General features: G+C 39.0%; 1 protein-coding gene and 1 pseudogene across 1 annotated transcript; both read right to left on the bottom strand.

Annotated features, from left to right (window-relative positions):
• Positions 1-15,861: 15,861 nt before the first annotated feature.
• LOC149289348 (uncharacterized) lies at positions 15,862-115,987 on the bottom strand. The gene is made up of 48 exons (XM_089490737.1): positions 115,853-115,987; positions 106,746-106,847; positions 98,451-98,549; positions 97,989-98,087; positions 91,557-91,655; positions 90,374-90,559; positions 89,580-89,603; positions 87,970-88,068; positions 87,747-87,845; positions 84,233-84,331; positions 82,374-82,571; positions 80,802-80,900; positions 80,493-80,591; positions 76,226-76,324; positions 74,691-74,888; positions 72,389-72,487; positions 72,042-72,140; positions 71,418-71,615; positions 70,799-70,897; positions 70,357-70,455; positions 69,774-69,872; positions 66,549-66,647; positions 62,224-62,296; positions 60,199-60,343; positions 55,810-55,912; positions 54,510-54,613; positions 51,021-51,245; positions 49,210-49,364; positions 48,871-49,082; positions 48,153-48,357; positions 47,724-47,820; positions 46,189-46,417; positions 45,735-45,860; positions 44,058-44,180; positions 43,375-43,407; positions 42,281-42,302; positions 39,129-39,140; positions 32,438-32,500; positions 31,345-31,476; positions 29,926-30,072; positions 29,120-29,402; positions 28,099-28,399; positions 23,103-23,195; positions 22,554-22,637; positions 21,981-22,145; positions 20,969-21,145; positions 18,877-18,968; positions 15,862-16,045 (listed from the first exon to the last, which is right to left on the bottom strand). Exons 1-48 carry the CDS (start codon positions 115,985-115,987, stop codon positions 15,862-15,864), a joined length of 6,111 nt encoding a protein of 2,036 aa, XP_089346863.1.
• LOC149289349 (ankyrin-2 pseudogene) lies at positions 34,474-38,997 on the bottom strand (annotated as a pseudogene).
• Positions 115,988-135,890: the final 19,903 nt, after the last annotated feature.

Here is a 135,890-nt window from a genome sequence, read left to right as displayed (position 1 = left end):
CTGTGCATAGAGGTAGGGCTATCCCATATGGGCAAGGCCAAACATGCTTCTCTGCTTAAAGAAGGAGGAAACTTATTGCTAAACCTGGGGAAACAGTGACTCCGGGTCAAACACAGAGAATTCTTAAGTATGCAAATAATACATAATTAGTGTATGCCACAGACACAAATTTTAATTTAAGATATTGCTTAAAAATGTGCTGCACAGTAAAACATTGAAAAATAAAAAAAAATATTAAATTAGAATTTGTATATTGAACTAGAGTTTTAGTCAAAAGCCTACAGGAGATTTTGTTCCTCACTGGCCCACAGCCTAAGGAGGTTCATTGGCTCTTTGTAAGCTGCTTTAAGCCTGCAGATACAGAAAAACGATTAGGTCATGTAACACAACATTACGTGACCTACAGTAAAAGCGAGTGTGTATGACCAACTAGAAAGAAGGCTGTGGGCCAGGCATGAGGACAAGGGGGGGAAAGGAGGGAGAGAGTAAGAGAGTGAGATGATAAGGGAGTTAGAGAGGGAGTATGTATGTATGTATGTGTGTTTGTATGCTAGCATAAATGAGTATGTGTGTGGTGGCATGAATATCTAAGTTTGTGTTAGAGAGTGTTTTAGTGGGAGAGTGTTTGTTAGTGTGTGCAAATGTATATTTGTGTTAGCATGAGTATGTAGGTTAGTGTTCATGTGTGTATTAGCACGAGTGTGTAAATTGGTGTAAGTGGGGGAGTGTAGTAATATGTATGCCAGTCAGGGGCGTACCTAGAGTATTTCGCACCCGGGGAGGTTCCTGTATGTGCCCCCCCCACACACACACAAAAGAATTAATGTTGACATGAATATTTATTTCACACATTTTTAACTGTATGTCAACTGGAAAAAAATAGAAATAAATTGTTAATTAAATTGTTCATTTAAATAAATAACATTTACTAAATAGATATGGTACAGCATAATTCCCACCACTATACACTGAGCCAGACATTGAAAGTAGTGCATCATAACCCTATTACTACAATATTTACTAAGCCAAACATTGACGTGGTAGGCTTCTGCCCCTAAAACAGCTTGCCTGTGCCACTGCTGCCCCTGTAGCAGCCATACTGTGCCACCGTTGCCCATTTAGAAGCCGTACTCTGCCACTGCTGCCCCTGAAACATTGGCACCCTTTAGGTACACTACTGCTTTTGGTGGCAAAGTGCAGCCTCTTCAAAAGTGCCGCCTAAGGCAATGGTCCCACTCTGCCACTTTGCTCCATAGCAGGGCCGGCACTGCTCTCCACCTTTCTCCTTTCCCACCCCAATACCTCCTTACCTCCTCCCTATTGCTTACCTTTGTTGGCTCAGGAGATACATATGTTTATGTATGTATGTACTGTATGTATATATGTATGTATGTCTGTGGTCATTTACTCAAGATCCAAGCAATGGGACCAATACCTACATTTATATGTTTATATACTTATTCTTAATGCATTTTCAGTTTGCAGCAATGAAGGTATCTCTAATGGTTTGTCATTGTAGGTGGCCAGTAAAGTTTTGAAATACCACCCTCCAAAATATTCATAAGTGAGTCAAGCACCAATAAGGTCCCACATCTCCAACTACAGCCTCCATCAGCTCTGACCTCAATGGAATGGCAATTTATGTTAGAGCCTCTCGTTACCTACATGTGAACTTTGGCAGATACTGTGGCATAAACCAATCAAAGATGACCACTATCAACTAACAACTTGGGTCTTCAGCTATCCCAGACCAAAAAAATTGAACCAGATGAAAGGAGGCCACTTTTTTCTGGATAAAAGGGTTCTGGACAAAGCATTGCCTCCATAGAGTTATATTTTTTGGCTATGAACTATGCTTTTTACTGGCCTGTTCATCAGTTCCCAGTCTTGTAGCAGCCTTAAGCAGAAGTTAGTGTTCTTAATCATCGACTGTGTATTTTGCCGTCATTTAAAATGTATTTTAGAAAATCTTAAAACGTTTGGAACCCTATAAATTATCCATCCCTGGAGGAACCTGGGAAAGTTGGGTACATACCCAACATCCGTCAGGAGGCTACTCTGGCATCAACCAATGAAAGGCAGCCGCTCTGAGCAAATTTACCATTTTGTTAAGGCTGTCGGAGAACCTCTGCTATTTTTGTTGACCTCAGATCACTGATGTATTAATCCTTTTCTGTGTTTGTCTTGCAGTGTACAGTTGCAAAGCCAGGAACCTTTAAGCCGCGGTCTGTAACGTTCTAATACAGAAACGCAGCTCTCTGGTTAATCGGCTACCACCGTACTGAGATAACAACATATGAATCTTGAATTAAAATGCTGTTTATTATTTTTTAATACATGTTGTATATTGCCTTAAAAATAAATGGCACTGAAAAATCCACTTTAAATATAACAATAATATCCGTGGTTGTGCTTCATGAATGCATTGTGGTTTGAAGGGAAAGCTGCGTGGGGTGGTGTATGCGGCTCTTTTATTTCAAATGTTTTACGTTCATTATTATTATTATTATTTGTTTTATATAGTGCTATCAAATTCAGTGGCAACTCTAGAAACAATATATAGGTGGGCACACAAGATACCATTCTTCAACATGGGAAGCCTGAAGCCACAATTGAGTGAGACTAATCCTTGAAATAAATATTATAACACAATAAATAACTTTTCCACTAAATGATTTCAGGGCCTTGAACGTTTTGTCCCCTGAAGTCACTACAACTTCAGGAGGGCATTTTATATCTAGATAAGTATAAATGAAATAATTCCTACTGTAAGTTAAGTGCCAGGAAACAGATGACCAAACACACACACCAACACAGGCTCTGTCACACCGACACCCAGACACACACACCAGGTCAGGCTCTGCCACACCGACAACCAAACACACCCACACACACCAGGACAGGCTCTGCCACACAGACACCCACACACATCAGGACAGGCTCTGACACACCCACATCCAAACACACACACACACACCAGGACAGGCTCTGACACACTGACACCCAAACACACATCCTAGGACAGGCTCTGCCACACTGACAACCGAACACACACACCAGGACAGGCTCTGCCACACCAACACCCAAACACACACCAGGACAGGCTGTGCCACACCAACACCTATACACACATACCCGAGGACAGGCTCTGCATTGTCGTTTATACCCCCATTAGTGTTTTTGCCCCTTGTGTATTGATGCCCCTGCTGCCCATATATATTAATATTAGCCCCAGTTGCCGATAGCAGGTATAGATCAACACATTAACACACAAACCAAGCTTTGCATGTATAGATCAACTGAAATTCACTTGTGACCTCAACACTGAAGGTATATATCAAATAAACAGAATCAGACATACAAATCCTGTATTTGCAGGTATACAATAGTAAATGAAACCTAGCATCGCAGGTATAGATCAAATAAATACATGGAAACAGCATTGCAGGTATTAATCAACTGAATAAGACATACAAACACTGTATTTGCAGGTATACATAAATAATGTATGGAAATATATAGATATGGATTTACAGAATAACGCAAAAACCCAGCTTTGCAGGTATAGATCAATTGGAATTCACATAAAAACACATCATTAAAAGGTATATTTAAAACCCCCTAAATTACAGGCATAGATCACAGGTTGCACACCCCAAAGCCAGCCCTGGCGTCCACACTGCCCACACAGCAATCACACTCCTATCATACCCAGGCAACAGTAAATGCTGGTACCTAGGCATTATGGGACTGTGCTTGCTGTGATTGCTGTTAGCAATTACACCCCTATCATGCCAGGTCAGCCAGTACATGCTGGTACATGGTGGCTGTAAGTGATGTGCAGACCCCATACTGCTGGCAGCATCAATACACAAGGGGGGGAGCTAGCTAGTTTTCAGCATGTACTGGCTGACTTGGCATGATAAGAGTGTGATTGCTAACAGCAATCAAAGTCCCATCATGCCTAGGTTCCAGCACTTACACATCCAACCAGTAAATGCTGGAACCTAGGCATGAGTACACTCCTATCATGCCAAGTCAGCCAGTACATGCTGGTACAGGGTGGCTGTAAGTGATGTGTAGACCCCATACTGCTGGCAGCATCAATACACAAGGGGGCAGCTAGCTAGGTTTCAGCATGTACTGGCTGACTTGGCATGATAGGAGTGTGATTGCTAACAGCAATCACAGTCCCATCATGCCTAGGTTCCAGCACTTACACATCCATGCTATCACACACACACTCATTCATTCATATACTCATTTATTCACAGATTAATTCCCTCAATCACACATACTCATTCAAACACCCTCCCCACCCCCTTACCTGCACTGCAGCTCCTCGATGCCGCTCACAGACTTCAGCAGAGGGCGCGGCCTCCCTCTGCGTTCTCTGGTACTGCACAGAGGAAGCAGGACTGGAGCAGAGTCATGTGATGTCACGTGAACTCTGCTAGGTTCCGCTTCCTCTATGCAGTACAGAAGACCCTCCCACAGGTAAGTAGCAGGGCTCGAGGTGCGGCCAGCGTAAGATCATTTGCTCTGGCTTCCGATCTTACGCGGGCCGCACCCTCTCTCTCCTCCGCATTAAAAATAAATAAATAAAAAAAGACGGTATTTAAAGTCGCATTGTGACTTTATTCCAAATTCGGCAGGGGGGCAACAGGGGGGGGCAAGGATCAACCTATTGCCCCCCTGTAGCGACGCCACTGATCAAATTCCATAGCACGGTTCATCTTTTTTAACTTCTCTGATGATACTGAGGGAAAACAAGTAAAATGATAATAAGAAAGAACAGAAATAACAAAAAGCCTGATGCACCTTTTCGCCCGCACAAATAATGCAAAGCCTTTGAATATGTCTGTGCAGAAGACCAAGAGGTTCAGATCCTTTAAGCATGATGTTTTATCTAATGTGACATATTTCACAAAATTCTAATTCATCGGCCCAATTACAGGTCACACCAGATTACAGGCTGCACCCTTAAAGGTTTGGTGCTTTTTTAAATAAAAATTTATTTTTAAAGAAAAAATTCACATTGGTGGAATAGTAAAACATTTTTGGTATCTATCAGTGGTATGCAGCATATGCTATATACAAATAGAAATATGGAAAACCAATAGTCATTGGTTTAATTCATAAAGCACCTTACTTATAGATATTCCACTCTGCCCTCCTGATATGCCACTCTGCCCCCCAGATATGCCACTTTGCCCCTAGATATGCCATTCTGCCCCCTGATATGCCACTCTGCTCCCTAGATATGCCACCCTGCCCCCAGATATGCCACTCTGCTCCCCAGATATGCCACACTGCCATAGATCACTTTCTAAGCTTGGTTAATGAAATGACATGCCAGGCACATCATTGGTCGTTACCTGACCGTTTGTGGTGGACGTGCCTGGGACGTCATTTGGCGTTAAGGGGTTAAAAATCAGCCGTTTCCCGCTACAATAGTCAGTTACACCAGCTTGATTGTGTTACTTTGTGCATAATTTTAAATGACTCCTACTTTTCTCTCAAATGCATTAAAAGGCAATTACATGGAAAACACTGGGATCTGTGCAAGGGTTTGATCATGTTCACAACTTGGGTAGGGAGTATATTTTCCTTTTAACTACAATTTAAATTCTCACTATTGTAATTTGAATTACAAAAATTATTAAACGTCTTTATTCTTAAATAAACAACGAGTGATGCGCAAAATAAATAAATTAGTAAGTAAAAAAATCAATAAAAAAACCCAAAAACCAGTGAAAAGTGCTGCTGGTCCACCTTAAGAAACAAAACCCCACTATTGCTTCACTTAAACATAAAGCCCAAAAAAATACATCATTGACCGCACCCGTCACACCCAATGAGTGTGAAATACAAACAATATGTAAATGATATATACTACCAACAGGACGTAGCACAAAGGACTCAAAATGATTTGCCAGATCACTGGGTCTAACGGGCGCGGGCCACCGGTGTATGTTTTTTTATCTTCTGTATCTTTTAATCAAATAATTTCTTGTTGTTAGTTCCTGAGACCATTCCGTATCGGTGTATCTGGATCCCAGCTCCACAGCAACCGTTCAACATTCTGCTACGTTCTGAAGGTATTCCACGCTGTTGGCATGTAAGGGTATGTTAGAAATAATTTTTTTGTGTTGCCAAGATATACTTTTGTAACCACCTTCTGGTTATGTTGTCTACAAACGTGCTGTAGTACAGCAATCAATTACTTGGCTTAATTGTCTACATATAAAAATGAAACCTGTCCTTCATTGGTTGATGCCAGAGGAGCCCCTTGACGGCAACCAATAGAGTCTGAGACAACCGCTCTGATCAACTTGGCCCGGGCAAGGGAAACCTTTAACTCCTGATGCCAAAATATGGCCTGTGGAGGTTCCAGGAGTGAAAAGTCTGTACGAGCCACTCTTTTGGTCGCCGGAAGGGGCCTCCACTGGCATTAACCAATGAAGGGCATGAACCAATGAAGGGCATGCTCCAAAAGCCAGTGCGTATTTTAGTTACCAGAGGGTGGGCAAGGGGCTCATGGGGCCATCTAGGCTTACTTGTATACCAAGCCAGAAGTTGCCAGCCCTCCCCTGAACCCAAGGCTTAAGTTCAGACATGCAGGAATTTTTTTTTTTTGTTAAACATAAAATCAAGCCTTTCATTCAATATTTCAAATCACAATGAAGTTCAGTATTGTAGAAAAATATAATTAACAGAATGATACCCAACAAAATTAACTTTATGTGCTATTTTTTTTTTTTAACACACTTGGTTAATTAGAAATACCCCAGAATAGTATATTGTAATTACAAAAGTAAAGCTTATTAACAGAAAATTGGTAATTTTTAAATGCATTGAAGACTTTATTGAAATGTTTATAATACATAAACCTTGCAGTCCTTCTAGCTTCCAGTGCTGCTAGACTGTAAATTACCATAGTGCTTGTAGCAAATGAGCCTGGACGAATGTCAAATCTGGCTATAAACACATTATCATTTATTTTTGTTTATTTGCCTGGAAGTAAGAACCAGCCAAGGTTTAAAAATGAATAATACATTGCCAAAAAGTTTCTAACCAATGCAATCCGTGCACCTAAAGGCAGATCATCAAAAAGCAATCCATAAAGTTGCAAAGTAATTTGGCTTCTATCCCAGTATCACATTAGAAAAATAATGAGAGCTTGGGTTTTGTTTAAAATACAGCTCATCAGCTGTCATATTAACAGATATTACGCTTTTACTGACAAGGTGTATTTCCAGGTGTTTATGAAATATCTCGAATTGCAATATCTTCATTTTACCTTTCTTGTAAACATCACAAAAAAATGTTCTGTATGAGATTCTAAAATGAAAATTAGTCTTCTATACAGCCATTGTATGACTATATTACAGACAGCGAGCGCCATATATAAGCTAAAAATTCAACAATGAATCGTGATTTAATCAAAATTATGGACATTCATGTTCCTCAGACGTAATTAACATATTTTAGGCCTCCAACTAGGTTTGAAGAGTAAGTCAGAATTTATGTGGATGTCTTCTTCCATATGTCTAAAGAAATGAGAATAGTATCTTTGTGATGGTGCCTGTTTGTATGTCTGGGGTTGTGGTTATCAGCCTGTTGGGCAAACTATTAATATTGGTTTGCCTTTTATGTCTTAGCTATTGCATTCTGATGCCAAAACCCACCTTCCATGTTTGAAAAGTTGAATAGTGAACACAGTAGATACAGCTAAATACAAAATAGCAAAGAACCCACAAAATACCACCCCTAAACCCCACAGGGTACTGGCTGAAATTCAGACTTCTGTTGGCAAGACATTTAAATGCATTTTGTAGGTGAGCTTATGGATTCTGGAAGAAGGAAGAGGGAGATAGAGTGTGTGTATACAGTATATGTGTTGGTGTATGGTGTTAGAGTGGGTGTTAGAGCAACTAATCTCACCTGTGGGGAGGGGCATATTTCTCTATCCTCTGTGAAGCTTCACAGGATACTGACGAGACACAAGTGGCCCAGGGAAACATTTGGGTTTGCATACAAACTACACTTCTGGTAATTGGCAAAACATGGTAAGGGTCCCTGAGGCAGATCACCTGGAGAGCAGGGTGGGCAAGTGCTCCAACAGCATTAATTGCTGTTAAATTCCAGTCCAGAGCTTGTATTCTAGACAGGAGCTCCACATGTGTGGACTTATTGAAGGCATTGAGAAGGCAACGTATATGTGACGGAACCTTCCATCAGAGGGGCCACTGGAGAGGCCTGACAGCTAGCCTCCTCCCTATTGACTATGGGCCCTGGCTTTGTAAAGACTTCTGTGTCTACCACCAGAAGTATATCATGTCATCATTTGCTGAGGGGTTTATCTCTGTTAGACAGCCAGGAAATGCAACCAGGAAGTGACCGCCATTGTTCTAGTTTAATGTCAGACCCCCACCCCATGGTGTAGTAATATGTTGTATAAGTCAGTCCACACCCCCAGTTCCACCACTACAGAGATTTACCCCGGCCAAACCCTGGAACTGATTTCGTTCAGTAATAGATAATGGAGGTTGGGACTCCATTGTATTGTTAATCCCTTTACTGACCCTGCAGATTAAGGGGACAGTTTGTACCCCAATATCTTAATCGACGTCAATGTGTGCTTTGCTAGCTATATCCAGCAATGTGTGTGAAAAATAAAGTAGTCTTCATTTTGTTTATACCCTATACTGAGTCTCGGCTAGTGACAGGGAACCGGGGGAAAGAGCATTGTGCTAAGGGAGCATAAGTCAGCGGAGGTAGTCGGACAGACTAGCCAGCTCCGTGACAGTATAAAAGGGGATCAGTCTAATGCAGCAAAGAGAAGCCATTATGCCAGCTAGGATAGCTGATGGACTGAGTGGTTTCTCTGTACAAAACAGTGTTTTGTTGCTGATTTTTTTATTTGTTATGTACTGACTTATATCCACTGCTGTGGATATGTACTGGGCTTCGTTTATGGCCACTTTAATAGATACACCTTGCTAGTACCGCGTTGGACCACCTTTTGCCTTCAGAACTACCTTCATTCATCAACAAGGCATTTTCTTCCACACAACTGCCACTCACTGGATATTTTCTCTTTTTCGGACCATTCTCTGTAAACCCTAGAGATGGCTGTGCATGAAAATCCCAGTAGATCAGCTGTTTCTGAGATACTGACACCCATCTGACGATAACAACCATGCCATTCAAAGTCACTTAAATCCCCTTTCTCTCCCATTCTGATGCTCGGTTTGCACTTCGGCAAATTATCTTGACCACGTCCACATGCCTAAATGCATTGAGTTGCTGCCATGTGATTGGCTGATTAGCTATTTGTGTTAACAAGCAATTGAACAGGTGTACCTGATAAAGTTGCCAGTGTGTGTATCTTCTGACCAAGACATTCTGGTAAATCAGCAGCTGTAGGTGATGTCAAGACCTAGAATAAAAAGCAAGAAATGTTCTTATGTTTGATGACAGGGATGCGGTCCTAGCTTTTATGTTTTTGCAGTGGCTTATTAAATTGCAAAGGATACGTTTGATCTATGCTTCAAATTAATTACCCTATTCACTTTTCAGACGAATATCCTTTCAAACCATAGTGACTGTGTAGGAAGTTTATTATGTGGCACAGTACATGTACAAACATAATTATGTATATATTTATTTATATTGTTGTGTATGTTTTCTGCTACTCTACTCACATATCCAGTCATTGACTGCACTTATGACATCAGGTGGCCGCTGGCTTCAAAAGTGGTAAATGATGAGGGTCCTTGTCTACAGTCAGCCACAGGGAGCCATGGCAGTAGGGGCACCACTAGGTGACATGTCCTGGATGGCCCGGGTCCCATGCAGCTTAATTGAAAAACACCGTCCTTTTTTTAATTGACGTGGAGGAGAGGGGCCGCTCATGAACTTTCCAGCAACCGCTCGGTGCCCCTCCGTCTCCTCCGCAAGGTATCTAGCTCAGTTGCGGTGCCGGCATGTCATACCGAACATGTGATTTTCAATTGATCTATACCAGCAAAACTGGGTTTGTGTGTTATTCTTTTGATCTATACCTGCTATGCCATGTTTCTATACATTATTTATGTATACCTGCAAATATATAGGGTTTGTATGTCTTATTCAGGTGATGCAAGTGCTGTTTACATGTGTTGTTTATTTGATCTATACTGTGTTTTTTTATTGATTCTAGATATTGCTATCAAGTGTTTTATTTATCATAGAAATGAAAGAATAATATCAATGACTATGTTTTTTATATTTTAATTTTTTTTTTAAAGAAACATTTTGGTAGTGTAATAAACTGCTAACTGTAAGTCATATATCAGTTTCCCATTATTTTCTTAAATGTTCCATTCATGTAGATCTGTAAATTTAATTCTCAGCAGTAGTGTCTCTTATCATACATACCATTGGCAAAGACAGAATTTGTCAAATATTGGGTCTTTAGTTGAAGATACCTTAATTGGGCCAACCAAAAAAGATGTAAAGTTACATAAGCATTTGGAACCTCCAAGGTCTCTTCTTCATTTCATCTGAAGAGTAAATCTCTGAGGCTCATGAAAATTTTAATCTTTTTCTATTTTGGCCTAATTAAAGGCATTTGCTTTGATTAAAGACTTTTCATTTTTATATGCGTATTTACCCATTATGCGATGAATGTCATTTAATTCTGTAAACAAGAATGTTCTATAATATTCCTCAGTTCAAAGCACTAAGGTGAGCCAATGAAACCTATGTACCATATTTCCCCAAGTATAAGACACACCTTAATTTTGGGGCCCAAAATGTAAAAAAAAATATATTACATAAAGTTACTGTACTGGCTGTCTGGGCATGATATGAGTGTGATTGATGTTAGCTGCTAGCAACTGTTAGCAATCACACTCGTACATGCACATGGCTTTCAGCCTCTCTGTGCCCCCTACACACGGATCCATGCTATCACACACACACACATATTCATTAATTTACTCCCCCACCCTTACCTCAACTGCAGATCTTCTGGTGCCGCTCGCAGACCTCCATGGGGGCCGCTGTTTCCCTCTGCGTTGCTCGAACAGGAACGGAGCAGAGTCATGTGCTGTGATGTACATTCACGTGACTCCACTGGGTTCCTGTGTCACCGCGACGGATCCAGAGACACTACCGAACAACACAGAGGTAAGCAGCAGGTTCCCATTTCCGGTCCCCTTTCAGGTAAAAAAAAAAAAAAATCTACCACCACTGTATATGACGCACCCAGTTTTTAGATCCCAAATTTTTCTAAAAAAGGTTTCGTCTTATACATGGGGAAATACGGTAATAGCCAGTTTTGAAGTATAAATCCTTACCTTCAGTCATTTCCATACCAAGTTGAAGAACTGGAAATCAGCCATGGAGGAGTGAATGATGCATCTGGATTGAACTTCCTGTGTCTTTCTCTGGAGTTTGTGTAGAAAACCGATATTGACCACAAGCAGTGCCTAAACAGAACATTCTCATTTGTCCTGCCCTGCTGGTTATCTGGGGCTTTGTTAAACCAACTCAATAAAGTTAAAGTAATGTATTAAGACAGAATACTACCGGAGGGTTTGCTGAAAACCTTGCTTTGGTTGTTCAAGTTATACACAAGCTTAGCCACTGGTACAATATGTACTTCTGTTAACTGTATCATTAAATTATGATTGAAAGATGACTTGCTTCATGAAACCTCTAGATTGTAAGCTTATTTGAGAGGGCCCTCCTCACCTGATCTTTCTGTAAGTCAAATTGCTATGTCCTGTCTACCCATTGTACAGCGTTGTGGACTATGATGGTGCTATATAAAACAATAAATAACAATAATAATATATAAACTTCACTGTAGCGGGTACAGAAGCAACAGAACTCTTAGAAAACAGATTCTGGACAATTTAGCCGTGCCATCTCCGGTCCTTGTAGAACATGGCAGTGTGGCTTTCACAGTACCTCTGGCTTCAGTGCAGGTCATGGCTGCATGTCACGCTATAACCGATGTTAATGCATTAATCATGGCACTTTAATAATGACACCATTTCTGGACAGTTGTGCCTTTTGCAATTGTGGCATTCTCAACAGAACCACGTAAAGTTGTAGGAGTAGATAGATGCAGAAGATAGCAGTGTAACAACTGGATAGGAATTGAAGTAGTTTGGAATTCAAGAACGCAGCATCCCGGGAAATAGGTACCAATGTACTGATAACAAAGTGCTATTATTAATTACATCGAAGAAAATATGTGGCTTTCGCCACAGCAGCTGCATCTCCTCTCTAGAGCCAGTCTTACAAGATGCCAAGGTTCCAATAATTAACATGGTTCAAACTGTCCTTCACATTATACATATTATCAGTTTGTGATATTAAAGTAAGGCACTGTTTAACCTTTTTTTCTATCACCTTCCAACTGGCGATACTCTAAGGCCTCAGTGGTCTCTACAATGAGCATAATTGAACTCCATAGGGCTCTGGAAGTTCCTGGGATCTAAGCATACTCTGCTTTACTAGTGTGGAAAAGATGGCCGTAGACTGTGTAGAACATTCACCTCTAAAAGGATGCAACTGACAGCACTTTTACCAGAGTATATTTCCTGCTTGAAATATATACAGTGTACTAAGGCACTGGCTTAATATGATCCAACATCATCCATATGACTCCAAACGCCTCACACACTCCATTCAAATGTTAAAGAACACTGAAATCATTAATATAATTATCACAGGTTTATTAGGCCTAAAAATGTTCTTTTTTTATTTTCTGTAGCACTGAATTCATGTGGGTTATTTTCCTTTCCAGTATCACCTTGAACCTTGTTGCCACTCTATGCATACCTTTAGAGTATATATATATATATATACATATATATATATATATATATATGTTACTTCAAAGTATATTTTATAGTTTCAAGTGAGTCCTAAGGCTGAGTGCCAGACACTAACACACACTAAAACACCAAGTCACTCACACAACGGCCACACTAACTTACATGCACACACTGACACTAACATATGAACACACATACAACAAACTTACCCACACACACAAACATTCATGCTAACACACAAACCCAGACACTCACACTAACACAGAAAGCATACTAACACACTCATCCAGACACTAACACACAGCCAAATACTCACATTAACAAGCACACGCTAACATACCCAGACACACACATTTACATACCCAGGCACACTAACAAGCACATGCACATAGACAGCATGTAAGGACAATGGGTGCTAGATCAGGTAGGAGTCTCTATGTAAGGGCAGGTTTGGATTCAGAGCATGGCCATAGGCAGGCTGATTATGTATCCAGTTCTGGGATGCGCTCCACTCTAGCCTTAGTCTTTCTCTTGGGAGCCATTTATAGGTGTTCTGAGAAATAACAGGAAATAAACTTGGGGTGACAAGCTCGGTACAGGCAGGAAACTGGAAGCACACCGGCCGAGGTAGGAGCACAGCTGGAAGCCCTCTGGCAGGGCACACGGCAGGGTACATGGCTTTGGAGCCAACTGGCACGGCACAGGGCTTGGAAGCCCTCTGGCAGGACACACGGCTTGGGAGCCCTCAGGCAGGTAAAGCCTCAGCCTGTCCATAATGCACAGCTGCTGCACTACCACTTACAGTATCTCTTTCTCGGTGGGAGCACATGCGCCCATGGTCAGACCTAGGGCGGTGAACCTCAAAAATATATCACTGATGATGGATTACCTAGTTAAGATGTACATTTGGGAATGTGACTGATTCACACATGTTATGTAATGATTCCATTAGGGCTCAGTAGAAGAATTCTACAGGTACACTGTATTCTTGCATCAGCTGGTCCCCAATTAATAAACAAGGTATTGTTAAAGTATCACTTCTCGCCAGGTAGTGATCTTATTTTTACCAGAAACACACAAACAAGACAACTCTTTGTACATTTAACACTTTATTTCATTAAATCAGCCATTGTACACATTGCAGCTATGTATTTGTTAGTGTTGATTTATTTTGCCATTTTAACTAAGACATGCCCTTGTAGATATATTAGTGTTATCACCATGGGAACAAGATGCTGAATCATTAACTTAAATGTCACTTCTCACAGTAGTACATTTCTTCGATAACAGCAGAGAGAGAAAGTAAATTCATACCCCCCAAAAAGGGATTAACAATTCATGTTCTCACACAGACATCTGCACTGCAAGTAGCACAATAGAAATTTGTGTTGCCTTCTTCCAGACAGATGGAAATATATTCCATGGCTGCCTTCACTACATTAGGTCAAATGTGAAATTGCCCATATTAACCGCATGAGTGCCAGTGAGCAGTAACACACTCACCGCTTGGTTTTGAAAATAATTTAGTAATGACTCTGCACAATAGCATCATTTTACTTAAGTAATCAAGATTTATTTTTTAGGTACTTGCAGTTTTTTTTTCAGACTTTTCCATAACCGACAATCGTAGCACTGAGTATGTTTTCCTAAACCTCTAGGACAAAAGGCCTAATTTGTTTTATTTTTTTTTTTGTTTTTACTTTATTTATAAATTAGCAATTGTAGGTCATTAATGCAACATTTTGTTCTTTGTAATTTTTTTTTACTGTTTTCCAATCTATACTTACATTAAATAAATGGGTTTAAAATGTATAGTGCTTATATTTATATATATATATTTATATTTGTACGTTAAAAGGCTACAGAATTCAAACCGCACACACACGTAAAATAAGGTACATAAGACAAAAAATATTTCCTTTTTTTTTTTTATAATCCCTTCTTTAAAAAAAAAGTGCATAAATGCTAGAATTGTTTCCAGAGGATTAGTTTAGATGTAAAAACATAAAAAAGTGAGCGATACCTGCATTGTGTCTTTAGCTTTTGGGGGGAAAAAATACACAAGTATGTAGGAGACATTTGTAAAATCTGCTTGCTCAGTGCTAAGAGGGTTTACAAATTCCACACATGAGTACACAAGCTTAGTTTAACTGTGTTTTAATGCCACATGCATGTGCCAGAGGAAATCCTGAAAACGAGGTGCTTTTTTTTTAATTTTATTTTTTAAGGTTTACTAGGGAATAAATCTCCCGCTTCATCGTATATTTACACTGCTGTGGCCAGCATAGATTTGTAGTAGTAATAAGACAAAGTGGTCTGCTAAAGCATGGATGGTCTGCTGCTGTCACTGTAGAGTTATCTGATGCCAAGACCCTTATTACTTGTCCAGTCCATAAAATATCTAAATATATATGTAGATGTTTTGTGATAAGCAGCTAGCAGACTAGTTACCTAGGTTTTGTCTACTGTATATTGTTTTAGGTAATCACAAAGCAGATATTTTAAAATCATCAAGAAGACTCTTAGTAATCACCAGAGCTCTCTGATGTAGAATTGTATCCTTGACGCCTTGAAGGCTGGAAGTCACGGAAGATTCTCTCTTATTACTTAGTTTTCGTAAAGCAAAGCTTAGTTACCATTCGCAGTTTCTAAACTTACAAACCCAAGTACCTTTGCTAGGTACAGGAACAATGCGGGATCTGCCGGATTTTTAAGGTTGCCTTTTGTAGACACCATGAAGAGGCCTGTGGATGAAGATGGTATTATAGAGAAATGGGGTCATTTGGATTAGGGTCCAAGTAAAACCAAACTAAACAGTGGATATAATGGATATACCATCCAACAATGGATGCTATCTTTGGTCACAAATCTGCATTAATGAACAAGCTACACCAAACTGATAATTTTTAGTATTAGTGTTTGAATCTGCATCACCAAGTGCGTGTTCATTGCCCTTCTGAGTGGAGAATTTAACTTCAGCATACTGGCTATGGATATGTGTTGTAGATAACATAGTAGCCACTCATTTGGCCTCTTTCTCCCAGTCCTCTCTACAGAAGCGGTTGAGAAGTTGCTGTAAGTCACTCTGAAGGTCATCCTTGTTTAGGACTTCAGGAACATCTTCCAGCTGCTCAACAAAAACATGTTTCCCATGCTGGTCCTTCACCACAGTCCTCTTCTGTGTGCTGGTTTTATTCATCATTGTTCTAAGGGAAACCAAAAAGATGGTGACTGGTTACTTTGCAGCCATACTAAAGAAAATAGATTTTTAAAAGGCACACTAACATATTGAAATCAACAGCCTTCTCATCATGCCAGTTTGTTAGTGTTCAATGCAGTATCATCATCTCCTGCCATCTGAAAATCAGTTTGACTTCAGGAATGTGAAGCAAGAACAAAACCCGTATCCCGCAGATTGGTTGGCTAAGACTTCATTGGCATTCTGTGTGATACCTAATAAGGCATCTTTACAACAGTTCATTTTAGAATTTGACATTTCCATTTGCTAGAGGGTGACAAGCCATCTGTCCAAAACATGTCACTTCTTGTATTTGACATCCCTGCATCCTAAGGCACATTCCTTTGAATATTTAGAGCATGCTTTATGAATAAAATCTAAGTTATGAATGAAGGTTATTAGTAATAAGTATGGTACTCCGGTGTTATAGATGAAAAACTATGTTTTATGATGCCATGATCCTTTATGATGTATACTTACAGGACCTCTACCTTGTGATTAAGAACATCATCCCTCAGCATGTAGTCAACCCAACTCTTTCTGATTTTGTTAGCTTGTTTTTGCTGACTTAATCTCAGATAAGAGGAAGAATACATGTACTATGTGCATCACGTCAAATTCAGGAACATACCTTCGATTTCCTTACTTTTAAATAGTTTTCAAATATGGGCACATGGGATAAGTAAAGTTGTATGCAAAGTTATTGACTGCTTTTCTCCTCTGTATTTTTACATCTACTCTAATGTACTATGGGGTGTTATATCAACAGACACGAGAACAATTACAATTTCCTGGTAAACGGCCAGTTGCCATTAACTTGCGTTTTAATGGAATAATCTTTCCAAAAGTAGGTAATCAATTAGGTTTTTCATATTGATTGACATGTATGGGATGTTAATAAAATTAATGTATTTTAGAAGGGTATCTTTCTTTTATTCTGTACTGTCCTCAATTATCTTCACTTAACAACACTAATGAGACACTTTTGTTTAGAACTTCATATGAGGCATTCAATATGTTTAACTAGTTATAAAGTTACATAGGTCTGTGGTTGGGCATGGTTTAAGGCTTTAGATATGTACAGCTCGGCCCATATGATCTCTTATATTGTGGGTCTGGTCCTGGTTTGACCAACATGTAAATTTCCGCCCTGTTTAAAATGCCTATTTCTGAGCTTTTCTTCAGTTGACACCCCATGCGCCTGTTTCCATTGAGAGGCACATATACACATGGACATATTATATTAGGTATGCAAAATTACTGATGTAATAATAAAAATCATATTAATACCATTAATACACATTCATTAAAACATTGGATTGCAAATTGATGAATCCAGGATAATTCCTATTCATATAATCATCTCGGGGGTAGTAGAAGCATTATTAAACAGTCATCTACAGACACCAGACAAGCCAAAAGGCTTGTATTTCCCTCAGAAATCTCATGGTGCTGCCACAACCACAAGGGATTCTGGGTAGGCGCATGCAAATAAGGTCAACAATAATCACCTTTTGCCTCTATATCCACTTTATACATGGAACTCTTTAAACTAATTGCCTGCTGTACAAGACAGCCATCTTAAGTAGAAGGGTTTTCCATCACCTTTACCCACATAACTTATGTAATGTATATAATCTTCTCAAATGCAATAAAGGAGAGGGTACCCTGTTACTATACTCAGTTCACTAATTCTGTGATGGCTAAACTTTTGTGTTTACAATGTGGTATTATAGCGGGTGTTCCTGATAGCGCCCATCATACTGGGTTTCAAAATGGATACCGAGCAGGGTTTTCTCTCACCTGTTTTTTTTCTGTATGAATCTTTGAACACATTGTGCAGTGTGATGATTGTGCTGTCACTGCTGCTAATACCAATTTACATTTATGGATTACATGTGATCTTGTCATTAATCTGCATAACAATGCCAACAAGTGTGAGACTATTTTAAGAAAAATGGACAGCATGTCATATGGTGTCTCAATTTTTCTCCAAAAAATGTCCATGACCATATCACATTATTAACCCATCCAGACCAATAATACAATGAATCTCCTATAAAAAATGTATACCTGGAAAGCCTGTTCCCGTGTCCCTTTTCTGGGCGTGTAGTGGCAACCCCCACTCCCTGCTTCCCCTCCTACTTAAGGTCGTATGGAGTTAGGGGCACCCATGCGTGGCTAGCCCTGCCTCTGAATATGACTAGCTCCACCACCTCATCAAGCCATGCCTTCAGAAGTGCTTCACGTAGCCTACCCTGGGAAGTTCCAAAGTAGGAGATGAGGCAGCTTTTCAAATTGCACCATTTGACGGCATGTTTGTGTACCATTTGACGCCATGTTTGTGTACCATTTTGCCTTTATTCCCAAACTGCTTAAGTGATTTATATTCCAGGCCAAAACCATACTAACAGCAAGCTTATAATACCTCTCAAAAGCCTTTCTTTTAATCTGGGTGCGCTAGCTTTCCGCAAGAAACATTTAACGTCAGACTTTAATGACTGTAGCTCTGCCATCCCTTACATTAGAACACTAAACTTGAGGCCATGCATCATCACGCTGTCATGCAGTGATAGATTAGTTGTTAATTTTACCCATACCTTGGAGGTGCTATTAAAATACCATTATGTTATATGCTGTTGTCATTAGATATATTGCATTAGCTGCTTTATAGCTGACTGTAGCTTGGAAGATTTTTTTATTGCATTTTTAACCCACTCATTACTCATGGCTACATATAATGCTAAGTAATATTAGTTCATTCTCGTTATTTTAAACGTGTGCCATGCCAACCCAAACCTTTTTAGCACTGATCCATCCTCCTTGACAATCTGTTTTTCCACTAAATTGGGCAGGTGAACTCTTACATCACCACCTGCATAACTTAAAGCCTAAAACAAAACATGGAAATTACTAAAAATAAAAGCAAAGTATTGATTAAACAGTCCATGACGACACTTTGATATTAGTGAGCTCATAGTCACCAGGAGAATCATAGACACCAACTTTCTCAGATTTGGCAATACTGTATTGTTTCTTTTCTTTTTTTCTCTTTTTTTTTTTAAGCAGACAGACCATTTCCGTTAAGCACTGTGTATATTGTTTTGAGAATACGAAGCCTTGGCATTGCCTTTTACCTCTTTAAATGAACATCTGCAATTCATTTTTTGTTGCCAGAGACTTTTTATTACTACTCACATCAATAATTTAGCTCTGATTATGCAAATGGAGACAGATTTCTGCTCTGCAACATTGATGAAAAGTAAATTACAAATTTATTCTCCATCACAAATCTTTAAGACCGGTTCATGTCATAATTATATACCATGCACTGATTAAACATCCACATGGGGATTGTGGGTAATGGTGGAGTTTAACTGAAGTAGCTCAATCTGCTGGCTTTTATGGTTTGCGGGCCAAGAAAGCTCACGGGGCATCCCTACAGCCTGAATAAGGGAATGGCTATAGCAACAGAAGATGGAGTCTTTAGTAGAAGGTGATGCCTTTTATTAGACCAACATGGGGGAAGATGTACAAGAGTCACATTAGCTTTAGGGACCTCAGAGGTTTATTCTTCAAACCATAAAACCCCCAAGGTCACAAAGGCTAATGTCATTTTTCTTTATTTTGGTCCAATAAAATGTATCACCATTGACTAAAAGCTTCTAACTGCAAACATAGATGAAGATTCCTAAGCTATAGTTTGTTAGAGAGGGAATGCGAGAATACGATGAGCATTTCTCAGCCATGATATAGATAGCCACAAGGCCTGTAAGCCAACATCATAAATGGGAAGGAACTAAACTTCTCTCTGAAACTTTATAACATAGCTTACACCTGGAGCAACTAAACCCTACTTTAATGTTAAATGGATACTGGAATCCATTTTACATGGACCTTGTGCATTCTATTGCATGCAAACAGGTGCAAGTGTTATTGTAGAAAAATGGACTCTAAAATGCTTTATACTATAATATAGGTCTGAAGTGTTCTTGTAATGACAACTGCTACATATGGTATGAGTAAGGACCTTGTTTCATAAAACAACAGATATTGAGGGTTGAAACTGCACCTTGGAGGACCTGTCCGTGTGTATTTTTTCCTTCTTCTGTTGGGAAGTGTTTGCGAATATAATTAGGGGACTTGAATTTTAACAAATGGCAATGAATGAACTGCATTTTATTAAAGCCACCCACAGCAGACAAAAACCTTTAGTCTCAGTCTGTTACTATTTAAGATTTGTGGTTAGTTTTAAAGACCTAACAGCTCTGTCTGTTGACTCACCCCATTCACAATATTGGCATTCAGTGAGTGTTCCAGTCTGTGGGATATTTACATACATCCATATGTTTACAAGAAGTGCATCCCCCAGATGCTCCGACTGATTAATTAACAGATTGTACAAGAGGCTTTGCTCATCTCTTCCGAGGACTTCAATCCTCTGCTGTTTTTTCATTTACAGGATTAATTTGGAAGAACCAGACTTATTAAATAAATAACTGTACTCTGGGACTGTAGAAACTCATAACTGAATCCAGCAATAAGACAGGCAGCGTGTCATCTGGGGCAATAACTTTACTAAGCAGCGTCTCCAAGATATACAGGATGATAACCTTTTTCCTCCATTCATTTTTTTTCTTGAGAATGTATTTTAACGTCTAATTATGTGACAGAAGCAGGTTATATGGCTATGTTGACAAAGCAATAGAAGAAAAACTAGATGATATTTATAAAGTTTAAAGAATTCAAGGAAAAAGGACTGGTTAATATTTTAACTAGGAGAATTAGTTGTCTTACTTTATTAACTGATTCTAATAAACAAATTCTTCCTGTTGATGTATGTAAGGGAAACAAATTGCAAATATTCTATATCTAGGTACTAACCCTTTACCTGTTCAAAGTCATCTTTGGCCGATGGTAGATCGGATGCTAAACTAGGGTCTCCAAGATATTTTTCAGTTCTTTCTCCGTGAACCACAGTGGTCTTCACGACCTTGCTGACCTTTCGGCCTTCCACAGGTTCAGCTTGGAACTCTGATGACAATACTCTGGGCTCGGAGAAAGCAATCTGGTGACACAATTTAATGTTTGATCTTAGCCTGTTCTGGGTGCCGTATACATGGCTGTAAACTGGGTATTGTTGAGCATCGGCAAGTAAGAATAAGCAATGCACACAAAATAATATGAGAGATACCAATAACCCGCTGATTTGCATCATCAAAAAATATGTATTTTGGCCCCCCTTTATAGGTAGATCTAAAGGAGTTGTACATGGATCTGAATGTCTTGTCTTTGGACTGCAAATGATCTTATTTATTGACACACTAAATTAAAATGTAAAACACCAAAAGTTGAGAAACACATTAAAAATAAACTTGCCGGTTATTTATGTTTTAAAAATCATGGCACTTTTTTTAGGTGTAACACCCTCTGCCAAATTTAATTCTAATTCTAGTTTTGACAGAAAGTACAGACTTCCAGGTTGTTTAAGATACATTAGAATTTTTCAGTTGTATAAAGGAAAATATAGTCACTGTTTTCCTCATACTGCCTGCATGTTTTGAACAGAGATGACCAATTTTCTTAATCTACCCCATTGCTGGTAGTCATCTTTTGAAAAAAAAAAGTAACCTGTTACCAGCATTTTCGTAGAGTGTCGCTACATGTATACCATGCACCACTGAGATCCGTTTTGAAAACTATTTGTTTTACCAAAATTGCTATATCTCATCAGAAGATCAGGAGAAACTCAAACTCATGGAATTATACTGCAGAAATTGGGAGAAAAGTATGTACGTGTATATCTTTTTTCTCCCATTACTAATTGGACATTACTGTAGAAAATATAGAGTGATTTCATATTTCCTCATCTTACCACTAACAGGGTGCACAAACCACCTTACCTCAGACTGCTCACTGTCACTCTTCAGTATGGTACGTTTTAAAACTTTAGAAACTGTGTCCCCCTCTTCTACTGTCACAGGCTCCTGGGGACCCCCGTGTACCACAACTTCTTCTTTTTCGGTGCCATCGGGTAAAACAAATCTTCTGATAATTTTCCGTGTGACCTGCACAAGATGCAAACAATGATTTTAAATATAATGCTCTTGACGGTAATCATTGTATTCTGTTGCCTGCTAGGTATTCCTGAGCATCAAAGATGATTGCATCCTGTAACATTATAGAAAGGTTTATACAAACCTTCTATAATCATATTACCTACAGGAACAAATGCTTACACTACATGACAGAAGGCAATGTAAGTATTCGCTCCTGTAGTATTTCCCATAAATAATAACATACTATAGACTAGGTCTTTCTATAAATATTATCCATAACTAATACATATTGAAATACTTTTCATTCACAATTACTTTTACTGGATTTGTTTCGGTAAGACCTATATTATAGACATCTTTTTACCACTGTGTGAGTGTAGTACTAACTGTGGTAGACTGCTTCTATTCATAGTATACCTTCTTGACCACAATATGACCATGTTCATCTGTGTACTGCTCCTCCGTCACCGTTTCTGGGAGAATGTCAGGCATATTGTCTGCCTAGAGGAAAGAGGAAGGAACCGTGTTACCAAACTCTTAATCACGGTTAATTAAAGTGTTTAAAACTAGAAAGTGTGGTTAAACTGAAATTAAAAATAGAGGATTTACAGAAAACAGGCAAAACTCTAAAAAACTGTTTTGCAAAGAAAAGTGCTAAGTGCATGCAGTGAGACCACAGACAAAAGTGCAGCAGAAGACTCGGCGTTCCTACAAGCAGCTGAATAGAATTTCAGTCTGGTCTTCTAACTGACACTTTGAGAGTGGTAAAAAAACGATCTACATTTCTCTACTAATACTGACATTAGGTTTTCGGTACTCACAATTAAAGTGGACATGCATTAGTTAGGGGAACATGCAGGCAGCCATGTTGCTTGGTAAGTATTTGGTGCTGGTGACTCTCTGCAAGTCTTGCCAGGACATAGCAGCCACTGGCGCAGCGACGTGCAAGAGTTAAACACTCTGTACCTGAATAATCACACGGCGGCGAACGACCCTGGTAGTTACCATCTCGTCCTCATCTGAGTTGGTCTCTAGCTCACCTAGCTCCTCTGCTAGCTCCTGGTGGAAGTATGGAAGCAGGGCTCTATTTACGATACTATATTTTTGGCTGCCTTTCATTCTATGTATATTTTATCAATTGAAAGTTGAAAATAATTTCCCATCACATAATAAGTATCACCTTATATGGCTAACAGAATAAATGATCCCTTGCATAGAATTTATAAGGCAAGCACTGTGGCACCAATTCCAGTTGACTGGAGCTTTGTAATTATTGCTCTGATGTTGGATTTTCAACGCTTTTGCTTTTTTTGTAGTGAAGCTCAACAATCTTTTGCCACACTTTACAGCTATATTCCTTGGTCTTACCCATTGTGGTGAATGAAAAGGGAATTTGGCCAAATATTTATACCCTTGTCATGGTTGAACAATTTCCTGTTCCAAGTCAGCCAGGTCTACTACAAAATGTAAAATATAAAATGGGAATATACTTCAAATATATTTTTCTCATAGTATTTCATAGGGGTACCAATAATTGTGCCACACATATAGTTCACTTTTTTATAAACCAGTCTTGTGTTTGCAGTTGTTTGATATCCATGAAGGCAGTATTTTGTGTATATTTAAAGAAAATATCAAATAGTTAAACAATAAATACACATTTTTACAGCCTCCTTCGCTCTTCTTTACCAATGGTGCCAATATTATTGTTATTAGAGTAAGAGGAACTTTAAATAGTTGTTACCTTTTTATTGGATTTTTTTATAAACTGTAAAATAAAATGTGCTTTGGATTGGACCAGCTAGTGGACATGGGGGATGTTCTCACCAGATATGTTTGGGTTGGTTTATTACTGAGCCATATAGCTGGATTTGCCCCCCCCCCAAGCTGCATGCTACCAGCCCTCTCTGTGTTACACTGTTTTTCTTGGTCATAGTATATTGTAAGCCATTCATTAATTGTCAATTAGAGTAACACAGCAAGACAAAGGTATGCTTACTGGTAGAGTGATCACTCTATGTATCAAGGCAGATCTCAAAATATCAACCTGCACATTCGTGTTGTATTACCAATGCAAGTTGCGATGGGTTGTCAGTGTAGTAAATGTACCTCTTAAAACCATATTTAACCAGGCAAAACTGGAGCAGTTCTGATTTGCCTAGCAATCAGCTGAAGAACACAGCACTATGTTGATCTCAGTGTATTAACTCTAATTTCAGTCACTTTCCCTGCATGACCTGCATTAATGCCGGGATGTTTTATAAGAGCTGCCAAATCACATGCAGAAGAGCGAATTGCCCTCTCAGTAAAAAATGGAGATAAAACATTTTTTAGATATATAAATGAGAAAAGGAAAGTTAAACAAGGATTAGTTAGACTAAAAACAAAAGGAATATTTGTAGAAGATTATAAAGGTTTAGCTGACTGCCTCAATGAATATTTCTGTTCAGTTTTTGCAGATAAAAATGAAGGAATGGGACCTCAGTTGGGAAAAAAGACTGAATCATTTGAAATATGTGAGTTTATCGAGGCGGAGGTTCTACTTCAGTTGTCTAAGGTAAAGACAAATAAGTCGATGGGGCCTGATGGGATACACCCCAAGTTATTAAAAGAGCTTGGGGATGTACTAGCAAAACTGTTAACTGATATATTTAACGAATCATTGGTAACGGGAGTTGCCCCTGGGGATTGGAAAGTAGCGAATGTTGTGCCCATTCACAAAAAAGGCAGTAGGGAGGAGTCCGGCAACTACAGGCCAGTTAGTCTTACATCTGTAGTGGGGAAATTAATGGAAACAATGTTAAAGGAAAGGATTGTGGAACATCTGAAGTCACATGGGTTTCAAGATCAAAAACAACATGGGTTTTCCTCAGGAAGATCATGCCAAACAAATCTTATTGATTTCTTTGATTGGGTGACTAAAGTAATTGATGGCGGTGGTGCAGTAGACATTGCGTATCTGGATTTCAGTAAGGCCTTTGACACTGTCCCACATAGAAGACTTATAAATAAACTGCAATCTCTGGGTTTAGATCCCAATGTTGTTGAATGGATTAAGGAGTGGCTAAGTGACAGACAACAGAGGGTTGTAGTGAATGGCGTATATTCAGAACAAGGTCTTGTTGCCAGTGGGATACCTCAGGGATCTGTACTTGGACCCCTTCTCTTTAATATCTTTATTAGTGATATTGCAGATGGTCTTGATGGAAAGGTATGTTTATTTGCTGAAGATACAAAAATTTGGAACAGGGTTGATGTTCCTGGAGGAAGAAGCCAAATGGCAAACGATCTAGGTAAACTGGAAAAATGGTCAGAGCTGTGACAATTGGCATTTAATGTAGATAAATGCAAAGTAATGCACCTGGGGCATAAAAACCCAAGGGCAGAGTATAGAATATTTGATACTGTCCTAACCTCAACGTGTGAGGAAAGGGATTTAGGGGTAATTATTTCTGAGGATTTAAAGGTAGGCAGACAATGCAGTAGAGCAGCAGGTAATGCTAGCAGAATGCTTGGTTGTATAGCGAGGGGTATTAGCAGTAGAAAGAGGGAAGTACTCATGCCGTTGTACAGATCACTGGTGAGACCCCACTTGGAGTATTGTGTACAGTACTGGAGACCGTATCTCCAGAAGGATATAGAAATATTGGAGAAAGTGCAGAGAAGGGCTACTAAAATGGTTTATGGATTACAAGATAAACCTTACCAGGACAGGTTAAAGGATCTTAACCTATATAGCCTGGAAAAAAGACGGGACAGGGGGGATATGATAGAAACATTTAAATACTTAAAGGGATGCAACAAGGTAAAGGAAGAGAGTTTATTTAAAAGGAGAAATACTACCACAACAAGAGGACACAACCATAAACTAGAGGAGCAAAGGTTTAATGGTAACATCAGAAAATATTACTTAACGGAAAGGGTAGTGTGCTGAGCTGAGCCTTATGAATATGCATAAGGGTCAGACAACAGTAAGTGACATCATGCCTCAGCAAGAGCCAAAACTGCAGACACCCAGAGTAGAGTACAAAGCAAGCACCTAATGTGTCATGATACAGAACTGGAATAAACAAATGTTGACTTAACAGAACCTTTGTGGATCATTCTTCATACCAAAAAGGGTGAACAACACAGGTAGTGGACGCATGGAATAGCATTCCAGCAGAAGTGGTAGATGTTAATACAGTAAGGTCATTTAAGCAAGCATGGGATAGGCATAAGGCCAAGCTAGATATAGGATAAGGGCAAGTACTAAAGGAAAGTACTCAGAGGTTGGGTAGACTGGATGGACCTACTGGTTCTTATCTGCCGTCACTTTCTATGTTTCTATGTTCTATGTTTCTATCTAACGCATAACTCACTGCTTAGTGAGTGAACCCCATACTTAGATTTTGGTTTGGGGCAGTCAGAAATGTAGGACTTTCCATTCGCTCCATGCTACATGGTGTTACAGACACCTAGTGGCTGAACGCTCAATACCAAATACTATTTTACAGAAGAATGGGCAGGGTGATAGATGCTAACTGGTAAATGTTTTAGCAACACTAGTTAATGCCTGTCTTCCAATTAAACCAAAACAATCACTATGAATACATTTTATTTGCACAACATATCACACAACCTCAAGCTTGTGCATATAAGTTCTTCCAATTATTTCCCAACAAAATCAGGCTATTGGAATACTGATCTACTAATTAATTTTCTAAATTGTCATAATGATGACCAGAAAAAATATCTATGCTTAAAAACGTGTAAAAGGGTACACGTTACGCTTAAAATGCATTCTAATTAAAGTAATGCCTCTGATATTTGTATTCTTCCATTTGTGTTTAAGGACTGATAGCATTAAATCCTGGAATAACTGGCCTCTGTTAGGTTTCTGCATTGGCTTTGTTATTTATATGTGCGTATATGTAACGCCAATAGACTCTGCTGTGTTTTAAAGTCCGTTACAAAGACACAGTGACAGATATAAGCAGTGATGGATGGTAGGGCCCAGGACTTTACCTTTATAGTCAAGCCAGATATCATTTAACTAAATTATGTCAGCCTTGAGGGTACATGGTGGGATACCTCAACTGACCTAATCTGGATGATTGTAAAGTTAAATACACGCAACATATTAAAAGGCGTTGATTATAGACCCTGAAAGCCCCACTAAAGAATAATACATACTTTATAGATACTTCAATATGCAGACTTTTAAAATAAAGCACTTACCTTGGGGGAAACTGCAGCTTAATTGCTGCAGCTCCCCTCTTCACTTCCTGATGCCCTTCTTTGCTTGTAGGAAAACTTTCTGCACATATGCACGGGGGTCTCAAAAGAACCCTCGCCCACCGCACCTGGAGCTGACTTGGGGTAAGTACTTCATGTGCAAAAATATTTGTTTGCCCCAATGCATCTCCTGCACAGAAAATTGTTGGGGCGAGCAAAGGGCCAAATGCATACACAAGGGGGACAACACAGAAATGTTAAGGGACCTTAGCTATAATTCACATTAAAGTACATATGATGGCTAGAATGTCCCTTTAAGTCTTTTTTTCTTTTATACTTGTCATCTTGAGATGTAAATGTTTTGTTAAAGTAATAAGCCAGCTTATGCTCCAGGGGATAAAGCTGGCAATGTATCAACAAAATGACTTTTTTCTTTAAGCAGAACAAATGCTAAGAAAATGATATATTGCACTGATTAAAAACTGTGGCCAAGATTTATTGGACATGACCCTTTATAATTACAATGTACCAGTTTAAAGCTTGAAAGTGATCTAGGAATATTTCATGCCTTAGGATCTGGATAGAAGAACCTGTATTATATTCTAAATGTAAAATGTTCTCTTGTTCTACAATCAGTCATAGACTGAAGAAGGTACACGCAGCTGAAAGTTCAAAAACAGCTAATGAATTACAATTCCCGTGATCATCTATCAAGACTTATAACAATATTTTTTCACCTGCCTACCTTTTCAAATGATTCTAAAGATGCATATTCAGAGCAGTGTTCCATTCTTTCTTGCTGCTCATCCGATGACTCAACTATGAAGAGGTCACTTCCAGCTGCTTCATGGTCTTCCTGTTCAGATGATTCCTCTGGTTCTTGCACTATTGGGGAACTACTGTGCTGCTCAGACACTGGGGTTTGGAGGCACCGTCTGTCATATTCTTCATGGGTCTCATTTGGAGACTGGATGATTTCCTTACAAGACATGTAATCTTGAGCGGAGTCTGATGAGGGGATTTTGTCTGCCTCTGGAGACGTGACACTTAAATAAAGAATAACATATGGATGAACTGTATTGAAATACTGTCCAGTATATTTATGAAGTACCTCCAGAAGTGTATCCCTCAAAAGGCAATATATCTGAGGAAGAAACCTCTCTAGTCTTAAAAGTCTATGGCAGGTTTGGAGCTAATAGGCATCCTACTAGTTGTTTTTGTGCTACAATGGCTAAACTCACTCACCAAAAAAACCCAAATGAATGGTGTGTATTGCAAAAAATACAACTGATGATCTTCCCACTCTCTCCCTCTGGATCTGAAATCAGCTATCTTGCACTGTTAACATGACCCCACTGAAGGGTGCTGGGTTGGGCTGTTAGATATTCTTTGTCTTGAATATCTAAACCTTTCCAGTGACCAAACATGGGCCGTCAGGGGACAACTTCCCTTAAAGTATGTAAATAGTAGTAGTATTTATTCTGGTCCATTAAACTTAGGACTTTCATAGGTTAATTTCCGCTATGATGCACCTCACTCTTCTTTGTATGGTTTCCCTAATTTTTTTATTTGCTTAGTGTGCATATCAGATTATTCTTTGTCTCTGCGTTCACTAGTATGTGCCAGCTACCCATGTTTGAGTGAGTGGATATTAATAAAGGACACTGAAGTACATGTATGGTTAAAAGACTACATATCCCATTAATAGCCCCGTGCAGTAGAACACTATGACAAGTGTAGCCGCTTTTCCAGCAAATAACCCTTACAAATATTGTTGCTGCTCAGAAGATAGTGCCCTTGATAGTTGTTGAGGCTCCCTTGAGATTTCTGCTTCCACTTTCTCTTTCTGTAGCTGTCGGAGGGTTTCTGCAACAGACTTGTCATCTTCAACCCTGGTAGAGCTTTCATGGAAGGATGAGTAGCTGATTGAAACGTCCTCCTCAGATACCAGGGGAGGGTGCTCAGCTGTCTCTCTTTCAAGAGAATCTGACTGATCAACTGTCACCTTCTTTTGGGGGCTCGAGAACTCATCCTGTAGTGCTGAAAAATCTGAGAATACAAACAAAACAGAGTGCTTTATTTTCTTTGTGTTTATTTTGATGTTTCACTGTCATGTTTACTTGAGTAGGCCCCAGGCTATTGCTCGTCAAAGAGGTAGAGTGTACAAAAGTTCACGTGTCAAAAGTTCACGTGGACAATGCTGGGGTTCATTCTGTAACTTAAATCAATATGTACACCTTTTAAGCAGTTAGTGTGTTGTATCATTTGCAAAGATCACCTGATTAAGTGACTGTTATAGTGATACAAGCATGTTCCGGAATAAGAATAAAGTTGTTTGTCAAACACATTAACAGTAGTGATGGCCGTAAGCATACTATGGTAGCTGATCAAAATTAAAGTTTTCTTGTCCTTAGGAAGCTTATTAAAAAGGGTTTGACAAATTTTGGAAGAAAGATGTTGGTGAAGAATATTTATTTTCTTTGTTTTTTGCAATTAGTCATTAGTAAAATGTATGCTGCTGACACTTCCAAAAGCCCAGATAATCTTTCAACAGCTCAGTACTATGACTTACCTTCACTGTGGTCCAGATTAATTGTCTGCTCCATGTCTGCATACATGTGGTTGCCATGTGCTAGCAAGGTCTCTGTAATGCCCGTTTCCATGAGATGAACTATATCCATGCGGTTAATCTTAGTGAGGTACTGGTTCAAACTGGTTTCTGGTTATAAAACCACAAAAAATATCTATTACCCAAAAGAGTATAATAATTTAGATTTAAAATAAATCTACAACTTGATATAGTACCAGTGTATTTGTTTAATATGATTAGACCTCACATTATAGTATTTATGCAGGGGCGTACCTAAAGTATTTGACACATGGGGGAATCCCCTCATCACTCTTTCACTCACTCTTACTCACACTCACCCTCAATGTCTCCCTACCGCCTCCGCTGACCGCTTCCATGTTCCTGTCTCTTTTCCCGTAGCTCTGCTTTTTCTTCTGTCTCTTCTTCTTCTTTCTTCCTCCGCTTCTCCCCAGTATCAGCTCAGTTTACCAGGCCGCACGGAGAGCTTCCACGAAAATGGCAGCGCCTCCACTCAAACCCTCTCCCCTGATTGGAGGAACGGAGGAGAGACTATCCACATGGTGCACGCTGTGGCTCCTCCAGAAAACATGGTCAACTGAGCTGATACCGGGGACAAGCGGACTAAGAAAGAAGACAGAATGCATAAGAGACAAGAGAAAAAGCAGAGCTGTGGTAAAGAAGACAGGAACACAGAAGCGGAGAAGGTAGGGATACATTGAGAGTGAATTTCTGGAAGACTTGGGACCTCTGTGTGTGAGTGTGGCACCCCCCTGATGAGTGGGACCGCAAAGTACATCACTTAGATTGGCACTTAACCCTAACAGTGTACATGAATTGGGCAGCACTCAACTTTAAAGTGGATTTATTAGCAGAATGATAGGGTACAGTTTGATTGTGTTAAATTTCTGATTTGTAAATAGAACCAGTAACATTTAGATAAAATGTCTGGATCATGGTGTGCTTAAGCGTCTTGTGTTAATAGTTTTATGATTTTATCCAGATATATTTGCCCTCTATCTAGGCTGCGATTTTGTGCATGTCTATATGTAAAGTATTCAGGATCATGCCTGTTTGTGAGTACACTAGGTAACTGAATACACAGTGATCTGTTTACAATGCAAACTGAATAAGGGGAGGCAAACCCATATATCCTAATGTCCTTTTTTTAGTTTAGCAGAATACAGGTACCAAAATCTCACTATTAGATTTTAGCAGGCTTGTTCGTAGTTTTTTTACAATTAGCCTAGTCTCAAACTAATATGTACGTCATAAGCAGGTCTGGCTTTACCCCATAAATACTGCTAGGTACAAATACCATCATGTGAACAAGTCAAATGATATATCGTAGATCACACCTGTATTTTGCTTATCTGTGGTGGTATAAAATATTATCAGGTCTACCTGTTGCACTTCTTCCATCCCTCTCAAGCCAATATTTCAGCAATGCATGACTCTGGTCCTGTAATGAGTTTGGATTTTCAACACGTATTTGGTGTATTTGTTCTTCAGTGAAATCCAGCTCCCTTGCCAGCTCTGTAAAGAGAATTCTTCATACTAAACTATCACAATAGCATACATGAAAAAAAATATAAGGTTTCACTGGTTGTAGGAACAGAAGTAGCTATATAGGATTTGTACTATCACCACATCGCAAGCCTGTTGGCTAGAGCTTTCGTGGAGAATCATGGAAACAAATGTGTGTAATAATAAAAGCATGGCCTTATAATGGCAAGCACTGGACAACATATTTTATAATATTATTTAGCATCGCTATAGTCCTGCAAAGCTACTCAATTGAAATACGTGTGCTGTGTCATGACCTATGGTCCTAGACTGATATGGTAACCTAGTTGTCTATTGAACGAACTGAGTTTAACCATGAATTTATTGAACTGATCTCAGAGACTGCCAGTGGCGCTTAAAGGTTTACCTCTCCCATGCCAGTGCACAAGAAGAAACCTGGGATTCAAAGCCAGATTAGGGAGCTTTGGGCCCTGGAGCAATTATACAGGATGGGCCCCTTCTCTGGATTTCATGCCTCACTATGCTACACGCCTGGAAATGACATGACTTCTCGTGCGCAGTGTCAGTGATGGAGAATGATTGCGTTGTGTGTCCCAATCGTTTGCTGCTTTGTGGGACAGATGAGAGGTATGGACCAGTCAGCATTTTGGGGCCCTGAAGCAATTACTGCAGAACCCCTCAGAGCCGGGGCCCTGGAGCAATTGCTCCATGTATGGTGTTGTTAATCCATCCCTGCTAGGGTTAAACCCGATGATCACCATAATACACTTATCTTGGTTTGTGCTCCCCGTGAGTGGCTAGTTCTAGAATTGAACCCAGCAGCACATGTACATGGAGTTTAGCCTCAGAAACAGAACAGGTATAACTGATTCACAGTAAAAAGCATGATCACAGGATGTTAGAAAAACACATGACAAAACCATGATATTTTTCCATATTGAATGTTGTAGCGGTGTGAATAATGGGTTACCTGTCCAGCTGAAGCCAAGGTGATCAGCAATATGTGCCAGCCGCTGTTCTGTTCTCTCTTGATCTTGAAGATCTAAATATAGTTTAAGAAAATACTGTAATTTGACAAATTAAGAAAAAAAAATATAGACGACTAAAAAGACTTCCTTGGTATCAATCAGAAGGTACTTTTTCTTTAAAAATCACCTAACCATTGATTGATATAAGGAATCATACATACCTACCTAATAATCAGAGGTATGTTACAGTTACCTGTCCACTAGGGCTTATCTCTGTGGCTTTCATCCTCTCCATTGAGCCCTGGAATATGACAGCATCACACAAGGCAAGCCTCCCTAGGCCTAGCACCATTTGCTTAGGCCAGGGTACTCCATTACTAATGAAACCCTTGTATCTATGAGTCATTTTGTAAAACATGGAGATCCATCAATTATAACATTGTTAGTACTGCTATGGTCAATAGTAAACACAATATCTTAAACTGAATTTGCTAGAGGCACAGGCCTAAGGAAATAGAAACTATACATACATATGAAAGACAATGTGGCACGGATGTCAACCTACAACTTAAACATGCAACATTTTCATGACAAATTCCCTTTGAGGTCATTTTTACAGTAGGTGTAATGGTACCATAAATACTAAATTTTACATTGCTCACTTTTATTTGACTACAAGAAAAAAGTACACTATGTGCTACCACTTTAGTGAAGGAGTGAAGTAACAGAGTAAAAAAGATTATGGGAGGCCTGCAGAAAGTGATCTCGCCTTGTTTGAAGACCATGCACTTTTACCGTGTACGGAGCATTGTCCAAAGCTAAATTATGGGTATTGTTGAATGATTATGGAACAGAAATATAATGGATTTCTCATCCTAAAGATTCCATTAATGCATAAAACGTGACGATCACTGAGATGTATTTGTGTTACATGAAAAACACCTTTATAGCATGTGATTCAAATAAGGGCTCTTTATTTGCATGAACTACTAAAGTTTCACAATGCATCATGCTTTCCCCAGCAGCTTATTTCCCTTAAGTAAACAAGGATTCTGTGACACTTCTCTGCCTTTATAAATTGGTATACATACAAGGTGATGCTAGAGTGCGAAAAATATATGGGGTGAGGAAATCATTCTTATTAACAGTTAAGCTTATACATGAAAAATGCACTAGCAGGGGGTCTTTGAATTAAGATTCTATGTGCGACCATATAAAAGGGCTGTTTTTATTTTAACAAGATAGACATTTAAATGTTATCTAGGATTGATGACAAGTTTTGGTTTTCTACTGGTAATAACAACAGGGAACACTTGGCATTAGGGTTAAATGCTTCTATCTTTAGAATGATTTACATGTGTTGGAAGGAAAACACAAAATGTATGTGATTTACCAAGACACAATTAGCATAGAACCACTTCTCATTGGGTCACCAGCGGGATCTCAACGTGAGTGGACTTGTTCCAATGTGCACACATGTGAACATGTGCTTTTACTTAGCCAAGGTTTGTACTTAAGACACAGCATGGTCTTTGGAATCAAATATTCACCCTGAATCCTACAAAAATTCTTAAGACATATAGCATTTATTTTGTCATCCTTTTTTAACCTTAGTGTCACCCAATAACGTCCCATTCCCTCTATAACTTTAGTCCTATTGCAGTATGGGTCACTAAGCGACATAAATGGATTACTGTCGGTACTTCCACACAGTGTGATGTAAAACAAGTCACAAAAATGCTAGATGATTAGTAATGTTTATTCCAGTGTGTTCCTTGCAGGGAAATGAGTAGAGCAGACATTTGTGTTATATAAAATGGCAAATGTTTTTCAGAATAATTTGTCAATGTAATCAATTATAGGAACTATCCTGTCTACAGACCTCCCTATTTAATGAGCCATTTCATAAACTGTTATTGTTAATGCCTTACAAAGCACTCACAATATCCAATCTTGAGGTTTTTCTACAAACAATAACTGCACATGGGACATAGACAACAAACACAGACACCCACAGACACAACCAAAATCACATAAATTATAAAATGTATGGCATGCATAGCACAGGGAATCCTCCCTGTTTATAAGAAATACCTTGAGTATGTTCATGGCAATGATCATCTGGAATGCGTTCAATTTGGGTTTCAATTGATTCATCCCATATTGGTCTTGTGTCAAATATGTCCTCAGGAATAGTCTGCTGTTGGGTTTCGACTGCTGGAGGATTTTCAATTACTGAACTGTCAAAGGCACTACTCTCATCGTCAGATATGGGCTCTTGATCCCTTTCAGCCTGTGTGAGCCTGTCCACTAGTTTTGATGCCTCATCACTTATCTCCTCAAAGAAGTCTATTGAGTTCTTATACATTTCAAAAAAACGTTCTTGCTCATCACTTATAGAGGTTGTTGTCTGAGTGGGTGGTGAACTTTTTACTTTAACTGGTAATTTTGATGAGTAGAACTTTGGTTTAGTCGTCTCACCTGTTTCTCTTTCCAAGCTAGAAGATGACCGCTCTATAATCTCATTCTGGGTCTCTGCATAACTTCTTGTTTTAGATGTACGTTGTTTAGCTTTAATATTGGCAGATGAATGGGCATCAGATTCTGACTTGCTTCTGGTATCCTGTTTAATTGGTAGCTTACTACCTATTTCTGACATTTTTGACTCAGACAGTTCTGTCAATGAAAAATGTTGCTCAGTTTTTGCTGTACTTGATTTTACAGGAATCTTTGACTTTGGCTTTTGTTCATCCATATGAATAAGGCTGTCTGTAAGTGTACTGCTCTCAGTTTTTGTATATAACTGGGAATGCTCTTCAGATACTGAGGTAGTGGATCTTACAGGAATTTTGGATTTGATTTCAGTTGAAGAAGAAGATTCCATGGCGGCAGTTGGTATTTCAATTACTGATTTTTGGTCCTCCGGAGAAGAATCTGGTGACTCATCTCGTTCAGGACACAAGTTTTCAAACCCTATGAAATCTAACTCCATACCTGCTGAAGATTTCTCAGACAAATAGGACCATGAATGTTGTGAGCTATCACAGCTCACCTGCCTCTCCAAAACTCTAGTTGAAGTTGCCTCATCTATTGGGATTTCTGCAGTCTCTTTTGTGGGAGTCTTTGCAGATGCAGAAATTCCCATTTTTATAGGAATTCTTGACTTTTGCTCTGCTTTGGTGAGTTCTGTGTCCATGTCATCTGCTGTTCCAGTATCAACGTCCTCTTCAGTTGATCGCGTCTCACTGCTGTCTGCTGTCTCAATTTCATTTGTAGATATATCAGTTTCAGCTCCAGTAAATGGGTCTGACAGACACTCGCACTTAGGGGACTCTTCTTCACAACTCTCTTCTTTAATATCCTCTGGGAGGACCTCTTCTGCACCCTGTTGTCCTATTTGGAAAAAGTGAAAACTTTCATCTGCATAGTTGCGCTTGGTCATATCTATTGCCCCACTGCGAGTCATTTCAAAAAGCTTTCCTTCCTGAAACAAAAATGGGTTTTGCTCACTGGTGGGTGTGCCCTCTTCTGTGGGGGTACGTGCAGGAGTGGTATCAGGAGTTGTTCCCTGAGACTGCTTGTCTACCATCAATCCAAATATCTTCTGTTCTTCCTCTTTAACCCGTGCTTCAAAGGCTTCATCGTCTTCTCTGATAGAACTCCAGTCAGGAGCAACATCTGACTTAGTTATGATAACTTTGCTGTTTGTACCCTCCTCTGAATCATTTAATAAGGCATCCTTTATATAACATTCATCTGGTTCATTACTTGTTGGTGAACACCATGGTACAGTTTTTGTGTCAGACTCCAAATGATCCTGATCTACTTGCAAGTCATGTTTCCCTTGTAAATATTCCTCAGCCAAACATCTACCATTATCCTCTGGCACAGTTTCATGACCACTAAAAAAATATTCAAATGGGACATTTTCATATGGACTTGTTAAGTCCGGAATGCAACCCTTAGTTTCCAGGGATTCCCCATCAGCTAATATGGTAGTTGTAAAAGCTAAATCAAATTGTCCAGAAGAATCAGTTTGAGTTACAGTTTCTAATGCCTCACTTATGTTTTCATTTTCTGGGAAATCCTTTTTTACCGAAGATATAACAGATAAATCATGGCTTTGCATTTCAAATGTTACATTTTCATCTGAAATATGCTGAAGGCACTCAGAGGCAAAGTGCTCTTTGGTGGTCTCTTCACCTGGAGATTTGCTAGAAGTAATTTCATAATTAACACTATCTTGCTTACATCTTGCTTCAGACGTCTCTTCTTCCTTTCTCATTTCTGATATCAATTCTACTTCACTTTCTTCTCTCTGAACATCAGCACATAAATTATCAGCATCAACATATTTCTGAATGACTGGCTCATTAGGACTTGTTGGGACAGTTTTGTCAACATCCACCTGTGGCTCATCCCTGCTGACCAAAATGCTATACGAATTAGAGTCCATTTCATTTGTCAGAATGGTGCTTTCATGCTCTCTAGGTTCTTCTGTTTTTTGCATATCCTCCAATAGATTATCTTCTATTTTGAAAGAATCATGTGCCCGTGCTATTGGTTGGAATGATGTTTCCTCTGGGCTCGAGCTGGAATCTAAACTAGGGGGAAGTGGTGATGGAGGCTGAACTCTTATTACAGGATCCATCAACAGACCTGAGTCTGCACCTTTTTTCAGCTGTGTTAATTCTGGCTCACTTTCTGAAGAAGAAGAGCTTTTCCTGCTTTCTACTGACATGACAACTATTTGCACATCCTCAACTTGTACCAATTTTATATCTTCTGCTTCTATGTCATCATCATTTGAATATTTGTGATTGTTAGGAGGAGCATGTTCATCTTGTTTGGACTCTTTTTTGTATTCTCTTTTTTGCTTTGCTTCCTGCTCAAGTACATCAAATGTTTTGATTTTTGTCACCATTTTGAACATTTCTTCCTCAGGTGTAAACCTCCTCTTTGGCTCAGTTTCTGAATCCTCTTCTGGTTCCTCTGTGACTTCTGGAATTATTCCTGGCTTTGGAAGCATTGAGAACGCCTGGAAATCTTGAGCTTTGGGTGTAACTTCATAGCTTATTTCTTCAGAACTAGGGGTATCTGGAGAAAGTGGGCTTTTTCCTGAGCTCTCCATGAGTGAGGTCTGTTCTATACTATCATCCTCAGCACTTCCATCTGGATCTCTGAGTATTCTAGAGCGTAAAGCTAGCTCTGGGGTGAGATCTGATTTAAGACTTGTGATAAGTGCAATGGAGCCAATGGGAGCACCAAATTTTATTTTATGTTCTACTGGACTACTTTCCAGGGAATCGTGACATGGTGATTCCTTACTTGGACTTGGCTCTAAAGAATCTGGAGTTTTGTGGGATGAGTTGTCTTCTAATACTGGACTGTCTTCCAATGAATCTTTATGACTGATTGCTATTGATTCATCAGCTACAGGGCTACTTGCCTCATCATTTTGGGAAGGAAATTTTAGCTCCAGTCCCTGGGGACTTTTTACAGTAATAGGAAGTTCATAGTTTACTGGATGATGTTGATTTTCTTTAGCCCATTCTGATTGTTTTTCAGTTATAGCTGTTTGCTTATTATATGAAACATCCTGTGTCAAAAAATTATCAGCTGCGGTTTGAAAATGGTCACCATGTGGTGACACTGTTTTACAATCAACAGAGTCATTATATTTGTCAGGGTGCTCATCATTCTCACTACCTTTAGGCATCGCCTCACAACTTATGGCTGGAGACAGTTTTAAGTCAACCTGTTCTGCTTTCTTAAGCGAAAAGGATAGGCTTTCTGGGCTTGTTCCTGGAGTTTCAGCGAGTCCTTCATGTTTGTAGCTGTCCTCTGAACTCATGTGAGGTGTACCATCTAATAAGCTGCCACTTGGAGAATCAGCCACACCTTCGTGTTTAAGACTGTCTGAACTGTCCTCATTAGTTCCACTTTGTAAATTCAAACCTGGAAGAAACTCATCTGTGCCATAGTCAGATGGGAATGCAACATTAAATGGACTGATAAGAACTTGATCTAAATTTAACTGAGCACCTTCTGTTTCTGGAAGATGTTTGAACTGTAAATATTTGTCATTATCTTCAAGCTCTTCCTTAATGTCAGCTGAAAAGTCTGTGGATGTTTTTCTGTCAGGACTAATTTGAGGATCCCCATCCTGATCACTAATACTTACTCTTAATTTTACAGTAGATCGACTTTTGGAACTCTCTTCATTAAAATATGGGTAAGAAGATTCTCTTAATTTAGGACTCTGGCTCTCTCCTTCCATATCAGCATCTACATGTGACATTTCCTTATACTCTGCTGTTCTGCCAGATTCTGGTTTGGTCTGGTCACTGTCAGTGTGTATTACCCTTATTCTTTCTTCTGAATAATCTACCTGTAAGTCAGTGTCATTAGGGATAAGAGGACCAGTGTTTCTGCTCTCTGCTATATTGCTTTCTACAGAGGTATGTTCTGTTTTTACAGTCTTGTACTCAAATAATCCAGATCTTTCCTTTGAAGGATCATGGCCCGACTGGAAAGCTTTCATTAGCTCGCGAACAGACATGGTTTCTTCGACCTTTTCTTTTTTGGTAGAGGGAGAAAAGGGTGGTTTTGGCACCTCAGTTTTCTTCTGTGGTTTAACAGGCTCACTGGTAACATCCTTTAATTGTGCTTTACTGGGTAGACTTGTAAGACCCTTCTGCTCTTCTTCTACTCGCTTTTGAAGAGCCTTTACCTTATCTTTAATTGAACCAATTGGAGTTTCCTCAATCACCGGAGAAACCTCCGTAACATCTTTTACAGAAGTTGCAGTAAGACCTACTTCGTCATCTAATGATTCTTCAGAACTAAACTTTTTCATTCCTGATTGGTCATTCAAACTTTGCAGCTCTTCCTCTTTTAGCCGTTCTTTTAGTTTTCTTCTAATAGGTTTTTTAATTTCTAGGGGCATTTTACGTTGCTCTTTTTTGGGAATATCACCTATATGAGCAGCCTCAGATGAATACGTATTAAGATCATTAGTAAGATAATTCACTATTTCAGTCATGTCAGATTTTACTTTTGGTTGTTCTCCTTTATCTAGTCTTACTTCTCTACATGGTGTTTCTTCGACAAGTGCACTCAGTTTGGCTTCCTCAACTTCATCTTCACCTACGATTACCCATTCCTCTTCCTTGTTATAGTACATCAAACCATGAACTCTTTGAGTGGAGGATTCTTCTCTTTTGCAGGTTCCGGTTCTCAGGATTTCATTCACTTTCTCTAGATCTTCCTTTACCTGTTCAACAATTTCAAATGGTTCTCCGGGATCCTCAACAGCTTTTTCAGGATTTTTTTCCCTTAGAGAGCTTGTCTTCTGACTTGAGTCAGTGGTGAGAATTGCGGTCATTTTAATCAGATCTTGCTTCATCTCACACACTTCAGAAAGCAAATCAGGGCTTGCTAATACTGGTACTTCATTAACAAGATGGCTTTTCAGGATGGAGGTTTCTGTGGATTCTGTCTCTTCATCATCTTTGAGGTGAACGAGAGATATTAAAATAAAATGGCAATCAAAACAGAGACTGAATAATGTAATTGTGATGGAAATAATTAAGGCTTTGTTTGAGGTGTAATAGGGATGGGTGCAATGGGTTGGTATGGTTGGTGGATCCAAAGTTCTGGAGTACCATGCTAAAGAAAAAAAAGGAAACTGGGAAGGAAAATGAGCAGGAAATAACTTGCTTAGATTGCACACTAGACCACATCCACGCATACAGCACAACGCCATAATAACAATACAACAAATGAGTAAATTAACCAATAAAAAAAATATTAAAAAAAGCACAGTGAATTTGCACAAAAGGCATCTCAAGATTGTTCAGATGCTATACAGCATTATAAAATAAAAACAGAAACAAGCATTCTGATTGTTGCATGTTGATTGCCTCTAAGAGAAAGTCAATGAGCAAACTGTCAGCAAAACAGATTACCGTCTGTTGGTACATATTGTCATACTTGTTAGTATTATAACAAAGATAATAATGAATGAAGAGAATGTGTGTGCCACAAAAACTCACAGTCTCTGTGAGAGACTCACAAAAGTCCTTTGCTATCCCAGAGTTTTTTGTAATTAAAAGTGAAAATTGTTAAAAGTAGTGGCAACATTTAATGATTTAATGATTATCAGCAACATTGACTTTTCCTAGTTCTTCCTTATTTGTTCAGAAGTTGTATTGTAAGTTAAAAATAATTTTTTCTTTTGAGTCCAGATAACTTTTACTACAAAATATCTATATAGCTTCATAATGCGGACAAGGAATATTGTACAACAACATTATTAACTATTTTAAACGTTCTTTGAAATCGCATTTTGTAGTAAAGGACCCGGAGACAAAATCTGAATTATCTGCAGACCGGCATTTCATCTAGAACGGTATCTTTTGAACAAGGATTTTTTTTGTGTTTGTTATGTTTTGTGTTTTTTTTCAAGCTAGGAGGTATGATCCTTCCCTTGGAGCATCCTCACACTATGTGAACAATATTAGGTTCGGTAAAGACAATCAAAGGAAAGAAAGGAGTAACCATGGATCAACAGAAAATGATTTGAAGTATAAGATGTTATGCACAGCAACCAAAGAATCAAAAACATCCACTCAGCACACATAGATCCACACGGTTTATGTAAGTCAAGTTATTTCCATGCAAAGCAGAGGTAAACAAGCACGGGCTATGGGGGTTTGGACCTGGTACATATGGTATCATAATAACCTGTAACATACTGTGGTGAAGTATTACCATGACTTACATATGCTAAAAAAAACATATACAACATACCCATTATACTCGACATGATCCCCTCATCACCTATCATAAGATTAAACTTACAATTGCATCTCAGTAATAAAACCTATAAAAAAATACTTTATAATGCATATTAGAATACTGTATCCATTACATAAAATCTGATGTTTGTACTTTTTTTGTACTTGTTTGTTATTGGACTTTAAAGGTGGATACTTATCTACAATAGCCTAAAATAAGCCATGCAATGAAGCTCTTCTGTACATATTTTCTGCTTTCCTTGCATTTCTCCATTATATTATTTTTTTTAGAAGGAATTGTATGCAGTGTAACACAAAAAAACTGTCTGCGTGTACAATACTGTAGCTATTAACATTTTTACATTTTATACACCTCATCACAGTGTTGCTGAATGAGTAAACACCCCACTAAGTTGTCCTGAAATCGTAATGTACTTCTAGCAATTTTCCTTTAATGCTTCACAGCATAAGTAACATTTAAGTAACATTTAACAGATTCATGAATCGACCGAAACTTCACCACAGTAATGTTGACCGGCATTTAACACAATTCGACAGTATCTTTTTTTTAGAAGCATCAGCAAATTAAGTGTACTAGTAAATTGTAAGAATTCTAGCACTAGATGCCACAGAGGGTTAGCAACAATAAAGCATGGGGATGCCAGTGAAAACTGATACTGTCATTCAGTTGGTAAATGGGGTGATAGTGTCATGTCAACAAATGCAGAGCCAAACATAAAAATGGAACGGACATTATAAGCAGTTATGGGAAAGGGCAAAGGGAAAGTCAGTACTAGGGAAGGGAGGTCTACATAGTTCTCAGCAATCAGTTGTGTTAAAGCTAATGGTTTAGACTACTTAACTGAAACAAAGCTAAGAGTGTTACATGTCAAGTTTCTCAAAGCAGCAATGTTAGTATTAACACAATAATAATTAGTGGGAATTTGTATAGCCTGTACGGCTCATAGCATGCTTTACTGGCTTAGCTCACTCAGAAACAAAATTTCAAATCTAAAAACAATTACTTTGCAAAAGAAATCTTACTTTTTTCAGATGTCACATTTCCCTAGAAGAAAGAAAAAAGTAGTTTATCTTGATGGCACAATGATCATTGCATGATGTTAATAGAACACTGGTAGATACACAATTTTGCTTCATTTGTACTCATTCCTTGCTGTTAGTTTACTTATGGAACTTTATAAAAGAAAGCTTAAGAAATAGAAGTTGTAAAGTATAGGTCATTAATGTAACCTATATGAATGAAAGCTTTTTCTCATGTCATAGTCTACTGGAGGTGACCTGAAGATGACTAGTTATATACAGTTTAATGTGAACTGCTAACATCAAGTATCTTAAGTAGATTTTCCATAGGGTTAGAGGCCTTTACCTCATAATTTGTGGCATCTGGGGGGGTAGTGATTCAACTGCACCCCCCGCCAGGATAGAGGACGGCAGGCTCTGGGAGTAATGATAAACAGGTAAGCCCCGAAATCCAGATATACCTCCATGAGGAGGCCGGGTTGAGTAGCCAGGCAAGCTGCATCAAAGATGGGCTGAGGCTTTTCAGGGTAAGTGAGTTGCTTGTCTGTGTGTTTGGGTATGCTAGCGCATATCTATGTATCTGTATATCAGTGTGTGTGGGTCTGTCAGTGGGTGAACATGTGTCTGGGTATGTTAGTGTGTGTATATCAGTGTGTGCACATGTGTCCTTGTCTTGGTATACTAGGGTATGTGTCTGGGTATGTTTGTGTGAGTAGGTATGTGTATGAGTATTAGTATTGAGTGTCTGTGTGTGTAAGTGTGTCTAGTGTTGTTAGTGTGAGTGAATGGGTATGTTAGTGTGATTGCATGGGTATGTTAGTGTCAGTGTCTAGGTGTGTATTACTGTTCAGACCATCAAAATCGTTGAGGCAATACATTGAATTTCCATGTTGCCTCATAGAGCAAAATATCTTCCCTCACTTTTAATCCCTGTCTTCTGTGGGATGCTTCTTATCCATTGAATGAAATGCCTGTGCAGGAGGCTGAAGGTAGTTACTTAACTTTCTATACATTTCTTTCAAGCAGGCATTCAACAAGGTAAAAGGCACCCATAACAAAGTTAGGTCAACTTTTTGACAATTTTTATTTTTTATTACCTCATCTTCAAGTTCTTGATCTGATTCAGATTCCTTTCGTCAACAAGAAGTCGAGCAGAAAATAAACAGAGAACAAAAAACAGAACAAATTAGCACGCAAAACGGTTAGATAAATTGCCATATGGGTACTAACATTCTATCTATATAGTAAAACTACCTTGGGTCGTTTAGATCTTTTAAAAATAGGGGAACAAGGATTTTTACTTTTAATCTCGTTGGTTCATATATTTTTTTTACAGAAAAAAAGTGGAGCCGTGCCATCGTTCATTTTCGTTAGAGAATCAATACTTTAGAGACAGGGGAAAGTTAGAAATATTCTAACTGGCAATCTTGCCTGTGTCTTGCTTTTTCCCCTGCCTCAAGAAACTACTAAGATGGAACTTTAAAACTCTACATAGACTCTACCACTTAACACATACCGGTATATCTGCTGTGTATGCGCAATTGTATCTACTTTTATGTTTATGATGGTCCATGTTTACATCTATGGTGAGTCTCACATTTTAGATTTCTTCAGTAATGTTATAAAGTTGGATGTAATAATTAGCTTACATTTTTTTATGTGTTTAAACAAAATATATTTTGAATTTTGTTCAAAAAGGATCTAGAACCAAAAGATAAATGGAACACAATAAGTATCAAAAATGGAAGAAAAACGAGAAGAGCAGGAATTAACGACGTACTTTACTATGCAATGGCAAAGTGATATTTAGGTTGCAAATGGCATGATGTACAAGGCCTCGTGTTGATTTTGGCTCCTTCATAAATGATAGACGCCCACATGGTTCCTGGGTGGTGTCTCGTACCTGTAGTTAAGGAACGATAAACATTATTTGTGATCAAACTACACCCCCTAGTGGGGAATGCAACAAATAGCCATCTACTCTACAGCATACATGCATTAAAGATTTGAGTCCATATTGAGTGCAATTTTGTTCATGTTGTTCAATGATCTGGGAAAAACTATTCTTGTTACTATAGATAAATTATATGCCCATAGGCTGACTTTGGTCAGGGTTGCTGACAGAAAAAAAACCTCAAATAACTTCTTAAAGCTCTATCATCAAGCAAAGGCATCATAACACTTAGGAGGAATGTTATATTCAAAGGAAATGTGGTAAATTCAGTTAGTTACTGGTTAACGGAATTGCATTAGATTGCAAGCTTTTGAGGCTTACATCTCTTCTTCAGGTGTATTATCTTCAGGTATAATATCCTGTGGCAAGATGCAAAATGCAGTCTGTGTATATTAGTAGCAGGTTGGAACGCTCATTATTCCCAGCATGAGGGGGTTAACTCCTGGGAGGTCAGCAGGTGGAACCAATTAACCTGTACTCAGGTGTTTAAGGGCGGCCGTTAGAGGCATTAGTTGTCTGAGAACAGGGAGAGAGGCAGTCAAGCCAGAGGCCCTCAGACTTTATAAAGGTACGGTCCAAACATACTGTGTGGTGCTGCTACTGCTGCTTTTATGACTGGGACTGGATTAGCTGGCCGGTTAGTTAGTGAGGTAAAGAACCTTGTATAGTTAGTCTCCAAGATGGAGTAGGATTTGTTTTTGTTTGTTTATGTACCCTGTGAAGTGCAACACTGTGGACCTTACAGCAAGCTGCAATAAATTACGTTTTGCTTTTATTCCGCTGGTGTTTGGAATTTCTTGTTTGTAACCGGGCCATCCTGCCACAAGTGGTATCAGAAGTGGGATTTGGCTGTTTGAACCCTGTATCAACATGGAGGATGTTTTAAAGGCCCTCCTGCATGCTACTACAGTGCAACAGGAAACCAACCGTCTGATAACTGCTCAGATGGGAGCTATGATGGAAGCACATCAAGAGGACAGGATTGTCCTAAAAGTAGCAATAGCAGTAGCAGCACCACACAGTATGTTTGGACCGTACCTTTATAAAGTCTGAGGGCCTCTGGCTTGACTGCCTCTCTCCCTGTTCTCAGACAACTAATGCCTCTAACGGCCGCCCTTAAACACCTGAGTGCAGGTTAATTGGTTCCACCTGCTGACCTCCCAGGAGTTAACCCCCTCATGCTGGGAATAATGAGCGTTCCAACCTGCTACTGATATACACAGACTGCATTACCTTGCCACAATACCTAAGGAGAGGCCTAAGTCTCTAAAGTTTGCCACTTTCTTGAATTCGGTTAGCCAACAGTGGACGTTTTAATCCGTCATCACATTGGATAATATAATACAGAAAATTCATGATTTATGCATTTTTGTAAATGCTTTGGTGGCATGTTACAGAACTAGTAGGTCTACTTCTTCATGCTGTCTCATACATTATATATTTTATTAATTTTGAACATAATGCTTTGGTCCGGTAAGAATGTAAGTATGATGTGAATATTACCTTAACAAATAGAGGAAGTCTGTTTTCTTTAAAGGCATAGAAACTGAATATGTGGTGTTGTCCACTCTTTATTAATGGCACCAAGTTGCCAAAACAGTCAACATAGATTGGTTTCCCTTCCAACACCTTAAAATGAACACAGAAGAACAATTACTGTTCATCGTTCTATTCACATCCTAATCCACCAAACTGATTAACAACAATATAGTTTCTGGCATACATATAATCCAAACTATATGACTCTGATTAACAAAGCAGAAAAAGTATACTTAGTTTTCTCAGAATATCTTATTTCCCTGAAATACCTAACTTGTGTTACTATTTGTATTTAATTTAATTTAAAAGTGAATAAACACTAGTATTTTGTACATGATTTATTACATGATCATAATGTACTGTTTTAACATATATCTTTATTAATTTTCAATATCGATTTTATTATCATAGTTCATACCTCTACATCTCTGCTTCTAGCAACTTCAGCAAAGTTTTCTTGCTGTTCCAATGTCTTGTCCACCTTGTCATCAGTCATACAAAAGCAACGTAACCGTGCTTCTATAGGGTCATGGGATTTGGCAAACACAACAAATTTGGCCATGTAGGGCACACATATAATTTCTCTGTACACTTGGCTGGCAAAATTAACAGAGTCTTGGATTTGCCGACAGTCTATTAGCCAGAACCTGTGGAGGAATATTGACAATATTGAATGCCACACATTGAATTTTTTACTAAAATTACATTGTATGCATTACCTTCACTGGCCACCATTTGCCATCGCTCACATCATAATTAATGCTGATTGATAAACAAGTCTCTTTTTCCAAGGGATATTGTTAAGAAATGGTTAAGATGATAGATATTTACACTGACGTAACTACAGGGGTCACAGCGGTCGCAGCTGCAATGGGGCCTTTGCCTCTAGGGGGGCCTGTGCCTCTAGGGGGCCCTGGGCGACCCCTTGTTCCTGTTTCCTAATACTGATTCAAAGTTGTTTAGAAAGGGCCCTTCCCACCTGGAATGCTCCGCTCCAGGTCGGAAGGGCCCTTTATAAACTATTTTGAACCAGCATGGGGAGACAGGAACATATTGCGGTCATGTGACGTAATCAAGGCTGTGCGAGCAGCCAGATTGCTGGATTTGTAATTGTGTGTGTGTGAGTAGGGATGTGTAATTGTGTGTGTGTGTGTGTGAGCATGGATGCCTGTGTGTGTGTGTTTGAGCATGGATGTGTAATTGTGTGGGTCAGTATGGATGTTTAACTGTGTGTGTGTGAGCATGGATGCCTAACTGTCTGTGTATGTTTGAGCATGGATGTGTAATTGTGTGTGTGAGCATGGATGCGTAATTATGTGTGTGCGAGCATGAATGCCTAATTGTGTGCGTGTGAGCGTGGATATGTAATTATGTTCATGAGCATGAATGTGTAATTGCGTGCGTGTGTGTGAGCATGGATGTGTAATTGTGTGTGTGTGAGCATGGATGCGTAATTATGTGTGTCTGAGCATGAATGCCTAATTGTGTGCGTGTGAGCATGGATATGTAATTATGTTTATGAGAATGAATGCCTAATTGTGTGCGTGTGAGCATGGATATGTAATTATGTTTATGAGCATGAATGTGTAATTATGTGCGTGCGTGTGTGTGAGCATGGATTTGTAATTGTGTGTGTGAGCATGGATGTGTAATTGTGTGTGTATGTATGTGTAGGTTTTTGTGTGTGAGCATGTATGTGCAAGTGGGGTGAGATGAAAAGTGTGTATTAGAATGAATGTGTACATGTGTGTTACTGAATATGAGTAAATGTGTGTAATTTGTGTGTGTTTACAGGGTGTATGTTGGATGCCTAGTTTAGGATGCCTGTCCCTAGTGATTAGCCCATTCCTGCTTTTACCAAGACACAATTTTTCAGTAGCATACATAACTAATATGGTTATATATTAGATTGATAAAAGAATTCACACAATTGAAAACACTGTATTACATTACCTGGCAGATACATTAGTGGTAAATGAAACACATTCATTAATGAATGTAAGGGGTGTGGTTCCAGTGATATCTTCCCACTGTGCGGGAGTAGTACCACCTGCCGAGACAACGAGAAACATTTTTACCCATCCAAAACATTCTTATCCCTACGGTGAAGTAATAAAAAGCCAAGGATTAATAACCCTTAATAGGTAATTAAAATAACAATTAGCTGTCTCCTATATGAAGATTTGCTGTAAAAGCAGCCTCAAGGGCTGGTTGTGGAAGCAAGTTTACAAATATTTTACAGATAAAGCATCTAAATAACATTATGGATCTCATAATGTAAGGAGGCTCAGCTGATAGCATAGGAAACATCCTTGGGTCTGTAAACATTTTTTTATTTATTAGGCAAGCATAAGAAACCAATGTTTGTTGAATTTGACTTACCAGTTATACTGCATAGTAATCTTAATGTTGGGGCTTCCCCACCATATCCATTGAGTATTGCCTCGCTAGAGGCTTTTGGGACTGGAATAGTCATTGTTATTGGTTTGTGAAATTTCCTTCTTCTAGGTTCCAAAGTCACAATAGGACTGAAAGAGGCTTTATTACCCAATATCTTCTTTACAAGGTCTTCATGCATTGGTTGAGCCTTTATGTATACAACAGAAAAACAACGGATGCCAAATTAGGATTATGTGGAATAAACCAAATTAAATATTTGGAATCAATCAATTAAGATTATTTTGCTTCCATAAAATTTTTACAAAGTTACTTTGTATGTAGCATACAGGACACATCTTTATCCTATACCACCTGGCAAACAGATCACATTATGCCCCCATGGGTGATTGACCCTGTCAAAATCACACCTAAAACCACTATTCTTATGCCATACCATGTAAGAAAAAACAGATATTACTAACATAATCACCGCAGAAATTACTAAGAATGCACAAATTATTGTGGGATGTTTCTTTAAGAACTGTAAGGCCACTGATATAAGCAGTATAAATGCAGAAGAGAAAACCATTTTAGATCACTTTTGAAACATAAAGTCATAATCTAATAATGAGAAATCTCTTTAGTTTCCTACGCAGTGTAGTTATAGAACAAATGTCTTTTCTATTAATTATTCAGCATAGCCCTATTCATAGTTCTATACCTGGAGGCCAACTCGTATCCTCTTGGTAAGTGCACCTTCTGGGAAGACTGCTTGGACTTGGGGAACCACAGTGCTGCTTAGAATTCCTCCTTCAGGTCCAATCAGATTGTTGTCCTGCTTAACCCGGGACACCACTGCGAAATACTGTGGGAAATCCCGAGTGATAATACGACAAATTCGCTTCTTTTCTAGTTCCTCGGGAGAATCAAGTGCTATAAAAAAATATAGTAAGTGGTAAAGACTACATGTCTTTAAAAAATTGATTCAATTTCAATCATTTAACATTTTTTAACAAGGTCATTAAAACTAGAAAGTGCAGAGAAAAAAAAAACAACGCACCTTCATCCATTCCGTTGAGTATTTCATTAAGTTCATCCTCACTGAACTCACAAAAGTGTTCTTTCCAGCTGTCACCAGTCTCACTGCGTAGGATAACAAGCTCTCGCTCTTTTCCTCGCAAAGCCGCAAAATGAGGTATTTCCACAATCACAGGTCTAAAGTAGAAATGTAAAGATTAAGATATGAGGAATCCATATCATTTCATGCTGGGGCAAACCTGGAATCCTTCTAACAAGTGCCGGATTTTTGTCTTGTGCTGATTAGGATATTAGATAAAACTGGGAGATCCCTAATCAAGTAACAGTTTTAACCACAAAAGAAGAATATTTGAAACTTTTCACTGGGACAAGTTAATCATGTTTTAATATCCAGGTTGCTCCACGACAGACCTGACCAAAGCCAACAAATTAAAAAAAACATACATACATACATACATTACATGCTCAAGCAAAAATTAAACACCACTGAGAAATGCACAGAGGCAGAATAAAAAACACAAACTCTACCACCAAAACAGCAAGAACAAAAAAAAAATCACAAAGGTTACAAAATTTAATCAGGCTTCATCCACTATCAAATGTTCCAAAATAAATCACAGACAAAATATTGGAAACAGTCACTGACAGGGAAAAAAAAGAAATAATAGTGAAGAACAAGGGACGAATGGGGAAGCCGGCATCCATCAACTTGATCTTAAGTCACTCCTACCCAAGGAATTTGGTCCCAGGAGGTCCCAGTTGAAGGATTCGACTGACCAAGCTTTCTCCCTCGTTTAGAGGGGGAGGAGCCGTAGGAAGGTGAAGTTTACTGAGTACATCCAAAGCAGCGGTGGAAGAAAGAACATAAGTAAGAGTAATTTCAGTTTGTTTTAATGGTGACCCGATTTTGGGAGTCAGTTTAGAAAAAAAATGTCTGAAGCAATTTAGATAAAGTAAATGTAAGTACATTAAGCTGGTCATATTCAGTACATAGATCACAGTGGGAATTGGAGTGTTCCTTAACAGGTATGTTTTTGTTCCTGGGTATAGTTGATGGTACTTATTACTTGAAACGTTTACAGTACTAGAACAACTAAAAGAATTTAAGAGTGGTGGGATTATTTCCCGTCAAGTTAATTGCCTACACAAAGATCTTAATAGGCGTCAGCCACGATATCTTGTAATGACAAGAGTGATAAAAAACGGTTAAAGCTGCAAAGTGAGATTTGCAAAAAAGAACATTGAATGAAACAAAAATATCCTGTAAAAAAATCCACCTATAATGACAGAAAAAAGCCATCTTTCATATATAGTTTCCCTAACAACCTCACAAATTTATTTTTGCAACGGTTTCTGCTTCACTTTGTGCTAGATTCACATATCACAAGGAAATACATTGAAAAAGTACTCTACAAAAATGGCTATACTTCTTAGAACTTGGTATAAACAGCTGCATTGTCTAAAAATGTTATTGTCTTAGTCTTTTAGACTGGCGAATGATGCTGGAGAATGATGGCGGATAGAGAGATTATTTATTTGTTATTGTGGGTGAGCTGCCCTACTGAACTCACGGTAAGCCTTCAGAAACTCATCCAGAGTTTCTGAGGAAAGTGAAAATGGCTTGGCAGCTCTCCGACACAAGAAGAAGCCAAGTGCTCTCAACTTGTTCCCAAGATACATCCAACATTCATCAAGATTAAGGTCATAAAACTCAAGATACAATGATGTGTTTGTGCCTATGCTATACATGTAGATCACCAAAAGTAACTTGTGCATTCTAATGAACATTCATTGTGTTATCTACACCACACTTTGCCACAGAAAATAACCTACCCAAGGAATTGAGCCCCAGAAGGACCAACTTCAATTAGACGACTGGCCAGACCTTCGCCTTCCACCATAGGTGGCATAGTTGCCAATCGATGGCGCTTGACTAAACGACATGTAACTCGTGTTGGGGCAGTGCATTTCCGTGGTGGAATTATTATCCTTAGACCATTGTGTCTGCAGCCTCTCATAGCTCCTCCACGGGCATCCACCATGAAGCTAACCAGGAAACTGGAAAGAAGGTGAAATAGGCAAAATTAATGTAAAATATGTAAAAAAAAAAAAACAGGTAACATGCCATCACATACAAGGACAGTGTATATATGCAGCTCGCATGTATTTTTCTTCTAGTCAAACAGCTTCAGATATACAAGAAAAAGACAGGACAAAGTTAATAATCATATATGTAGATAGAAAACTATGTGCCACATTCAAGCAGCTGATTCCTGTAAAGAACCATAACCAGATGCAGTATGATTTAACTATGCGATTTCGGCCTGTAATTTTATATAATCATCAAATTAACAAAAAAAAAGTAGGTTTTGTTACAGAAGCCAATGCTAGAATAACAAAATATGACTGCAACATTTAATTTTATTCTTTATTTTGTGGGGGGGGGGGGGGTTCTTTTTCTTAAACTCAACATACTAAAATAATTCCTCAGCACCCCTTAAATGTGCTTAGAATACCCTGAAGGAAATTACTTTCAATAAGAAAGACATCCAAAAATAAATAGTAAAGTACAGCATGATCATTAATGAACACAAGCAGGAATTCATTCTGCATGCTATTACTTAGAGGAAAAAACATAAACTAATCAACGAATAACAGATGAAAAATACCAAAGGTATACAATCATATTGGGAACACTGTCATGCACAACAAAGTACAAAAAAATGATGCATGTTATTGGAACATGCACGTGATATTATCCTGTTTAGCATTTCCCTTTCCAGCTGATCTGGTCTAAAAGATATCCCAATACAGTTTCAAAATGTTGTGATTTCTAGCTACAAAATGTCTTGAAATGTGATACAGCTTTGCATTGTTATAGTTTATGCCTAAAATGTTTATCAGTTACTATGAACTATTGTTTTATTTTTAGTGTTCTTTTCTGAAATGCATGAAATCACTTGAGGATGATTCTTTTTTGGACAGATTAGAAAAAAATAAGATACCATTTATTCTAAACTACTTGTTGTCAGAATGAATGAATTATTTAAAAAAAAAAAAAACGTGCAAAATATGAGAAAAATAAAAACTATATAAAAATTGGCAACCTTGCGGAAATGGCATATTGCAGTTTATAGGTTTAGCGGGTTTAGCCTGTATCTGCTGGCCTGATGTAGGGTGGTGGGAAGCCAGAATTACATGTTAGTTACCCATAGGCACATACTCCATAGGTGGCGCATCTGCCAACAAAAACAGAGCTCTAGGCAACTGCTTAGCTTGACAGAAAAAAAGGTTTGTGATTGGTCTACAAGAGAACGCTGTTTTTCTATTATTATTGTTGAACCGCACCTATAAAGTTTAATAATTAACATTCATTTCCTAACAGTTATTGTCACTCCACAATGGGATGACTGTCTGATATTATATAATAAAAATATAAGTGAAAAACATGATGATGGTAAAACGCACCATACACGGAAACACCTGGCAGACTTATTTCTAAAATCAATGAATGTAACATTATATATATATATATATATATATATATACACTTATGTGTTTTGGGTCAATGCAGGATATGAATATATAGATATATGACATATAGCATTTGTCCTTTCAAAGAGGTGTGGTTGAAACGAAACCATTTACTGTTATTCATTTCAGGAGAGCTAGAGACTAATGAATAATGAAATTCTGTGAATATATCCAAACATTTTTTTCCTTCTAATAACATACCTAGATTACTCGTACAGTAAATGTATCGGGTGCTTTAGTACATAACACTGGGTAATCAGAACAAACATGCATCACAGTTAATTTCCTGATTATTTATTTGAATGAATTTTCACTCGAATGCCGTCTTCTACAAGCTAATAAGTGCAGACATTTGTGGCCATTTGAGTTTCTTATATCGTATGAGAACACAGAATGTCCAACTATTTGTTTGTAATGTTTTCATTTTATTAATAAAAAAGATGAAAGCCCAGTATGTAAATCTTCCTGTGTGTCTAGATTAAGTCTGTTGCATTTCATATTTTAGTTTATCATTAGTACCGGTTGCAGATATGACCACACTGAAGCCCCCCCCAACGTGAGTAACGTTTATGGAAGTGGAAACAAAGTCAATCGCTAAGTAAACCAAAACTCAGTTCACCTGCTGTTGTCTCGGTCAAGACATGGAGACAGTCGGCTGGAACAGAACAGACCGTTTAGAAGTGAGAAAGCAGGAAAAGAGAGCAAAGCAGAAGAAAAGACAGTTATGCAGAGCCAAAGGGAAAGAAAATATTTAGTAAACCCACATAAGACGCAGAAACTATTACATCCCCTGTAACGTTCAAGTACAATGACCTTTTATGTAGGTAGCATCATCAACACAGTTTACTACCATTATTTATGTAAAATCTGGTTTCCATAAACATATCGCTCTGCTTATGCCATCAAAGGCTGCCTTTAGTTTTTTTTCAATTGCGTACCTACAGGCGACCTGCGACCACTTGTTTCTGTCTCCTTGTACCAGTTCAAAATTGTTTAGAAAGGGCCCTTCTGACCTGGACCACTCCAGTCCAGGTCCTTTCTAAACTATTTTGAACTGGCACAGGGAGACTGGAACGTTTCGAGGTAATGTTGCGTCATGTGACCCTGCGGTGAGCCGGAGAGGAAGCTGCAGGAGAGGTGAGAGGAAAGCAGGGGCAGACGGGAAGGGGGTTTGTATGTATGTATGTTTGTTTGTTTGTATACAGACATGTATGTGAGGATGGCTATCTATCTATAAGTGTTTGTGAGCATGCATGTGTATGTATAAGTGTGTGAGCATGGATGTGTGTTTGTGTATGAGCTTGTATGTGTAAGTGGGGTGAGATGATGCGCATTAGAATGAATGTATATGTGTATGTAAGTGAGTGTGTGCAACTCGTATAAGTGTGTTTACATATCAGTGTCAGAGTGTATGCTGAAAAAGGGGGGCAAGGTTCAAAGAACGATGGCACATACAAGCTGTTTGAGGACAATGATGGCACATATAAGCTGCTTGAGGGTCACTGACAAGCTGGGTGCAAAGATGGCATAGACAGGCTTTTGGTTAGGATGGCACTGAAAAGCTGCTTAAAGCAAAGGCACTCAAGCCTTTTGGGGCAAAGGTGGCGATCATAGACTGTTTAGGGCAAAGGTGGCACTGTAGTACATGTTACTTGGTGAAGCTGGGGTACTGCACGGTTATATTTTTAAGTGGCAGCATAGGCAAATTATTGGTTTTACCTTAAAGAAGCAGCAATTATGTTACTTTTGCTAGTAGTGATACACATTATTTTGTGACACTGAACTCACCCAGAGTGAATAGGACTAGATGAGAGAGCCACGTTGTCCAGGTTGTCTGTTCCCCAGTTGAGGTGGTATGTGTTGTGGTCCGCTTGCTTTGACAAATACATTGCCTAAACAGTTACCATATGAATGTTATAGCATGCAATAAATAATAATATATACATTTTAGACCTTTATGAAGACATGCTATATAGCTAGATAAGTAGATATCTAAAGAGAAAGCAATCTTTCACAGATGAATGTTTAAATTAATAGCACGTACAACCTACATATATCAATATATTCAAAAGCAAAATACTTTTATAGAAAAAGGAGAAGAAAAAAAAAATCACATTTTCACACCACTGGTGGTGACACGGCAGGGGCTGATGGGGGGAATACAGGTGCTGTGGCGGAAATATGACAGGGGCTGGTGGGGACATGGCAGGGGTTGTGGTAGGCATGATAGGGGCTGCAGGGGGCATGACAGGGGCTGGTGCGGACCTGGCAGGGGCTGATAGGAAATGGCAGGGGCTAAGGGGGGCATAGGAGTGGCTGGTGGGGACATGACATAGGTTAATGGGACAAGGCAAGGACTAGTGGGGCTAAGGGAGGTCATGGTAAAGGTTGATGGAGGCATGACAGAGGTTGAGGGGACATGACAGGGGCTTATGGTAGTCATGACAGAGGCTGAGGGGAAATGGCAGGGGCTGATGGGGACAATGCAGGGCTGAGGAGCCAGGTGTTTATGGTAAGATGATTATAGCTTAATATATGAAGTTTTATTATTACATTTATTTTTTGAGGGACTGACTCATTGTCCCCACTAGCAAATCCTGGCACTTTTATAGCAGAGGTACTCAGCTGGGTCACTTAACACAATGTTATGTTATCATGCATTAGTAGCATGGCAGCTTGCACAGGGAGTGGTAGCCTGTGTGGAAGGTAAGAGTATGTGTGTATTCGAGAGTATAGTGGTGAGTTAGAATATGTTATTTGAGAGAGTGTGTGTTAGTGTATGGTGCTAGAGTGTGCGTGCATGTTTGAGTATGGTGTTAAAGGTTAAGTTGTTAGTGTGAGCATATGGTGCAATTATATTATCTTAGAGTGTGTGTGTATTAATGTGTTTTGTTACTGTGTGTGGGTTTTTGTATGTTAGTCTATGTTTAACTAAGTATATCATACTTGCCCTTTAGCCACCACCCTCTCTGTGGGGGCATCTTTCGTACATACATTTGATTTTTTTTTGTGCTGTATAGTAGGACATCTTAATAAACACAATAAACAACATATTCAGCACAAACAATTAGCTAAAAGTTGTACTTACCTGTTCATTGGGGATGATAACTGTGTCATCTATCATGGTGCTCCCTCGAAGGTAGGATGTATGGCTCACCGAATGTGACCTGTCTGAACTGAAGGATCGCAGGCTGGTTGGTTGACGCATTTATGTAGTAGCAGCAGCAGCGGGATTGTGGTTGTGAAAGGGGGGGATGGAGGGATAAGCCAGGGAATGAAAAAAGTGAGCTATTAGCACTTGATGCAACTTCCAGGGGGACAAACCTATACAGCCTCTGCAAGACCACAGCATTGTACAATGAGGACAGACGGGTAATACATAGATGTTCTAGTATTCACAGTTTTTATGTGAGCTCTTTTTCACAGAGGTCCGTAGTACATTACATTGTGTTTTTGGTAGGGTAGATGTGAATACTCATGTTTAAAATTGAAATGGACTGAAAAATCCATTTTAGACATGTAACAAGCATAAGGAGCAACGAGGGCACATAGTAGTGTATCCCCTGGAAGATACAGTGATGGTCTGTGGACAGCTACATTTGCTCACTAAGCCTGGTGCCATGAAAGGGCAACTTAAAAATAATATGCCATTTTAGTGCGTCATTCCACATACGACACAGACACAATGAACGATAGCAAGCTGGTTGCTTAACAATAAAAAACACACAATTACAGAACATTACATTTAACAACAATGCTCTTACAAAAGTGTTCTCCTATGCAGTTACGCTTGTCAAATTATTTTCAACGCCCACGTTAAAATGTATATTTTGCAGCACAGATGAAAATGTTGATTTTTTAAAAAAGATTGCAGCAGATTTTGTACCCAAGACATATTTGTATAATTACGGTGACAGTTATAATCGCAATGAAACAAAAATAAACTCTGTATAGGTATGCATCACATAGTATAGGCCCATGTTTCGCCTTTACGTCTAATAAAGGCTTTCTTCAATGCTTCCACACATATATACATATATATATACATATACATATATATATATATATATATATATATATATATATATGTATATATATATATAAAGGTCATCCCAGGAGTGTCATAAAAGCATGACAGAAGATCAGCCATTCAGCTTTGGTCATGCAATCCAGTACCTGGTTTTGTAAGGGTTTGGGTATTTTCAAGCTGGCTATGTGTTTTTATGTTTTTTTGCTTACACAAACAGACGTACAAAAGGCATCGCAAGCCAGGGTAGTATGCCGCTAGTAATAATAACTCTAAAAAGGTAACAATTACCGCCCTTGAGCTCTTAACTTACCAATAAAAAAATGTATAGGTTTAAGTTACTTACGTTACTGAGAGAGTAATAGCCTCCTATCTGGAGTGGTAGAGGCTAATACAGTGAGGGAATTTAAACATGCATGGGATAGGCATTCTTAGAGAAGACCAAGGACTAAATAAGGTCTGAGTCTTTACATCAAGAAAAATGGGTCGATTGGTTCTTATCTGCTATGAAATTCTGTTTCTATGTTAAGCTAACTGGTTGATAAAACCTTAGTTTCTGATCCCCTTTCCAAGTCCACAGAATCTATAGACAGTACTGAATGAGTGAATGTACTGTAGAGGTGGAATTGGGTAAATAGAAGGAAGTACATTAAAGCTACACAGATCTGCAGTTCTTCTTGACATGAAGCTACCATGGTAGTACTTCCTAAACTAGAAAGGTTACCATGTGGCTTGAGGGAGGAATTGCAATGCTTTGTATCATCACAGAAAAAGGGAAAAAAGAGAAAGGTGTACAGTTAGCATCTATAGCATCCATAGGGCATTGAGTTCTGTAGGTACTTCATCGTAAGTTCAGCTGGCGTTCAAATGATGGTATTGACTTTATAAGCCTTGGGGTCTGTGTGTTTTTTTGTTTCTCTCCTTTAAAGCTCAAGAGAAATACATTGAAGATCCGTCACAAATCAAAATAATGTGTGATGCTTTATCCTAAATACAACATTGAAACAATGACACTTTTTACATGTTCCATATCTCCCTGCACCCTTCAGAAACAAGCTTTTAGGAGAACACGATGATGGCAATGAAGATCATGAATGGTATGAAAAAATAACATGAAGAGCAAAGTTTGAACAGCAAAGTGTAAAGCATGTTCAAATGCATTGGTATTTCACGTATATGGCTACACACAAATCAACGGATGGCATCATGCAATGTGATACCTACCTAGGCATAGTGCTGTGGAAATCATCCACATAAGGAAGGGAAGAAAAAAAAACAAAGGAAAGGTATAAATAATGGCAGATAACAGTTAGAAAATGAATGGTATCTGCTGCATTAGTATAAAAAAAAGTTCACATCGATTGACATGAAACTCCATAATGCAATTAGTAATGCACCACTTAAAAAGAGGAATGGTATGTTGTTATCTTGGGAAAACTTATTTTGCTTAACAATGGGTAATCACTATGTAATGAGGACTTCAAGAGGCATAATTTTTAGCATCCTTATTCCTCAATTTCATTCATTCACATACTCTACATTCATTAATTATCTCTGCATCCCAATGTCAGAACTGAATTTTTATAATTAATAAAATTAATTAAAATGGTCAGGTCCTTTGAATGCTGTGATGGAAGTGAAGTTCATATCCATGTCCTGAATCTTTAGATAACACTGTACAAAATTACAAGGGACCTACTTACTGTGGTGTATCTCATTGGTAACCTATCAATTAGCACTAAAGATTACGTTGATATCTCTATGCATTATATACCCTAGTGAGCTTCTTTTGCAGGAAGACTTTGCATTATTCAACGGTGATGTGGGGGATTCCTTAAAACTCTCTTCTATAAGAATAAACCACCACGTCATCTCCTGAATCTTACTTAAATACCTGTCCAAACAAAAACTAAAATACTTCAATTTGTAATATTAGATTGTGATTAATAGGACACCTATGACTAATGTGTCAGTTTTGGTATTTTTATTTAATGACCATTGATGAATGAATGTATGTGAATAAAAAAATATATATATCCAGGGCCTCAACTCATTCTTTCAGCAATATTAGCAACATTATTACTCATCCTATGTACACAGAGGCCAAACTTTTTTAAGAGAATGAAATGTGGGCAAGATCACAGTTTATCTAAACAAGATAAATATCTAGCAATGTCAAATCTCATTATATTTGAATACACAACAGCAATACTTTCAAAAGACAATGCAAATCCTCAACATGTGCTTATCCTAAACCTTCATCTTCTCTAGAAGACTAGGCTAAGTCATGGACGTGATCTGTCCATTAATTAAAGGTTAAAATGGGAAGGGGTATCCCCAATAGCTAGGGTATAATGGGGTGCAAATGGTAACCCCATCAGCATGTCATGTGAAGTCTTAAAATGTGTGTTGTTTTGCTTTTGCGAATTGAGCCATGCTGTTATCATGATTGACCTGTTAAATGTTTGATGAAATGCTTTACAAGTAATGAAAAAGAAAAGCCTAAAATTACATCACTTTCCTGTAGCCTTAGGAAAGGGAAAGAATGGATGATATATATAAAGAACATTTTTGGGGTACTATTTGTAGAACAGTCTCCATGGAAATGTTCTAGCTGGCTGCTATATTTTAAGTGCCTTGTATTAGAAAGGCTCCTGGTAAATGTGTCTTATTGGGTTTGACATATCTTGGTTTTGCCGACATAATCAAGCCTTGTGGTTTCCTGTGACATGAACTTACTTTGACCCAGTGTAGTCACTGGCAATTCCTGCAATCCAACATCTACTTTAACGTTTTTAAGGTATCTAATCTGATTGCTTATAGCTCATTGGAATGCTCAGAGGTCTAAAATGTTCCTATTAGCTACAATTACATGATTCATAGGAAAGAGCTCAGAAATAGCTGTGTAATTATTTGTGTCTGGCCTCTCCACTCAATATCATTATTATTTACTTAACATCAGAAATAACAATAAACTTTCATCCTTAAAGGTAAGTACATCGAAAAAAAATTTTCCTTAAGCATACCATACAGTATTATAGGTTAGTCTTGACAAAAACCTGATTATATCTGTTTTTGTACCCAAAAACTTGCTAATATGCAAGTATGGGGGCTGCCATTGCTGTCGGTCATGTGATATTTTGAGTGACCTTCCCATGCTGAAACATCACACTGAGCTGATTCTTTATGGCAATGTTAATAAAGTATGCTCCTCCATAGACATTTATCAGTCGATGTCTGGCTGGGTGATTAAGACTGAGTCATTCCATTGTTTATCACAACACAGTATGATCACAACATGCCTAAAAACATTTTATAACATAAAAGGGATTTCATTCAGTCACTCAGCCACAATGTCGGATTTACAGATTCCCTTGTTTCCTTCACAAAAAATGCTCACAGGTACAATTGCAGGCTCCTCAAATGACTTCGTTGGTGAAAAGCACATACCTTTCTGAGCGTCCGCCCTCCAGACTGTATCTCAGATAGGTCATACCATCGAGGAAGTGACTGCCAGGCAGAGAGTCATCTCCAAGTTCTTTTAGGTCCTCTGGTCGAAGGTACTCTCCACCATCTCCCGTCATTGTATCATCTCCTTGTGCAAAGGTTTGAAGAAGCTTTAATGATCTAACAACACGACATTATCCCTGACAAAACTAGAATCGCCAATGGTTAGTAGCCCACGTACGACATATACATTGTTACTGCTTAGTACACGGCAATATCTGGAAGCTTATTTAAACAGAAAATCCACATCTAATGTTAATGGTTTTAGGCCTATTGCAATGCATTTAGCATATGGAATGTGTGATCATTTACAAAACAATTTAGTGCTATAATTTACAGAGCCTACATAAAATGATAAGCATCCAAAGTATGGGATAAGATAAATATCCAGTTATCACCTTGACAGCTACAAGTCATTTTGAGATCGCTCGGAGTGCATGACAAGCCTTTGCTTTGGGGAAGATAATTCCCTTATGGGTCTTTAGCAACCTTTGTTCTTTAGAGACTGGTGAAGCATATTGCATTCTCTTCTAGCAGCTTGATTCAGGACTAAATTTAGCGTAAGGTGTCTGATCACAGAATGGAAAGAACTGTCTTGCAGAGCATTTCATCTAGATGCTAACTGTAGGGCATATGGAACCTGGGATTTCAGTTTTTATTTAAAAGGAACTTTCTTCTAAAAAAAAATATTAAAAAATATTGCTTCTTCAAAGATGACATTATAAAAGGGTTGTTACAAAAAAAGCCTTTCCCAATACATTTTACCAAAACAAAGGTTTATTTCCTACATAAAAAGATCAGATTAGCATGTCCTGAAAATGTAAATTATATATATATATATATATATATATATAGTTTAATATATATATATATGAGACTGCATTTAAGGAACCCCTGCAGTAGTAAGGGTTATGAGAGATTCACAATAGCGAAATTATATTTACAACATAGATAAGTAATAAAAGAAAAAAGGGTCTACGGGTAGAACTAGGTTAGTTTCATATAACATTCTAGGGCACATGCTGGGAGGATAACACCTGCTCTAAAACTGGATTTCATTTTAGATCAACTACCTGCACATGTCGGTATGTGTTAAAAATTTAGCACAGCCAACAAGCTTACCAGCATCAAGCGCCCCCCAAACCACAAACACATTTTTTTTCACACTAACACACCGTTCTGAGATACCTTGCACACTGAGAAGTCTCTCGTCAGACAGAAGATCATCATCAAAGAGTTTAAAGGCTGTGTGAAGCATATTTCAGTTTGACAACATAATGAGAGAGAGCTAGAGCTAATATAATACTCCGCAGGGAAAGTAAGGGAGTCCCATATCTTACATAATGATGGTTCAAAATGGTTGCTAAGCAAACGAGGCGTATAGTCGGAGCAATGTGGTATTGGCAGCAAAAATTAAAAGGGGGTAACAAAAGTAATGATGAAAAGAGGCCCCCACGAGCTGTTAAACATAGCAATATAGCAATATTTAATGAAAACATCAGGTTCTCACACAGACCACCAGTGGTCCATGTCCTCACTGCATTGACTAGACGTGGTTGTGCTACCTATAAGCAGAGTAGACAGCCGCTTAAAGCCCCCACTCCCCCAAGGTCTACCTAAAAGGGTGACTCCATGTAAATGTACAGCATTGTAATATCTTTTATATAAAAGCATTTCTGATCATTAATATTGTGTCCTTTAGTTTATGCATACGTATCATTTTTATTTCTTATGTTAGACATGGATCTCCAATAAGTATTTCTGATTAGGGCTGCTAAGAACCTAGAGCTGGCCCAGAGAAGGAGAAGAAGGATTTTTGCTTTCAATGTAAAGAAAAAAAGTGAGGTATATGTCAAGGTTCCATATTGCAAATCACAGTAATGTAATAGGCAATACATATCTTTAATGGGGTTTATATATATATCTTAGTTTTTAAGAAATGAGATTTTAGGCTATAATGATACACACCTTCCTCATCAGAAACGTCAAGCACTTCTGTCATTGTTTCAGGCACATTCAGTTTGTGTTTCTCCGTCACGGTCTGCTGTGAGAAGCATATTACACAGGTATCATTATTATTATCAGTATTTATTGTTTTATATAGCATACTGTGCATATTACAAGAAACACAAAATTATCACCAGTTGAAAAGGACCAACACTCCAGGTGCATCACCCTCTAGCTGTGGTAACAATAACCCCCACACTTTGAATGACTCAAATTTGTGAGATATTAAAATGTATAGAGGAACTGTTTGTTAGTGTTGTACATTTATGGGAAGTACATTTCTAGGCACACAAGGGAACGGTATCCCCAGGACTGGATATGTGGCCATAATAGAGAGCTATTATTATAGCATCATCATCTAGACCAGACCTGGGCAAAGCACGGCCCGCGGGCCACATCCGGCCCGCTGAATAGCTCGGACCGGCCCGCAAAGAGTGTCCTGGTGACTCACCAATGAGTCCGGTGTCCCCCCCCCGCCCCGGTCACTTACCTTAAACTCCTGTGTTGGAAGCGTTTGTCTCGGGTGCCGGCGCTTTACGCTGGGCGCCGGCATATGACGTCAGACGCCGGCGATCAGCAGTGAAGCGCCGGCACCCGAGACAAACGCCTCACGCTTCCAACACAGGAGTTTAAGGTAAGTGACCGGGGCGGGGGGGGAGATCCTGAGAAGGGGGGGTTAGGGAGTTAGAGGGGAGATACTGAGAAGGGGGGGTTAGGGAGTTAGAGGGGAGATACTGAGAAGGGGGGTTAGGGAGGGAGGTCTTACTGTGTGTGTGTCTTACTGTGTGTGTGTGTGTATCTTACTGTGTCTGTGTGTGTCTCACTGTGTCTGTGTGTGTCTTACTGTGTCTGTGTGTGTCTTACTGTGTCTGTGTGTGTCTCACTGTGTCTGTGTGTGTCTCACTGTGTCTGTGTGTGTCTTACTGTGTCTGTGTGTGTCTCACTGTGTCTGTGTGTGTCTTACTGTGTCTGTGTGTGTCTCACTGTGTCTGTGTGTGTCTCACTGTGTCTGTGTGTGTCTTACTGTGTCTGTGTGTGTCTCACTGTGTCTGTGTGTGTCTCACTGTGTCTGTGTGTGTCTTACTGTGTCTGTGTGTGTCTCACTGTGTCTGTGTGTGTCTCACTGTGTCTGTGTGTGTCTCACTGTGTCTGTGTGTGTCTCACTGTGTCTGTGTGTGTCTTACTGTGTCTGTGTGTGTCTTACTGCGTGTGTCTTACTGCGTGTGTCTTACTGTGTTCATAGCTTATTCAGTTATTGTAATAAATATTTTAGCCCATTTTTTAGCTCAAAATATTTTTTCCTTTTTTTTCTCCTCTAAAATCTAGGTGCGTCTTATCAGCAGGTGCGTCTTATAGAGCGAAAAATACGGTATGCACTCCGAAGCCTTGTTCATTTTGTTCACTTCTGTGCTGTGCTAATAGTTATTCAGGCCTTACTTATTCAAGCACCTCTACCAATGACGTAGGCTTGAATAACTTTATTAAACAGCACATAAGTTAACAAAATGGACAAGGCTTCGGAGTTTGTAGTTTGTAGAGGTCTGGCCCTCTAAAACCATTCCAATTTCTCATGTGGCCCCATGGGAAAATTAATTGCCCACCCCTGATCTAGACTGTCCTCTACAGGAGCTACCAGTCAATAACAGCTTGCTGTGGCTAGCAGTTAGCACTGAGAAACATAACTAATAAACCCCTTTTATTAAGACACAATAAAATTACCGGCCACAGAGAAGAAAAGAAAAAAGGTCCATCATAAGAACATGCTGATTCCTTTAATCTGTCTATAATGACGTTGGGAAATAAAAATTAACCTGATTGGCAGAGGGATGGGAAAGGATGGAAGGGAGGTGTCTTCCTGGCTACAATATGAGAAAAAGGCCCACTAACCCCAAAATACCATGCAGATAAATGGAGTGAAGAAGCCTTCTTCAGGAGTCATGGTGGAATACCCGGAAAAACTAAACATGGGGAAAGGACTGATTCCACTAAACTAAAGTGATGATAAATGCTTGGTGCTTGCGAGCTGTAAGCCTACGCAACAAAAAACAACAACTGAGCAAGCAGTAAGGAGAATCAGTGAATGCATCAGACCAGACCAGAGTTTGGACATTTAGTCCAGGGGGAAAACTAGCATTCTTTAGGGGGAGATCTGGATTGATATGCCCCATCACTTTGAGGACTCAGGGGACCCACTGATTGCAATCCCCCTGTAGGAGAGTTTTATGGACTTGCACTTGGGATTGGCACTAATCGCTCATCAATGCTTACAGAGACAGGAGAGTGTTGGCCAAATATATTTGATATTAAATGCATATAAATGTATTTATTTGCATGAAATTAAAATGTCATTTGAAACCTTAATGGGTTAAATAAAGTATTTAAGTATCTCTATAACAAATCTGTGACAGATTTCCAAAGTCAAAAATAGACCAGAAGTAACAGACGGCAGGTGGGCAGCTCTGCAGTGTGTGGAGGGGAGAGACCAAGAACGCACACAAAGTAGCTAAGAACCACTAAGAACCTCGCATGGCAGCTCTTGCAAAGAATCACGCACTTCTAGAATTTAAGATTAAAGCTCCAAATACAAAAAACATATAGATAGAAATATTGTTTCTTAAAGAAAAAAACCACACAACTAAAATATGACTATTCCTTTAACAATAAACTGAACAGATTACCACACCTGGACCATGGCCTATCCACACCAAAAATCTCTCAAAGAGTGTCCAAGAGAACAACTACGCAAAATGTCTATTCCTATAACACTTTATACTCACATTTACAGCACATCATTGTATTTTAAAGCAGTGAATATCTACTAATATATACTTCGTGTCCACATGACATATAAAAGGGGGAAATTTTGTAGACAGAAAAGAGGCTAATATTCAGTCTGGTGCCAAACAACAAAGAAAAAAAAGCATAATGTGGCGGGCACTCTGTGGGGGGGGCTTGAAAAATAAACATTGTGTAGCATAAACAAACAAAAAAGCATGTTGATAGTTTAATAAAGAAGTGACTGTACTCCCCCAAATGTGCTGTTTCAATTATACATGCATAATAAAACATGATAGATAATGGTGACTAGAGGTCAATACCGTTCAATACTGTCTAAATATGCATGTGGTGAATAATAGAATAATAAAGTTTGGCTATGGAGTCACAACTACTTGTGTAAATGTAAAACAGAAAAAAACATAAGAAAATAAGTACCGGTATTAAAATAAATATACAGTTGGTCACAGGGAACAAGTAAATTGCATTTCTTAGTCAATAGCCTCCAAGAACAATATTTCCAGCTGAGAAAGGAAGTTTATATATGAAAAGATGTCTTTAAAGTTGTGACCTTCCAACATTTTCCCAGTTGAATAAAAAAAATGGAACTAGAAATGTTGCAATCTAGTGTCAGAGGCGCTGTTCCTAAGGCGCAATAATAGGAGATCATTCTTCAATCTTTACATGTAGAGGCGGTGCCATCATACCAGCAGATTAAGCAGCTGCTTAGGGACCCCGATGGTCTAAGGGGCCACGTAGACAATGAAGGGTAGCTTATATCACACCAATTGTTTATTTATATTTATTGTAAACAATAACTTTCGGCCCCTAGGTTTCTCTGATGATGCCATGTTAGTCTGATGCTACACAGCATCATCCAATACATGATCTGGTAGAACTAGTTAGTAAGTCAGAGCCTGACCAGTACATAATGTGATATGTAAAGCATATAGTAACAGCTGATATGTTTGCTTGATGTGTGCTTCCAGCAACAGATTGCTCATTATCTGTACACACTCTCTTGGCGGTATGTGAGTTTTATGCCTTTGCTTACTGGAACCGCCACAACTGATGACATCATCTCAGTTTAACCCTTTTGTTATAAAAAAAAAAAAAAAAAGAGTAATATTTGCTTTGCTATGTCATTATGCCTGCATGGAAAATGTTATTTTCACATTTGACAACTGTCCAGAATTTCCAGAGACAGACCCTAGCCTTAGTTCCAAAGAGGCAAGATATAAACCTTTCCAACATTTCCCTGCTAAATATTTTAACTAGTGATCCTCTTTACACAGTCTAAGAAAAAAAATCTTCACCGTCAAATCTGCGAAGCCATCTTTCAGTATTTGTTATGTGAAGAACAGTTATTAAGATTGTTTTTTTTAAAAAATGTCCTTCATCTTACCAGTACAAGTGACTACAAAAAATAAATAAATCCCAAGATGAAGAAATCCAGAGGACATCAACATTGGCACTTCACAACACATCTTCAAACTCTGGTTAATACTTACAGTTGTGGTCGTAACAATTTCTTCAGTAACAACCTTCAGTGTATCCACCACAGAGATGTATCCCAGACGCCTTGCAATTGCGAGGGCTGTATTGCCATTCTGCAGGGGAAGGTGGAGTGGGAATGAGAAGATGTGAACCCAATGAGATCACACAGCCGACAGTGAATGAGACAGCCTTTCCATCTAAAACAAGGCACTCAGCACCAAATATAAAAAAAGGGCACTGGTTTCTACCAATAATCAGTAGTTCACTTCAGAAGAGCTCGGTTTCCGCTCTTATCCCCATGGCAACGTAACACACCGACATCTGCCAGCGTTTCTGAATAATAACCTACTGACTGCAACACGCTATAAACCCAATAGCTTCTGAAAGCTTCTTCCAAATAGGCCATCCGAGTTTGAAAAATTGTATGCAAAATGCATAAAATAATATGAAATGTTTTAAATACGTTTGAGAAGAAGCCGTTCTGCTCTCAGATGGAGCTCCAACAGCCACTTTGTCGGAGGAAGTGCAATGATTACACAGATTGGATTCATTTGGACACACAGCGTTCCCTTAAGCTAGGCATGCACATCTGACAGTGATTTAGTCCAAGTACATGTAATTTCCACAGAGGAAAGTATTACTGGTGCCTCTACGAAATACTTCAGCTATATGTCACTAATATATATTATTCATTCGCAGGCACTCGACTTTTTTTTATTTATTATTATGTGTGTGTGTTTTTGTATGTAACTAACAAAAGATATCATAGATGTAGTTTCTATAACCGGATAATATAGAACAGGCTCATACACTTCCCAGTGACACAAATATAATTTGTAGTAGTAAGATGAACAGTTCATAATAGCGAGGATATGTTACATCTGCGTATGCAAACAAAGTTAAATTATATAGAAAATATAATTCCTAATTCTATGTTCTTCTATAGGGGCTATGCATTTCAGAACATCGTCATGTCTCTGTTTAGTGAAGTCTTAGTAACAGGAGTGGACAAAAGGTTACCGCTCCAGCTGTTGTTGAACTACAACTCCCATGATTCTCGGCTGCCACATGGCAGCTGCAAAGAAGCTGTAGTTTAGCAACAATCTTTCTGATGCACTTGCTCTGCAGCTGATCAAACACACATCACCCCCTAGGACTGTGAAGATTATAAATACACTGATATCAGCAAACAGTACAATCGGGAAACACTTAGGCCGGGCAGATGGGGAGCTTTCATCCCTGGGGCACTTTATCAGCCACGAGGAACATTATAATAAATGTCCACAGAATGTTGGCCTTTTGGAATGGAGAAAAGGAAATGTAGGATGTACAGACAAATATATCGATAACATAAAGATAATAATAACTAACCTGGCCCTTTTATGCCACTTCAATACAGTTAAAGGTACAAACATACACAAAATGAAATGTGTTTAACCACCAGGGGTAACCTAAGTAACTACTTCTGCTGTGAATGAATACTCCCATCATAGCAGACCAGCCAAGGGCATGAATGAGCATGATGGGAGCTGTATCAAACAGAAGCCTGAGAGTAACACGTGATACAGACCGCTGCTCACCACCAAACATATCAGTAATGCTTACAATAGAGAGTCTCGGGCGAGTTCAAACAGTATCCATTATATTGTAGGAAAAGGTGGCTCAGATCAGACTATTGATCATCAAGTAAAACATTTACAGGGAGCAGGTCATTGATATACAGTATACAGGGTCATCGTATGAAAACCAATCTATAATGAGAATGGAAACCATAAGGCACCTTATTACGATTACCTGCCTTAATAGAGAACAGGTTGTTTGAATATGGTGCCACACAGTGTTGTCACAAAGGAAGTGTAGCTAACGTTTTTATTCTTTTTTTTTTTTTATAAAATATTTATTCTTATTATAAATGCAATGCTACTAATTCTACTAATAAACCGAAACAATCGTGTATAAAAAAAGAAATAAATCCAAAACGAGCACTTTAAATGATATTGTATAAATTCCGATTGTTGCATATTATTAATATCCATTCGGGGGTTCCGACAGAACAGCGTCATAAAGCTAAATGTATGTAAAAGTTCAAATACAAAATGCAGGAGAAATAAAATGGATTTGGTTACACTTGTTAATATTGTTTTTTTGTTTTTTGTTTTTTTGGGGGTTTTTTCAATCGTGTCTTTGCTTCTTATCTGGTTACTTTTGTACAGAATGTTTGAGGTTATGCAATCATTGTGTAAACACCTTTAAACCAGCAGAGCACTTAAGTTCTGACCTCAATCTGACGTTCACAATTGTATTCACTTATTTGTGGATGTGTAAATGTTACACAATCTATGCATTTCATTTCAGTCTTACATATCCTATTAGGATTAATTGCAAGATGGATAACTTATCAAAGGTTAATGTTAAGCAAACACAGCAGGTAACAAACACGTGAATATGTTAGATTGCAAGCTTTCAGGTCTCTTCTTCAGGCAAAATAAACGCATCAGCTTCATCAAATTTGGTCTTGTTCCTTCTATAATTAGCACAATAATATGCAATACCTCTAAGATGAGGGGGAAACCACAAATATCTCTTGTAAACGAAAATTTTATGAAGTCTAAGCCAGTGGCATGAAACTTGACCACCCTGAGATCTCATGAACAGAATATAGCAAATTCAAAAATCATTCTATGTAGCTAGGTGCTGCTTTTATTCTGATTCTGTACATTAAAGTGAATGTCTCTCAATGAAACATTATAAGAAAATGTGTATTCTATATATTTCTTCATCTTCAATCCATATGTTGATGTTGGTGAGTTGGCTACAGCCATAGGAATGTAGAACCTTATTAACAAATTAGCAGTAAGGTAAGGTTCTAAATCCAAATATCTTTTGGTCTATACATCTGCTAAGTCAATAACAAGATTAAATGCAAATGGGACCTCATATAAAACAGCATTTTCTTTGTTTCTACACTATTCAGCTAAAAAAAACGACTTGATGCAGCATAGCACAGAGTCTTTGTGTCATTAACAAATTAATGAATTTGTTGGTTCTTGATGTTTTCTACTCAAGGTGTTGGCTATATTAAAGTCCTTAAAACTTTAGATGATTCACCCCAAAATATATTTAAGTTCCATTAAAACTAGCTATCATTGATTAAAAAAGACTCTTCTTTGCAAAGTTCCACCTGCACGGCCTTTGTCCTTTATTTTTAAAGTGCGATGAGAAGGAGTATTAGAACTTACCGCAGTTGTAGCATTTGGCTTTGCTCCGTGTTGGAGGAGAACATTTATAATGTGTGTATGTCCTTGCTGAGCAGCCTGATGTAAAGGTGTGTAGCCATTCTGTTTGAAAGAAACATAAAATCATAAAATCTGCATAGTAAACAAAAGCAGTATACTTTTCAATCATGGACTCCTAATCACGACATAAAATTTGTCTCGGCCGCTATTATTTATCTTGCAATAATCTTATAACTCCCGAGAGTTTATTTAATAAGGTCACATTGTGTTTGGACCTCTGAGGCGTTTTACAGATTAGAACAGGAACCAGATGTAACTAAAGGTACCCAATCTATTTTAGGATGTCATATTAATTTATTTCCTTTGTTTGAGCCAGCTCCATTTCTATAACCAGCTCCCCTAATTTTGGCAATGCAAAAATGCATGGATATTCATAATGGCTTCAAAAACACAAATATAAAAATATAAGACTTTGGAAATATCTTCATTGTTTATATGTCATGTTCGTCGTTCACAGTGATCTAGTACAAAATCATAAACATAAGAAAAGTGAGTTGAAATGGGAGAGAAGAGAGAATGTGGTTACCTTTGTCTTCGCACAGACACTTGCTCCATTTTTTAGAAGGAAGTTGACCGTTTTGATGTTTCCATAGTGGGAGGCTACGATTAGCGGTGTATAACCAAGCTGAAAAAGGCCGTAATGTTGTTGCTTAGTGAATGACCATAAACATATACCTACATATACGACAAAAACTAATAAAAGCATTGCAGACATCATTGTTAAAACTTGTATTGTTGTTCGTAGTTAAACTGTGAATTCAAGTTCTTTTCACTATAACATAGTGTACAAACAAAAGTGTTTAGCGGGAGCAGCTCAGTTGTCACAGCAACATCATCCTGAAAAATAGATGCATAGCTAAAACTCACTAATTTGATACTATTTTCTAATTATTAGTATTGTATATTTGACAGCGTTCCAGAGGCAAAACAATGTTTTTTTTGTGGAAAGGATGGGTTATTGGAAGTACCTTGGTTTGGGCATCCAGATTGGCACCATTCTTTTCCAGTATCTCCGCTACATTCACCTTGTCTTCCTGGGCAGCGAGGTGCAAGGGTGTCAACCCATTCTGTAAAGAAAAAAAAACCAAAAATACTTGGGATCCTCAAATACATTAGACTAATGTACAAATTCAATGAAGAAGCTGGAAGATGCTACAGAAAGTATCACAGAAAGTAAGGAGCCGTCCCAGCTATGTTAAAAGCAACAACATCTGCTTAATATTTTATGGAAATGGCTTAATATACAGTTTTAATGCTTTAATATGCATAAAAAAATACATTATACTATTCATGTTTTTACTTTTATTGTCAACTTAAGGGTTTTACTGCACAATGCCTAGTACTTTTGTACTCAATTTATTAGTAATCATTTGGATGGAAAAGTATTATAAGTCACTACAAGAACTTGTTTGAACGTGGATACTTGTATCCTCCTATTTGTCAGCTTTTAGGCATGTGTTCTCCTAACAAACAGTTCTTTGAGCAGATATACAGTTGAATATAGGACAAAAGGGTCCCATGTCTATTTTTGAGTGTGTATGAACCTCTTGATCCTACAAGAAAAACAAAAACAAAAGATGCTCTCACCTTGGTTCCTACATGAAGGTTGGCCTTTTTATTCAGCAGCAGCGTCACCATGTCTGCGTGGCCTTCCTGGGACGCCAGGTGAAGAGGGGTCACCCCCTGTTTGGTTAGAATGTTGGTGTCGGCCTCGTAGTTAAGCAGAGTCGTAGCAATCTGCATCTGGTTCTTCTTGGCAGCAATGTGCAGAGGTGTGTAACCATTCTAGAACAGCCGACACATTACAAATATTACCCCACGCTCCAGAATCGAATTGACCTAAGCAGTTCCCATTTCTGAACAGGGAAGACTGTAAGACACTTCAAAACATCCGTGCCAACTATGAAATAGGTTCTAAAACCAATTGGCAAATTACAAGAAAATCTATGATTTTTTAACATGTTAAGGAAAGAGGCCATTAATATTGACTAGCTGTTTTCTCAATAAATAGATAGTGACTGCATTCAGCTTTCAGACTTTGAAGTACATATTTTTTCATAGAAATTACTTACAAAAAAGCAGATATATAGATTTTTCATTATTTCTATAATTATTTTTTTCAACTTGATCAGAGCAAAAAGGCAGTTGAACCCGCTACGAGAAATAAATGAAATGAAATGAAATAAATTATTTAGTGCAGCGAGATCTCACCTTGGCTGTGACATGGGGCGAGGCACCTTTTTCCAGTAGCAACAGCGCCACCTTCTGGTTGTCATAGTGAGCGGCAACATGGAGAGGTGTGAGCCCATTCTGCAAAGGGCGTGTTTGTTATGGGGTTAATCAGTTAGCTAACAAAACTATGACATAAATTACAGACATTTACCTGTTACAGAACACATTATGCACACAATGAACCTACTTTGTGTTACCAGCGTATTATTTAGTTAACATGAGATGAGCGCTTATGTTTAATGTTGAGGATATGTTCATCCTACGTGATAACAGTCTAATGTTTATGCTAGGCAACATCATTCCTTATAATACCCCATACGACATACCTTGCCTGCGGCATCAGGGGGCGCTCTACGTTGCAACAATAATTTGGCCACATCCAGACTTCCGTATTTTGCGGCCACATGGAGCGGCGTGAATCCTTTCTGCAATTATCAAAAACACGTAGCTATTCAAAAGGTGAGACTTTTAAAGGAAAGATGTCAGAAGGCAGAAATGAATTTATGCATTGATTATGCGGTTAATCTAAAATAGGTAATTGATCTTTATTCTTCAGGGTGGCTGTAAAGCCCACCAAGACCAAAAACAAAATAGAATACGGTTATGGTTAAAAAACTTTTGGGTCAGCGTTTCCTATGGGTTTGAGGTTAAGATTTTTCCAAGTACACAGCTATGTTATTACACATTGATCTAGTGATATGTAACAATTTTTTTAGACGTCTCCCAATCAGGATAAAAAAGGCAGAATTCTACAACGAGGCACCAGCTGGCACTAAACAGCAACATCTGGTTCATTTGACATGGATGACTGTGAATAATCCTCATGGCATACAACATTTAGTGAATATCTGCCAATGCATGTTAATAGTTTTCTATGTATTATCACTGATTGAATTAATAAGGCTGCCTGGGTTATAGAGCATCATCTGGGGGGTTAGGCTATGCTCTAATAAAGCTGCAAGCGGGGACAGGGAGTATGATATCATATCGCTACAGTTTTTGAGATTTATTTCCTCCTACTGGAAAATAAATGTATTATATTTTAAGAAAAGGAAACTGCCACATTGAATGGTAGTCTCGGTTGAACATCCCCCCCACCCATGCACTTCTGATGGGCAACTAGGGCATTTTCTTTCATGTGGCTGAGCTAGGAGACAGGGCTTTACTGAGACTTAATGGATATGATAGCTGAGAGGCCCCTTTAAATTAACGTGGGATCCATATATGACGTCCTGAGGGTTACCTCTCCCTGCATTAGCTGGTGCTTTCAGATTGTAGGCTCTGTTACATGAATCATGAAGGACAGGCAGATGTGAGATGATGACCTAGAACTGTGCAGAACAATATGTGTCATGGTCTTCATTTCTGAGTGCTGTGCTGCCCTCTGGTGGATAACATGTGAACTGTGCTCCTAATATTTACCTATATATTTTCTGGACACATTTGGACTAGATCATCTAGATGCTCTTTAAAAACCAATGCTCATGTAAAAACTTTCCACTTGTTCTCTTTGTTCTCATTACAAATGCCATTATCTATTCACATGCAAGCCCACATGTTTGGATTCTTCATTATGTTTATGTCCCATCGGGCTCTATTCTGATCACCGTTTCCATGCATTGTGAAATTCCTAAAGATGCTTAAAAAACTAAATTAGAATGTTGTTTTGTTGCTTTTGCTTTATATTGGAATTGATTTGTATAACTGGGAATAATGGTTATGGATTATAAATAATACCCATACAATAAAAATGCCTAACCATGCTTCCGAAGGGTATTATGAGTAATGCTTGCCAAGCTGGTTCCTTAGTGTTACACACACTTACAAATGTCCCACCGCCAAGATTATTTGGGTATATATAATGACCAAATCTTGTGTAAAAGTGGTGCAAGCCAGTGCTGTATTTTGGCAGCAGAGGTAAGTAGTGGTGGTGGGGGGGATATGATGCCATTTCTTGGCTTGCCGCATTTTAAGGACATGTGTTGCCAAGTACGTTTGCCATTGGAGGCTGTGCTCGCTAGGCACAGTCCTCCATGGTGCATATGGGCCGATGAGTGATCTCTCACTGGCCCATGGAGAAGTCGTGTGTCTGGGAGCGTGATAAGCCGGGAACCTGTAACCCCACACCGCCAAAGCCAGAATACGCCACTGATGCTCCACTTTTAACAACCTGCACAACAATTGTTCTTTGCACATAGGTCCCTCTGCATCATATGTATTAAGTGCCCTGAAAATCAAACCAGAAGCAGTTAAATAGCAGATAAGCAGAATAAAGTATAGCTGCTCTAGTTTTGATTGACAGCATGGGAGGCATCAAAGCACTGCAAGCACTCAATAATAATACTGCATTTTATAATAAATTTTGGTATGCTTTAATAGTCCAAAGAACATTATTTAGTTCAACACAATTATTTAATCTCTGAACAAGAAATGTTTGAGAAACTTTAAGGGCTAATATATAAAAAGCCTTAGTTACCTAAAGTCATTCAAGAAGAATGACAAGAGAGATTATGCATTTGCATGAAAGGTATGTCAATAAGAATATTTCCATTTTGTTTTTTAAATTAAAATCATTCACTCACTTAGCTCAACAGTTTCATCTGGCCATTTATACGCTAGAAATCCTACCTTAGTAGGCAATGAGTGAGCAGCACCGGCTTCCAGCAAGACCGATGCTACGTCCACTTGTCCTTCCCTTGCTGAAATATGAAGAGGAGTGTAGCCATTTGTGGTAGCAGCATCTGGATGAGCCATATGTTGCAGTAACAGCTGGACAATTTCTGCCTTTCCCAGACGAGAAGCAATATGAAGAGGTGTCTGCTCCTCCTGAAGGGGAAATAAAACAGTGGTATTCCATTAATTAGCCACTTAACTAGTAGTGGGAGCCATATTTAAGTGAACTACTAAAAGGTATAGGATAAAGACAAAGTGCCAAATACCTAATGGTTAACAGCGCCTCAAGTAAAGGAAATCAAGTAAAGACAGACACAAAGCAAATAAAATGACCCTAAATTATTACACATTTATCATTTGTCAATGTAACAGAGTAACATACGTGTATAATGTAACATACTTTTGACAGTGTATTTTTTTTATATTGTACATTTTCAGCCATCATTACAGAGAACAGGGAATGATACATACACTGATCAACCATAACATTAAGACCGCCTGCCTAATATTGTGTACGTTCCTCTTTTGCCTCGAAAGCAACCATGACCTGTTGAGGCATGGACTCCACTAGACCTCTGAAGGTGTGCTGTGGTATCTGGCTCCAAGATGTCAGCAGCAGATTCTTTAAGTTCTGTAAGTTGCGAGGTGGGGCCTCCATGGATGCATCCTGGTGCCATGTGTTCTCCAGGTAAATGACGCACCCGGCCACCCACGTGATGTAGAAGAAAATATGATTCATCTGACCAGGCCACCTTCTTCCATTGCTCCCTGATCCAGTTCTTATGCTTACACGCCTATTGTAGACACTTTCTGACGTGGACAGGGGTCAGCATGGGCATCCTGACTGGTCTGCAGCTACACAGCCCCATATACAACAAACTGTGACATCTTTCTATGAAAACCAGCATCTTTTCAGATATTTGAGCTCCAGTAACTTATCTGTTGGCCAGCATTTGCCAATATCCCCCACAAGTATCACTGACCCTTGGCCACCCATGACCTTGACACCGGTTGACCTCTGTTGACCACTGTAGACCGGAACACCCTACAAGAGTTGCAGTTTTGGAGACGCTCTGAGGTCTAGCCACCACAATTAAGCCCTTGTCAAAGTCGCCCATTTTTCCTGCTTCTAACACATCAACTTTGAGGATGAAATGTTCACTTGCTGCCTAATATATCCCACCCACTGACAGGTACCATGATAACAAGCTTTCTCTGGGCAACCAACTGTCTGCTTGTGACTACCAGACCTAATTGATGGAATGTTTGCTTTCGATGATTTATGGCCATATGGTTTGACCTGGAGTCTACTGGTGGAGCCCTGCTTCACTTGGTCTTTTTCTCTTTTTCAGGAGAAAAAAATTTGGCCGCAACAAGTGTGCACAAACTAGCCATTCTCTCATGTGGTCTGAACATAGTTACAATTTTTTTTCTTTTAATGCAGGCAACTAAAAAAGTGTATAAATAAAGAGATGACAAAAAGAACCTACCCTGGCTCTGGCATCCACAAGCGCACCATTTCTTAGAAGGCAACGGACCACTTCCACCTGCCCAGCGCGTGCAGCCATGTGTAGTGCAGTCTCCCCACGCTGCCATATGATAAAAAAAAATGATGTTCAAAGCCACTTATCAATAAGCAATACTAAAATACATCAACTGGGACCACTATAGCATCCTTAAAAACATAAAAAAAGTTTTTCAAACACTGCACAATTTATTGGAACAACAATGAATCAGTGATCATGTGAGAAAACAAAAAAATAAGTGGGCAAGATTGACAGATGATCTTGTCTGAAAGACGAAAGAACCAAGTTGTCTACCAAGGCCTATTTTTTTCTTTGGGACACCTTGGGAATTCGCATAGGTTAGGTCATTTGTATTTCTTCAGCTAGTCGTGGAACAATTATCTAATTAAGGAACTTACCTCTAGGAGAAGTTGAACACATCTCTTACAAGCCAAGGATCTGGGGGATGGGGAAATGCATAGTGGAGATTCTGCAGAATCCCTGCATACATTTGTAAGGACAAAATTGCGTATGCTGGAGTATCCCTTTATTTTTAATGATAATACAGCTTGTCGTTGGAGCGTTTCACCATGAATACGTGTTATTCAAAGAAGGATATTACCACACCTGTAAACTCGTCGCTTCTCGGCCAAGTAAGTAAAGGAAAGCCCAAGGTACTGCATTTGGTGTCCCCTGGTTTTGTCAACCAGGGAACTCACTGTGTGATTGTTGTGCGGGGGGCACAAATGCTCTTCACTGGTGAGGTTAGTAAGCAAACCTTTTGCACCTTGGACCCATCACTAGACTTTTTGTTTTCCTCACCTTAACCTAAATATGCCCTGGTCATAGGCCATAGGCTGGAGGTGAGTAATGGCACTCTCACGTTTCACAGAACACTTTTGAGTTTTTTGTGCATATGTGAGTCTTGTGATATTGTTTGCATGTGATATGGTTTTTTTGTACACAGAGAAATGACGCAGTGGAGCTGGGTACCAGTTTTTGGTAGGATGGTGTCTTTCAGCCACTAACCCCCTTGAGGACTTCAGAAGACCCTCCCCTTCCTTGGCTGGGGAGAGCAGGGAGCATTAACTACTGTGGCCTTACCGCTGCAGCACAGTTTTACCACTCTTCCGGCAAGAATGACCGAGAGTACCTGGATGGAGAGTCTCTGAGTCTCTTTAGTCTCTGAGCAGGTTGCATTTGCTAAATACTGCAAAACTGAAGTTGAATGCATATTCTGTTACTATATGGGAGTGGAAGCTCAAATTCTCTTTAGTTGCTGTAGAAATTAAATTCCCATGCTTTTCTTTTGGAATGCTCCTTAGCACCATGGTGATTTATATTTCACCAACATCTGTAATGTCAAAGGAAGGACACATTTGCCTTACTGGGTGTGGGTCAGGGGCGTAACTAGATGCCTCAGGGCCCGGGTGCGAGAATCTGTTAAGGGCCCCCCCACCCCCTCACCCCCCCACCCCCTCACCCCCCCCAAAAAAACATGATTTTTACCCAACAATTTTTTTTCAACTAATTCAACAAATTCAATTTACATATTGAATCATAATCAAAGAAAAAGGGCATAATCCAGGGGTGTCCAAGTTTTTTCTGCAGTGGGCCACTTCATCAGAATTGTATACGTGTGCGGGCCGCACTCATTTTTCACTGTGACAAAAAATATGGCCTTTAATAAAATATGCAGATTAAAATAAAGTAAAATGACACAAAACCTTTACTCTTCCTCTCACTGATTTCTGGGCCTTGAAAGTTTTGCGACTACAAATTCAGGATTCCCTAGATTTATTCTAGGGATGAACTAAAATGAAAATTCTGGACCAAAACATTCAGGGTTCACTTAGCCAAAACCGAAAATGACCCCCACCTTTAAAAATACTAATAAAAACTCACATGTTTAATAAAAGTAGGTAACAGGCAATTGGACAAAATTAGCAATATGACTTGGCATGATAGGAGTGTGATTGCTGTTAGCCTAGGCAACCAGTAAATGCTGGTACCTAGGCATGATGGGACTGTGCTCGCTGTGATTGCTGTTAGCAATCACACTCCTATCATTCCAAGTCAGCCAGTACATGCTGGTACAGGGTGGCTGTAAGTGATGTGCAGACCCCATACTGCTGGCAGCATCACTACACAAGGGGGGCAGCTAGCTAGGTTTCAGCATGTACTGGCTGACTTGGCATGATAGGAGTGTGATTGCTAACAGTAGTCACAGTCCCATCATGCCTAGGTTCCAGCACTTACACATCCATCCAGTAAATGCTGGAACCTAGGCATGATGGGACTCTGATTGCTGTTAGCAATCACACTCCTATCATGCCAAGTCAGTCAATACACGCTGGTACAGGATGGCTGTAAGTGATGTGCAGACCCCATACTGCTGGCAGCATCAATACACAAGGGGGGCAGCTAGCCAGGTTTCAGCATGTACTGGCTGACTTGGCATGATAGGAGTGTGATTGCTAACAGCAATCACAGTCCCATCATGCCTAGGTTCCAGCACTTACACATCCATCCAGTAAATGCTGGAACCTAGGCATTATGGGACTGTGATTGCTGTTAGCAATCACACTCCTATCATGCCAAGTCAGCCAGTACATGCTGGTACAGGGTGGCTGTAAGTGCAGACCCCATACTGCTGGCATTATCACTACACAAGGGGGGCAGCTGGCCAGGTTTCAGCATGTACTGGCTGACTTGGCATGATAGGAGTGTGATTGCTAACAGCAATCACAGTCCCATCATGCCTAGGTTCCAGCACTTACACATCCATGCTATCACACACACACACACACACACTTATTCATATAATCATTAATTCACAGATTCATTCCCTCAATCACACACACTCCCCACCCCCTTACCTGTACTGCAGCTCCCTCGATGCCGCTCACAGACTTCAGCAGGGGGCGCGGCCTCCCTCTGCTAAAGCACAGAGGAAGTAGGAAGTCACGTGAACTCCGCTTCCTCTGTGCTGTCCAGAAGACCCTCCCACAAGTAAGTAGCAGGGCTTGAGGTGCGGCTCGTGTAAGATCGGTTGCCCTGGCTGCCGATCTTACGCGGGCCGCACCTCAAGGTCTCGCGGGCCGCATGTTGGACGCCCCTGCCTTATTTAAAAAAAAAACAAAACGTAAAAAAGATTTCGGGCGGCCCCTTGGCTTGGGCCCCCCTGCCGCCGGGGCCCGGTCGCAGTCGCGACCCCGGTAGATCCGCCACTGGTGTGGGTGGAGGTGTTGCCACAAGGCAGGACTTTTATGTGTTAGAACGATGCGACCTATTAATTGCAAGTAGTCTGTGGCAATAAGCTTTTCAAATAGTAAAATAACTTAATTGGCTACACAATTTTGTCTTTTACTGAAAAGCCTCATGGCTTCTTTTTACAATATGGTTTTGATTAACAGGATTTGTGAGACGCATACCTATTTGCACTCGTTAAATGCATAAAATAAATGAATTTGTCAGTGTTAGACACAATGTGGTAGTCAATATTCAAAAGTTCTAATATTTGGATGAATTCAATTTGGGATGACTTGAATAGGGCGAATGTATGTTTTTTTCAACCTTACAATTCTCACACTTATACATCTTTGTTGGTTTACTCTAAATAGTGGATTAAAAGGGCAGATATAGTGATAGCAAGCTTCAGGAACTCTCGTTTCTTTTAAATAATTTGCTGACGTCATTATATCTACTGTTAAATCAGTTATGTTGTTAGGAACATTTAGTAATATGTGAATTAGATCAAAGAATAACAAAACAATAGAAGAAACACCAATGTTGTACTAACATTTACATTTTTTACTAAAACCTTTACTTTCCTAAACTAACCCAAATATGTCTAGTGGTTTGGCATTCTTTTTTGGTCTGATTAGGAATTATCAGCAACTCTCATGTTATACAGTCATCATAAGAAACTGGACAATGCTTCACTCGCCATCACATTTGTCATTGGGACAACCAATAAGCTACAGGCCTCTCCAGTAAGACGGGATCATTAAAAGCACACAGACAGCATACGTAAGGTACATAATAAGCAGCTGACTCAATATGAGTCAATGCAACACAAGAACAATGGTATATTACTTTGTGTCTCCATAAAATTAATCTAAAAATGGATTGCATGCACACTTAACTGGTTAAACATTTGTCACAACATACCGGGTGAATAGACTTGTTGGTAATGCCCAAACAGGTTCCAAATTGTACATTGGATCATGTTATTTGAAGACATACTCACAATGTTAGTGACATCTGGAGAGGCTCCATTTTGCAGCAGAAGGAGGACTATGTTCAAGTGGCCCATGAAGGCAGCCACATGTATTGGAGTGAGACCAGACTGTGAAACAAACCGACAGTCATTTTACTCCCCTGCACAAGACCACCTGGGCTTCTACAACTAAATCTCAGCAGAGGTTTGAAAGGATGGAGAGAGGATAGTAAGTATCGCAAGGCAAACATCAAAAAGGATAAGCAGAAGAAAAATGATGGCGAAAGGGAGAACAGGAGCTAACTATGTTTTGTAAGCTAAGAAAACCTTTTTTTCTACCTCTGTTATAGCTTGGATTGAAGCCCCATATTTCACTAGGAGTTCCATAACTTTGATACGATTTTTCTTGCAGGCAATGTGCAATGGAGTAAAACCATTCTGTACAGAGAAACAACTGGTTAGCAAAACACATGCAAGGACCACGCTCAACAGTTCATGCCAACCACATGAAAAAGCAGCCTGTTCACAAAATGGAAACTGAAGCATGAGAATGTACGTGGCCGATGGCCGACAATCATCAAGTGCCCTGTTTCACCACCTGATGCATGCTACTGACTTGTTAGTCAAGGCGGGTTCAGGTTACGAAACCACTTCACTTCAGAACAGAAGCAGCACTTCACCACATTCAGGTGTATGAGGCTGTCTCCATCATTTCACATAATAGACCGAATATACCGTATGTTAGTAATGGTGGCTTGAGTAGGAATTAGTAGAATTTTTTAAAAAGTTTTAGTTTGGCAAAAGTTTGCAGTATACACTTTTTAAGATTTTAGCCACCAATGAAAACACTTGTGACTATCTGGTACTTCAGTTACTTCCTACATATACAAACTCTGATGTGTTACTACCCGGTAGTCGTACAGTCAGGAAGCACAATTAATGTTTTCTGCATTTTTCCCCATTAAAGGTTAACTATCATTTCTTTTTAACGTGGGTGACTTTATGATAAAGCGCTTGACTTCAGCAACAGATAACAATTACATAGCAAATTGCAAGACTTATTACAGGTGAAGCCTGCATTTTATCTTTTCAGCTTGGGTTCGTTACAAGACAACGGAATAATGTTAAAATGTATGTGCTGAGTAAAGCAAACAATCAGGAAGAGCTGATCAGATTGTTGCGTTATTGATGGAGTACAGGTTCTGGGTGTATATGTTGATGCTATCCTCATGGAGCTCCATGATGCAGTTGCAGCTTCCCAACGTGATCAAGATCCCTATGGAATTGCATTGGTGGTCATAGCAATAACACTATATGTGGGTTTATGAATCGATGGTGTAAACTACTACTCTATCCAAACTGGTACTCCAGACAAGTATAAGATAAAGAAAATTCTTAAAAAGCTTTTTAAAAAAAGGAATATATACTGGAGACAGCATAGAGTTGAGTTGACAGGAATCTGGGGTGGAACATAGTAGGTGTAATAGACTAAAACACTTTTTAAATGAGAAAGTGCTTACGCACGGCACATTCCTGCGTGAAACATGTTAGGCCGTGTCACGTGCTTTTAGATTGTCTTTATCTTTTGCCTGTACTGTCTGTTTGCTTATGTTGAAGCCACTCTAAAACCTAGGGCATGTCAACAGAACACATTGTGGGCACATACAGGTAATGACCAAGATATCCATGTATCATTTGGGCATTCATTTGTGTAATGGAGCATCATACTGCCATTTTGTTAATTTGTTTCTACATAACTGCATATGCTCAATGATGTATGTTGATCAGTGTCACCCAATGGAAAGCGGACATTTTTTTAAATTATTTTCTGAAATTCGATTTTGTCTTCCCGGTTGCAATGAAAGGCATGTCATGATTTACTTCTGAAGTGGTACAGAGCGATCACTTTACCAAGGCTCGGGCATTAGGATTTGCCCTCTTGTCAAGGAGAAGTTTGGTGACTCTATAATGACCACAGTGAGCTGCCACATGCAGGGCTGTCAGGTAGTCCAGAGTAACATCATCAACGGGAGCTTTATGCTGTAGTAGGTGCTTCACGCATTCAACGTGATCTCCTTGAGCTGCCATGTGTAGAGGAGAGAGTCCATTCTGCAACAACACAACCTGGGTTTTAATATCAAGGGTTCATATACACATTTACATAGAGAATACAATTTTTTTTGAGGAATTCCTATCTTTGAATAATCCTTTGGATTGATTAGTGATTTTATTTTACCAGAACCCAACACAATGAATTCTTTTTCCCTTTAAGAACAACCATGTTAAGGGCTTTCGTATGGTTTTTACTAAACCTTTACAGCAATGAAGCTCTCTTATTACTTGTAAATACTGCAGACTACTTAGAATCTATATTGTTTACAAGAGGAATACATTGCGTTAAGGTTCAGATAGGGATTAATTGAGAAAGCTGATCTTGCATAGATATGGGACTCATAAGTGTTTGCATAAAGATCCCGAGATGGCAATGCTTAGCCATTCAATTTCATCCGCACTCAAAATGTGCTCTTGTAACCCAGATCAAGAATGCAACTAAATGAAAATCAGTAACCGGTTCTATTATATGTCTTCATATAGAGAGCCTCTGCATAATACAGAGAGTCTCTGTGCCGAGGCACCACACCCAAGAAAATTCCAGTGTTCGGAATCCTCTCAATGCGCTGCAGAGGCTGAGCACCGCAAATCCACCAGCAGGTGGCGCCAGGATCTTTAGGATTAAAGGGACAACAGCAGAAGGCATGTTATGTGTTACTTGCAGTATGCGGCTCATTAAGTGACTTCATTTGTCTCTTAGCATGTGCCCCTGTGCATGATTTATCATCTTCGCTCTCCTCATTGAATTTTTCCATCTCTACAGCCCTGCCTCAGACATTTCTCTTTGTCTTCTCCCTCATCTATCTTCTACGTGCCTTCCTTCTGACTCTTCTGCTTCCACACCCTCATTATTTCCCATTCACTCTTAGGGGTCTGCCAGTCAGTAGGGTTTATAAACTCAGAGACATTGCAGATCGCCAGCTTCTCTTTTGTGTATTGTCAGCCCAGTGAGTTTCACTTGCATTAAGGGCCAGTGTGGCCCTACGCCATGCATAGTTAAACAGGTGGAATACAATTCACTATTGAAAAGGGGCAACTCCACTCATCTGGCAGGTAAAACTCAGTGGAGTCTGTCCTATGCAATCCTTGGTTAAACAAGTAACATTTTTTTAGTTATTCATTAACTTATTGTTTATTGAATAAAAAAACCCAGTATCCCAACATCGCTTTCTGTCTTTACATTATCAGGTCTCTGTCTCTTCCTACGTCTCTGTTGTTTCTTGTCAGCTTAATTTTGCTATTCGGTATAATCTCTTACTTTCCTGATGTGTAGCCTGCTTGTCTCTTTCCCACAGTTTTAAGCATAAGCTTCATTTTACATTAATGTAAGAATTTAAAATTGGGGTCAATTAAGCACACATATATAATGTGGCCCTCATCGACTTGGCTAGCAATATCATAACTGGTAGAATAATTCCCCTTTATTATACTCATGATATGAGTGCTTTCTCTTTGCCACATGCTCTATTTTGCGACAAAATTATCCAATAAAGTCTGTCATCATGCCAAGAAATAATGTCTACCAAACTGTCCATCTGTTTCCAATTAAGCAACTGTTGCTTTTCATACAGGAGTTGTTTTTCAGAGATTACTTTTTAATTTATTTACAGAGCCTGTGCAAACGAGGCACAGCATAGCGCGAATGATGGGACACGTGCCTTGGTTCTTGCAAGAAGTGGTGCTCCTCTCTCCAGAAGAAGCTCTACAGGCTGGTCATGCCCGCTCCGTGCTGCGCAATGTAACGGGGTGAGTCCGTCCTGTAAAAAAATTTAAGTTAGCCTGATATTACTAACTGGCAGGATATTCACAATAATATTAGCACCGCACATTGCTTCATTCACAAAGCCTATAAATAAACCAATTTAGCCATGTCAAGAGGAAATGATTGTAACCCTGGCCTCTGCTGTCAACCGGTCTTTACAAAGTCAGTGATGGATAAGTGCCCTTTCGCCTACGCTTTGTAAAGGACTCCGGGATTTCTGTTGATGCCGCTAAAATTATAGCTAAATGTACTAATCAATAGAGCGTCTTTTAGTTTAACACTCCAATCTAAAATCAGTCATATAACATCTTACGCAATCATTCTTCTCCAGATAAATGGGTTATCAATGTGAAGAACAGCACATTTAGTACACTGTAGAAATCATTTAGATTGTTGTAAAAAGCAGGCAATGTCCGCCAAGAACTGCCCACCTGTTCTCGGTGTGAAACTAAATATGATATAGTTATAACGCGACACAGAATAGCTTTATATGATCCATGTAACGTGGTAGCTTTACTGCACCAAACTCAAATGTAGTAGTGCAATTAATGCAACCAATAATTCCTGATTCTGCCCAACACAACTGAAATCTTTTAGCATCTGCATAGAGAAGTGCTGATGGCATTCTGAAAAAGCAGTAGAACTCTACACTGAATAGTTAAAACCTGGGAAGAAAATATTCCTAAAAACACATAGCAGATTTATTAAAAAAAAAATTTCAGTGTTAAAAAATTAGTTCATATAAATCACCTATACTGAACCAAAATACAGAAGTGAATGCATTTAGAACTGAGTTTGAGCCTAGACAGTTGTGCCAAAGCCAAATAGGTTGCCTAATGATTATTCCCACAACTGTTCCATTTCAGAGAAAGACATCTGTATCACTTACTTCCACTCAAGTAAGTATCAATTCCGCTGATAAAGACAAAGGATCCTTGCCTACACTACTCTGATAAGGGCAAACGATCATTGTCTATAGTTCTTTTCCCACTCTCAGGGAGTCTTTACAAGAATTCTCAGACTTTCGAGGCTGTGTACTGGAAGTGCTTAACAATTTGCCCTATGGCAAATCCCCATTTGGGAGTGTAAAATGTTTGCTTTGTTGCTCCATTACTGATTAAACACTCCATGATTTGTGTTCCTAGGGATAGAATGTCTTTATTAATTCATCTCTGCCAGCCCAAGGAAGCAGTTTTGTGACTGAAGGAGAAAGAAGGAGCACAGCTAGCTAAAAAGAAGCTGGATTAGCAAAAGATGCACATTTGAGATCCATTTTGCTCTTAGAGGTCTTAGAAACATTGTTCTTAGAAATATACAGTGTTTGAAACAAGCTCAATGGAAAACTGGCAACAACGTTACTAGCTTGCCCAACTGCAAGTACGCATTCAGGTGGTGCCAAACATGTTTGTGAGGTTAAATGCCACTCCAGAGATTATCATCTAATCAAACTGGCCTCAAAAGTCAAATTAGAACCAAACTCATTTGCATTAATTTCATTACTTTAGGAACTCTTCCTTCAAGTAAAAAGTCTTGTCTAGGTGTGGATCCCTTAATTGCTGTGCCTAGGGGGATAGTACTAACGAGGCCTCTGTAGGCTGAAATGAACATATGGGGTTGTTGTCTTCTTCAAGCACAATCTGTCTTGTTTTTTGGGGCTCCGGACTGCCTTTGAAATTCTCAAATGTTGTTCTTATGATTCATTCAGTAGCTGCTAACCAGCTATAACTATTACCTGTGTTTACAGGCATGTGGTTAAGGATACATATCATAGTACGGCACAAAGATTAGACCCGTCATATTTTCCAACAACCACTTAACCATGAATTTACCAACAATGTAATATCAATTATAAGCTAGACACAATCCATCTGGGAACAACCGTCATCAGTATAAATGTTAATGCTTCTCTAATGATACGAAGGAGAAATTGTCATAAAGGTTACTTATATTATTAGTAACAGATATAAGGTGATTAAGAGCCTACACAAACCAAGAATGGAAAAATGACTGGGTATGTAATTCTTCACCTCAGCAAGTCTATTTTGTCTTTCTTTTTTATATGTACAGATTTTTTTATGTAATATAGCAAAATGTATGCCAAACACAAGTCTTTATTAAAGGCTACAGATGAAAATGTTCAATAATTATTATTTTTTATATAGTGTCATCATAGTCCGTAGCGCTGTACAAGGGGATCATTTTTAAAAAATGTACTCTCATTTTCTGTTTTAAAATAACTATCAAAAAATATAAAGTGTGTTGTATAAAGTTGTGTGTATTTATTTATTTTTTTGAGCAGAAATGCTGGTCTGGATTTTAAATAATTTAATGACATGCTATTTTCCAGAAACCAAATGTAACTTTATCATTTATAATTAATTCCTTAACAGATTTACATCATCATTACATGTTGAATTATTGAAATCATTTTGAAACACTGCATGTTCTAAAAAGATTATCTACTCTCCATTTGGAATAGTCATCTATGCTCTTTCAGGAGTCACCTAAGGCTTTTACTGAGCACTAGATATAACTGGACGGGATGTGTTAAACAGCAGTAATCTGGATGCAAACCACATGGTGCATTGATGAAGAAATGGGAACACACAGGATACAAGATTAAGCAAAATGCAGTTAAATGCTATTGGCGCAGGACTTGCAGAACACCAGTCGCGAGGATGCCCATTGCAATAGTACCATATGTCTCCAAAGAGCTACTTTATGCAAACACAAACATTTTTGGAACACTGCCAACAAAACCATAATCTTTATCAAGACTCTGCTTTCCTATCCTATTATTTATTTGTTGTGTAGTGCCATCATATTCCCAGCACTGTTCAAAGACCTCCATGACTTGATCAAGTCTTTGTAGAGTAAACATTATGGAAGAAAAGTTAGTTAGTAGTAAAAGTTTTTTATGGTATTTTGTAGAGCAGGGTCGGTTTTCCAACAGGCACATCAAAGACTGGCTGGCAGCTTTCGGTCTGGAGGGCAAGACAATTAATACAGTGGGAACTGGGAAATACCACAGCATAATGGACCAGAAACATATTTACCATACAGAATAGCCCATCAACTTTAATATGAAGAGGGGTGTGGGCAGGGTAGAAATCCTAAGCAAGGGACTTGCTGTAGATTGGGGTGGCTGGAGTTTCATGTCAAAAAGGTGCTACCCCACGTTCATCTAATCAGAGCAGAACAGGGGGTAATTGCAGCCCTGGCCTTGATTCGCAGGAAGCATTTGATGTAATGACAGCCACATCAGCTAGATAGCTGTTGACCACCATGCTACAGACTAAAAGATTGAAAAAAGGCTCAACTGAATTTAAAACATGACATTTAAACTCTTTACAGCTTTGCAAATCCAATAAACAATGGCTTTCACATACACATGTTTACTGACATCTTACCCTGGTCTTGGCATCAATTTGCCCTCCCCGATCCAGCAGCAGCTTCACCATATTTGTGTTCCCCCTTTTAGAAGCCACATGGAGAGGAGTGATTCCATTCTGTGCCAACACAAAACACAGTTAATGGCCGTGGCCTTCTTCAAACACATACAGTACTTAATGTGTCCTAACTAAGAGATACTATAAGAGAGACTATAAGACTACCACACACAATTTTCCTTACCCTAGCTGTGAAGTCCACGGCTGCTCCTCTGTTGAGTAATAATGTGGCCACATTTACGTTCCCATAGTGGGCAGCTATGTGTAAGGGCGTAAAACCACTCTGTAGAAATGAAAAAAGAGATACACACTGCATGTGAGAGGTGACTGTCCCCAATTCCTAGCAGCATAATAAGCCACATGGAAAAACGAAGGAGAATGTTAAGGAGGATTCAGCCAAATTAAATTTAAGAAGAATGAATTAATATAAGCAAAGGTTTGTGTTTACTCCTTAAAAAAGAAACAAGGAAACAAAATGATACGGCTCTCACAAATAAGTAAGTAAACCTCAATAAATGAAGACGTGTCTGGTAACTGTTACACCTTCAAGAAGTTCAATGAGACCTTTGATTGTATACTTGACACCTGATTTGTTATTGAAGGAACATTTCAGACACTAAAGACTACATTCATCAACAAGTGGTCATGCCGTTGAATAAATGTACCACTTCTCAATCTTTCGAGGGACTAACATACCAGACAAAAAAAAAGGTTTATTAATATTTCAGTGTTTGAATATACCAGTAAATCAAAAGACATGGGGCAATGATCTGGGCAGCAGGGAAGCGTCCATTCCTGTGCTTTTCCTTACAGTTGTTGAGCGCATTGCTGATGTCAGCTCTGCCATTGTTTGAATCTGCAGTTTCGCTGTTTGTAAGCGTAGGCTACGGCTTTGAAAGGCTGGGAGTGCATCAGACTTCTGATCCGCCAGTTTCTCTCTGCAATGCAGCATCAGAACTACACTGCGTCTGTCTTAAAGGTCCTCCTTACTAAAGCAAGTCTATGCATTTGCCTGTGCAAATACATGGAACGAGAGAAACCCTAAATGCACGGCGCAGCAGAACAGGTTGAATATCATGATACACACACACGTATGTCTTACAGATAAGATCCACAGAGGTAAGAGTAAGGTAATACCGATTGCTTTATCAATCTCTATAAGAGTAAGGTGATACCTATTAGGACAGTACAAATTATGAGTATATTATATGTACTGCCTATTTATCAGGCAAGTATGTGCCTGATATACCAAAAATCTTTTTTTTGGGTACATATTGTACTTAAATTCCTCCTTGGCAAATGACTCACTAACATTTCTGTAGTTATTCGTCTTAAGCGACAGCAAAAGACAACCTTTCTACGTGGTAAGAGGTTGACTTATGCACTTTTTGGCAAAGGGGATGATACGTGGATGTGACCCACGTTGTCCTTCTTCAAATCTCCCCCTCTCGTTCATACACATGAAAGAGGCACAAGTCTCACTAGATTCTGCCATTTACTGTATATAACTCTTCAATAACATAATCAGCGGGTAATGCATCACTTATCTGCCAGACTTTAACGTTTTTTAAATAATTCCTACTTTAAAGAACTATTCCATCCTAGTGGTCATTGGAACATCCTTTTTCAGTATGTAATACTAAGGTCGCAAAAGCTTTACCAAACATTGTATTGACACGTAGAAACATTTTTTTTGAGGGCAAGCCAAAACAAAAATACTCAAACACAAAATAGCGGGATGTGGAAAAAGATGCATGCAACAGAACAATGATATAGAAAATGGTATGTAGATACCTCCGTCGTCCTATTCACCATCATCTGAGTAGCATAATTTGAAAAAAAGAGCACATATTAGTATGACTTAATTCAAAAGATCTTTTTGACTCAAATGACCTAGCGTGATAACTCAAGAGGTCTTTTAACCCAGCGAGAAAGGATACACCACATTTTTGTGGTGTTCTGGGAAGCATGGATACTTTTTCTGCATTTCTCTTGGTAGTAAATAGGCCCTTAAATATTGGGCAATATGTGGTTTCAATAGCTAACAGGACATGATATTGGAGAAGTAAGAAACCCTGTTAGCAGCCAGGACCAGAACAGCCTATAGTCAATGAATATAGAACTGTAGACATTATTCCCACTTGAGTGAAAAGCATCTTATCACTTCTTGGCACAGTTCCCCACAAATACTGCACTGCTAATAACATATATTAGGCATTTTGTAATTTCGTTGTTGGGCCCATATGGTTTTAACACCATGGATTACATGTATACACATATAACCCACAAGCAATTGATGCACACACAAATATTCCAGATCTTTAAACATGGAACCTGTAGTTGATTCAGTGACTATTATTCAAGTATTATTGAAGGACAATGTTGCCCCAAAAATTCTCCAGACCTCGTATTGCTAAGTAATCCTATGACTATACTCTCTGATTTACTATGGGGTTTGGTGGGTTGTCGCAGGCTCTCTATGGTTGTGCTGTATTCCTGGGGTCAGGCGATATCCTGAAAGCATTGCTGCCCCTATAAACTACAGTACTTTTAATCTGTATATGATGGCAGTTAATGTCTAAACGTACCTTTGACTGTACATCAGCATTATGGTCATTCTGCAGTAGGAGAGCAGCGGACTTAGTGTCATCCTTTCTGGCTGCGATGTGTAGAGCGGGTAGCCTGACCTTCCCCTTTGTGTCATTCTCCAGGAGGATCGCCACCACCTGATTGTGTCCTTGCTGTAGAGCCACAGCCAGCGGAGTGAAGCCATCCTACCAGTGGAAATAAGTATTTATTAAGCTCATCATACATAGCCGGCTCTATAGCCAGGTAGCTTTTGGAGTACAAATCCTATAGTGCCTTTAGTCAGGGTTTTACTACAATATACATTATTCCTGGGGTGAATTTAACTGACTTGTTTTGGAATAGACATGATCAGTCTTTGGCCACTGAGCAAAAAACATTTTTTTTTTCCCACAGGATGCATGTTTTAATTATTTTACTAATTATTTGGTTAGCTACTGGTCACATACTCTGCAGGTTGCTATTCTGATGTAATTAAATCAAGCAGACCATCAGACTTGAGCTGGCAAATTCCAATGAAATGCTGTCACTATCAAACAGTTTTGACAATCAGAATAAAATGTGATCGGTTCCGAGCCTGTCAGTTCATTTATCATTATTAGGATGTGTTCATTTTCTTTGAAAGGCCATCTGGAATAACACATTAAGCCATTTTATTCCGCTATGTACGATAACTAGGCATCCTTTCATTAAGCACCAGTTTAAATAGAAGAACAAAAATAATTCCAAAGTTTCATTATATTTAGGCCAGGCTTTTTCATGCAGTTATTAGGAGGCATAATTAAATGCATAGACAGAGCACATGTCATATAGAGTTTTATATGTGTAATTCTAGAACGTTATAAGTAATTTAATCTAGTTCTGGCAGTCAAATAATGTGAAGCAGTAATACAGATCTTATGGCAATAGTATGGAATATTTTCCTTATATTGCACTTCAAACACAGAGAACACAACATGTATCTTATAGAACGATCATTGGGTCAACATAGAAATTAGTCTAATGTAAGTAAAATTATGTTCATGCTACATCTGCTGTGCACACTCCCGCTTTCTGATTCCGACTGTATACCACGAATTACCACAAATGATTGAGTGGAGGGGGTAGTTATTTTTGTCACATTGAAATTAGCGTCATAAACCCAAACTAGGACGTCCTGCATTATCTTCAAGGTGACGCAAGTACCTCAGTGGCCGTGCTCTGATTGGCTCCATTTTCAAGGAGGTACTTGACAACTTCCATGTGATTCTCTTGAGAAGCCATGTACAGAGGAGTGAAACCATTCTGAAAAAAAATTGAACCAAAGTTATTTCAATTGTAAAAAAATATATATTAATTGATTCAACCAAGAAAAGCGATCATGCGTGTTCCTCGTAAAACCTATTCAGCACAGGGCTGCAAAGAGTTATAGGGTATATCGCCAGAAAATTTTTTTTTAAATAACCTTTTATTTCATACTTTTTGTGAGGATAAGGGTTGCAGATTGGTTTCTAAAGGTGCAATCTAATGCGCAGACTTTCTTCTGTTCCATTGTAAGCCTGCAGGCAAGACCAGAATAAGGGGGCCACTGTGTCAGCATACTATGTCCAAAATCTCACAATGACCAGCAATGAGGAGACAGGGATTTTAATATTCTAGCATCTTTTCACCTCTGATTTAACTCTTCCCTATATCCATTATAAGTAAAAATTAGTCCTTTCCGAAATGTAATTTATAGGCAAGAACTGCCTAGATTTTGTTTCTTTTTGTTAGCAATTGGTCAATGTAGAAAGGGGCATGTTATGCAATCAAATACATCAAGAAGTACGACAGAAACCTGCAATCATTTAGTAATTGAGCTAGCTTTAATAGTGTACACCTGCCCTTTAGATCCCCATGGCTGTGTTCAAACAGACTAAATTCTGCAAGGCAGGCAGACACGGTGATCAAGGCATTATTTAATACTTTCAACACTCACTGTGGATCGGGTTCTGTTGTCTTTATAGTCAAATGCAAGACCATCCCAAAGGTATTTTTATTATGGTTGTAATGTATCTAATAAGAATCTAGACCTTTCAAGTACTCATCTGAACAGTTCAGGGCTTAACTCTAAACAGTCTGCAATGAGTTATAATGCAGTAAGGTTTCATTAAAGCCCATGTCTTATGTATAGCAAGAACATCCCATGTTGGTACTCTGCGGCCTGGCAATGGGCTACTACATTATTTTGATTAACCTTCTAAAATGCAGAAGTAAACTGGTTCAAATCACTCTGCATCCGATGAGTTTATAAGGATTGTGATCTGTACTATAAATCCTGATTTATCTCCGGAGGAAGCCGGTTGTCCGGTGAAACGCGTTGAGAAAGAGAGGGATACACTGGGACGTTCCTACTGCTGGACGGTGGACTTTCCCTTTGCCTGGTTTTGTGATGATTATTTTCTACACACTTTCGCACATTTTTATTTGTTGTAAGTGCAATACTTTACCTTATCTGCTATATTGAGTGATCCTGTGCCATTGCTATATTTTTAAATTTTTCTAGTTATGAAGACTTGTTTTATGATGAGCTATTTTATGTCCTTGGAAATGTGAGTGCATTACCTATTTGTACTACTGATAAGCCTCTATTCCATATGAAGTGACACTATTTTCTGTCCAAAATATTTTTTTCCCCCTATATAGATGTGTCCTAGAACACTTTTTCTAGGACATGAGTAAAAAGTAAAACTATTATGTTGCACTTTAATGTGAATACATGCATTCATGTAGGAGGTTAGTAGCATATAAGCCTCATATAATTAGTTGTCACAATATACTTTTATATAGAATTAAAAGCACCAGTAAGGCATTTCTGTAAGCTTGTTCTGTTTATTTAGGTTTCCAAAAATTTAAATGGTACAAACTGAACCTGGCTTTAACAAGACTAAGCTATGTTTGTTTTTGGTTGTGAAAATGCATCACCTCTCAACCAGCTATTTGTTGGACAGTGGCCATCCATGTAATCCAAATCATATCACATAGACTCTTGAAAAAAATTGATTATTTATTTTAATTGATTTATATAGCACCATCATATTCCACAAGTAGTGCATCGCGTAACAAATTGGAGTTACTGAACCAAATGGTAAGCCAAGCACTCCATCAATAATTTATATGTGTTAATAAGAACTTAATTAATTAATGCTAATATAACATAATGGCATATTTCATGTGATTAACGCAAAATTGACTGGTGCGTTTACTTATGAATGACATCTACAGCTACTGAAATACCGAAGTCTGCACTTTCATTTTTTTAAAAGTTCTAAAAATGTGAAAAGCTTTATTATTTTTCAATTAACTATTGGTTTAGAGATCCACAAAACTTGTAATAAAAGGTAGATTTGAGGGTCTTTGGCTCCTGAGAAAATGGGGCGCTATGTCACAAGATTCCAACTAACCCCAGTGAGTTAAGCACTGTAGATGGGCTGCCTTGGTTGTTCAGATTATTTATTCCCTTTTGATGAGGGCTTTTTCTACAGATTTGACAAAGTGCGTCATTGGCCTCCTTAAGCACTGAAAATGTGCCCAAATGCCATGTTCAGAAAACATCATTAGTTTCATCTTGTTTCTAAGATGTTTCTTGTTCCTGCAAACAGAGTTCCTTTTGTGATAGCGCTTGCAATTTGTTTAATGTTGAGTGTTCCCTAGGAGTAAGTTTATGGACACATGGCATGCGTGGCATTCTGCAGCTGTGCTCACATTTAATGAAAAGTACTCCATGTCTTGCTATGTAGAGATGGAATTACCGTCAACTATGCACCTAGCAACATATACACAGAGGAGGAAGCAGACGATCTTCAAGAACCTGCGGTGGCAAGTAAAATATATAATTCCAAATAGATATTTCATTTGATCACAAAATCAACAACCACACATGACTGATCACATAATCAAGAGCAGTGGAAGATATGTACTAGGGCAAGTATGTTATTGTAATTGCACGTATGTTATCAGCCTTAAAAAATCTCCAAACACGTATATTCAAGTCAAGTACATATATTTTATCCCGTAATATACTATATTTGCTTTAATTGCACTTTGCTGAATATCAAATTAAAAGGAGAAGGAGTCTGGTGTTGTCACAATTGGTGTTGTTAAATAATGAATAATGATAATAATAACAATTCCAATAATAACAGAAATGCTGGTGCTATATATTCAGTGCAAGAATGAAATATTGGGGCTTTACAAATTAAAAAATAATAATATATATATATATATATATAGGGGTAAATACATCCTACCTGAGTTTAAATCGTGTTTTTATTTTCCATTAAACATAAAATAATGTGAGAACCATAGACCTGCACAGTGAGTAGCCTTACAGAGGAGAGGAGGTCCACACAGCAGCGAGGAAGAGATCAAATGATTATTATAAGGAAATATATTTTGTACTGTAGTAGTTACAAAGTTTTATAAGGTGCTAAATCTAGGACTGTGAATCAGTTCTTATCTAAAAAATATCTAGGTTATTTTCGCCGGTTGACAAACACATTTAAGTGTACTGTTCTTAACCCGTATTCATTTATCTAGGAGTCTAATTTATGAATCACACATCCCTTCCATATCTTCCATCATGTGTACTGTACAATGTCCTTTGATAAACTATAACGCCGTTGGCACTGTTCCACAATAATCCAAAGAAAATCCCCTGTGGGGAGGTTAGTCACCACTGTATGAAAAAGTCTCCACTGCTAAATAACTGGTGGCCATGATCATGTTTTATTTTAAACCACAAATCCAGCAATGACAGCAATTTTAATCCTGCTCATGCTTCAACCCAGATATTTCGGAAACTCTGGCAGCGTGCGTTTGTGAAAGCGTAAATGATCTATGGAGCGGCTCTGGAGGGAAAGGGATTTCCAGATCTTCATCTGAATATAAAACGCCAGTAAGATGAATCCCTCTCCTGCTGAGACTCTCTGCAAGAATCACTGCATTTCTAAAGTTACCAAAGAACTGACATATGATGCCGAGCATTGTGTATCTGTGCACTTAACAGTGACAGCATGTCTAATATGTATATTAATAAAAAAATAACACAAGAACAAAACAAAATAAATGGAACTGCTAATACGCTCTACATTTTATTGAGGATTGCAATTGCCATCATCCTCATCAGCCACAGATTGAGTAAGGATAAATGGTGTTATTTGTTGTGTTCTTCTAACCATTTTTCGATGCCTTTGACCCTCCTCAAACCCTCAAGTCTCGCAATGCAGAGGCACTGGCATGATTCTATGTCATTCTGTTATTGTCAATCTCAGTTCTATCATCTTCAACCATAAACTTCCCCCTGTCTTCAACTGTGGCCTGTGGAATGCCTGCTCTGTATGCAACAAAACATCTTTTGAATCCGCTCATTCCTCACCCAAGAATCCACAAAAACTCTGGTTCATTCCCTTATCATTTCCCATCTTGACTATTGCAAAACTCTTCTGGTTGGCATTCCACTCAACTCAAGAGTCTCAACTATCTTCCCTGCAGTCTATACTAAATGCTGCTGCTAGGCTTATCTTCCTTGCACACCGCTCTTCTTCTGCTTCCCCACTCTGTGAAATCCTCCACTGGCTCCCAATTACCTTTTAATTAAATTTAAAATCCTGGTACAAACATGTAAGGCCCTCCATAACACTGCTCCTCCATAGATTTCTGCACTCATAAACAAATACTCTCCTACTCGATCCTTACATTCTTCCCATGGGCTAAGGCTCTCCTCCTCACTTATCATCTCTTCCTTTTCCCGTCTACAAGATTTCACTCGTGGTGCTCCATATCTCTGGAATCTACTTCCACCGAACCTTCAGCATTCACCCTCCCTCCAAACATTCAAGAAACATCTCAAATCCCACTTCTTCAGAGAAGCATACTATTTTAGTTGCTAGAAAGTCCCTGTCACTGATACAACCACCACACTACCTCTCACCTTTCTCTGGTATCACTATTACCATTTATGCAAGTTCTTTTCTGTAGCTAACACGGTCGCATATCTTCATTTTAGGTATATAAACTAGAACGTTATTTAGGACCTTGCTTTATAAGAGGAATAAAACTGAATGGTGGCTTTCGACCAACAAATCACCACATCCAATCTTCTCCACCTTTTTCATTTCATAAGTCCTACCAGAGGCCCTAGACTAATAGAGACCTTTAATTATGGCTAGAATTGCATATTTGTGATTTGATCATACACTAAAAAAAGTTAAAAACATACAGAACCTAGACAGTGTTGCTCTCTTCTAAACAACTGGCACCAGACTTGGCCTTCAAATGAGCTGATCTTGCCAGAAGTTCTCTAGTAATCAAATAGCACTGTGCATGAATGAATGTTATCCATTATTTTAGAAGCTTATTGCACTTGTGGCCCCTAAGGACTTTTTTTTCTAGACAGTAAAATATGTCAGATTTAATACAATGGTTTGTGGCCCATAGACATAGACTGAGTGTTGTCTGACTATATAAGATTAATTCGGGTTTTGAGTTCTTCGCTAATGTATGCTAGCTGAACCCATGCTTCTCTAACTGCAGGGGAAATGTAACTTATACACCTTTCCACAGAGTAAACATGCCATTTACTATAAGCTTTGTGAGAACAGTAAGAAAACACAGAATTTTCTGCCGACGGCATATCATGTCTGATACTGATATGTCACAGTTGTGAGAGGTATCATATTGAGCTCCTGTTCGGGACATTTACTGTAATAGATTCACTTTACAAAGGTCATTTAGTATTTTAAAATATTAAAGCCTACAAACACATAGAATCTGGAACAATATGATGGCACAGAATCTCACATACACTATACAATTGCCAAGGGCATGTACTACATCATACACACATAATTATTATTATTAAGCGTATTAAATTGGTCTCTGCTGGACATTGTCACCTGAAACAAATATCCATGTTAATCAATATAAAACAGAAAAACATGAAGATAAACTATTTATGAGGTTCAACAGTTTTTAAAATACATTTTAGGAGCTGTAGTATTCATTATGCAAAGAGTATTTAAGAAAAGAGTTATTAAAATGTTTTTAAGAATAAATTATTTTTTTTCCATATGAAAAGACGCATTAAGCCCCCCTTCCTTTAAACCAAGATTCAGCATTAAATACAGAGCTGTATACAGCAATGTAGGTTAGCGTTGTCAAGGCGTCAAGGTGGTTGTGACTGAGCCATTCTATTGGTTCCACAGGCAGTATGATAAGTGGTCCAGGTGTTAGAATACGACTAGTATGCCGCTATGTGAAAACATAACTAGAAAAAGCACAAAAACAGCAAAATATTTTTGAAAATGTATTTTAATCTGATACTAGTATAAAAAAAATTCCTTTTTATAAATAATTTTTACAAAATATTACATTTTCTTAAAAAATAAATCATACTAAACTGTAAACTGAAATAACCTGCAAGTACCCCTCAACTATTTCTGAAATAATTTGCAACAAAAAATATATGCTGAAAAGGCAGCTTTCTGATTAGATATATCTAACAAAAATATTTAATGCAAAGTGCTTAGAGGTCTGTGCTTCAAACAGGTGTAAACACAGTTTGTATATATCAGTAAAATGAATTATACTTTTTCTTACCTGAGACTGTGCATTTATATTGGCTCCTTCCTTAACAAGTGTCTTCACAACTTCGGTCTGGCCAGCAAGTGATGCAATATGCAGAGCTGTGTTTCCTTTCTGCAACACAAGCAGTACTACAGATATAGTGAAATGTAATTTGTGACGGTAATTGTCCGGTTCGGGACAGATGCAGAATCGAAGTTTGTGAGCATTGACATGAGAAAGAATGTTCTCAAGCAGTCCCCAGGTGAGCACAATAAGCCTCGTGCATAGGTATGGAATGAGGGAATAATGTTTTTGAACACCATGTGTGTGGCCATAGTTTGCAAAAATAGCATGATACTTGATATAATTAGATAAATAACAGAAGTTTAGGGCTTAAATCAGTGACCAACGATGTGTTAGTAGTACGACTGCACCAGCCATACATAGTGCAGATGATCAGTGAGAATGTCAGCTAACAGCATATGAAGTAAGTACCTTGGTTGATGAATCCACTGAAGAGCCTCTTTCCAGCAGTTCATGCACAAGATCAATGTGTCCCTCTTTGGCAGCGAGGTGCAAAGCATTGAGTCCATTCTGAAACATAAGCAAGGGATGAAATTAAGCAGGATTATGTAGCCTTGCAGGCAGAGCCCTCGCAAGTCCACCATCCTTGCTAGGAACCTTGTATTAAGCTGCCATAAGGCTAGATGGCAAGCTCATGGGAAGTGTCCTCAACTCTTGTTTTTGTTATGTACTGGTTAAACACACCATATTTAAATTGTACAGAGATTCGGAATATGTTAGAACGTAAAAAAAAGGTTAATAATAAGAAGAAGAAATAGTAACTTGGATACATTATTTCAACTGCAAGAGCAAGTCAACAGGGCAATTTTTAGCTGCTCCTCAAGCCCTGGATTTATTCCTATGTTAATATATTCATTCAGTGAGTTCAAGCCAAGTAGCATTCCACTTCGTATAAAGGACACTGGAAGGTTGTGCTATTAATATATCATTTGAATGCACAATACAAGTTATTTCTTTGTATTTATGACCTTTGAAGTATTCTTTCATTTTATTGATATAATGTTAATATCGATATGCATTAGAAACATTTGGACATTTAGCATATGATTTCACAAGATTCAAAGAGAATGAATATTTTTTTTGGTACTATATGTTTTTGTTGGATCTCCATGTAGGTGCAAACATACACATTACAGGTTCTTTCATAGTTAAACAGGATCAAAAGAACATAGCTTTCAAATTAAAAGTGAGTCCCCATGATTAACTATCTAGTGACCATTACTATCTCTTGGCACAATCTGTTTGAAAGGAAAGATCCCTTCCTTGTGAGTATTATACATCCAATAATTTGTAAAACAACATAATGTAGCCAAATAACATAATACAAGAAAATTAGGAAAACATAAATGGATAATAAAGAACCATTTTTAATGGTTACTCTGTCCAAAGTAGCACAGAGTAATATAAAATATGCCAATTCCCATGGAGCCCATATTTTTTTTTCAAGCGTTGGTAAAATATAGGTTATCGAATGTGTCGAAAGGTCAGTACCAGCTTGGAGGAGAACATTTTCCCGATTCCTATTTATTGCTACCTTAACTCATATAAAAAGAAAACCTTAGAATTTCTAATTTGGTGTGGAGATATGCAAGGAGTGCATGTAAAAATGGCAAAGCTAGGTTAAAACATTTGAAGACCTCTATCAATTCTTTTAGATTCACCAAATGTATGTGAACGACCTTCATGATGCTGTCGCAAGCCTGTCTCCCCTTTACAAACCACACTAGATCATTACAGGTCGATGCAGGGAGAAGGTTCGATAGCCTAGCAGCTAGGATTTTGGCATATATTTTTAAGTCCCTATTTAGGAAGGAGATGGGTCTATAGCTGGCATCATGATTCGCTTTCTTACCAGCCTTTGGGGTGGTAACTTTATTTGCTGTCATCATCTCTGGAGGGAGACGTCACATTTGAAGCCGAGACTGAATAATCTTGTTAAGTGTGGGACGCAAGTCTATTTCCCTTACTGTTTTAACCTATACCACTTTTGCTGGAAAGCCGTTCCACTTATTACCTACCATCTCAGCTACCAACTAGTTGAGGGTCATGGGAGCTACAGTTTAGTCCAGTATTAAGACTTACAGATCCAAGTGAATATATGTTTCTGTTAGAAAGCTAAAGTCAAAGTAATTTTACAATAAGAATAATTTAAAAGCTTGGTTACCAGACAACATGAATGTTCTGTGCCCAGTCCTCGTTGCACTGTGTTAAATGAAAAATAGCAAGGTCTTAATTTCGGATCAATTGGAAACACCTTTGGTGTCCTCTACTATCCACCCACCCCTTGCTTTCTTTAAAAGTTTCCCCTGGCCGCTTAACTCTTCCCACACTCCCACATTGAGTCCCCCACTGGGCCATCATCGTTCTGCATGTAGGGAATGGAGGGGGAAGATGATAAATTGTCCCATGATTACACATAAACAATAAGACTCTTCTTACATTACATAATATTTGATATTGAATTTCCCTGTATGCTTCTGAACAGGCTAAATGATTATTTCTGCCACATAAACGGTCTGATTCAATGACCTGACTAAACCTTAATTGGCCTCAATTTTATAAAAAAACAAAAACAAAAAAACACCGTAAGCTATTTAATGGCCCGACTGAACCTCAGAATGATTGTACACTCGAAGGTATGAACGCACAAAAAATGTTACATTGAAACCATTGCAAACCCTTCAGTTAAACATATTCAATGAGGTGCGCCAGTTTGTAGGAGAATATAAAATGGATGCAATTTTGCCCTTATATTTCAGACCATAAAACCTTTCGTCAAACCCCTCCTAAACCTGACCAAACTAAATGTACACACCGTCCAAAAACCAAATAAACACACTGTACATGCTCAATCAAGCTAAAATAAACCTTAGCAAGGATGTTAAACCCTCTTAATGCTGACACAGTAACTGTTTCAAGTTCTGTTAAAAGTAGACTTCAATCAACAATACTCGTAAGAGACACATGTTTCTAATTTGAGTTGGCTGAGATCCCAGAATATTATTGACTGTGCTATAACTCAATAATTGGGCTCTCGGCAGTAGTCCGGGATCTCAGTCAACGCAACATGTGTCAGTGAGTCACATCAGATGTCAACCGTCTGCCTCTTTCTCTCTATTTTACATTTGGTCTCACCGGTGGTGAAGTGGTTTTGCCGTTCACATATTGTGGTGTGATTAAGTTATACGGTTGTTTACCGCTTGCATTCATTTTAGCTGACGATGCTTGTTTATTATCTTTTAGTCAGGAGCATATATAAATTCAGAACAAACCTTCTGTATTTTCCTATGACAAAATCTAGTGAGGAGCATTGATTAATGCTCGATATTCTGGAACGGAACCCCTGGTCATCCTAGGAGGAGTGCACACGGGTAATGCTGCTGGTCCAACTAATACGGAATAAGTGGCTTTATATTTTGGGACAAATTAAGAGGGCACCAAGTACCTACTTATCTCGTTATTGAAAGACATATATGCTTATTTTATTAGGGCTACACATCCTTCCTCTCATTTTTAATGTTAGCTGGATAAAGATTATCACACAGGCAATTGAGATGACATAGTATCTAAACCCTGGGGTCTAACACAGACTTGGTGTGTAGGTTAGGACATTTTTTTCACATCAGGGGTTCCACTAATCAATATAGAAAACATTCTTTGTTAACTATCTTCTGCATAAACAAGATATTACAAAAACACAACAAATAATTGCCTACAATTCCATTAAAGCGGTTGAAAGCACTGAACATACTTTAAGACAGTGAAAGCACCATTAATGTCATTACTCAGTGCGCCTTTGTCTGCCCCCACAGGCTCAAAATAGCACTTAATGAATGAACATTATTAGCAGCTGTACTAAATTTTACTTGACATTTTTGTTCTGTGTACAAAAGTACTTAAAATTGTATTTTACTAAATTGGGAGTTACAGCAGCATGATACATTGTACCTTCTATCATTAAGTAGTCAGTATTCATTCACTTGGGGATTGATTTTTCCAAACCCAGAAACTCTCCAAAGTCTTATTGGGTTAAGAGGGCTCAGATGGTTAACAAAAAATATATTTTTTTCATCCCCTAGTAAATTCAGCCAGATATCAGATATTAACATACTGGTACCCAGCTACAGACATAATTAGAAAATTTTGCCTAAAAAGAGAATGATACCAAAACGATGTTTCAGTTTCTTAAATGAACAGTCATGTCAAAATTGTGAAATACAAAGTGGACAAAAGCTCAACATAATATTTCCATCAAATAATCTCAAAGTATAAAAATAAGTAATTTGGACATAAATATATATATATATGACAAAAGACATGGGCGTAGGAACCCCTAAAAATCATGGGGGGACAGCATTTTCCCCCATCAGATCCCCACTTTCTCACACTATCTACCCCCCTCCCTACTCTCCCTTCTCACACTATCTACCCTCTCCCTACCCCCCCTTCTCACTAGCTACCCTCTCCCTACCCTCCCTTCTCACTAGCTACCCTCTCCCTTTCGCCCCCTTCTCACTAGCTACCCTCTCCCTACCACCCCCTTCACATTAGCTACCCTCTCCCTACCCCCCTTCTCACTAGCTACCCTCTCCCTACCCCCCCTTCTCACTGTCTACCCCAGGGGTGTCCAAGTTTTTTCTGCAGTGGGCCACTTCATCAGAATTGTATACGTGCGTGGGCTGCACTCATTTTTTACTGTGAGAAAATATGGCCTTTAATAAAATATGCAGATTAAAATAAAGTAAATTACACAAAACCTTTACTTTTCCTCTCACTGATTTCTGGGCCTAGAAAGTTTTGTGACTACAAATTCAGGACTCAGGATAATAAAAAATGAAATAGTTCTATTTATTCTAGGGATACACCGAAATGAAAATTCTGGACCAAAACATTCACGGTTCACTAAGCCAAAACCGAAAATGACCCCCCACCTTTAAAAATAATAATAAAAACTCACATTTTTAATAAAAGTAGGTAACACACCACAATTGGACAAAAAAAATTAGCAATATGAATTGGCATGATAGGAGTGTGATTGCTAACAGCAATCACACTCTTATCATACCCAGGCAGCCAGTACATGCTGGTACAGGGTGGCTGTAAGTGATGTGCAGACCCCATACTGCTGGCAGCATCAATACACAAGGGGGGCAGCTAGCTATGTTTCAGCATGTACTGGCTGACTTGGCATGATAGGAGTGTGATTGCTAACAGCAATCACAGCACCATCATGCCTAGGTTCCAGCACTTACACATCCAACCAGTAAATGCTGTAACCTAGGCATGATGGGACTGTGATTGCTGTTAGCAATCACACTCCTATCATGCCAAGACACCCAGTACATGCTGGTACAGGGTGGCTGTAAGTGATGTGCAGAGCCCATACTGCTGGCAGCATCAATACACAAGGGGGGCAGCTAGCTAGGTTTCAGCATGTACTGGCTGACTTGGCATGATAGGAGAGTGATTGCTAACAGCAATCACAGTCCCATCATGCCTAGGTTCCAGCACTTACACATCCAACCAGTAAATGCTGTAACCTAGGCATGATGGGACTGTGATTGCTGTTAGCAATCACACTCCTATCATGCCAAGTCAGCCAGTACATGCTGGTACAGGGTGGCTGTAAGTGATGTGCAGACCCCATACTGATGGCAGCATCAGTACACAAGGGGGGCAGCTAGCTATGTTTCAGCATGTACTGGCTGACTTGGCATGATAGGAATGTGATTGCTAACATCAATCACAGTCCCATCATGCCTAGGTTCCAGCACTTACACATCCATGCTATCATGCACACTCATTCATTCATTCATATACTCATTCATTCACAGATTCATTCCCTCAATCACGCATACTCATTCAAATACCCTCCCCACCCCCTTACCTGCACTGCAGCTCCTCGATGCCGCTCACAGGCTTCAGCAGAGGGTGCGGCCTCCCTCTGTGTTCTCTGGTACTGCACAGAGTAAGCAGGATGTGATGTAATGTCATGTGAACTCTGTTGGGTTCCGGTTCCTCTGTGCAGTACAGAAGACCCTCCCACAGGCAAGTAGCAGGGCTCGAGGTGCGGACCGCGTAAGGGGGTTCCTACGGCCCTGGGGGGGATTTCTTAATTATCGGTCCCCCCGCATGAGTTACTGGGGGGGATCTGTCCCCCCCCCGGTTCCTATGCCCATGACAAAAGAGCTAAACTACTTATAGTAGGATTTGTCCTTTTTAAGGAAAGTTTCGCGGATGTAGAAAGGTTATAGGTTTACACAGTAGAACAGCTCATTTCAGGACATACAGCTGTCATGGGTAGCAAATAAAATTGACATAAAATGTATACAGAATGGGCAGACTGGACAAGCCTACTGGTTTCTATCTGAGATCCAAAATAACAGCCCACTATAAATTAATTTGCTTTTGGGTTTGGTTTCTTGTCTTAAACCTGTGACCCAAGATTAATCAACCTGCCAGAACCAACTCACGGTATGCCCCAAAATCCATTTTAATTGATTATGTTGCAAGTTTTCCACCACTAATGTGAAACATGATGGGCATTAGGCCGTACAAGCCTTGTGTGCCTCACAGCGTTCATGTGCTGTGAAAGCTCATACTAGTCTGATAGGGGCTAATCTATCGACCTATGTGTCAACTCACAATACTTACAAACGGCTAATGAATTTGGAGGCATTTGCCACCAAGCTGCTCTAGTTTACAATACTAGTTTGTTTGCCTCAAAATATTTTATGTTGTTATTACTACAATTTTACAGCCACCTGACTGCTCCAACAAAGACTTAGGTTCAGCTATTATGTAGAAGAGATTTCGAATTAAAGGTTGAATTAGGTTCAGATTACATGATAGACCACATAGCAGTTCAAACATATATAAAGGTGTATGTAAGTTTAATATTTAATATTGTACGCTCTGTTTTATGACAAGCCAACAGATGCTATTCATTTCTTCTTATCTATGGGGTTTTTTGGCTGGTGACCACGATTTGAGAACTGGATATCTTCTGAATGGCTGAAATCCCAGTTTTCATCTCAATAATGTCATGGGGTTTTTTTTATATATGGGTTTCATTGCCTGTTTTCTCTAAAAAAAAAGGACCAAAACAGTCAGATACCATAATTTTACACTAATTTAATTCATTTCAAAAATGACTGACCATGTATAAAGCACAACTAATGGATGTGTCACGTGATTACTTAAAAACATATTTCCCTTCTGTTGGTCTTAAATATTATTAAACATAGATCAATTGCCCGGATCTTCCCTTGGCATTTCACTAAGAATAGACGTGATGCTCTACGTAATTATTGTAGTGTCACACCTGTGTAAAGAAATCTACGGGCTCTAACATGTACCTTGGGCTCTAACATGTAACTTGGGATTTCCCAGAACTATTATCTTATAGATAATTGGGCATCACATGAGCAAAAATGGAATTGGGAGAGGCGTAATAATTAAGCCAGACTGCACGAAATAATTGTCAACTGTGCAAGTTGTAGAGAGTTAATGTACATAGATAATCATTTATCTATTGTACAGGAAAGGAATCTTTTGCACACTAAAAACAAGTGTAACTAAATTAATTTATTACAACTACCTACTAATGTGATTTTGGTTTGCCAACGCGTGTAATTATTTTGGAGATAATTATTTTTTTTCTAGCTTGGGGAAGATAATATATGTGACAAAAGATGTCAAACCTAGCATACAGAATGAGTCAACTCCCCAATTATACCCCATACATGCAATGAAGCCAATTAGCTCCCACCAACCATTAGGGCAGTTTAATAGAAGGGAGGATGGTAAAAATAATATACGCAGACAGAAAGCGAATAAAGCGAATATGACTGCTGCAATTGTATACACATAAAGTGGTTTTCCTAACACACACACACACATATATATATATATATATATATATATATATATATATATATATAGCATATTTTTATGCAAACTCTGTGACTGGTTATTTTACAGTACAGAACGGTAAAATGTAAGATTTGAGGACGTTACAGACCAGATTTAAGATAATTATTTAGTCTCTAGCATATGACATAAAATATTGCCATCATTTCAGGCAAAAATGGAAACAATGCCCCTTTTTTGATCAGACAACTTTTTTGCCTAATTAACTATTTAGCAAAATGGGCATTCTAAACAAAATAATAAAAGATTGGGTTTGAATTTTGATGTTTACAAGATGCAAAGTGATATTTCGCCTTCTTGTATGTCATTGTACTAAGGCAATGTATCCTGAAATTACAAAAATTACACAGCATGGCAGTGTTCCTTGTTCCCTTTGGGTATGACAGACAAAATTTGTCCTTCTTAGAATTGTGTTTTTGCGAGTCTCCCTTTTTCTTGACATTGACCCTGCATAATAATTAGTTAACGCTCACTAATTGAATTAGGCAGGGGCATCTCAGCTCCTCATCAACATGTAAACCCAAGACCCACTATAATGCATAGTTAGGTCAATGATAAAATACATATTTCACCATTGCTCACTGAATAAACGCCTTCTGTCAAAACAAGAGCATGGAAGAGAGAGGTAATTTCTAGTTGCATCAGAATTCCGAAGGATAGGTTCCCAGTGCTCCTTTGATATCATCGAAATAACATCATTTCCACATAGGAGATTTCCAAAAATTAAGCATTTGCTTTTTAGCCATAGAGTAAAAGGAAAATGAAATACTGTACCTGGTTGCAAGTGTTAATGTCTATCCCTCCTTTCAGATATTCCACTACTTTTTCCACGTTACCAGCTCGGGCAGCTTTGAGGAAACTCGCATTGCTTTCCGACTGTAAAGAAAAAAAACCATTGGCTTTAGTTTACTGTTTGATAATCCAGTATATACCCAGGGGCGGGCTGGGCCGGGGGGCAGGGGGGCAATTGCCCCACAGGCCGCCCGAAATCTAATCTAAACGGCCGCATAGTAATGGAAGCAGTGTGAGGGGTGAAAAGTCCGTGTGAGGGGTGAAAGGTCCGTGCGAGGGGGCGGAGCTTTCACCCGTCACGCTGCCCCCATCACTAGGCGACCATCGCACACGGCCGCTGGGTGCTGATGCCGCCGGCCAGTGCTACTTTAATACTTTTTTATTTTATTTAATATGGCAAGCTGATCTGGCCTGCCATATTAAATTTAAAAAAAAAAGTATTAAAGTAGCGCCGGCCGGCGGCATCAGCACGCATCGGCCATTTAGATTAGTTCTCCAGCAGTCTGATGGCCGCATAGTGATGGGAGCAGCGTGAGGGGTGAAAGCTCCGCCCCCTCGTACTCAGACTGCTGGAGCACCGGATGTCGGGACACTGACATCCTGTTTACATACAAAACAATCTTCAGCTACCAGAGGTCTAGACGACACCCCCCCCCAAAGTGGAAGAAGTAGAAGGTTAGTAAATCAATTTATTTTTTCACAAACCATAAGATATTTTTTGTACAAAAAAAAATATCGGTATGTGTGTGTATGTGTTTACATTATTAAATCTCTGTCTGTATGTGTTCACAAGTTCAGCTCCCCAGTGTCACCTCTGTCCCCAATCAGCCCCTCCCAGTGTCACCTCTGTCCCCAATCAGCCCCCCATGTCATTGCTGTCCCCATTCAGCTCCCCAGTGTCACCTCTGTCACCAATCAGCCCCTCCCAGTGTCACCTCTGTCCCCATTCAGCCCCCCATGTCATTGCTGTCCCCATTCAGCTCCCCAGTGTCATCTCTGTCACCAATCAGCTCCCCAGTGCCATCTCTGTCCCTAATCAGCCCCTCCAAGTGTCACCTCTGTCCACTTTCAGACCCCATGTCATCAGCTCCACAGTGCCACCTCTGTCCACAATCAGCCCACTTTATGGTATGATCCTGGTAGGGTACTCATAATAGCCTTTACAATTTCCCTGCTGCTGTGTACTATACTTCCCATCAGGGGAGGGCCGGCAGCCTAATGCGGCCATCAGACTGCTGGAAAACGTATCTAAACGGCCGCTGGGTGCTGATGCCACCGGCCGGAGCTACTTTAATCCTTTTTTTTATTTATTTAATATGCCGGATTGGCTTGCCATTTTAAAAAGAAATAAATAAAGTATTAAAGTAGCGCCGGCCGGCAGCATCAGCACCCAGCGGCCGTTTAGATTCGATTTCCAACAATCTGATGGCTGCATAGTGATGGGAGCAGCGTGAGGGGTGAAAGGTGAGTGCGAGGGGGCGGAGCTTTAACCCCTCACGCTGCTCCCATCACTTGGCGGCCATCGCATACGGCCGCTGGGTGCTGATGCCGCTGGCCGGCGCTGCTTTAATACTATTTTTTTTTCCATTTAATAGGTGATCCGGCTTTCCATATTAAATTTTAAAAAAAAGTATTAAAGTAGCGCCGGCCGGCGGCATCAGCACCCAGCGGCCGTTTAGATTAGATTTCGGGCGGCCTGGGGGGCAATTGCTTCCTGGGGGACATTTAACTGGCTGAGCATCAGGGGGACATTAGGTTTTGCTTTTTTTTTTTAACCATCCTTTGTTGCTATTAAATTTACTTTTGTTAAACCACATTTGAATCATATTTGTATTTTTATAATCAATATGCGTTAGAAAATCAGGAAAAGATGGTCATGTATGGTGGGCTGATTCGGTGGCACAATGGGCCACTTGACTTGACTTGCCCCCCAGGCCTTAGGCTGCCAGCCCTCCCCTGTATATACCCACTACTTTATATAGTGAGAACAGAGATAAGTTGAGTTGATTGTTCATCTAAAACCTATAGGTCAGTTGGAAAAATAACATGAAACCCTGCTGGGTTTAGGGAATTCAAAGAGCAATGTCTGATCTTATTATGTCCGGTAATTTTAAAACACATCACATTTTATTATCTAAATACTATTACCGTATTTGCTCGATTATAAGACGAGGTTTTTTTCAGAGCAAATGCTCTGAAAAATACCCCTCGTCTTCTAATCGGGGTCGTCTTCTAATCAGACCTCAAATAGAGTCTGATTAGGAGACTAAGATCCAGATCCCCCGCACCGCTGCAGGGGACCTGGATCCTCCTGTCTCACCCCCCCCCCATCATACACACTACCGGTGCTTCCTGCTGTATTGCCGGGGCAGCGGGTTGACGTCTACGCGATCCGCGTAGACAACGTCCGCTGCAGCCGGAAGGAGGTGTGGCTAGCAGCGGGGGTTGTCTGCGTCCGTCGCGTAGACCTTCCCCGACTGTCAGAGATCTCTGATCTCTGACAGCCGGGGAAAGTATACGCGACGGACGCAGACAAACCCCCGCTGCCAACTCCACCTCCTTCCGGCTGCAGCAGAAGGCGACGTCAACCCGCTGCCCCGACTGGAAGCACCGGTAAGAGAGGGCTGAGAGGGGAGGGGAGGGGAGGGGGGGGGGAGAGAGTGTGTGTGTGTGTTAGTTAAATGGGGGCATAGGGCATTTCTGGAGTGGCGTTAAGGGGGCATTTAATAGAGCACTCTGCCTCCTGAAATGCCTTATACCTCCCTATATGCCACTCTGCCCCATAATATGCCTTTTAACCCCCTAAATGCCAGAGTGGCATATAGGGGTATAAGGCATTTCTGGAGGCAGAGTGCTCTATACAATGCCTTTTAACTCCCTTAATGCCACTCTGCCTCCTGAAATGCCTTATACCTCCCTATATGCCACTCTGCCCCATAATATGCATTTTAACCCCCTAAATGCCAGAATGGGATATAGGGGTATAAGGCATTTCTGGAGGCAGAGTGGCATATAGGGGGTCAAAAGGCATACCATGGGGCACAGTGGCATATAGAGGGTTAAAAGGCATATCATGGGCCACAGTGCCATATTGGTGTGGCAAGCCTGGGGGCAGATGTGCGTAACTGGGGGACAGGCTGGAAAATACAAGAAATAAAAACAAAAAAAATATTTTTCTCAATCATAGCTTTTATTAAAAAAAATAGTTTACATGAATTAACATTTACTGGTAAAACTTTTTTCCTTTAGGGTCGTCTTATATTCAGGCTTTTTCTTTTTTCCTAAGTTAATATTCAGATTTTGGGGGGTCGTCTTATAATCAGGGTCGTCTTATAATCGAGCAAATACGGTATTCTCCATGACTATTACAGTAAATAAATACATTATTGTATTGTACATTCATTTTGCAACTGAAAAACTGAACTTGTGGCACTCAACTTCTGCACAATGGACTAATTAAATATTAATACAGATTTTGTCACTAAACTGTCACCTTGAATATTATGCTTTCTACAGAAAAGCCAAGTCTAGAGGTCTAATGTAAACGCGCACAGACGGTCCACACTGATCAAAAGGAGCTAAGGTGGCAGCTTGACACCCATTAATCTCTATACGCACAACCTCCTGCTGAAATTGACTGATACCCTATGAAAATATTATATTCCTGGCAAGATATCTAAAGGTTGCTAGCATTCAGTAATGTTTCCTTACACATTTCTGAAAGGTAAAGGTTGATGTGGCAACAACCCTCATGAAGTTTAGCCCATCGTGTGAGACAAAGCCTGGCTCAGCAGGAGCTGTACTCGGAGCAGATACCGCAGAACACCCACAGTATATTCCCAACACATGACATGTCGCAGCTTAACCGGCTGACAATCTGAGAACGCTTCTGCCCAATCTTGTTTGTTCAAATGTCATGCGGTACAATTAAATCTACTTCTAAAAATTCCCAGGCAGCTGAAAACGTATGTGAGTCTACATCTTTTTTTCTATGTAGGTCCAATTAAAGGCATCCCATCTGAAACTATCTGGAAATCAAGCTTCCAATTCTTTCATCATTTCTCCCTCAGGTTCAAAGAGTTTACTGTTCAATGTTAAAGGCACACTCTAATCATCATAGCATATGGTAGCTGTCTGGTCCCTTTAAAATTCTGCTAATTCCCCTCATATGCATTTGCCCCATTCCCCATCCTCCCCCAGCAATGTTATGCGCAGGAGATGCGTTCAGCTTAACATGTCTATATGATATACTTAAGTGCCGGTCAGCTTCAGTGCTGGCTTGAAGACTGTTTCTGGTGGCGGTCTGTTCAGACCTCCATTCAAAAACTCAGAGTGCTCACATAATTTTCAATGAAGTGGCTTGCCTTCCACTGATTGGCTGTTTGAAGTGGAAGAGAGGGCATCTGCAGATTCTACCTCAACCCATTGTTTTTTCTAATTTTGGAAGAATGCATATTACTGAGTACTGAGTGGAGATCTTCCTTACTTGTGGTTTCAGGGACAGTAACTCGTCCCTGTAAAAGTATACAATTCACAAAGTGTTTAGTTACTTATGTTGCCATATTAAATAAACAGCTGGGTGAGATTTGGGTGTTGATTTGGCAATTGAGTTACAGAAGATGTTAGGTGCAGCACAATTAGTCACCAGTTACTTGTTTGCACCAGCGTGCCTCTGATTTCTACAGTTGTGTGTAGGCATAGAATACAGATTATATGTCGGATTAGAGACAGATTTCAGAGCAGGTTATCTAGGGACAGGTCCTATGCTTCAAAATAATCTTCATGGATAAAATGCCACTGTCTGTTTTGTCGCTTGTGGATTTTCACCCCAGTTCCTGCTGAGACACAGAGCCCCTCTCTTTCCTGTAGGGAATACGGCCCCATCATGGAAAATCCCGATTGTGCCTTTTATCTTAATCCTGATTGTCAGTTTCTGCCTAGGGCTTGTTTGGTCCCAATAAAACACCAGAATGGCTTTGTCCTGCTCGGTCTCTAGAGGAGTTAATACATATGTTTCCTCTGGTGAATTAGTAATGAATCCAATTCTACATATGTGTTCAGTGGCAAAATGGGGAGGGCACAAACTCCCATTACTACAAGCGTTCAGTAATAGCTTGTGAGTATCGTGTATATATATATTCTTTATTAAGTGATATGCCGCAAATAATGCACATATTACTTGTATTTGTAAAATATTTCATTTTTCTAACGCTAAACAATGTTAATATCATTTAATGCAACAAAGCAAACCACCCATGAGTTATGATAACATTTTAGCCCACCATATGGTCATTTTACCATTTTAATGGCAGTTTTAACATACCTGTCACATAAGCTATAAAAATGAAATGTTAGTTGATCACCTAAACCTTTTCATGTTTCGTTTTCAATTTCAGTAGTAAAAACATTACAAAAACAAAATAAGAAGTTGTCCAATGAGCAGCATATAAGCATTTTTAAAAATATTTTATTAATTAATATTCTTTGGGTGACAAATCTATCATGTGGTCTATTGTTTAATATCACTTTCTCCTATTTCCCTATCTATGCTGTGTTACGTTGCATTCATTGTATCTTTCCCAATACAATGCTGTTGAACATGCAGGTGCTTCTCTTTATTTCATACATTTCACACCACACATATCTGACAAGTTATTTTAAGGGGTAATCCACTGGTTTTTCATCATTTTTCCAAGGGTATTCACCTAAAACAAAATAAATAAATAAACCCCACAAAACACGTACCTCCACAAATACTGTATAAATTGTTTCCTAGACGGATAACCTGGGTAAACCCCAAACAGTTAGACACAAACGCAACAAAATATATATTTTCTTTAATATGAAATCTCACATGCAGGGTCCACGGAATCAGAGCATTGAGTCACACCTTCCTCCTCCTCCTCTCCCCACAGTAATAGTCACTGAACTACAAATCTTTTTTTTTGCTCATAGCTTCCATTACATCACGATCACAATCATATTATTAAATGTATATCTATGCCATGATATCCCTGTTTCCTTGGGGTCCCTTACAGAGCTCAGGTCATAATGAACACAGGAGGTCTTGAGTACCATTATGATTATGGCTCAGGGGTGGACACATGGCAGACAAGAGGGGCCAGCTGATTCTTTTCTGCTAATACTATCTATGTAGCTACATTTTCAACCTTTTTTTGTGTCCCAAACGTCCCAAAAAGGTCCAAACTCCTTAATGCCTCAACATATGTATTTACACGCGTTTTTTAAAGATTTTATGGCACTTTCCTTAAAAAAAGGGAAATAGTTCCATTATACTAGATAGATTATATTTCGGTAAATGTACTGTACATCAAACTCATTAGTGTGTTCTGTGTAGTTAAAAGGAAAAGGGAGGGAGAGGAGATGTAACAGAAACACTTAAATACTTAAAGTGATCTAACAAAGTACAGGAGGGAAGCTTAGGAGGGAATGTTACAAGATGTCATAGACTAAAACTGGACGGTCAGAGCTTTAGATGTAACGTGAGGATGTTTTACTTTACTGAGAGAGTGGTAGATAAATGGCACAGCTTCCAATCAAAAGTGGTAGAGGCTAATGCAGTGAGGGACTTTAAACATGCATGGGATAGGCATAAAGCTATCCTGAACCTAAGACAAGGCCAAGAACTGATTCTCAAATCAGTCTTAAATCAGGAAAAACAGGCAGACTAGATGGGTTGATTGGTTCTTATCTGCCATGAGATTCTATGTTTCTATATTAAGTTATCTAGTTGGTAAAACCTTAGTTTGTGGTCCTCTTTCCAAGTCCACAGAGTCTAAAGATCAGGAACAATAAGCTGAGTAGAAGGGCCCAACAGTTCTTATCTGCCATCAGAATGCTATGTTTCTATTTTCCTCTAAAACATTCTTACACCTCCATACGTTTGTGGAGTGAAATCCAGCAGGCATGATGTAGATCTCTTCATTGCTACTCCTACTGGATTGTGAACCAGCACCTGCAGGTACAAGCCCTATCATGTCAGCCTGTTCTTGATTTTTTCCCCCTAACGATGTAGCCAGTGTGCGCCAAAAATATTTCACAAGTATGTTAACTGCTTGCTCAAGGGCACCAAATAATCAAGGTGTGCATGTGACACGTCTCTGCGGACCTCTGATACTCCAAAGACCATTACATCGAATGCTTTGAAAAAAGCAGATACAGCACATAACTAGTAATACAATGCCATATGAAGTCTGTCCTGATGGTTAACCATTCCCAAAAGGAGTTCCAATATGAAACCACGCAGTTACGCACGCAGTTACGCATCCCATTAAAATGTAACAGAAAATAGAATAATTCATTAACAGTCCAGAACCTTAACTAACAATATCAAAATGGTGTCATATGTTATATACCGTATTGGCTCGAATATAGGCCGCACTTTTCCCCCCCCCATTAAGTCTTTAAAGTGGGGGTGCGGCCTATATTCGGGGTCTAGCGCCCGACGCCCGGGACATGCAGTCCCGGGCGCCGGGCAGGGTTAGGATACAGATCCCCCGCAGCGGTGCAGGGGACCTGTATCCTACTCCCCGATACGCTCAGACAGCCTCCCCTGCCAGTACTTCTCACGGGGGGGGTTGCCGGCACGGGAGGTTGTCTAAGCGCATCGTGCCGACCGTCCGCACGATGCGTTTTACCTCTGCCCCCCCGACTTACCGGAGCAGACTCCCGGGTGTCTTGCGGGGCCGGCGGGGGACATCTACACAATACGCGTATACAACTTCCGGTGCCGGCACAGTGGCAGCATATTCCGGGGGGGGGGGAGGACAGTGGCAGCATATCTCGGGGAGGGAGGAGGACAGTGGCAGCATATCTCGGGGGGGGGGGAAGGAGAGTGGCAGCATATCTCGGGGGGGGGGAAGGAGAGTGGCAGCATATCTCGGGGGGGGGGGGAGGACAGTGGCAGCATATCTCGGGGGGGGGGAGGACAGTGGTAGCATATCTCGGGGAGGGAGGACAGTGGCAGCATATCTCGGGGGGGAGACAGAGTGGCAGCATGTTTTTTTGGTGCTTTTTTAAAGAAAAAAACTTTTTCTTTAAAAAAGCACCAAACTTTTAGGGTGCAACCTATATACGGGGGCGGCCTATATCCGAGCCAATACGGTATATATATATTCTGTGCTATTTACATTTTTGGAAATATGTATCAAATACATAAACTACATTTATTACATTTACACTTTTTGTACGAATGTACTAACAGCAATAGTTGCTTTATTCTTCAGATACCATCCTGAGATGCTGCTGTAATCAAAGGGTTAGATGTGACAGAGGACACAACTCTAGGATTTATTTGCACAGAAGGATTTGGACTGTGTCAATGTATAACAGTGTATGCAACTAAACCCAACATAAATGAGAGTGTGTATATTTTATATATCCGTCTGGATTCAAGACATTCTAGAACATGTCAGGAAACTGTGCACATGCAATCTGCCATCTACTGTGTACATGGACTCGGAGGAAACCCTCAAGATGCCAGCCATGCCAGGTGTATATGAGTACAAGTGGATTTTAATTTTTGGTGCCTGCAGAAGTATACTGCCTGCAGAAGTGTGCTGTACACACATTTAACCTGCCAATGCAGGCAAATTCCATAGCCACAAAGAAGACTTTGTTTTGTGTTCAGACTTCTCTCAACATGGAACAATAAAGTCTTGAAAAACCACGAAATATTCTGCAATTCACATATCAATATGAGATTCACATTGTTAGTTTGTCCTAGTGGTTAGATAACAATTCCTGAGATGACCCAGCACCGGTCACAGGAAGGTGTGCCACGAGACTAGGGAATGTCAGGTAGCACAAATAGCATGGCTCGCATCTGCATATTGCAGGTTTCCGAGCATGAAGGACCAACAATAACATATTCAATAACATATTCACAAGGACATGGATTTCTGCCATATAACCCTCTTACCCCTCCAACATTAAAGCAGAATTGCTTAGCACATGTCAAATATCACTTTAAAACAAGGCATGTCTGTCTTGTCCATCAAGCATCTCTCCACCAGGTTAAGGACCATATCCCCTCTCCCGACTCCCCACCTGCCTTTCAATACACTTACCACAACTTCATGCTCTAATTCTCCTTCGTTCATAAACCCATAATAATCAGAGATTTTATCCAAGTCTGGGATATTTCCATGAGGACTTATGGTTTTGTCTGTGTGACAGGTCTGGCAAAGAGGTGCATTTCCCATAACTATATCAGCAGAATCTGTGTTCTCTTGCTAACAGCCTTGACCGTCAGCGTCAGGCCCGGTAAGACAGCGACCGCTCCTTCGTTGCCCTGTAGAAGATCACCCCCACGTTCTAACCTCTCTGCTGGCTGGACTCACTCTCACAATTCGCTTCTAGCAACTACAGACACCATCCAGTGTCCATTTCCAATTCAGGCTCAGCCTGGCTATTTTTACACCTACTAGGCCAGTTATGCATGTAAATGGAGTTGGGAGGGGAGTGCTTTCCAATACACAGCCAGCGTTCACAGCACATAGCAGTGTGAAATGCCTCGGCTGTGCATGTGAGCCCTATTGAATTACACCCTGTGTGCCATGTTTTGATTTTTTTTTTCCACTCCCCTCTGTCTTCTGCTTATGTAATGGATGTCACTGATGTATTACCGTACATTCTTCCTAAATGACAAAACCGGTAATGGGACACTTAACTGACACTTACACCCAGTGAATTTAGTGGGCACTTAATAACGGAAACCTGATTACTGAAGGGCAGCAGATTGGCCCTTTAAGAATTTTTTTTTCATGTACTCATATAATATTATATCAAATAATTAACCTTAAACTTTATTTAAAGTTAAATGGTTCTAAAATCTGGTTTTTGGATAGTAGACCCAACCTCAACTGAAACACTGTGATGTTTGCTGTATTAAAATGTTTACGAACAAATCTAGTTCATCAATACAATGAGGAGCACAGCTACGTAGTCTCTCATTTAAATCTTAATCTGTTGATTCTGGTCTTGTTATACCCCTTCACTATATGTACTGTATGAAGCGCTGCGTACATTGTTGGCGCTATATAAATAAAAGGTAATAATAATAATAAAATCATCAAGATGGAAAATAGTGTGTATCAGTAATAAAGAAGGAAATGGGTTAAAAAAACAGTGAGTGCACCGCTACAATGATTACAATTAATCCATTGGTTTGCCTGGGTGACTAATTAGTGATTTTGGGTTTTTTTAGAGTAACGACCTTTACAATTTCCTTCATGGTTATGACCTTCACACTCAATCAGGCCGGCTGAATCCAGTGCTCCTACCACTAACATACCTACCAAGACTGCCTAAGACCACCATGCAAGCTTTCCAAATGCAGAGGATTGTGATAGAAGTGAAAATACATTCATCCAAGGAAGGACTCGGTGTATACAAAGCTTTTAGGTTCGACAGAGCATCTGTCACCAAATATCAGACCTCTGAATGTAAAATATGTTAAGTTTTGTTTTAAATACAATTATGAAGAAGCATTAGATAACCGGGTAATGACCTATAAAATATGGTCACCAGATCAACACCAGATCAAGATACTAGATCAGAAAACATAATTTACAGATACTAAAGACATCCCTATGAATTGTTCTTCATAAGTTAAGCACGGAAAAATGTATAGGTGAAATAAATACATAGTTACAATCCAATACCTTAAACTAAAACCCCAAAGTTAGTCTAGGTATAAAGTAAATCAATGCAGTATATATATATATATATATATATATTATTTTTTTTTTATTGTAGCATTATAAGTCCTCATACTTTAGAATTGCTTTACCAAAGAACAATGTTTTCTTGAATGATGGATATTTAACAGATGGTCTCTAAAACTACCTCTAGTGAAGAACTTAAGGCTAAAGGGTGACTTGACTAGAGAACCACATTGTTGAGCAGGAAATACATATTTGGAAGAAAAAAAATGGTATCATAGAAGGTGTACGCATTCTCTCCTTGGGGAACGACTAAATGGACCTCAAGCAAATGAAAAGTAGGTAAGATTGGATGGGGCATAGATAGCACCTGGACGGGGAGGTGGCTTGACCAAACACCACTCTCCTGGAGATTGCAGATACCTATCTTGAGACTGTGGATGAAGTCCCACAAGTTTGCACGTATGATTCAATATGAAGTTAAAATATATTTGCAAACCCCTTCTTAAACAAAATAGGACTATAAAATGTGCTTGAATACGGCAATTAGCAACTAATCTAATACCAAATAAACAATCTATACACTAATTAAATCCAATAAGTAGGGTTGCAAACCATGCAAAATACACTATTACACAATACTATGACAAATGATTTAATGCACAAGCGCGATAATGATGGTACAAACTTGCATGAGATCCTCCCCAAAGTTTTGGCATATAATGTCTTTCTCAAGGGAGTGGAATAATCAAAGCACTTTTTCCCTTTTACTTGATTTGATCTATACCGCTGTTGACTACACAAAGGAAATGTACCCACAAACTCTAATCAGATACTTTTGGTATCAGACTGATAGGGAGCAGGGGGAAGCACAAAAATCAATCACATAATCTGTTCCTGCTGGGAGCTTCGTTTTTAAACCACCACGACACTGCAAGAGAAAAGCTGCCAATCCATATAGATTATGTCAGAGAAGATTTAGAACAAACACATGCCCTTAATAACGGGTGTTACACAGTCAACACATCCACAAATATGCACATCTTCAACATACACATTTTAAAGTAAATATCAAAAGATTTTATTTTGATTATTATAAGACAGAACAGTTCTAGTACATTTGTCTTCATGGAGAAGAGGTGGTACAAGCAGAATGTGTCCTTTCGAGACAATGAGCCTCCCCAAACAGAAGGGAAGAGTCTACGCCTGATAACATCACAATCAGAGGCATGGAATCCCAGCTGCCAAATACTTTTCCAACTGGGAGAGGTGACATCTGACGAGCAGTGGGATAAAAGCAACAGGACCCTTGATCAAGGATCTCAAATTAAATAACTTGAAGGACACATGTATATAAATGGATACATCCCTGTAACTGTTTATCTGCCATGCATGAGTACCCGATACGCGCATCTGATAAATAAAATGTGCTGAGCAGTTTGATGTTGCGGGCTACGATTTATAAAGGTATTGTCTAAAATGTTCGTATAGCATATTTTATAAATGGAGATGTGTGTCATGCGCTGGAAACACATTCTGTCTGTTGGATTTGAACAGTATCCTAGCAACACTACAGTACGTGATTGCAGTTTCCTCCTATACATCTCACAACCAGTCATTCAAAAACCATACACACACAATGTAACCATACACATATATCCTTGACTGCTTGTATCACTTTCTGAAGGTGCTGAACAATATACCGTATATGCTCGATTATAAGACGACCCTGATTATAAGGTGACCCCCCAAAACTTGAATATTAATTTAGGAAAAAAAAGAAAAGGCCTGAATATGAGACTAAAGGAAAGCAAATTACAATGAAACAGATATTATTGTTTATGAGGCAAAAGTGACCTACCATGCTGAGAGCAACATAGGGAATAAATGTGTACTGGCATCTAGTGGCAACTAAGTCCATCTGCAAAGTCATGTACTAATACTAACATAATCCGTGAATTTTCCTTGACATTATAACATTATGGTAAATCATCCAATTATAATATGCTATATACATATTTCAAATGCTAATACATTGGTTTAATTGCTGTACTTAACCCATGAACATAAAATGGGAACTCTCTGGGTTTGAGCCGGAGTCTCTCGGTGGAGTCACTTTACTCTATCTCCACTCTCCCTGCCCACTTCCCCTCCTACTCACGGCATACTTCTGGATGCCAGGGCCCCTGCCTCCTTTAATGGCTAGCCTCACCCCTTACAAAGCCACTCCCACAGATGAGGGAAATCTCCTGGTGGCCCAGCCTAGGAAGTTCCCAGATATGGCTATGAATGGCCATATGATGACTAAATGTAAAAAAAATAAAAAAAAAAAAAAAAAAAAAAAAAAGAGTATTTTGGTTTAAAGCGTCTAAGCCTGTAATGTGATGAGCAAACTAACATTATACAAGTTATCAAAAGCACAGTAGCGGCAAGTGCCCAGTACCATAAAGACTTGATATGTTATCTCAAACATGTTGTAGTGTTCAAATGCTACCCCTGGTTTCCTCAGCTCAACACATACAATGCACTTCACTTCTATCCAACTCTATCATCCTTTTAAGCAAACAATACATTATACCTTCTGTTTTACTTGCCCATCAGTCCCTCAATGGTATGAATGAAAGTTCCTCTTTAACGCCATGTTTAGTTTACTGCGTACTGGACACGTGACATGAAACATTTCATTCATTTCTGCGGCATTACAGTGATAAACTTTGAGGTTGAGGTCTTATTTACAATAGTGCATTCTCAAAAGTTAAAAATCATAATTTCATGCCACGTAACAAGCTTTGTCCAGCATACAAGAAACAATTGATGTTGCAAACAAGAATTGAATAATTTGCCAACAGACAAGATTTATAATCTATGAATTGAGAAATTATTGTAGGGGCCAGGCTGACAAATTTAAGAGCCTACAAGATTTACTAAGGAGCCAGGCAGGATGTATGTCTATAGTAGGAATGTAGCAGTTATGGCTTCCTGGTCTTCTACCATACCTCAACTCCTCTGCTGGCTGCCTGGACTACAACCATTTGTTAATTTCCTGCTTAAGCCCAATGGCACGTAAGCAGCAGCCAATTTTATATATGTTAGCAAAATATCATTGCTTAGGTTGCGTACATGTTACTTGCTTCTGCTACTTTTATTGATTTAAATGGGAGCTCATCTCCCTTTGACTAGAATGGGAGGTCTACTTAGTGTGTACAAGAAATGCAAATAGCAATGTTTTATTAAAAAAAGGCGAGAATAGCTGTAAATGTTATATTTACAGGTTCAACCCATTAATAAAGTGATATGTTGGGAGCACACCTGGGAACTCTCTGTGATTTGACGTAGAGTCTCTGGTTGACGCCCTGCTCAATCCCTGCCAACATGCTGGGAGGTATATCTTCTGGTATCTTGCTTTGGGAAGTTCTTAGGTATGGTTGCGAGTATAGCAGTTGTGGTGGAAGGCGATAAAAAGAGCAGAAACAGTCCAAATGATGCTAGGGTGACAGTATCATGTTTCCCCCATATGAACTTCACAACTTTGTTTGGGCTGTGGTCTACAAATATTTCTTATATTTCTTCGTCTAAAGCCATACGGGTAAATTTTTGGCCTTCACAATATTTAAGTGATGCTAGCTGTTATAATTTGCCATTTACCAAAAGCAACAGAATAGTCGTTTTTTTCCCCCCTATGAGCACATGATACATATATTTGTATCTTTAAACTCCTGCTCTGCAAAGTGATTATACAAAGTCTTTGATTTTGTAACCAGCGTTTAACACAACCCTCAGCGATCAAATTTCTAATTAGAATATGTGCTGGATTACACACAAAAGCAAATGTCTGGCAAGTGCCCATAAAACCAGATAAGACACGGCAAAAAACTAGAGTATGAACATTTGGTGATCTTCATTTCCAAATTAAAATGTTTGCCTGTATTTTGAGAATTGCAGGACAAGCTGTTCAACTATAAACGCAAGACTCAGACAGCATCCCTTTATAAAGGACAATCCTGTGTTCTGAAGGGCATGGAATGCTATTTGATTGACAGATACTGTATTTTTTCTTTCCTTTTGTGTAAATTTGTTGGTTTATATAGCGCCATCAAATTCCGTAGCGCTGTACAATGGGTAGACAGGACATAACAAGTAGCATGTAACAAACTGACTTACAGAGACAACAGGTGAGGAGGGCCCTGCTCAAACGAGCTTACAATAAGATGGTAAATTATATATACAGTGTATACATATCAGTATAATTACATTTACATAATAAATAGAACATATAATTTTACTATAACTGTTCATACATGGTATTTTAATCTTATGAATGTTTAATCTTGTAAAGGAAGTTGATATGTTTGGTTCTAATAATATTTTTGTATGTTCACGGTACTTCTTATATTCCGTAATATTTACCATCATAAATATTTGAAGTATATTGTATATAATTAAGAATCGCAAATTCAAGCAATGTAGTTGAAATTTGTCTTTAAAATATTTAAAAGTGGCCATGTGGTGTCTCAGATCCAGATCTAGTTCCTAAAATTCCTTAAAAATTTTTGAAGAAAGTAACAATAATTTTATCAATAATGTTTTGACTTCCAACTAAACTGCGTAAAGGTCCAGACAGCATTTCATCTCCGTTGATGGAAAGGAAAATTAGTTTATCGTTATCTTTTATTCTGAACCAAATTATGTTCTGCGTGTTATTAATTGTCACTATCAATGGGTCGGCAAAACAAAGAAAGAGCAAAAGACATCAATCGAGCCCCACCCTCCATGTCCAGGAAGCCGCTCAGATGTTAATAAATGAACATGGGCTCTTTCTCGGAGGACAGAGCTGCCTCTCCAGCAGTAATTACAGGGACACACAGCACAGATTAACCCCGTCACTACCACTTCAGTGTTTACACAGGCATTTTGGAATAAAATAGTGCCAAATGCAATTATGATGATGAAGAGCTCACGTATATTGGTTAAAACTACACAAAATAGCTTGTCATGTGTTATCCTTGCACAAAAGAAAAATATGAAGTATGGCATATCTATGGCGTAGTAAAGACTAGTGTATAGGAAAACAAAGCCTATAATGGCAAAGAGAAATTCAAGTAGGGTGCTGGCCCTTCGTCCTTTGCATCTGCAACCCAACCCTGTGAACCCACCATGTCTGTAGCGAAGAGGATACATGCAGGAAGACAGGCCACAGGCGAATGCGAGCCATCAAAGGATTTGATTATGGAAGCTGGTTATGGTATTTGCAGGCCAAGTAAATAGTCTCAAAATGTCTGTCCTGCTTTGTATTGTCTATATGTACACTTACAAAACCATCACAACACTGTTCACTGTTCAAAGGGAAAAAAATAAGAGATAACACTAGTATTATAGCAATTTCAAACTATTTCAGGGGAAGATTACCCTTCTGGGCAATAGGAAAACCCCTGATGGGTTGCAGATTACAGAATAAGAGAGCATAATATTGCAGCACCCTGGCTAAGGCGGTGTGGGGACTCCCAAGTGGAGCAAAGACATGGAGCACCTTGGGGATGGGAAGAGGAATGTTTGGTTTTAAATAAATATGGGTGACACTATTTCGAAGGTATGGTGTGCATGTTTTGTAGAGTTTCTCAAGATTTTAATGTTATAAGTTCCCAGACGTATCTTGGCTGTCTTCTAGTTGCTCACTCAAGCATAATGACATGGCACTTCTCAGCAATCTAGCCAGGGGAGAGGAGGCCTCAGAATTTTATGGCATGCAACCAGTACCAATCATATAAAAAGTTATGGTTTACGCAAAACCATTGTTTGCCAAGAAGGAGAAGGGCGCTCCCCACTTGCACTAACTATATTGGTACTGTAAATGAATCCAAATTGTCTGACTAGGGCAATGTAGAAATACTTTATCAAGTAATATCAAGGTCTGTGTAACATACATCTCTCTGGCTATCACTTAATTTGGTTAGCTGGGTACGATGGTAGATGTAGTTCAATAACAGCTGTGGGAGGAGGCCCATTCGTATAACACTGCAACATCTACAAATATCAGCTATCAAAATCCATGTTTGTCATGAAATTACACACTTGGGCTGTTAAGGTCCCGCAGTAGAATACAGAACTAGAAGTATCAAAATAGAGACAATTTTCAACATTTACTAAAAGGTAAGCAGCTAATGGAACTAATTGGGGGGCTACAGCAAGAGGCATTATTGGCAGAAAGAGGGAGGTCGTTCTGCAACTTCACAGATCACCAGTCAGACCTCATCTAGTGTACAGATCTTGGGACATCTCAAGAAAGGTATAACCAAAATGTAAAAATCTACTAAGCTGGCAAAGGATTTTCAATAAAAAAAAAATATGAAACAGTTCAGTATGTGCAGTTAGGGCTAAAGAATGGATGACACAAACCACTCAAATTCATAAATATAGTAAACTCAGCATAGGAGGGAGGCATATTTTAAATTAAAAATGTTATGCCAAGAGGTCATAGCTGAGAACGAGAAGCCTAAAGGTTCAGTAGTTACTTCACTGTGGTTGGTACGTTGAATAGCCTCCAGCAAAAAGGTTAAAGTAGTAAGTGAATTTAAACATCCATGAGAAAGATTTGAGGCTATCATGGACATTAGACAAGATCAATGACCAACCAATGCCCGAGGTTGTATTGGGCCCAGGGTTTCTTCTTCTGTCAATTTCAAGGCTACAAAATGCTTCACTTGTAGAACAATAAAAAATACGGTCATAATTATGGTCTGTAGAATCTGACAGAACTGTCTGCCATTTTCCACCTGTTGTATAATGCCCTAAGCTTTGAGTCAGGCAGCCCACTATGGGAATGACAAGATCCATATTGCCATTTGCCAACACTAGTGAATGCCTTTTGATTTTTTATTTCATTCTATTCATTTTTATAATGAAGTCCTTCCCTTCTAATATACCCAAGGAGTTTACCATCTGTCACATGTATACTGCTTAGTGACTTTGCATGAAGAGTAACAAAACAGAATATACACTATATTATGCATTTATTAAAAAATATGTATCTAATTGAAAGCATGTATTCACTGGCACAAAGGTTTAGATGAATTTCAGATGTGATTGCCCATGGTAAGAGAGTAAAAGGGCACGGAAGGTTGGAAAATACAGAGATTTCTGTAAAGCTACCTTAGCCAGCTGTGCTATGCTACTTTATGTAGGTGTCCTGATATTGCAGTATACCATAAAATGGTAGCAATTGCATGATAAAAAAAATCATTTTACATATAACTTGGCCATAAAGGCTGGCATTTATACCTGAAAATGGCAGACATAACATAAGGATATCATGGAATTAGACATGCATTACATTGCAGAGAAAACAGCATTAATTATTGACTGCTGCAGACACATCTTAGCAACTGTGTACTATATAAAAAGCAGCTTAAACCGAAAACAATATTTTATAAGGCTACACGAAACCACAAATCTCCATAAATAGATACACAGTCTATTTCTGGATTTTTCTGGGTAAAAATCCATTTGACTGGCCTGTCTCATTGTACAGTGCTATGGAATATGATGGCGCTATATAAAACAATAATAATAATAATAATAATCACTATGTCCCTCTTACAGTACGATATTTTTCCCCACTCCCAAATCGGGGAGCCTCTTCAAACTGCAGGAACACAAGGAAAAGGTCTGAAGGTGGGAAAATAGCTTTATGTTAACCAGCAAGTTCATTAGGGAAGACCTGTACAGGAGCTGGATACATCTGTATCCGCAACGCATATACTAATTGTTGGAATATTCCCCCAGCTGTTCTGCAATAGCATGATGTCCAGCTGGCATGATGAGGCATGAGGAAGGTGGGGTCTGTGCAGTCACAGAGAAAAAGTCTTCATCTTTCTAGAGGAGATCTTAGCACTCTAATAATAATAATAGGTGACGTATTGAGATTTACATTAATATACAGATTTGCTCCTCTGCATGTCTCAGTACAAGGAGCCTGGATAATTGCCCTGAAAGTGATCTTACTTATGTACCGCAGAGGATGCTTTAATATTGGTGCCTTGAATGTTTAACTAGGCGAGGATGGATTTCAGCATAGATGGATGTCAGGTGCTAGAATGTAAGGGAGACACTGATGTGTGTCTGCAGGATTGATGAATGGAAGGGGCTATCATTCATCATACCTTACGTTTCCGATCCACTCGATCCCTGGGGATCTTACGCCTCCTTCTTTCCCTCTCTTTCTCCCTCTCCTCAATAGCAGGTAGTTCCATCTCCCGTACTTTTTTAATGGAAGCAGCCGCATGAGCCATTTTGAGAATTCAAGTACCGGCTCTACAGGTTTAGGTCTTACTAAAGGAAAATCTGATGTTTTTTTCCACAAGGTTGTGGCTCCCGGCCAGGACTTCCCTCTGTATTCCACCAAGCTGCTTCAAAATTACTGCCCTTGTCCATATGCTGCAGCGCCCGCGAGACACAAGCAAAATGATGGCTCAATGAATAGCAGGTAAATGGCACAAAATGTAATTCACTTGAAAAATCTGATCTTTCAGAATGGCAGGATTCCAGATTTGCACGGACTGTCAATAACTGCAAGCTTCAGAACAGCTGACGATCCATCCCTTTAACTCCTCAGCAAACCAGAAAGGTCTTCTGGGACCTTTCTATACAGATGCGTCCTTTGACTAAAGCCAGGAAGAGGCCACCTTGAAGAAGCTGGTGGGGGAGAATGAGCTCTTTGAAATTCCACAAGCACCTCAACGCAGCGTAAGAATGAAAATGGTGCAGTCTGACTTAATGACTGCTGTTGCCGCTGCTGCTAGGACTGCCTCAGATGAAACACATGACTTGTTTCCATTCCCCTGTCCCTCTCTGCCTTTGCTTTTAATTATATCGTTGCAGCTCTAATCTGAAGCAGGGCCGGCTGTGTCCGGTCCACCTGCCTCAGACAAGTACCATTCTAGAGCACGGATGAACGAGCCTGGGGGGAAAAAAAAGGCATTCGGAATTCTCACGTCTTCATCTGCAGCCAGCACGTGAGTTTGCATAAATCCCAGCCAGAAGAACATAGCCTGGAGGTTTGTACTTTACAAAAATAATGAGAATAATTATATTGTGAATTCTGTAAGGTGACACCAGTGTATCTATTTGCTTCCTTTCCAGATAGAGTCTTCAATGAAGAAATAAAAAATGACTGATCATTATGATGCTTTAAGTATTTCGGAAAAGAGGCGTTATATGACATGACTATACGTGCCTGTTAATTTGATATTATCCTATTATATATATTATTGTGGTTGCTTTGACATTCATTCACTTTAAAATCAGGTTATATAGAAATCATCGACGCTTCACTGTGATGCCTTCATGCCATCCAGGAGTATCACAAGAAAGGGCATACGAATGCTAGTGCCAGAGGTGCCAGTCATCTCCTATTTCTTATCCTTAAAGACTTCAGGACTTGGAACACCTTTCAGAAATAATTATGTGTCACAAATCTTATACACAAAGTGTAAACCGTTTACGTTAAATCTTACCCTTGGTATTTCAGCTAACAAGCGGGTCAAATGCAAATCAGAACATGGCTGGCACAGGTAAACAAGAGTCTGCAACGTGTGTAACTGCTATAACACAACCTGGCATTCATTGGTCTACTGGACACTACATAGCATATTTATAACATACATTACAAGCACAAATTATACTTGAAAAATGTTGCAGAGTTGTTGCCTTATTTGAGTATGAATGATACAGTGTTGGAGGCCAAGCTCTGCAGCATCTGTAAATCTGTAGCAATTACAAAATAAAAGTAAAGAATCTGCTGACTTCTCCTAATTAGCCCTTTGTGACTGCAGAGCACCATTCTGGCCTGATAAATCTCTATTGGATAATGCAGGAGGAAGAAAGCAGCATACTGAATAAAATGACTCGACTTGGTACATATTTTTTTATTGTTTCCTAAAAAAAGGGATTATGCTGTTATTTTCTTGGGATGGTATTATGCATATTATTTCACATAATGCAAAAGGCAGACTGCCTGGGACCATGGATGGCATCATAACTAAAACAGTATAAGTCAGCCTGGCATGTTGTATGTCACACAGACTGGTACAGCCTTTGCTAGTCTGGCTGCACTAATGGGCAATATTATACCAAATAACCTATCTGACTTTGGAAAATATCAAAAAATATAGGATCTTAGTTAGATCCTTAAATAATTAGTTAACTCTTTAGTTGTTTACATGAATGTGTTTAGATATACACCAAAGAATAAAATGGCAGACATTAAAATTATAAATAGAAATCAACCAACCTGGAGAAAAGATCCAAATGGAAACTGTATTTTGAGTTTCACTATTAAAACAAGTGATTCAATTCAAAGAATCAAAAGGTAATAACATAATTTCTTATACCGCAACACACCAAAGAGAGGTGTGCATAAATACCTGCTTAGCTGAAAACACAACTCAACCTCTGCTACTCAAAGGGTTAAAAGGAACACCCAGATCCCCTCTGTGCAAGGAGGGGGGCATTAATTACCAGCAAGTGTGTTGCAGATTCACAAAGTGAATTAATTCAATTGGATGGATGTGCTGGCCAGCTGGCACTTGGAATATTAAAGCCGGGCATCCCTTAGTAAGTGACCTCTCTGATGTTACATATTCCATTCCCACCAGGACAAACTCAGGGATCGCTTTAAGAACATAATTTGTTTTTAGCAAAAGACTGGGACAAAATGAAGTCGGGCGGATTCCCGTGTGATACAATAGATTTTTCTAAGAAAAGATATACAAAAGATCACCAAAAATCTGAAGAAATGTTTTTTCAGATACAAAAATCCTGGTCTTGCCTTAGTTGTAATCTCCAATGCTGTACTTACATCCTAAAGAGCAGTATCATGATCAGAAAACCCAACACAAGAAAAGGAGGCTACATATCTCCCAAGTGTCCCCATTATTTTTTCCTCCCCTAATGTCCTCTTTTTGTTAACCCCTTAATGACAAAGCCCGTACATGTACGGGCTCAAAATGCATTGTTTTCAATGGGTTTAGGGACCACCCATTGTTCTTAAGGGGTTAAGTTAATGTTTGCTGGATAAGAATGTCATACTAATGTGCAATTTATGTTCGCTTTTCTTCTTCCATTCCATTCCATAAATAGCTATCAATATGTCACAAAAACACAAAGAAGCTCTTGGTAAAGCCATGTCCCCTAGCCACCCCTTAACCACACCCAAAAAATATTTGCCAGTTAAGTACACCATAGCACCACTTCCCAATCACAGTTTTTTCGGCTTTCATGTAGTCGCCAGTCGCAATAAGGCAACCAGGCGACATTGTTTGATGGCTCAATCCACAAAATATCATGTATGATATCAGTCAATAATGTCTATTGTTTTGTTCAGTAACGCCTATTTTGGTACTTTAACCCCTTAATGACAATTGCCGGTCCTGGCACGGCACGGAAAAGCATGTGCTTTACGACAATTGACGTGCCAGGACCGGCACGTCTTTAAACGGGTGCAGAAAGCGATCTACTATCGACTTTCTGCACCCAAAAAGCGTTGCTGAATGCCTCGACCTCGAGGCATTCAGCAACGCCGCGATCGGCACGAAGGTGCCATCTCTGGCCCCTCCACGGGGCGTCAACATCCGCCATACTTTGTATGGCGGCGGACGCCCGTTTTAAAAGCGTTTAGGAGGCGATCGACGATCGCCTCCTAAACTTAAATGGTGTCGCTGGAATGCCTCGATCAGGAGGCATCCAGCGACACCAAACACTAACCTTTTGATGGGCTGTGACCGCTCCGGAGAGCGGTCACAGCCGCATCTGCCGGCAATCTTCGCCATCAAGGAAGATGGCCGCCGTCCTGTAACAGGAACCACAAATTTTAAAAGTTCGCTAGATGGTCCAGACCATCTAGAGAACTTTGGCTCCACTTGCAGGTTGAATACAGGTACTGCATTCACCATGCAAGTCAATGGAGCCCAGCTTTCTAATCACAGTGTGATTAGTAAAAATAAATTACAAAATAAAATAAAATTAATAATAATTAGAAAAAAATAGTAAAAAAACAGTAAAATGTAAAAATCATTTCCCACTGATGTCACTATCAGGGGAACCTCCAAGTTGAAAAAAAATGTTAAATTTTTTTTTAAAAATAATAATAAAAAAAAAAAATATATATAAAAAATATATTTTTGTGAGCAAGTCCTAAAATTAGCATATTAGCTTAAAACAATTCTCGCATGGAAAGAGTTAAAATACTGGCATATTAAATGCCCGTGGGGTGTCTACTTTTAAAAAATGTATGATTTGATGGGGTAAATTGAATGGGCCAGGTTCAACAACGTCCCAATTAACACGGGGGGAAGGATGGCCACACATCTAATTTCCAATTAGAAAAATGCACACGTACCAAATGTGGCCTTTTAGTTCCCCCCAAAAATGACACACCCATGCATGTGGGGTATCACTGCACTCAGGAGATGTTGCTGAACACATTATGGGGTGTCGTGTGACAGCGGCATATACCAGGAGCTGTAAATTCATACATAAAGTAGGTGTGTGTGGGAAAAATACACACACAAAAATATTACTGCAAACTTTGAAAAAATGCTGGTGGTAAAATATGTGCATGCAAAGAGTTAAAATACCAGCATTTAAAATACCCTGTGGTGTCTAGTTTTGAAAAATATATGGTTTTGTTGGGCACACTGAAATGGCCTGGCTCAAAGATGTACCAAATAGGGCATGGGCAGTGGATCCCAAATGCCAAAGTTCAACATTGAAAAAAGCGCATGCCCCAAATGTGGCCCTTTTGCCCCAAAACAGCCAGGCAAAATCATTCATGTGAGGTATCGCTGTACTCAGGAGATGTTGCTGAACACATATTGGGGTGTTTTGTGATAGTGACATATACGAGAACATTTTAATTCATACCTGAATTAAAATGTGTGTGGAAAACCAAATGCAAAAAAATGACTACCACAAAGTTTGACAAAGACTGGTGGTAGATATGGTGCATGGAAAGAGTTAAAATACTAGCATTTGGAATACCCTGGGGTGTCTAGTTTTCAAAAATATATGGGTTTATTGGGCACACTGAAATGGCCCGGCTCAAAGATGTACCAAATAGGGCATGGGCAGTGGATCCCCAAATGCCAAAGTTCAACATTGAAAAATGCGCATGCCCCAAATGTGGCCCTTTTGCCCCCAAACAGCCAGGCAAAATCATTCATGTGGGGTATCGCTGCGCTCAGGAGATGTTGCTGAACACATATTGGGGTGTTTTGTGATAGTGACATAAACTAGAACATTTTAATTCATACCTGAAGTAAAATGTGTATGACAAAACAAATGCAAAAAAATGACTACCATAAAGTTTGACAAAGACTGGTGGTAGATATGGTGCATGGAAAGAGTTAAAATACTAGCATTTGGAATACCCTGGGCTGTCTAGTTTTCAAAAATATATGACTTGATGGGGTAAATTGCATTGGCCGGGTTCAAAGATACCCGAAATGGCACATGGGGGGAAGAATTACCAGATTTGGAAAAAATGGCTTTGAAATAGCAAAACGCTACCTGTACTTATTGCCCCATAATGGGTAGAAAAAAGCAAAAAAACATAAAAAAACATTGGGTATTTCTAAACTCAGGACAAATAGTAGAATCTATTTAGCAGGTTTTTTCATTACCTTTTATAGATGAGTAAAAGATTTTTCAACTAAAAGTTAGAAACAGTCATTTTTTTCTAAATTTTTCACCATATTTTATAATTTTTTTAATAGTAAATAATATGATACAATCAAAACAATGTCATCTAAAGAAAGCCCTTCTTGTCCTGAAAAAAACAATATCTAATGTGTGTGGGTTCAGTAAACGGGAAAGAAGAAAATTACAGCTAAACACAAGCAGCGCAGAAATGTTAAAAAGGCCATTGTCACAAAGGGTACAAAAAGTAAAATCAGCCTTTGTCTCGAAGGGGTTAAGGGTGAATAATCAGTAGGACTGGGTGTTTACCAATTGCAACATTCCTTACTTAATAAACTGTTTTGAAATTGTTCTGTTTTTTGATCATTTCTTTCTATAGACAACAAGACTGAACACTGTGTAACACAGCACCAAACAGCTCGTGGGCGAGGTGTAGGAATGTGGGCAGATATTACGGATAAAGCAATCTGGATGCAAACCGGGTAGAACTTGTATTAACATACGGGCTACATTTACAGAAAGGCTTGTACTTTATATCTAGCTCCCTGTATTAGTTGCCATATATAAGTACTTGTATGTGCTTTATGGTAAACATATGCATGGACAGCCTTGTGGCTAATTTTATGAGAGTTGTAAGGGGTTGATGACTTTTAGAGACAAGTTGGCAAGGTTATTAGATGAAGGACCTCACTGTCCTCTGATGAAACCAGTCAGGAGTTTCCTCCTTAGCATGCCTTGAGCCTTAGCTCTCTTGAGATTTTTAACAAGCAAGTGCAGTAACAAAGTCGATACAACACTGATCTAATTAAAGAAACCTTGAGTTTGGTTCAATAAAAGTCCCCATGCCAACTACTCATGTGCATAGTGATTTAGTGGGTCTACTGTGTAGTCATAGCCCAGGAAACCTCTGTCATTGGAACTAGAGTGGAACGGAGCTGGCTGGTGGTGGATTCACGGCGTATGTGCACTGCTCAGCAGTAGATGAGTGTGACTGTTTTAGAAAATCAGCCCTGAACAGTTCAGCCATAGACATCTTACAGCAGGGACGGGCCCTTTATTATTATTAGTATCATTATTATTCTCCATGCTGTCAGGCTTATTGGTGGGTATATATCCCTTTTATTTAGCATATTTTTCTTTATATATGAAATTACATTATAAACATCAAATGGTTATATAGAAAGGCGGTTTCTGCGGGGAATGTCATTTTACATAATTCTACAAAGAAATGATTATAGGTACTAAAGCAATATTACTAGTCCTGGTTTAATTAAATCCTAGTTTAATTGAGTAATTATTTTTTTCTGTATTCGTTTCTTAAACATCTTCCCTCTGTCATGCTTTCTTGCTTGTCTGTTCTCTGGTCATGTTTTGAGTGGTCTTGTCAAGCACATTTACACTTTGTAAATGAAAAAAAATTACAAAATGTTATGGCTTTCTCAGCCATTTCTAACAGTTGCTAGCAAAACAGCTGAGCCCCTTGCTGAGAATCCCAGCTCCCGCTGAGATATAGGTAGATTACTGACCAGATTCCATATGCTTATCACTTTCTATTTTTATCTCCACCTATCGTTAAAAAATATGAATGACAAATCTATGTGTACTACACATCATAAAATTCAAAATGCCAAATAACATTGAAAAACCTTTATCCTCTCTGACAATATTATTTTTTATAGTAACAAAAATAACTCTCACAAGTTATGTACACATACATGATATGATAAACACACATGGGTTAGGCATAAAGCTATCCTCAAACCAAGACTGATTAAGGTCTGATTAAAATGGGCAAACTAAATGAGCCAAATAGTTCTTATTTTCTGTTGAAATCTGTAAGATTACAGAATTTCCAGAGGGTACAGAAGCTACAATGGCAAGAAAAAGTAAGTGAACCCTTTGGAATTACCAGCATTTATGTTTTAATGTGTCTTAAAATATGATCTTCATCTACATTACAATAGTGAACAAACAAAATTGTTTCAAACATTTACAGTGTATGTTTACAAAATATGTGAACCTTTAGGCTAATTACTTTAACAAAAGCTAATTGGAGTCAGGAGTTAGCAAACTTGGAGTCCAAGAAACAGGATTGAGGTTTGTTTTAGAGCACAATGTATGGCATAAAAAGGGCACCACATACCCATATGAAAACATCTTCCCAATAGTGAGGTATGGTGGGTGGAACATCATGATTTAGGGCGGCTTTTCTGCCTTGGGGCCTGGACAGCTTGCCATCATTGAAGGGACAATTAATTTCCAAGTTTATCAAGGTATCATACAGGATAATGTCAGGGTGGCTGTTTGGCAACTGAGGCACATTAGAAGCTGCATAATGCAGCTTAACAATGACCCTAATCAAAGTAAATCTACAACAGAATAATTTAAAAAACAAAATCCGCCTATTGGAGTGGCCCAGCCAGAGCCCAGACCTGAAGCCATTACAAATGTTGTGGAACAATATCACACTAGACATCCTAGGAATATGGCTCAGTAAGAAAAAAATAGTATAAAACTCCTCCTGAACATTATGCAGGTCTCATCAGCAGCTAGTGGAAGCGATTGCTTGAGGTTATCACTGACAAAGGAGGTTCAACTAGTTATTAAATCCAAGGGTTCACTTACTTTTCCCACCAGCACTGTGCATGTTTAATGGCTGTGTTCAATAAAGACGTGAATGGTTGTCATTGTTTGTGTGTTATTAGTTTAAGCAGATTGTGTTCGTCTATACTTGTGACTTAGATGCAGATCAGAACACATTTTATGAACAATTAATGCAGAAAACCAGGTAATTCCAATGGTTTCCTTTCTTTTTCTTGTCACTGTATAACAAGAGATTAGAACAATTAATAAGTAAAATCTCTATCTTATTTGTTATATTTAGGTATCTCCTGCAAAATAGACTAGTATATTACCCTTCTTTCTGTGCATTAGAAATGCCAGAATTTACCCTTGTGATTTTTTACTTTTCACCTTTATCTACAGCCAGTGTACAAAATGACATTTCTTCCAAACATTATATAAACCATTTCCACTGGAAATTCAATGGAAATCCAAAAGCTTTCATACTAAAAGATCAGAGGATGATGAAATTCATGCAAATCAGTATTTTAATGTGTCTGAGATTATTAAATGCAACACCTAATACTGCTCTCTGTTTGCATAGGTGATAAAACCTAAATAACAATTATAACACTATCAGCAATGGGTTTGTCATTTTGTTAGGTTTTTTTGTCCCCAATAAGAACAGTAATTCTGATCCTGTCTAATGTCTTCAAACGGCCATACTTAAAGTGTCAGAGGTTGCTACAACTCATAGTTTTGCAATGGATTTTTCAGACATCTGTCACTCAAAAGGTCAAAAGTAAACCCTTAAGGGAGCTTAAAATTTAATAATGCATCATCTTGACAACAGTTTTCTATTGAATAACCTAATTTCCTCTCGTAGTACCCTATATATATATATATATATATATATATATATATATATACACACACAGACCAGTCATAACATTATGACCACCTGCCTAATATTGTGAAGTTCCCCCATTTGCCACCAAAACAGCCCTGACCCATCGAGGCATGGACTCCACTAGACCTCTGAAGGTGTGCTGTGGTATTTGGCACCAATACGTTAGCAGCAGATCCTTTAAGTCCTGTTTGTTGCGAGGTGGGACCTCCAGGGATGCATCCTGGTGCCATGTGTTATCCGGGTAAGCAACGCACACGTACCCAGTCATCTACGTGATGTAAAAGAAAACTTGATTCATCAGACCGGGACACTTTCTTCCATTACTCCGTGGTCTGGTTCTTATGCTTACATGTCCATTGTAGGCGCAACAAACTCCGATGCAAACTCCGATGTGTGTTCTGACACCTTTCATAACCAGCATTAGCTTATTCAGCAACCTGAGTTACAGTAGCTCGTCTGTTGGATTTGACCACAAGGGCGAGCCTCCCCACACATGCATCAATGAGCTTTGGTCGCTCATGAACCTGTTGTCAGTTTACTGCTTTTTCTTCCTTGGATCACTTTTAATGGGTAGTGACCACTGCAGATTGGGGACACCCCACAAGTGCTGCAGTTTTGAAGATGCTCTGACCCAGTCATCTAGCTATCACAATTTGGCCCTTGTCAAAGTCGCTCAGGTCTCTCATATATTCAACCCACTGACAGATGCCACGAAAACAATATTATCAGTGTTATTTGCTTCACCTGTCAGTGATGCTAAAATGCAGTCATTCAAGGGTGATATGGCCACAAGGTAAACATCAACATATGATTGGTGGGTGATCGGTATTATGCTAAAAGGGTAGAATTTAAGGAAGACTGATTATATGAAAATAGTTCATGGCATCCCTTATTAGACAAAATGTGCCAGATAATCAAGGCACTGCTGAAAACAGAAAACAACATACCCTTACGAAAAAATTACTGCAGTTTTTCTGAAGTAATATTGCAGTTTTTTGGACATGAAAAAACTGCAATACTGCACTTTTACTGCAGTATTACTGCACATTTACCTATCACATTACTGCCACCTAGTGGAAGATATAGCTACATGCGTGTTCTATCTACCCACTGCAGATGCGCACAGGGTGCCTGGGAGTTTTAAACAATATAAATATGTACTATATATTCAGTATCAGAATAATGTGCAGATTTGTGGTTACTTATCAATATGTTCATAAACATTCAAAGCTGTAAGAATAAAGTTGTCAGCTTCTCTTTGTATACACCAATCCTACAGTT

The sequence above is a fragment of the Sceloporus occidentalis genome, unplaced genomic scaffold (assembly GCF_023333645.1).
Source record: "Sceloporus occidentalis isolate IW3139 unplaced genomic scaffold, rSceOcc1.0.p SCAF_46, whole genome shotgun sequence".
Taxonomy (NCBI): Eukaryota; Metazoa; Chordata; class Lepidosauria; order Squamata; family Phrynosomatidae; genus Sceloporus; species Sceloporus occidentalis.
This window is presented reverse-complemented; position numbering and strand designations above follow the sequence as displayed.

Excerpts from the sequence above, each read along its gene's own strand:
- LOC149289348 (XM_089490737.1), bottom strand. The coding sequence starts at position 115,987 with ATGGGAAATGCACCTCTTTGCCAGACCTGTCACACAGACAAAACCATA. Across the intron at positions 70,898-71,417 it reads ACCTTCATGTAGGAACCAAG|AATGGGTTGACACCCTTGCA; the intron begins GTGAGAGCATCT and ends TTTTCTTTACAG. Across the intron at positions 51,246-54,509 it reads TCTAGTCCTATTCACTCTGG|TTTCCTGGTTAGCTTCATGG; the intron begins GTGAGTTCAGTG and ends CCTTCTTTCCAG.